We start from the raw sequence: 144,179 nt of genomic DNA, 5'->3' as shown, positions 1-144,179 counted from the left end.
GCTGGCCTGATAGCCCACAATTGCCTCCCCTATTGGCCTGATCGCCCCCAACTGCCCTCCCCTGACACGACCCGCCTCCTCCACCAGGACTGGCCTCCTCCACATGGAGCTGTGGGACTTCCAGGATTCACCTCATGGAACAGCTTCCGGGCCCCACCTACACTGTGTGCATGACCATCTTGTGGCAGCCATCTTGTGATGATGTCGCACACGAAGGCCACCTAGGCTGTTATTAGTATAGATATATATGCATAATCCATGGGCACAGACAATAGTGCAGTGAAGGCCTGGGGAGGGGGCGGGAGTGAGGTGGAGGGGGTCAATGGGGGGGATAAAGAGGGGAAGTGTAATACTTTCAACAATAAAGATTTTTGTTTATAAATGTGAAAAATACAACTTAAAGATTGTCTCAAAGCACCAATAAGCCTTGAGTCATATCACAGAAAGATCTCCCCAGATTTTTCCTTTGGAAGCAAGAAGGGAAGAAACTACTTTCATAATCAGATGTAAGTCAAATTGCCCTGTGTCTGCACACAGAAGATCCCTGGCTCCTTCTCAACCTTGGCTTCCTGGTGTAGATTAATAAAACACCCTACATCCATCCAGTCAGGTCGACAAGCAGTGGACACCTGGTCAGGGGAGTCTGAATCCTTTGACAGCGTCTACACAGCAAAACTGTGTTGAGCAAAGCAGCTCCATTACGCCTACCTCTTCGGTGTTGACATAATACATAGCAAGTCATCAATTCACTTAAACAGTGGGGTTGGGTCAGTCTTTATAGTGATTTGATATCGGTATGACTTTCCTCATAAAAGGCTTCAAGCAATGCCCGAGACAAGACCCCGCGTAGCAGGAGGTGTTCTCACCATCAGCTGATGACTCCTAATTCAGCGGGAAGCAACAGCTTAGGTCAAAAAGATTTGGAGAACCCGAGTGTGAGGAGAAATGCCGTGGGTGGCTGACCTTAGTCTCACACACGCTCCCGCTCCCGGAGGCCCCAGTGCCTGTTGAAACGTGCGAGGCTGAGATAAGAACAGTGGAACCAGGACTGCACAGTAACTGTTTGGATGGGGAGGTATGTAGTTAATTATTATGGTTTTCTTCACCTTTTCAGGATTTATGAACTCTGCCTCAAGGTCAGGGCATGATTTTTCTGTACTTTTAACGGTTCATTTATTTCTGGGGGAAAAAAATGGGGGAGAGAGAAATAGCTATGTAGCTCTAGGGGAAAACCAACAGCCCAGTTTGAAGAAATAGGAAATAGCAAAAATTTTTGTTTTTCTTAAATATTGTATCCCTTTTTTACCCTAAGCTGCATGTTGGTGATTATTCTGACATGCCAGGTGTTCTGCAGGGAAGGGTACAGATGTGTCTTCTTCAGTGTTCACAACACTCCCACGAAGAAGATATGTTATTACCATCCTACTTTCACACGGGGCAGACTAAAATTTCACAGCCTCCGCAGGGTCACGGGACCACTGAGCCCGAGCTGGGGTTGAAGTCAAATCTCATCCTAACTACTGCATAATATTGCAACTAAAGGGCACTTTTAAGGTGGATTAACTCAGAAAACAAAATGAAGATTTTAGTTCTTTCCCCACTATTTTGTTCAAAAGATGATTTAAAAAACAACAACTACACTGCATTAGATATTTATTGCCTTGTCATTTTCTTTTCTTCTGCCCAGAGTTTCATGAAGTAAGAAGTTACATCTCAAAAGACAAAACTAAAATCTCAAGTGACCAGTTGATCCCCATTCTACTCCTCCTGCAGGGAATCCTGAATAATTAAGAGAGAGAGAGCCCCCCACCCCCATTTCAAGCTCTTCTGAACCACTAGCTTCATGGTGACAGTGAATAGGATGAGGGCTTTCTGCTTGCACGGGCATCCTGCTAGCATTTTAAATTCAAAAATTCAAATTATCAAAGTAGAAATACCATAGACTATATAAATTCAACTTTTTTGGTCCCCCTTGGAAATTTTCAGCTGTTTAAATCCTTGTAAATGGAGCTTTTATCTCTTCTATTCCCCAGAATCTCTCCAAAAAATTGTACCAATATCATCTCCTTCCTGTCCCACCGCACACACGTGCACACACGCGCACACACGCACACGCATACAGAGATCCCATTCTTCGAGAGAAAATGATGCACTTGGCCTGCATAGCTATCAGATTTCTATGCAGCTTAATGTATGTTCCTTTCTCTGTGTAATCAAGGCCAATACACCTCACTGTCAACACCGCAGCCCAAACAACCAAGCAGCTCCTGGTTAATAAAGAAACAATATGCAAAGTACATATATATCCTTATGAATTTATGTACAGCTAGAAGTTCTTAGACAGTCTTTCTGTGACTTTCAGATTCAGTCATGTTGCGCAAAACAGTGAAATATTCATGAATCGTTTCTTATGCCAGTATATTTACTTAATAAACACTTTATGTAATTTAAAAAGAATCTTCATAAGAAAAATGTACCAAAGCAGCATATATAGAAAATTAAAGAAAACATGTCTCTCTTTCTTTTTATGTGTAGGGCATGATGTCACAGGAAGGTCATAGTATCCTGCCACCTCTGAGGAGTAAGCCCAAGTTGCTGTGGGCTGTGTTAATCACAGAGGAGTCATTCTTCAGGCACTCTGCTCTCTAAACATGTTCTCTTTAAAGGGTACCTTTTTAAAAAAGTTCAACTATAACCATTATGGCTGTTTCAGACATCTGAATCTGAAACAGAAACAGAGAAATCCCTATTTGTTTTACAGAGATATTTCACATTAATTACCAGATCACTATCGGCTTGGAATGGATTGTTGTTTCACCAACTTTCCATAAATCCGAAATGATCCCTGAGGGATACGTGCATAATAAAAACCAAACTGAAGTTGCCTAGTTTCCCATGTCAGCCTTGCTAATCTGTGACCCGTTTATGTCACCGCAATCCTGAAGGGAGAATTAGATCATGAACGGAGGTGGCCAGGAAGCAAAGGTTAAAGAAAAAGGATGTGATATTGCTCAACCAAGTCCAAGGAATGATGAAAATGCACAATGCCCTGGGAGGTCTTTCCTCACAAAACAGTGACCCGCGCTTGAATTAATATGCACCCGTGTCAGTGTTAGAGGCCAGGAAAAACAGTCATGGGGAAAGTATCCCTTCTTAGACAAACACGGCAAAATTATGTGTATGCCCTTTCACTAGAGTTGATAATAAGCTAAGGTGCATGTGCATTGCAAACATTCGGGGTATAAAAGCCTCTTAACACATTCTGTGCACAAAAGAAATAGAGCAATGAAAGTAAAAATCAGGAAAAGGCATTGATTTTTTAAAGTTTGAGACATCACGAACTTTCTTTTACTTATGTTCGTGTAGGACTAATATTATAACTAAAAATTTAACATTATCAATGTAGAAATGTTATAGTATGACAAAATCAACCCTTGCAGCTCCAAAGTGATCCAATATCTCTTAGTAACACAGCATTTAAAAACTTCCAACACTTACTGCTTTGGGACAAATATAATAGACTGTAAATCAAGCTTCCACAACAACTACAAAACCTTCTCTTGCGATTCTCTGCCTCTAGGCTCACCTCTGCCCAAGAACGTTCTGGGAGGCTTCCTGTTCAATGAAAGCCCCTGTGTTGAAACAGTGATCACACTGGTGATAAGGTGGCTCAGCCATTGCAGCAAAGTGCCTGGAGATCTGGTTTGTCGTTATGAAAACAAAGCGAACTTTGATTCCCTAGGTTGGGATCAACTGTATCCACATCAGAGCACTAGCAGGACCTTTAGTTGTCTCTCCATAAGAAAGGATGAGAATGCCGTGGTTATGTGAGTCTAAATGCTCACCCAATAATTGCAATGGACAGTACGCTTTCAGAGTGGGAGAATTAAATTAAAAGAAAGCAACTCTGGAACAAGTCCTGGTGGTAGAATTAGAGACTGTCCCGCGGGGTCCTGATGTCTCTACGGTAATGAATCTGCCAAAAGGTAATAATATTTTAGTGAAAGATGATTGGATAAGTCACGTTATTTATTAACTGTTACCCTCCAATATCACTTTTGTCTTATTGTTCAGAATGGTTAGAGGGCAGCGGGGATGCCTGACACAAGGCATTAAAAACGGATGATGTCTTATCAGGGCCGGGAGGACCGGGCGGCAGCTCACCGCGCGGGGTTGGAGCTCACGGACACCCCAGGCCAGGGCTCGGCCCCGGACCAGAGGGGCCTCGTCGTGTCCCTGAGACTAGCCAGGCCCTTGCTTGGCCCTTTCCAATGGCCTGAACACGAGCTAACTTTAATGCCTGAAATTGTTTCGTGAAACTTTCAGAACGATACACGTTTGAGAAGCCTGCTGGCAACCAGGACGATCAGGTTACCGGCGCTGACGGAAAAGGCCCCCAAGCCGTGTCTGGAGGTCCTGGGCATCGCCCTGGTGGCCACCCCTCCAGGTCCCAGGGCATGTCACTACCAGGCTTCCCACAGAATGTAGGTGGGAAAGACGCCATGGCGCGCACAGGCGGCGCCGCGCTCGGACTCCAGCAGCCTCAGCGGTGCGGGCACTGAGGGCATCCAGGGCCATCCCAGGCAAGGAGGCCCGAGGGGGTGGGGGGAGGGAGGCAAGCGCGGACTACAGGATCCCACCCAGGACCCAGGCTCCTAAGGCCGGGGAGGCAGTGCCCCAGGTCCTGGGGAAGTGTGCGCTCCCTGGGCGTCCAGTGAGGGTGGCCAGCACGACAGAGAAGGCCTCTGCCCCGGGAGGGACCCCTCGGCCATTTCTGCTGTCCTCTGTGTGGACCACACATTCCTAGAAGTCGGGGGGCTGGTCGGGCTGTCAGGTTGAGCTATGGGGCTACAAATAGGCGAAGGAAGCCCTTCGCAGGGCGCCGTCAGGGCAGAGCTGGAGCCCTCCATCGGCTTGCCCCGGGGACACCGCTGGGGCGCGCGCCCCTCCCCGCTGCGCAGGCCCCGACCACCTCCTGCTCGCCTCCTCCTGGAGGCCTCTGCTCAGGGTTTTGCCGAGTGTCATCAAAGCCCTGGCAATGCAACCAGCGCTCTTGGGCCCCTGGATTGTGTTTAATAGTATTCTGTGGTTTCGGTTTGCTTTTCATTCCTACTGATCTCAACTTACAAGATTGCCCCATAGCTCTGGTCTCTAAGCCCCTGCCTCTATAAGATGCCAGATTTCATCAAACAGAACTTTACTTAGTCAGACTATGCTTACAGGATGCCAGTGCAGCATCCAACACAGTGAAAATTTAGTAAATTAACTGGTTATATCATGTAAAACAAGCCAAAATATAATCGCCCTCCTTCCCTAACACCCACACAGTGAGGTGGCATTGTATTGAGTTGCCTGATTTAGGTGTTTGAGAACAAATCCTGAGTCAATATTAGGGACCCCGCCCCACACACACACACACACACACACACACACACAATATTTTTTACAGCAAAGACCCACTTTGCTATGTTATCCCTGTGAGGAAATATATCCGACTTGGTGCACGCCGTGTCTAGAAGAGTGACTTGATTAAGAATTTCACCCCCACCCCAATGTTTTTTAAAAGGGCAGCAATTGCAAGAGCTACAGAACAGTTAATAGCAATAGAAATAAGGCAGCCGCAGCCAGCTCTTGATCTGCCGGGCCCAGTACAAAATGAAAGCATGGAGCCCTGGCCCCAAATCAGGAGACAGCGTCTTCTCTCGCCGCGTCTGTGGAGCTGTCCCGGTGGGTTTTGCTGGTGTTTAATGCTGCGATGCCTCTGGCACAGTGACACTGCCCAGGGGAGGGCGACAATCTGCAGGCTCCTGCTGGAAGCCCACATGCAACCCGGGGAGCAGGAAGGCAACCTGGAACCTCCTGCAAAGCCAGGGGCAAGCTGCAGACACATATTCATAGCGCCACCCACTTCACTTACAAAATACAGGTTCAAAGATAAAAGTTAGGAATTCGGGTAGTGATCACAGAGCATTAAACCCCTTCTCAACCCAGCGCCCACTGAGGCTGCGCTGAAGCTGGCCTCGGCGAGTACCAACCAAAGCACTGAAGGACACCATGGCCCTGCAGCCAGTCTGAGGGCCTGTTTTGGGGTAATGCTTTCATTAGACTTTCAAAATGCTGCAAGTAGCAGTTAGTAAGAAATGATTTCAGACATCCTCATTGTTTTAGAGCAGCGATTTTAAAGCTTTTCCATCTCGTGGCACACACAAACTAATTACTAAAATTCTGCAGCACACCAAAAAATACATTTTTTTGCCAATCTGAGCGGCTATTATTGTATTGGTTGTTTATTTGACAATTTAAGGGAAAAGGGATCAGTGCCCCTAACTAACAGTCAGGTATTACATGTCTTAAAAATTCTTGGGGAACACCAGTTGAAAAATCACTGTTCCAGAGCAATGCTGGTCAGCATGGTACCCACAGGACAAATGAGGCTATTTTGTTTATTGAAAAGGGAGGGAGGAATGCAAAATATTATTTTAAAATATTGATTAAAGTTGAAATGATCACATTTAGAATATGAGTTAAATTAAATATATTATTAAAATTAATCATTCTGTTTCTTTTAAATACTTTCAAGTGGTTAATAGAAAAATTAAGGGAGAAAAAAGTGGCAGCCGAATGGACAGATGTATCTGAGCCTTATCCCAGAGCATATGGAAGGAGTATCTAAATCAAATAACATCCACCCAGAATTGGCACAGTAGACACAGCTAGTGAGACAGTTTGCAGCCAGTAAGGGCAGAGGATGCCTGGAGACTGGTAGGATCAGGGATCTGGGCTGGAGAGAGGCATGAGACCACCAAGCCGAGAGGGTTAGAAGGAGGCTGCATGGTACCAAGTCCACGTCCCTTGGGGACAGGCGTAACATCTGACTGTAGAAAGGAAGTCCACGGGGCTGCTGGAGGCAGGGGATTCTAGATCCAAGTCCACAGCCATGAGAGGCTGAGCCCAGAGGGGCAGCCTGAAGAGCTGCCCTAGCCGCGCAGTGCCAGGGGGAAAGAAACGAGCATTCGTGCGGTTGTTTTGCCTGTATTTGGTCTTTGCTTTTATTTGATAAACCCAGTTCATAGGGCCTTTCAAATACAAACACTCACCTGGGCCTGAGGTACAGGTAGAGGTGCTGACTTGTGGGGTCTGGGGAGAGGCTGTGGACAAGAATGGGTCAGAGAGAGGTGACCAGGAATCCAGCACTTAGTCATTCCGGACCCTCCAAATCTAAGCAGCCATTTTTCTCCTGAAGAGCCAGCCCCTCCCAGCAGCCTCAATCATCCAATATAGCCACACCCAGCTTACACCTTGAGCTTTACAAAGGACACAAAAACTCTGAGTAGCCCCAAAGAGCCCTCAGGGACAGGGTTGAAGAGAGGCCTTTCAGTACCGGAAACCGATACATCTCCCTCCCTGTCAGAAGCAGCCACTTGAGAGATTAAGATTGACAGCAGGCAGACAGGCTGAGTGGGCAGATTGGTCCCACCTGATGCAGTCAAGGCTGTGGAGATAGACACTAACAGAGGAGCGGGGTTCGCTTGGAACTTCAACACGGTGCTGGCTACCTAACAGGAAACTGAGCCGTGGCAGGCAGAACAGAAGAGTGGGCTCTTACACCAGCTCCCATGGGGCATTAAAACGCCACTGAAATGAATGACACTTCACTTTTTAATTTCACTTAATTTAATTTATGTTCATTTTTTATTTTTTCAAAAAATTATTTTCTTTATTTTAGTTTTTTATTTTTTAGCTTTTATATTTTTTCATTATTTTTTTCTTCATTCTATTTTTATTTTTATTTTTATTTTATCTTATTTTTAATTATTTTTTTTATTTCTTCTTATCCATTCATTCTCTTTCTACCTCCTCCATACTGAACGAAGGTTCTCCCCCTATTCATTCAATTCCTTAACCTTACTTTCTGTATATAAGCTCTACCTCTACATATTCTCCCCCTCCCCCTTTTTTTGGATGTCTGTTGTTTGTATTTTTTTGGTTTATCTGTTTGTTCTATGGTGTTTTCTCCCCATATATATTGTTCTTCTTCCTTTTTCTTCTTTTTCTTTTCTCTCTTACATTTTTTCTTTTCTTGATATCATTTTTGCTCTCTTTTCTCTCTCTTAATTCTCTTTTCTCTGGTGGTCACATATATTTGGGTCATCAGTGTCATTAGTACATTCGTGTTTTGTTCCCTTTGTGTCATGTCTTGTCAAGTTGTATTTTGTGCTGTTCACTCAACAAGGTAGAGAGCGAGCTCCATCCATAAATGGGACAATAATACTCAAGACCCAACTACACCAAGAGAACTCAAATATCCCAAGAGGAGGGCATCCCTAGATTGCCCAGCCCAAAACACCAGAGAGATTGCACCATTAGGTACTAAAAAACATCTACTATGTAAGACAAACAAAAAATCTGGGTGGCATAGCAGTTTGATCTAATATGTAGAAATAATTACAAAGGAGCAGCAAAAATGGGGAGACAAAGAAACGACCCCCACTCAAAAGAAAAGGAGGAATCACCATAAAAGGAAATAAGTGAAACAGAGGCAAGCAATTTGTAAGAGAAAGAATTCAGAGCAATGGTTGTAAGGATGCTGAAAAAGGTGAAAGACAAATTCAACAATATGTATAAGAATCAAGAGGAAATGAAGAAGAATCAAGAAGAAATGAAGAATGACATAGCTGCAATAAAGAATACAATGGGAAGCTTCAACAGTAGAATAGAAGAGGCTGAGCACTGCATTAGCAAGTTAGAAAACACACACAAGCACAGCAGCAACTGGAAAGAAAATTTAAAAAGCAGGAGGAGAGCCTAAGGGAGCTTTGAGACAACATGAAACAAAACAATATCCACATAATAGGGGTGACAGAAGGTGAGGAAGTAGATCAAGGAATAGAAACCTGTTTGAAGAAATAATGACAGAAAACTTTCCTGAAGTTGGGAAGAAAATAGCCAACAAGTCTAAGAAGCACACAGAGTCCCAAAAGAGATGCACCCAAAAAGAATGACACCAAGACACATCATAATTAAATTGGCAAACATCAACAACAAAGTAAGAATCTTAAAGGCTGCCAGAGAGAGAGACAGAAAGTTACCTACAAGGGATCTCCCATTTGGCTATCAACTAATTTCTCAACAGAAACACATCAGGTGAGAAGGGAATGGAATGAAATATACAAGGGATGCAAAGCAAGGGACTGAATCCAAGAATATCACAAACAGCAAAGCTATCATTCAAAACTGAAATTAGAAGTTTAACAAACAAAAAAGGGCTAAGGGAGTTTATTACCACCAAGTCAACAATGCAGGAAATGCTAAAGGGACTGCTGTAAAAAGAAGAAATAGGAAGGGAAGAAGGAACACAGGCATAAAGAATAAAAATGGCAACAAGCAAGTACCTATAAATAATAACCTTAAATATAAAAGGAATAAATGCTCTAATCAAAAGACATAAGGTAGCTGAATGGATAAGAAAACAAGACCCATATATTTGCTGTCTACAAGAGACCCACCTCAGAACAAAGGACTTACACAGACTGATAGTGAAGGGATGGAAAAAATTTTCAGGCAAATGGAAATGAGAAAAAAGCTGGGGTAGCTATACTTATATCTGACAAATTAGACCTCAAAGTGAAGGCCTTAACAAGAGATAAGGAAGGCCACTTCATAATACTAAATGGAGCAATTCAACATGAGGATGTAATTCTGGTAAACATACGTGCACCCAATACAGGAGCACCCAAATAAAGAAAAAACCTTCTGAAATATATCGAGGGAGAGATTGACAGCAATACAATAATAGCAGGGGATTTTAATACCCCATTTACACCACTGGATAAACCCTCTAGACAAAAAAATCAGCAAAGAAACAGCTATCCTAAATAACTCACTAGATCAGATGGAACTAATAGACATCTTCAGAACATTTCACCCCAAAGCTAAAGAATATACATTCTTCTCAAGTGCACACGGGACATTTTTAAATATAGACCACATGTTAGGACACAGGCAAAATCTGTTCAAATTCAAGAAGATAGGAATCATATCAAGCATCTTCTCAGATCACAAATTCAAGAAGATAGAAATCATATCAAGCATAAAATTAGAATTCAACTACAATAAAAACAATTTTTAAAAAATCAAGCACTTGGAGGCAAAACAGCATATTATTAAACAATGATTGGGTTACCAAAGAGATCAAAGAAGAAGTAAAAAGTATCCTGGAAACAAATGACAATGAAAACACAACAATTCAAAATGTATGGGACACAGTGAAAGCAGTCCTGAGAGTGAAGTTCATAGCTCTACAGGCCTACCTCAAAAAAAGAAGAAGAAGAAGAAGAAGAAGAAGAAGAAGAAGAAGAAGAAGAAGAAGAAGAAGAAGGAGGAGGAGGAGGAGGAGGAGGAGGAGGAGGAGGAGGAGGAGGAGGAGGAGGAAGAGGAGGAGGAGGAGGAGGAGGAGGAGGAGGAGGAGGGGAAGGGGAAAGAGAAAGGGAAGGGGAAGGAAGAAAAACTGGTAATAAATGATCTAACCTGGCAACTAAAAGAATTAGGAAGAGAACAATAAAAAAAAAAGCCTAGAGTAAGCAGAAGGAAGGAAATAATAAATATCAGAGCAGAAATAAATGACATAGAGACCAAAAAATCAATACAACAAAGAGCTGGTTCTTTGAAAGGATAAACAAGATAGATGAACCCCTAGCCAGGCCCACCAATAAACAAAGAGAGAGAACCCAAATAAACAAAATCCTAAATGAAAGAGGTGAAGTGACAACCACCTCCACAGACATACAAAGGATTGTAAAAAAAAATACTATTGCCGAAACCGGTTTGGCTCAGTGGATAGAGCGTCGGCCTGCGGACTGAGGGGTCCCAGGTTCGATTCCGGTCAAGGGCATGTACCTGGGTTGCGGGCATATCCCCAGTAGGAGATGTGCAGGAGGCAGCTGATCGATGTTTCTCTCTCATTGATGTTTCTAACTCTCTATCTCTCTCCCTTCCTCTCTGTAAAAAATCAATAAAATATATCTAAAAAAAAATCTATTAACCACTCTACTCAAACAAACTGGACAACTTAGACAAAATGGACATATTCCTAGAAAAATACAAGCTTTCAAAACTCAATCAGGAAGAATCAAAAAACCTGAATAGGCTGATAACTACTGATGAAATCGAAGCAGTAATCAAAAAACTTCCAGCAAACAAAAGCCCAGGACCAGATGGCTTCACAGGAGAGTTTTACCAAACATTCAAAGAAGAACTAAAACCTATCCTTTTCAGATTATTCCCAAAAATTCAAGAGGAATGCACACTTCCAAGCTCTTTCTATGAAGCTAGCATTACCCTAATCCCAAAACCAGATAAAGACACTACAAAGAAAGAGAATTACAGGTCAATATTTCTGATGAATATAGATGTTAGAATCCTCAACAAAATCCCAGCAAAACAGATCCAGCATTACATTAGAAAGATAATACACCATGACCAAGTGGAATTTATTCCGGGGATACAAGGTTGGTACAATATCCACAAATCAATTAAGGTTATACATCACATAAACAAATTGAGATACAAAAATCACACAATCATATCAATTGATGCAGAAAAAGCATTTGACAAAATCCAACAATTTCTTGATAAAAACTCTCAGCAGAGTGGGAATAGAGGGATCATACCTCAACATAATAAAAGCCTTATATGACAAACCTACAGCCAACATCATACTCAATGGGCAAAAATTAAAACCATTTCCCCTAATAACAGGAACAAGACAGGGATGCCTACTTTCACCACTCTTGTTTGATATAGTACTGGAAGTGCTAGCCATAGCAATTAGACAAGAAGAAGAAATAAATGGCATCCAAACTAGAAAACAAGAAGTAAAACTGTCATTATTTGCAGATGACATGATATTGTACATAGAAAAGCCTAAACATTCCATGAAAAAACTACTAGACTTAATAAATGAATTTGGTAATGTAGCAGGATACAAAATTAACACCCAGAAATCTATGGCTTTCTTATACACTAATAATGAACTCACAGAAAGAGAGACTAAAAAAAAGCAATATCATTTACCATTGCAACAAAAATAAAAAATTAAGAATTCAACTACAATAGGAATAAAACAAGTAGGAATAAACTAAGGAGGTAAAAGACCTGTACTCAGAAAACTATAGGATGTTGAAAAAAGAGATAGAGGAAAACATGAACAAATGGAAGAATATACTGTGTTCATGGATTGGTAGAATCAACATCATTAAAATGCCCAAAGCGATCTATAGAGTCAATGCAATCCCCATTAAAATACCAATGTCATATTTCACAGACCTAGAACAAAATCTCCAAAAATTCATACAGAATTTTTTAAAAGACTCCGAATAGCCACAGCAATCTTGAGAAAGAACAACAAAGTTGGAGGGATCTCAAAACCATATATCAAGCTATATTGCAAAGCCACTGTTCTCAAAACTGCCTGGTACTGGCACAAGAACAGACATATGGACCAATGGAACAGAACAGAGAACCCAGAAATAGAACCAACCCATTATGCTCAATTAATATTTGACAAAGGAGGCAAGAGCATTCAATAGAGTCAAGACAGTCTCTTCAATAAATGGTGCTGGGAAATTTGGTCAGATACATGCAAAAAAAAGAAACTAGATCACCAAATTACACCATACACAAAAATAAACTCAAAATGGATAAAGGACTTAAATGTAAGATGGGAAACCATAAAAAAACTTAGAGGAATCCATAGGCAGTAAAATATCAGACATTTGTCGTAGCAATATCTTTACCGATACAGCTCCTAGAGCAATGGAAACTAAAGAGAAAATAAACAAATGGACTACATCAAAATAAAAGCTTTCTGCACAGCAAAAGATATCATCAACAAAACAATAAGAAAGCCCACTGCATGGGAGAACATATTTGCCAATGTTATATCTGATAAAGGTTTAATCTCCAAAATTTATAGAGAACTCATACAATTTAACAAAAGGAAGATAAACAATCCAATCAAAAAATGGGCAAGGGGCTAAATAGACACTTTTCAAAAGAGGACCTACAGAAGGCCAAGAGACGGATGAAAACATGCTCAAAGTCACTAATTGTCTAAGAGATGCAAATCAAAACAATAATGAGGTACCATCTCACACCTGCCAGAATGGCTACCATCAACAAATCAAACAACAGGTGCTGGTGAAGATATGGAGAAAAAGGAACCCCACTGCTGGTGGGAATGCAGACTGGTGCAGCCACTGTGGAGAACAGTATGGAGTTTCCTAAAAATTCAAAATGGAACTCCCATTTGACCTAGTAATCCCACTTCTAGGAATATATCCCAAGAAATCAATCAGCAAGGATATATTCACCCCTATATTCATAGCAGCACAATTTACAAAAGCTACGATTTGGAAACAGCCTAAGTGCCCATCAGCAGATGAGTGGATTAAAAAACTCTGGTACATCTACACAATGGAATACTATGCTGTTGTAAAAAAGAAGGAACTATTACCATTTGCAACAGTATGGATAGACCTGGAGAGCATTATGCTAAGTGAAATAAGGCAGTTGGAAAAAGATAAATATTACATGATCTCACTCATTTGTGGAATATAATGAACAACATAAACTGATAAAAAAAAATAAAGCCAAAGGCTTAGAAGCATTGACTAGACAGTCCAACCTAAGAGGGATGGTTGAGGGGATTGGGACGGGGTGGTAAAAGATCAACCAAAGGACTTGTATGCATGCATATAAGCAAAACCAATGGACACACAGTAGGGGGGTGAGAGCTGGGAGCAGCCAGGGAAAGGTCAATGGGGGAAAAAGGAGACTTATGTAATACTTTAAACAATAAAGAATTTAATTTTAAAAAAATTTGGAATTACACATGTGGCCCACATTTATTTATTTATTTATTTATTTATTTATTTATTTTTCATTTATTTATTTATTTACTAGAGGCCCGGTGCATGAAATTCATCCACTGTGTGTGTGTGTGGGGGGGGGGGGGGGGGTCCCTCAGCCCAGCCTGTACCCTCTCCAATCTGGGACCCATCGAGGGATATCCGACTGCCAGTTTAGACCCGATGTGCGATCGGGCCTAAACGGGCAGTTGGACATCTTTCTCACAATCCAGGACTGCTGGCTCCCAAATGCTCACCTGCCTACCTGATTGCCCCTAACCACTTCTGCCTGCCAGTCTGATCACCCCCTAACCACTCCCCTGCCAGCCTGATCGACACCTAACTATTCCCCTGCCTGCCCAATTGCCCCCAACTGCCCTCCCTGGTGGCCTGGTCACTCCTAACTGTCCTCCCTTGCAGGCCGGGTTGCCCCTAACTGCCCTCCCCTGAAGGCCATCTTGTGGTGGCCATCTTGTGGCCACATGGGGGTGGCCATCTTTGACCACATAGGGACATCCATCTTGTATGTTGTAGTGATGGTCAATTTGCATACTGGTCATGACTAATTAGCATATCTGGTTGTGACTAATTAGCATATCCAGACTAATCAGCATATCCCTCTCTTATTATATAGGACTAGAGGCCCAGTGCACAAAAATTTGTGCACTTGGGAGGGAGGTGGGGTCCCTCAGGCCGGCCTGTGCCCTCTCACAGTCTGGGACCCCTCAGGGGATGACCACCTGCTGGCTTAGACCCGTTCCCTAGGGGATTGGGCCTAAGATGGCAATCAGACATCCCTCTGGCAGCCCGGCAGCCCTCAGGGGTTGTCCACTTGCCAGCAGGGAACAGGCCTAAACTGCAGTCGGACATCCTTAGCGCTGCTAGGAGGCAGGAGAGGCTCCCACCACCACCACTGTACTGGTAGCCATCAGCCTGGCTTGTGGCTGAGCAGAGCTCCTCCCATGTGAGAGCGCCCTGACCACCAGAGGGTAGCTCCTGCATTGAGCGTCTGCCCCCTGGTGGTCAGTGTGTGTCATAGTGACCAGTCATTCCCAGTCCTTCTGCTGTTAGGGTCAGTTTGCATATTACCCTTTTACTGTATAGGATAGAGGCCTGGTGCATGGGTGGGGACCGGCTGGTTTGTCCTGAACGGTGTCCTGGATCAGGGTGGGGGTCCCACTTGGGTGCCTGGCCAGGCTGGATGAGGGGATGATGGCTGTTTGCAGCTGGTCACACCCCCTTCAGGGTGGGGGTCCCCACTGGGGTGCCTGGCCTGTCTGGGTGAGAGGCTGAGGGCCGTTTTCAGGCTGGCGGGTGACTGAAGCTCCCAACCTCTCCTTTTTTTCTTTTTTTTTTATTCTGGGATTTATTTACCTTCTATGGCTGTCACTGGAACTGAGAGCCAACTTTAGCTATGAGGCTCGGCTCCAGCTCAGGCCTTGGCTGCTGAAAGCAGGTATCTGGGTTTGTTTGGCTTCTATAATTGAAACACTGTTGCGGCTCCAGCTCCAAGGCCGGCTGGCTGAAAGCAGGTTTCTGGGGTTTGTTTAGCTTCTATAATTGCAACATTGTTTCTTAGAGTGCAGCTCAGAGGCAGGCAGTGGCAACCGGGGAACCTTGGCTTCCTCCATCACTGGAGCAAGCAAGCCTCCTGTTTGCTTCAGCTGCCTAGCTGCTGGCCGCTATCTTGGTTAGCAGTTAATTTGCATATCGCCCTGATTAGCCAATGGGAAGCATGTCGGAGGTACGGTTAATTACCATGTTTGTCTATTATTAGATAGGATTAGAGGCCCGGTGCACGAAATTCATGCACAGGGGTGGTGTGTCCCTCAACCCAGCCTGCACCCTCTCCAATCTGGAACCTCTCGGGGATTTCTGACTGCCAGTTTACATCCCAAGAATGGCACCATCATTCCTGTTCTATATCACTCTCATATCTTCTTTTGATTGTCTAAGATTTTGCTCTTTGTTCTTGAAGGACTAAGTAAACATGTTTTGAAAATAATAGAAAGGAACTTGGACAAATTTAGGTGACCTGGAGTATGGTTCTTACGATTTCACTAAGATGGCCTAAGTTCTCCTGTTCTGTTAAAAAAGAAAAGAGCCCTAGCCAGTTTGGCTCAGTGGATAGAGTGTCAGCCTGCAGACTGAAGGGTCCCGGGTTCGATTCCCATCAAGGGCATATGCCCGGGTTGCAAGTTGGATCTCCAGTAGGTGGCATGCAGGAGGCAGCTGATCAATGATTCTCTCTCACCATTGATGTTTCTGTCTCCCTTCCTCTCTGAAATCAATAAAAATATATCTTTAAAAAATATTTTTAAAAAGGAAAAGAACTGGAACAGGTCACCAGGAGCCACCTGCAGTCCTGACTCCTTGGTGTCTTCATGCCTGGAACTGGGAAAATGCTGTGAATGCGTTACTGGAAGACTCTCCCCTGCACCGCACTCCCTGAGAATGACTCAGCTTTAAACAATATGAAGGAGCATAGGAACTAAAGTCACCCCTGCAACTGGCCATCACTTAGGATGGGGCAAGGTTTTTACAAAGGAAGCCTGGCCTTCTGCCTCCAGACTGTGTTCAGTTCCTGGCTGCAACATCGGCTCCTGCTGGAATCGGCACCTGCCGGCCTGCCCTGCCCATCCAGACTTGCCAGCCCACAGTCCAGTCACCTGACTGCTTCCCTGGAGCCTGACCAATACAGCTGGGAGGGTTCATGCAGAAGGTGTGTTATCCTCAAACAATCCTGATAGGTATTTTCTAATGTGCATACTAATGCTAATTTAACTTTGTGTTACATAACACATTCTTATGCATTAAATTCACAACTGAGCAGCACAAACAAAACTCTGGGAGAAGGAAACTAAGAAAGCCCAAGATTTGTTCACTGCGCCCGCACACACTGAGCACTTCCAGTGACTAAGTTTGCTGATTAATCATATATCTTGCTCATTACAAGGAAACTGCTCTGCTGTCTCTGTGATACAACCGTAACCCAGTTATACACAGAGATCTGTGTACTCTCGGACACATCTAACAAGATGTGAGCTCTGTGCGCACAAATGGTAGGGGGACAGCATTCCTTACTGGTTGGCGTTCACCCACTTCCACCTCCACCCTTTCTTTTCATGTCTCATACCCAGCAACTTCTAAAGGTTTTCAGAAACAAATCGGTAACTCCCTTGAAATGAAATACAGAATAAAGAAACCTACCTGCGTCCTGGAATGGAAATGTTCACGTGATGGCACAGAATAGTTTAGTGAGTTTCTAACTCAGTTAACAATATGCTTAAGCCAAGTAATATGCACATGAATATTATTAAAGTTTTGTTTATGTGGAACTCTGATATTTGCCATAAAAATTCCTATAATCAAAATTTGGCTTTAAAAAACAGAGGTTTTGTGTGTGGGGTTTTTGCCTTTCAAAATTGGTTTCAAGAAACCTTTGATAGAATCAGCTGGTTAATTATTGGCCTCTTTAACTAACAAGCACATTTGAAGTCATGTGCTATAAATCAGTTTCAGTTGAGATAGTAAAATCAGATTATAACAGAAAAGCCTTGTAAATATTTGTCTCCAAATGAGTTTAAGAATAAATATATATTCAGTAATTCATCCATATTTAGCAGATATTAATAAGACAAAGCATAGCTTTAAATTCTCTTATCATTTAATACAAAGGCGGAAATAGGAACCCGGGCCTGATTAGCTTGTTTATTTAGGGCTCGGTAACACCTTATTAAAATTTGAAATTTAAAATTGAAATTATCTGTCAAATGTCAGCAGAAATATTTATCCTGTAAATGAAGCTTCACTTAATGGATCTTTAATGTGAAGTGTGTTGCATTTTCTTTTCCTCCACAAGGAGAAAGGAAAGGGGAGAGTGGGCAAGTCCGGTGGGAATGTGAAATTGGCACGGAGGTAGGATTCTCTTCTAGATCTGTGCTGACACTAGAGGTCAGCAACCTTCCAGAAATGATGTCGAATCTTCATTCACTCACTGTAACTTACCATTTTTTTGTGACTGAAGAACCACAGAATTTTAGGTCAGAGAGTGGCCTTACTCATGACCTAATCTGCTGAATTTTTACAGGTAAAGGGAGTGAGGTTAGTGTGGTCCAGACACGTGGCTGGGCTCACAGCTATCCTGACATAGGCCTGAACTCAGGACACTGAGCTGATCAATAAAACTTAGGCTTGGGGATCTCCCTGGCCCCAAGAGATTCAGAGAAATTTGGTGCTTTGGCTTAAAATTATGAATCATTTCGTGGGCTTATAATGTTGGAAGGGATAGGAGGAGAGAGGAGTCATTGTAGGCTTAGGAAACCATTGTTCCTGGAGGAACGACAGGGATGAGCAAGCTAAAATGTGTGCCAACTACTTAGGGATGCCAGTTTAAAGGTTTGATGGCCTCTTCTTTCTTAATCTCCTTTCCACGTGGGCCTGGGGCTTGGACACATGCTTCATTTATTCCCAAATTCCAGTGAAAACTCTCAGAGAGAAGGCTGCTCCAATTTCAAATTAACCCATCTCTTTACTGGGTTCATTCTTTAAAATGAGAATTATATTAGTAACAGCCTCACAGGTTTTTACATGCATTAAGTAAAATGTGCATATGGGTTTGTTCATAAGCAAAAGATATTTGTCCCAAACTGTGTTGTTATAATTAAAAATAATGGAACTAAAGTGGGGAGGCAATGTCCAGACATGTAGCTGACAATTCCAGGATCTTCCCCTCTCACTGCAGCTCTTCTTGGTTTCACCATCCCCCAGGCTGAGTGCAGAAGAGCTGGTGTCTGTGTCTCAGCATCCTGGGTCAAGTCCTGAGGGTCCTCCATCCGGCCCTTCTGGCTACTAGCTCCTTCTCTCAGTTAGAGAGGGCAGTGAAAGCCCCCAACTGGCATAGTTCTGTGCTTATTACTTGGTTGAGTTCAATAAATGTCACCTATCCTTACTGTTGTTGGTCGCTATGATTGTAAATCACGTCCACCTCAATCTCGCTCACTCACAACCACCTGTGGGTTTGTTACTGACAAACAAATGGAGATAAACAAATGTTGACAAACAAATGTTGTTTGTTTGTTACTGACAAACAAACAACAGTTAAGAAATCTGACCCAAGATTTGGATGTTGAATTCACCTTCGGCCATTATCAATTCCTCCACCATCACCAGGCCCCACACTTGGTCTATCAACACACAAGGCGTGTTGGGAATGGCTCCAAAGGCTTCTCTTTGCTGAGATGCAGGTGACTCTCGAGAAATCAGAGTCAGCTGTGATGCTCAGATTGATGCTGGGTCATCATGAAGCCAAATGATTGGCTGGTCATTTGTTTTAGGATGGAAGTTGTCTTTAAGACTTCAAATAACCAATTGGGATTTCTTTGATAAAATCCACTTAATTCCAGTATTTTCAGTACCACATCCCCAGCATGACTTTTGTGCAAGACTTTTAAAGAAAAATTAACCTCTGACTCTGGTCCAATTCAGATTCATAAAGTATCTACTTATTCTAGAACAGGAAATGTTCAGCTCTAGCCGTAGGATGCATCGAGAGCCTCCCACTCCCTCAGGTTCAGCAGACATCGCTCATTAGGGAGACAGTAACAGGGAGAGGCTCTGGGTTCCCTTTTCTCCACATCCTCACCAACACTTGTTGTTCGTTGATGTATTGATGATAGCCATTCTGACAGGTGTGAGAGGATATCTCATTATGGTTTTATTTTGCATTTCTCTGATGATTAGTGATATTGAGCATCTTTTCATATTTCTATTGGCCATCTGTAGGTCTTAGGTCTATTGCCTAGTTTTTAATTAAGTTGTTTGTTTTTTGGTGTTGAGTTTTACAAGTTCTTTATAATTTTTGAATATTAACCCATTATCAGTTACATCATTGGCAAATACGATCTCCCATTCAGTGGATTGTCTTTTCATTTTGTGGATGGTTTCCTTTGCTGTGCAAAAACTTTTTAGTTTAATGTAGGCTCATTTGTTAATTTTTTCTCTTGCCTGAGGAGCTATATCAGAAAAAAATATTGCTACAGGAAATACCTGAGAGTTTATTGCCTTTGTTTTCTTCTGAGATTTTTTTATGGTTTTAAGTCTGGCATTTAAGTCTTTAAACCATTTTGAGTTTATTCTTGTACTAGAGGCCCAGCGCGCACGAAATCATGCGCAAGTACAGCTGGCACCCTTGCCCATCACCGCTCGTAGCTCTCTGCCACTAGTATTCCAGTATTCCCGCCCCGCCCCGCCCGCCATGAGGGCTGCTGCTGGCAGGCCAGGGGGAGGGACTGAGAGGTGCTCCATGCACCTCCTGGTGACCAGTCGTTTGGTCATTCTGGCATTGCGGCGTTATGGCCACTGGCCTTTTATAATATACATGTGGTTAAGAAAGTGATCTACTTTAATTTTTTGCATGTATCTGTCCAATATCCCCAACACTATTTATTGAATAAACCATCTTTATCTCATTGTATATTCTTGCCTCCTTTGTCAAATATTAATTGGCCATAAAGAACTGGGTTTATTTCTGGGCTCTCTATTTGGTTCCATTGATCTATAAGTCTGTTTTATGCCAGTACCAGGCTGTTTTGATTACAGTGGCTTTGTAGTATGGTTTGATATCAGGTAGCATGATTCCCCCAACTTTGTTCTTCTTTCTTAAGATTGCTGTGGCTACTTGGGGTCTTTTGTGGTTCCATATAAATTTTTGAAAAATTTGTTCTAGTTCTGTAAAAAAAGCCACTGGTGCCTTACTAGGAATTTAATTGAATCTATCGATTACTTTGGGTAATATGGACATTTTAATTCTTCCTACCCATGAGCACAGTATATGCTTCCATTTATTTGTATCTTCTTCAATTTCTAATAATTTTCTAAGTACAGGTCTTCTACATCCTTGGTTAAATTTATTTATAAGTATTTTAGTTCCTTTTTATGTAATTGTAAATGGGATTGTTTTCTTAGTTTCCCTTTCTGATAGTCAATTATTGGTGTATAAAAATGCAACTGGGCCCTAGCCAATTTGGCTCAGTGGATAGAGCGTTGGCCTGCAGACTGAAGGGTCCCAGGTTCGATTCTAGTCAAGGGCACAGGCCCAGTTTGCAGGCTCAATCCCCAGTAGGGGGGTGCACAGGAAGAAGCCAATCAATGATTCTCATCATTGATGTTTCTATCTCTCTCTCCCTCTCCCTTCCTCTCTGAAATCAATAAAAATATACTTTTAAAAATGCAACTGATTTCTGAATAGTTTTTTGGTGGAGTCTTTAGGTTCTCTATGTAGAGTATCATGTCATCTGCAAATAATGACAGTTTTACTTCTTCTTTTTCAATTTGGATGTCTTTTATTTCTTCTTGTCTAATTGCTACGGCTAGGACTTTCAGTACTATCTATAATAATAAAAGGGTAATATGCTAATGAGACCAGATGTCTTCCAGATATCATTCTGGACGTCCTTCCTGATGAAGCCGGGGCTGGAGGGAAGCCACCTGGGTCCCAGGTGCCAGAGGGAAGTCAGAGCCGGCAGCCGGGGGAAGGAAGGCCTACTCTTGCACAAATTTTTGTGCATTGGGCTTCTAGTGTTGAATAAGAATGGTGAAAGCAGACATCCCTTCTTGTTCCTGATCTTAAGGGACACACTTGTGGTTTTGCCCACTGAGTATAATGTTGGCTGTGGGTTTGTCATATATGGCCTTCATTACATTGAGGCATGTTTCCTCTATTCCCACTTTGCTGAGAATTTTTATCATAAATGGGTGCTGGATTTTATAAAATACTTTCCTGCATCTATTGAGATGATCATGTGGTCTTTATCCTTCATTCTGTCTCTGTGTGTTACCACATTGATTGGTTTGCGGATAGGGTATTGTACCAACCTTACATCCCGGGAATAAACCCCACTTGATCAAAGTGCATGATCTTTTTCATGTAATGCTGTATCCAGTTTACTAATATTTTTGAGCATTTTATTACCTATATTCATCAGAGATATTGCCCAATAATTGTCTTTCTCTGTAGTGTCTTTATCTGGTTTTAGAATTTGTATAATGCTGGCCTTGTCAAATGAGCTTGGGAGACTTTCTTCCTCTTGAATTTTTTGAATAGTTTGAGAAGGATACTTGTTAGTTCTTTGAATGTTTGGTAAACTTCTGCTGTGAAGCCATCCGGTCCAGGAATGTTGTTTGTTGAAAATTTTTTGATTACTGCTTCAATTTCAATTTCATTAATTGTAATCTGTTTATTCAGATTTTCTTATTCTCCCTGATTCAGTTTTGAAATGTATATGTTTCTAGGAATGTATCCATTTTTTGCAGATTGTCCAATTTGTTGGCATATAGTTGTTTGTAATATTTTCTCAGATCCTTTGTATTTCTGTGGTGTCAGTTGTTACTTTTCCTCTTTCATTGCTTACTTTATGTATTTGGGTCCTCTCTCTTTTCTTAATGAGTCTGAATAAAGGTTTGACAATCTTGTTTATCTTTTCAAAGAAGCAGTTCATGGTTTCATTGATCTTTTGTTATTTTTTATTAGACTCTTTTTTAAATTTCTACTCTGATGTTTATTATTTCCTTTCTTCTACTCACTTTGGGCTTTGTTTGTTCTATCTCAAGTTCCTTTAAGTATAAAGTTAGATTGTTTATTTGAGGTTTTTCTTGTCTCTTGAGGTAGGCCTGTAATGCTATGAACTTCCCTCTTAGAACTGCTTTCGCTATGTCCGTAGATTTGGGTTGTTGTGTCCTCGTTTTCATCTGTTTCGAGGTATCTTCTGATTTCTTTCTCACTCTTGTTGTTACCCCACTCAGTGTTTAGTGACATGTTATTTAATCTCCATCTCTTGGTATGTTTTCAGTTTTTTCTTGTGATTGATTTCTAGTTTCATAGCATTATGTTCAGAAAAGATGCTTGATCTGATTTCAGTCTTCTTATTGAGACTTGCTTTGTGTCCCAACATGTGGTCTATCCTAGATAATATTCCATGTGCATTTGAAAAAAATGTATATTCTGATGAAAATTTAACTATATTAGTAAGGACTCATTTTTCTCCAATTTGTCTCAGACTCAAGCACCCCTGTCATTTATCCCAGGCTGGCTTTACACATTTCATTACCTGCCTGGCTTCTTACACATTTGAAATTGAAATGACTGATTAATTCTAATCCAAATCTTTTATTTTACACACGAGGAAGCAGAAACCAAGAAAAGTAAAGTAACCAGAGATTATAGAAAAATAAATACTAGTATGCTGGGCTTCTGTCTTTTAGTATAGATCTCTTTCCATTGTTTGAACACAAATAATGCTGTTTGAATCACCCTGGGAAGAAATGGCCACTGGGGGGACGGGGGGAATCATTCTCTCTGCATCCCTGCAGTCCTTTACTACCACATCAGCTCTAACAGGTGGGCCAGTGACAGGACACCTACCCTGCAGTTGAATTCCAGTATGATAGCTGAAGGCATTTCCCTGCTTGACTGCCTAAACCTTCCCTCCTTATGGGGGACCTAGAGAAGCTACATGCCTATTTTTGGGCAGTTTGTCTCAGTACTCATTTTTTATTACACAGATTAAGAGACCAGTATTATAGTCTCCACTCTCCGTTATCCCATATCACATTAATGTGAGATGATTTTAGTCTACTAGAATGCCATAACAAACAAAATACCAAAACAAAAAATGAGAGGTGTTAGGGCATGACAACAGCTGTCAGGGTGTTGCAAATGCTTATTTGAAATATTGGATTAAACCAGTCTCATGTGACATTAGCAGTGGCAACTGGTCCTTGTAGAGTAAGCTCATTCATTTGCACTATGTGAATGAAGGTCCCATGCAGACTGTTGTGAGAGCAAATGTCCCCTCACCGAGTTATGGAATAAAAGATCGAGGCTGGAGAGGAGCTTAGAGACCACTGAGGACATTGCTTCCGCAGTCCTCTTGGAGGGCTTGCTGTCTTCTCCGTTTCCGGCGCTGGGCTCATGAGCCACCTTGGCAGGAACACTTGCTAAGCTTCACCAACCATAAGGGTGAACATCAGTAGTACTTTGATTTTTTTTTCAAATAGGGTTTTAAAAATATCACATCTTAAATGTAATCCAGCTGCATGTGTATTTCTTGTTTCTCTAATTGTAGACTCAGTGAAAGAGTAGAAATAATCCTGCCCTCTTCCCCCTCACCATGGCATCCATCATCAGGCTTCCCAAAAGCAGGGCTCACTGACTGACGTTCTAGTGCAAGCCTGTTTTGTTGTGGGTTTTTAACAGATGAGAAGTCAACATAAAAGATTATTCAGTGGGGCAAATTATTTAGTCACATTCTTCTAAGCACACATGTCTGTATTATACAGAGAACAATCTCGCCTGTGACTTATAAAGATATATGCAGACCCTAAAGTAAGAATGTAAGATTAGGCCTTCAAACCTAACATTGGGATATGAAGTTATCAATCTGGAATTTTGCACTTCATAGCAATTGTAAAATAAGACAATAAAGTTCCACAAAAATAAACACTGAAAGCTTTATTAAAGATGCTTGAAACTCTTGATAAGTTTGTAAATAATTAGCATATTTACAAAATTGGGACTTCCCATTCACCCTACCCTACTGTCAGAGTACATTGGTACAAAACTGAATAACAATGGTGACAGGAAAACTCTTGTTATTTTCTGATCTCAAGGAGAAAGCCTTCACATTTTGTAGGGCGTGGCTATAGGGTTAAGCCTGGGACTGACCTGTTGGCAAAGCCACAAACAAGTCCCAGCTTAGAGGGCACAGTCCTCTTAGCATAATTAGGCTTGATCTTATGATGCTCCCTAGATCTTATCTGGGTAGCTAATGGGCTGTGGGAGGTGCAGCAAGTGCTGCCAAACAAGTAAAACTCACAAGAACAGTGTAACTATGGTGACCACTACCTTGTTTACCTCTGGCTATAATAGAAAGGCTCAGCTTGCCTCTGGCTCTCTCTCTGTGGCCTCAGCCAGGAGCAGAAAGATCCACCTAGAGCTTATTCTCTTTGTCTGTCTTTTCTTCATCCATTCGCCGCCCTCACTCAGGCTTTCGGAACCCTTGACTGAGCTGGCTCGGCACAACATTTCACCCTAAATATGGTGTTGCTGTAGGCTTTTTAAAGATCTTTTTCAAGTTAAGGAAGTTTCATTCTTTTGCCAGTTTGCTGAGTTTTTATAAAATTATGAATGCATATCAAATTTTATTTTTAAACTAGAGGCCCAATGCACAAAATTCATACAAGAGTAGGCCTTCCTTCCTTCCTCCCAACTGCCAGCACCAGCTTCCCTCTGGCACCTGGGACCCAGGCTTCCCTCCAACCCTGGCTGTGTCCAGAAGGACATCCAGAATGACGTCCTGAATGATGTCCGGTCTAATTAGCATATTACTGTTTTATTGTTATAGATGTCTGCATCTATGCAAATGATCATGTGATTTTTCTCCTTTATCCTGTTCATCTTATACATTGCATGGACACATTTTCAGATGTTAAGTCAACTTCAAAGTCCTGGAATATACCTAGCTTGTCATAATGGATTATCTTTTTCATAATTTGTAGGGTTAGATTTGATGTTATTCTGTTTAAAAGTTTTATATCTGCCATAACCGGTTTGGCTCAGTGGATAGAGCATCGGCCTGCGGACTGAAAGGTCCCAGGTTCGATTCCGGTCAAAGGCATGTACCTTGGTTGCGGGCACATCCCCAGTAGGGGATGTGCAGGAAGCAGCTGATCGATGTTTCTCTCACAGCGATGTTTCTAACTCTCTATCCCTCTCCCTTCCTCTCTGTAAAAAATCAATTTAAAAAAATAAATAAATAAAAGTTTTATATCTACGTTCATGAGTAAGAAGGACCTGAAATTTTCATTTCTCATAGTGTCCTCACCAAGTTTTGATAACTAGGTTACACTGGCCTCTTAAAATTAGTTCGGAAATCTTCTCTTTCTTTTCCCTATTATCTGTAAAAACTTGCCGAAACCGGTTTGGCTCAGTGGATAGAGCGTCAGCCTGCGGACTGAAAGGTCCCAGGTTCGATTCCGGTCAAGGGCATATACCTGGGTTGCAGGCACATCCCCAGTAGGAGATGTGCAGGAGGCAGCTGATCGATGTTTCTAACTCTCTATCTCTCTCCCTTCCTCTCTGTAAAAAAATCAATAAAATATATTAAAAAAAAAAACTTACAAAATATTGGTAATATTTATTCTTTAAATGTTTAGTAAAACCCACTCTTAGGCCATTTGGATCTAGAGTTTTATTTGTGGAAAGGTCTGCAATTATTTTTCACTTTTTTTTAAAGTAAAAGGATTATTAAGTTTTTATATTTCTGCTTTAGTCATTTTAGTAATTTGCATTTTTTACAAATTTAACCATTTCATAAAATTTTTCAAATTTGGCTTTTTACATTCTGCTATGGTATTTTAAGGACCATATGAGTTTTACTGTTATTTTAAGAACTGTAAGATTTTAACAGTGCATTCCTCTTATTATTAATATCTCCCCACTTTGTTCTATATCTGTTTCAAAGTTATAAACCCTTTTAAATTAATTATTAATACTATTTTAATTCATTATCCTATTTTTGTTTTCGCTTATATTTTCAGATTTGTCTTTCTTCAATTTGAGTTTAATTTGTTATGCTCTTTTAAATCTTTGATTTGAACATTTAGTCATTTATTTTATCTCCTTCTCTACCATAGGTGCTTATTGCTATAAATTTTTATGTGTGGCTTTCCTTGTATTCCACGAGTTTGATAAATATGGTAATTTTGTTACTCATTATCTAACATTAATTGTGATTCCTTTGCTTTGATACATAGATTATTCAGACTGTTTGTTTCATTTTGTCTTGTTTTTACTTCCAAACTTATGAGGACTTTGGAGTGTGTTGTTGTCATTAATACTTTCTAGGTTAGTTGCATTATGGACAATGCACTAAATTCCCTGAGACTTGCTGTAAAAAACTGCATCACCTCCCGCATATGAATGACCCTCTTTGCAGTAGAGTTAACACTCTTGTAACTGACTCAGTTGTAAGCCATAAACCTGCTTTGTCCAACCAGATGTAAGTGGCAGTGACAGGAGATACCTCTGAGATCTCCCTTTCATCTGTCAAATGACAGTGCCCCAGGCAGAGGCGGCTCTGCCAGCCTGAGTCATAGGAGGACCTGGAGAAGGGTCAGAGGCATTCCCGATGGTATTGGGGGTCACTGTGACTACAGTATCATCTAGAGTGGTAAGCAGAGGCGAGGATAGCCCTCTATGACCTCTAACTAATGGAATCCATGCCTTTGTAATGCCTTACCTTGAGAATTTAAGGACCTGTTTCCATAGAAATAAAATGTAACAAATGCAATAGAATGTCACTTCTGAGATTAGGTTACAAAAAGACCTAGGCTCCCATTGTGGACACCTTCTCCTACCCTCTGGTTCTCTCTGTCTCTGGGTGTCTCTCTCTCTCTATCACTAGCAGTTGCGGTTATTGAAAGAGTTAAAGAGAATAAAACGGGCCAGAGAAAGACTTGTTGTGCTTAGCAGATATCTTGCAGGAAGCTTGCAGCCTTGAGCACAGCACAGCTCAGGTAACCAGAAGACACCTGGCATGGGAGGAACCAAGGAGGAACCAGACCCTTACGTCAGCAGAGCAGCTTGCAGCCAGCAAGGACTAATAAAAACCTCTCTCTCCCTGCTCTCTTCGCTGATGCTTTTCTTGGTCTCAGCCCACCTGCACCCAGGTGGTCGGAATAAAATCTCTTTTGATACATGATGACCTCATGTCATAGGTGCGCAACCCCGGCCCACTGCGGGCCTTTCAGTCATCATGACAACACCCAGGCAGTCTGTGCAGAGATCCACATGGCAAGGAACTGCGGCCGGCGAGCAACTGCAGACATGAGCTTGGAAACCGAGCTGAGCCAGGCACAGAAGTGAGTTAGGAAGTGGATTCTTTGGCTTTAGTTGAGACGAGATGATTGCAGCTCCAGAAGGTACCTTGATTGCAGCCTCCTGAGATTCCCTGAGCCAGAAGCATCACGCTTAACCACTCCTAGATGCCTGACCCTCAGAAAATATAAGATAATAAATGTTTGTTGGTTTAAGACACTAAGCTTTGGGGTGATAGGTTATGTAGCAATAGGTAAATAATACATATTTTATACCTGGAAATGGGGTGCTGCCATGAAAAATACTTTAAATGTGGGAGTAGTGTTTAAACCAGACAGTTGGCAAAAGGTGAACGGATTCCTGGGAACATGTTAAAAAGCATAAATTCCCTTGAACAGACCGTTAGTAGCACTCTAGATTTTGAGGGCACTGTGAGTGAGGGCTTACAAGGAAATGACGAACATATTTTTGGGAACTGGAGGAAGGGGTTTCCTAGTTACACAGTGATGGAGAGGTTTGCAACATTACCACCTGCAGGAACATGAAAGTACCATGTATGCCAAATGAGCTGAGGAGGTTTCCAAGCAAGTTGTTGAAGATACCAAATTCGTTTTGTTGCTTATAGTGAAATGCAAAAGGAGAGAGATAAATTGTGGGAAGGACTGTTCATCACAAAGAATCCAGGAATTTCTGGATTTGAAAACCCTCAGACCCTCAAGATGACATATGATGCAAAAATTAAGAAATGGCTTCCAAGCAATGTTCAAACCCAGGGCATTCTCAGCAAATGACGGTCTAGAGATGAAGCTGCAGGTGGGATCATAAAACCTCGCTTCAGACCTCAGGAAGACCAGGTGGCGTCCCGCAGTGCTGTTTATTCACACAGAAAGCCCTTTAAAAAGAGTACGCGTGCACCTCACAGATCCTCTCAACTGAGCAGGATCTCTGAGAGAGCTTAAGGTTTTATTTAAAAGGGATATAGAGGCATGACCTTTGTTTAATATGGTGAACCACAATGAAATTCTAAAGTGGCCCACAAAGTTTTTTGAGAGAATTTTGTTAGGATTTGACTGAAAGAGTCAGAGACAGGACAAAATGAAAAGAGGCCTTTGGACCCCTCCCCACTCCACTGGCAGGAAGCTGACTAAGAAAACTATTCGATGCAAACAAAGTGCTACCGTTCGCAAAAAAGAAAGATAATTTCGAGGATGGGATAAAGATCCATGAATAATTTTTCCAATATCTTTAGACCTAATCAAGGAACTTCCAATAGTTTCCAAACTAGATTTCAAATTTGCTAAGGACCAGTGACTTCTTTATGGCCACAATTTTCTTTATTTTTGAACAAGAATGTCTATAGCAATTACCCTATGTCTCACCATTGTACGTTGGGTATGTTGGAGAACAGGTAACTTTTCTGTTTCACAGATTTATAGATAGAGAGGAGCTCTACTTGAGAAGTTATACTTCATTCAAATCTGGACCTGATCCAAATAATGACATTCTGAACTTTGAGCCAATGTATTAATGGAAGGGGACTTTTGTGGGTCTTGGGAAGATGTAGATTTTTCGTGTGTTTTGTTTTGTTTTAGGATAGAGGATCAAGAATCACTCAGGGCAGAGGGAAGGTTGCATTAGGCAACCTATATGATGGGTACAGAACCTATATATGCTCTCTATCCTGGCCTCGATATAGTTAGAAAAAAATATAATTTCAACACTTTAGATGCAAAGATTACAATAAACAATATTCCACTCTGGTAGGACATATACTACTTGTCCTAAAGTTTTCAACTTTAAAAATCATTTATTTAATAGCTCTACCTTATATATTATTGTAGTTTTGCTGAGCCTATGACATATTCCTGCTTTGTAGACATATGACATTCATAATACAGGGAGAGACAAAGTCATAAATGTAGAATCTGGTCAAAAATAATCTACACTTATGCTATTTGAAGAGTGGTCTGAAGATAGCCTGGTCCCCAAGTTGTCCCAGTTCACAAGGACAGGAAGTTGAAAGCAAGCATTAGGAAACCTACACAGCAATTTGGCATTTCCATGACATCCAAGAGGTAGTCAGTGGCCTCCTCTGCTTGAACAGGGTTTAGATTTATCTGGGAGTTGCTGAGTTCATGCTTGGAGTCACATGTGACACAGTGCATACTAGCCTGGCACAGTATAGTGCAGTGAAGGCGAACCTTTTGAGCTCAGAGTGTCAGCATTTTGAAAAACCCTAACTTAACTCTGGTGCCGTGTCACATATAGAAATTTTTTGATATTTGCAACCACAGTAAAACAAAGACTTATATTTTTGATATTTATTTTATATATTTAAATGCCATTTAACAAAGAAAAATCAACCAAAAAATGAGTTCTCATGTCACCTCTGACACGTGTGTCATAGGTTCGCCATCACTGGTCTAGTGCAAGACAGGAGTCCATGAACCACTGGCGATTTTTAAAATGTGTCTTCCACAGCAAATAATTTGAGAAGCACTAATCATTTACTGGTGTCAGTCTATGTGTTACTCCATATACTAGCTTTACTCTCTGATTGAGTCACCCTAGCAATGGCTGAACCATGGACTGGTCGCTCCTGCTGTGAGCCTACACAGCTTGGGTCCTATGCATGCTGCCAGGTGCCACACCTGCCCTCTGGCAGCTTAATATCCATGGAGGCTGGTTTGTCCAGTGGCTACCTGGACAGCAATGTGACACAACCCAGAAGTTGGGAAACCATCCCTTGGGGTAGCACTAATAGCTTGTATATGAGAGAGGAGTGAAAATGATAGATGCATTCTTCTGCCTCTCTCTCCTCAGGTGGTAAGCCAAGCTTGTTATGACCTGAGGACCAGCTCAGAAGCTCAATAGTACACGCCCACATATCTTGTCTGCCCTCCTTCCCTGTTCCCCGTTTCTTTTCCTGTCACACCAGCTTCCTGGAACTGCATACCCCAGTAACCTATCAGCATATAAGCTTTGGCCTCAGGCTGTGTTTCTGGAGAACCTGGGTCAAGACAAATATTATGTAAAATTAACCCATGAAATGCTTTAGACCAGTGGGTCTCCAAGTGTGGGCCCCAGACCAGCATCATTTGTGACATTGTTAGAAATGCAAATATTTGGGTCCCACTAATAAGAACTAGTAAGTTAGAAACTCAGGATGGAACCCAGCAATCTGATTAACATGCCTTACATGTGAGTTTCCTGCATGCAAGTTTGAGAACCACTGCTGTAAACCAGCAATTAGACCTGGGAACAGCTTCTTCTACTTTAAAGTATAACAGGATGCTAAAAGCTTAGCTCAAGGATGGCTTATTTCTTAGGTGATAATCATAATGTTAACTTAACAATATTATAATTGTATATAATCTAGTAGCTAAAATATAACATTTCTATCATAGTTCCAGGTCAACTGAAAACAGTAATTCTGTATATTAGATTTGTGATGACTTCTATTTTTAAACACCTGCTTTCTTTTATGTTCTTTCTGTATTACGTAGACCCGCACAGAAATAAGGCGGCCCTCCAAACCAATGCTCCAGCTCACTTAGACCATCCTCCTGGAGAGTCGTTTATTTTACCTCTCATTGCATCCCTCCTTCCTGCTCTGCCCTCTGAGAGAGCTGTCTAAAGTAAACAAAGCACATGAGAACTAATGTTTTCTAACAGATTTTTGCAACACTCCTGAAGACCCATAGAGCCCCGAGGGCTGCTGACAACATGAAGGTTTGTACCTGCTGCTCTGCTCAGTACCCTGAGTGCAGGTGGAATCACCTGGGGAGCTTTAAAAGCATATTCATGCATGGCCCCCACCTACAGAAACTGATTTATTTGGTCCAGGGTTGGGGCCTAGGCATTGTATATTTCAAAAGCCCCGAGGGGTTATTCTAATGTTTAGCTAGGGTTGAGAAACACTTTAAGGCCAATTCTAGCTCACAGTATGCTTGCATTTTGCTCCTTGACCCCAAGAGCCCTAGGCGAACACACTGACTATTTCACATGTTCCTGCCTCTCAGAGGTAATTTAAAAGGACAGTCACCACTACCAACTCCTCACAACAATCTTGGGGTTCTAGTAAAGTGACGTTCTGAACGTTGAAGTCAAAGGGACAGATCAGAGTCCATTAAACCTTACTCTCAACCTGCACTTCCAACAGGTACAGGACTCTCGGGTTTTTTAAAAATGATTAGCAATCTTCTTATGAACTGCTATTGCCTCTTGTATTCCCTGCTCCATTATGTAGTCAGAGCAAACTTGTCTCCTGTAAGCTCAGCCCAAGAACTGCTGCCGGTGCTCTCCAAGGTCCAGGGCAGTTGGGAGGGGCCTGCACAGGATCCCTGGCTCCACACAGCTCCTGGGGCATCTCCAGGGCCCAGGCAGCTCCCAGGGAGTCTGGGAAGACACAGGGACGCCAGAGCCACCACCCCAGCCTCCAGCTTTACTGTGTGGGTTGGTTTGTATGAAATTTTTGTTTGATCCTTGCCTTCTGTTCCCTTAGTGAAAATCCCATTATCTCTAACAGCTGTGTGTCAAGAAAAGACATGAATTCTGTGTAACAACAGAAGAATACTGTACTTGTTTTTCCAGGTAGCCTTAGGCACTACCATTTTATCTCACCCTCATCATTTATAATGTAAAGATGGAAACTTCCTGCAGAAAGAAGAGCGGTGCTTTAGGGTAGGAAACTTTTGAAAGAAGGAATTAAATCTCTACAGCACAGAAGGAAGATACAATGATATCTATCTTTTTGAAAAACAGTCTGGGGAAAAAAAAATAGAAGAAATTTGATAATAAAATATTATTTGCAGCTTATCATTTCTAGATAAATTCATAAAGTGAAGAAAAACCTGGAAGGTGATATATACTGCTTGTGTAAGTCTTGAAATTGATTTCAGAAGCATCCGCGCTCACTACAAAAGAACTTGACCATTTAATTAGGATGGCTCAAATCCAGCATCTATATTTAGGATAAACTGGAAATTGCAGTCTACAAATGAGAATCATCAAGCAACAGTCTAAATAGGGGGTGGGAGACTGTCTATGGAAAATCATACTACAGCTTTTCTCAGCTAACCATAACGTTTCTTAACTTTTGTTTTTCATTGGATACAAACTGAATCATCTCTAAGGATTTTACCTGTTAAGCGGAGGAATGCATTTTTACTGAAAGTCTCTAACTATGAGCTTTTAAATCTGCACTTACATGTATTCCTCAACTTCTCTTTAAGGCCTGTATGATCTGCTTAAGTACAGATGAATTTGGCATTTAACGTATATCAAAAAACCTCATTAAAATTCTGAATGTATATAAACATCTTATCTTGTTAATAGTTTGGCTCCCTGGCTCCGTGGTTGGCAGAGTTCTCGCGGCACTAGCTCATTAGCTCCTCACATGTTCCTGTTTTCTTCTCATCGCTGGGGTATCAGCAAATAAAGAAGTTCAAACTCAATATGTGACAGAACCGTATGATTCATTTTTTTACTCCAAGAAATGTTCTAAATGACTTCATACAAATCATATTGGCTTAACACCCAGTGATTTATTAGACAAGGACAAGAGCTTTATAACCATAATTATGGCTTTTGGGTGTTGAATAGGGTGTTTTTCTTCCTCCTCCGTCTCTTCTTTACAGTGACCTGGCTCTGGATTTAAATGTGCTTGTCAGTGATTTCCCTAAAAGCAGTTTAAATGCTCTAACTACTCCACTCAACATTGTTAGGGAAATGCATTGCTCTGGTGAGCTGACCTCGTCAGCAGGAGGCTCGGATGCGCAATGGCTACGCGGCCAGGATGCGGACAGAAACCAGAGTCACAGGAAGAGTCAGAGACTCCCCAGAATTACACTGACTTGCCTTGGCTGAAGGTTTGGTTTTAAATTACAAGAAAATAGAATCCCCAGGTAAAATCGTTCTTACCCAATGGTATCTAACAAATAAACTGCAGATTCCCGGTTTAGAGCTTGAGTGCACACACAGTGAATTACTTTCTCCTCATTTACTGATTTTACGACAGTACAAACTGCTCTGCAACTCTGCTTCCAGGCCCTCCCTCAATGTGGTCCTTCAAACTTAAAATGTTTTTATTGATTTTAGAGAGGAAGGGGGAGGGATAGAGAAACATTGATCAATGCCTCCTGTCTGCCCTCACTAGGGATTGAGCCTGAAACCTGGACATGTGCCCTGACCAGGAATTGAACCAGTGACTTCTTGGTTCATGGGTTGATGCTCAACTACTGAGCCACACCAGCTGGGCTGATCATTCCAATTTAAAAATGTCCTGAGCCGAACCGGTTTGGCTCAGTGGATAGAGGGTCGGCCTGCGAACTCAAGGGTCCCAGGTTCGATTCAGGTCAAGGGCATGTACCTTGGTTGTGGGCACATCCCGACTGGGGGGCGTGCAGAAGGCAGCTGATCGATGTTTCTCTCTCATCGATGTTTCTAACTCTCTATCCCTCTCTCTTCTTCTCTGTAAAAAATCAATAAAATATATATTAAAAAATAAAATAAAATAAAATAAAAATAAAAATGTCCTGAAATTCACCCAACTCTAACCCTGAAGACCTGGTGTTACCGAGGTTGCGTCTTGTGTGTTAATAGTAATTGACAGCACAACTACTTGACAGGTACACCAGTAGATTGACTTGCTTCGTCTTCATAGGTAAATTACGAACAGTCATTCACATTCCAGAGGTGAATAAACTGAGGGCAAGTAATTTGGTTTCAGAGCCTTAACCCAGAATGAGCTTCCAAGTCACCACTGTCATCCCTTGGGCTGTGCCTGTCACCCTTTTGGCCTCTGATGAGGAAGCAATTTTGGAAAGTTCCAGCTGACCCATCCAGGAGCTACCTAATACTATGAAAAAATGAGCACTTCTTGGTTCCCTGAAACTGTCCTCATCATTGAAGGGAAACACAGATTCTGTTGTTCTCTTGTGAAGGGGCAAGGGGCCATGGCTGAAATAAAGGTGTTGGGCGGCCGTCATTTTGTATCACATTTGCTGAGATGCTATGAATGTCTTATGGCCTATAGTAACTCATGTCATAGTGAAACCCTTCCGTCTCCAACCGAAAAGCAAAGACGACAACAACAGCCTTTTCTATACTTTTGAATTACCTCATCAGGAGGCCAGCTGGTGATTCTTACGATGAGGCAGCCTAGGCAGGCTGCTCAGACCTTGTCGGCCTCCTCCCTCTAGACATTGAGGAGACTCCAGGAGGGACCGTGCAAGGAGAGCGACTCATCCTGCGTGTGCCGGTGCCGCTGTGGCTGGCGGGCCCAGGGAACGCAGAGAACTCTTACACCGTGGAGACTCACCAAAGAAGAAACGATCGGGCCTAACACTGCCACCAGGTGGTCTTTCCTGAGAGTGATTTATTCGAATAAAAACCTCTGAGGTGCTCTTGCTGATGATCAGCATTTAATCAAGTCGCAGAGCCATCAGCAGCCAGATACCAATGGCACCGGAGGGCTCAGTCATCCGGATCCAGGTGATGAATCTTCGGGGCAAATAATCCACTTCCTCCCACAAGTTAATGGCAGGAAGAAAAAAAAAAGAATGAAAGGGAGGTAGTAGGAGGCAGGAAAGAGAAGGGAGCTGTTCTCAAAGAAACTTAAGAGAGATAGACCAATGACATGTGCTCGGTGTATGCGTCCCATCTGGGTCCCGATTCAAATAAATCAACTGTAGAAACACACTTTTTAGCGAACCGGGGACAACTGGGTATTGCCTGGGTATCATGATATTCAGGGATTGTTGTTAGTTTTGCTGATAATGGTATTGAGGTTTATGTTTAAAAGAGGGGTGCTTTATCTAATAGATAGATGGTATGCATTGTTGAAATAATATAGTATCAGGAATTTGTTTTAAAATATTCCAGATTAAAAGTGGGGCTGGGAATGGAGGCGAGGAGACAGGAAGAATGGTGATGTCTGTGGAATCCAGGGAATGGACACGTGGGGTTATTGTGCTTTCTTGATACTTCTATGTTTGAAAATACTTCAGTAATTTTTTCAAAAATTTGCTAATTTACAGGGGAAACTATTGATACTTATAAATTAAATATAATGCTATATAAAATATATATATATATTGTTTTTTGATCCATCCTGTGGCAAATTTTCTTGTGCTTATCACCTTTCTCTGCACAAACACTCATCTACCATATCAGTTGCCATTCCGTGTTACCTGTGTTGTTGTACATACTATACATCAAGTTCTACAAAAGAAAGTTGGCTTTTGAAACAACTTAATTAAACAAAGCATCCAAAATTCCACTTTAGAAATCTATCAACATTAGGAGTCCATTCGTCTTGTTTAGTTGAAGGCTTTTCTCGCTGCTTTAACCCTGTAATATATCCATTTCCCTCTTCTTCCATTTCCATGGCATGAAAAGATAGAAAACAAGCACATTACATGGCTATTTCTTTTCTTTAAAAATCTCATTCTTTGAACACATCTTAATACATTATTTCTCCAGGACTTGGGGTTGGGAGCGGGAATCAACCAACTTTGTTAATGATATAACAGAGTTCTCAACTCTGAAAATCAAATTAACACTTTGTATTCAAATTCCCAAAGAGCAGCACCCTCATCATAAACCGCGTGTCTATGTCCGGGAACCAAAGACATCAGCGTTCCCATGAACGCGGGCGGCACTCAGCTTTGGTTTCCTGGTTTGAATTTCACAAGGACTCAGACCACAGCGTGAGGACAAAATTCCAAACAGCTAAAGGTGATAAACAATTATTTCTCCACTAAAATGTAGCGACAAAACATACTTCTCTCCAAAATCACTTCCTAGTTTTTGTCACTTGTTTTATCTTCGCTTGAGCGCGCGGCGAGGGACGTACACCACCACCGAACGGCCAGTGCGATCGTGGCCCTGCGTGTTACCGCGGTCTGTTCCTGAGACGGGGGACCCCTCCGGGGATTGAAAGGCGCTAAAATGTCACTGTCTACATCTCAGTTTCCCTCGAATTCCCATTTCCCGTTTCCCTCCGCCCGCGACTCGGAGAGTGGGTGTCTGAGCTGGTGCAGACTCGGCCTGACCCCGGCTCCCGGGAAGCTGGGGGGGCGCCGCCCGGGCCCAGGCTCCGCTGCCGGCCCCCCCCCCCCCCCCCCGCACATCCCCGGGCCGCCCGCCCCGCGGTGAGCACTGCGCCGCCCGCTCCTCGGGTGTAACACCGGCCCCTGCGGGGGTCCGGCCTCTGCCCTCCGGCCGCCCCCCTCCCGCTTCCACTCGCCCTTCCAGAAACGCCTCTCGGACCTGCGGGGTGCGCCAGCCCCGCCGCCCCTCCCGCCTCGGCCCCCGCCGCCGCCGCCCCCGCCTCCGCCCCGCCGCCCTGGGCTCTGTGGAAGCCCCGTCCCCCGACGCGCAGCCCGGGGCGCGTCCGCAGGAGCCGGTTCTCTGCGCGCCGGGGGGTGGGCGGCGGCTGACGGCCAAGCACCGCTCCTGCTGGACCCGCGTCCCCAGGCGGGAAACCCGGGCCTGCCCGCTGCTGCCTGCGAGCGCGCTCAGTGCGTCCAGAGCGGGCCTGTGCGACAGGAAGGTGCCCTCCATGCAGATCGCACAGGGTTTCACAGGACCCCCCGCGGAACACCACCCACCGCTGGGAACGGGGCTGGAGGGAGGCAGAGCAGGAGGGTCTCCCCAGAAGGATGTGGGGTCTCCCGGGGGGGATGTGGGGGTCTGGGGGGGTGATGTGGGGTCTGGGGGGGGGGAGGGAATGTAGGGTCTCCCGGGGGGGATGTGGGGCCTCCCTGGGGGGGGGGGATGTGGGGCCTCCCTGGGGGGGATGTGGGGCCTCCCTGGGGGGGATGTGGGGTCTCCGGGGGGTGTGGGGTCTCCCGGGGGGTGTGGGGCCTCCCTGGGGGGGATGTGGGGTCTCCCTGGGGGGGTCTCCCGGGGGGATGTGGGGCCTCCCTGGGAGGGGGGGATGAGGGGTCTCCGGGGGGGATGTGGGGTCTCCGGGGGGGGGGGGTGTGGGGTCTCCCAGGTGCGCCAGCTCTGGGTGCACACGGAGATACAGGAGGGGCCAGAGCGGCTGAGCTCAGCGGCGTCCAGCCGTCCAGCTCCCCCAGGAATGGGAGTTCTCCTCCTCCGAGGAGCAGCCCGAGAAACCGGAAATGACGGTTATGGCCGCTTTACAGCGGATGATTAAGATGCAGGGCGATGCGATGGGTGTTCACGGACGCACTCGGCCCGCCGGGGCCCTCTCCTCAGCACCAGGCCATTCTGCCCGCCTGGCACCAGCAAGAGCGCCGGCCTCCCGGGCACCGCCCTGGGCGCAACCTCAGCCAGAGTCAGAGGACAAGACAGGAAACGTCCTTCTCTCCCAGCACGTCCTTCCTTCCTCCTTCCTCCTTCCTTCTTCCTTCCTTCCTTCCTTCCTTCCTTCCTTCCTTCCTTCCTTCTTCCTTCCTCCTTCCTTCCTTCCTTCTTCCTTCCTCCTTCCTTCCTTCCTCCTTCCTTCCTTCTTCCTTCCTTCCTTCCTTCCTTACTTCCTTCCTCCTTCCTCCCTCCTTCCTCCTTCTCCCTTCCTCCTTCCTCCTTCCTCCCTCCTTCCTCCTTCTTCCTTCCTCCTTCCTCCCTCCTTCCTCCTTCCTTCTTCCTTCCTTCCTTCCTTCCTTCCTTCCTTCCTTTTGTTTTTTTAAATTTCGTTCAGCTTGTAGAACAGGGCTATATGTCAATAAAGAATTTTAAATGATCAAGTAGAAGGCTGCCATCTAATTTACTGGTAAACAGGTTCCTAAAACACACCATTCCTGGGAAAGATTTCGTTATTATGAGCACTTAAAGAGGTGCTCTTATCTATAGTAATTTTGTTGTTCTTATAAGAACACTCGCAATAAACAAAACCCGTGCGACTTTGGGAAGGTTCCTCAGCTGCCCTGTGCCTCCGCTCCTGCCGCGCAGACGGGATGACGAAGAGGCTGCCTGCCTGGCTGCCCTGGGGGACAGTGAGGCACCCCTGGGCCTCGTACAGCACTGGTGTGTGAGCACTCGTTCGCGGAGGCCGGTAACTACCCCAGCGCACCGTGGCCCCAGGGCCGGCGGGCTGGACGGAAGGGCAGGCACAGCAGCCAGCAGCCGGCGGCAGCCCCTGGCTTCTAGGGGCACAGTCTTTGAATGCCAGGTTCAAAGCCGCCCCTCTGCTCACAGAGCATCAAGCCTCCGCCTGGCCCCAGGGCCACAGTTTCCCCCTCGGGGAAGGGCCGCTGCTCGTGACTGGGGCCTCAGGGGGAGAAGCGGGGCCCTCGGAGCAGCAGCCTACGGGTGGCAAGCTTTTTAGTGCCTGGACCTGGGTCAGCGCCAGAGGAAGGGGAAGCCCTGTGCGCAGCATCCCCTGCGCCCCCACCCAGTCCCCCCGCGAGACCACAGGTCACCTGAGATGTCCGCAGAAGGCGGAAGCCTGGCTCCAGGGCCAGACTGGCCCCAGCTGGAGGGACCATCCACCTCCCAGGCAGGACGGCCTGGTAAGCAAGTCAGGCCTCCCGCCTGGATGCAATTAGCTCTGGGCCGCTCTGGGAATCCGTATGCAAATGTTTCCATCATGCAACCTTAGCCGTTTTCCATAGCCATCATTTTGTGTGGGTTTAAAAAAAAAAGAAAGAAAGAAAGAAGGAAAGAAACACCTCATGCAAGGACAGAAATATCTGAGACGAGGTGGCCTCTGCTGACCACCAGGTCACCATCGAGGGTCCTGGTCACAAACCACTGCTCATTAATCATCCTGACAGCAGCAATTACAAAGCAGACATTCTAGAAAGGAACTTTCCATTTCCCTCTACATGTGCACCGATGAGGGAATGGTTAATTGGAAGCATTTTTGGAAAAACAAATACTATACTCCTGAATTCCCTTTACTTAGAATTATAAGCAGGTACGTACTCCCGCCATTCATTCAATAAATATTTATAAGACATGGTATAGTGGGGGTGAGACACTTGAACCATGAGAGTTCAGGAATAAGAGTAGTAGAGAAAGCATTAAGCATTAAGCATTTGACAGTAAAACATTACAAAACAAATCCAAGAAGTGTTCCCTGCTTGCAAGTGGCTTGCAACCTTGGGAAGATGACTAAGTTCAAGTGAGAAGGTAAACGGCAACGTGAACCGGTGTGAGCCGTTGGGGGAACGCTCGGAGGAAGGAGTGGCACTGGCACGGAGCACTCTCAGACGGGGCGGCCATCCGGGCTTTGAGATGCTGGGGTGACAAAGAGGAGAGGAAGCCCCATTTAGAAAAGGTTTAATTTATTAGGAGAATCAGGCTTTTAAAGGACTTTCTCATGAACGGACTGGGCGGCGAGTGGAAAGAGAAGAAAGGCTGTGCGAGGGAGGGGCAGGCCTGAGCAGCTAGGGCTTGGGATGGGCAAACCAGCTCTGTCTGGCCTCAGCAGCAAGAGCTCCTCAGGGGCGGGTTGTCACTCATGGGACTCCGTTTCCATGACTTCAAATCGGAATGTCCACGTCAGGTTTCCGATTATTTGGGAACAGCATCTGTCTGCATACATTGGGTCAGACGCCTGCTCTCAACTATGGCCAAGGGACGGTGCCAGGGGCCCTTCTGTCCATCAGGCCAGCCCCTAAGGAAGGCGGCATGTTTGTGATCCAGGCAACCACGAGAGGGAGCTATTATAAGTAACTATGCATCGGGTGGCAGGTGCTTTGCTATGTGGTGACGTCTCCTGGCTCTGCAGTTGAGCCCCTTCCCTGTGAAACGGAAATCAGGAAGACCGCAGCAGGGAAGGGGCCAACCTGAAATATGGCTTTAACAAGAGCATTCTACCAGGGAGGTGCACTTTGCGTTTAAAGGTAGACTGACTTGAGGTCAGAATCTATGTGACGATTCCTAACAGAATCCCGAGTGTATGTTAAAGCCATGTCATTCTGCACCTTCACCCCCAATATTGATGATGGGATCTGGGTGGGCCCTGGCATTGGTGTTCAGGGAAAGCCCCTCGGTAGCCACTGAGGCAGGACACCAGACTCATAATCCTGCCACTGGTGCGACATTGGAGGGTGGCAGGGATCTGTTTGGATTAGAAGGTGATGACAAGGAGAATTTGAGGTGACCCCAACAATTCAAGGCTCAGGGAAGGGGACAGCACCATCTAATGGGATAAAGAAAGCAAAAGTGACCCTGAGCTACAGTGATCTGGTTCGCTTTGGAGTCCTAGCAGGACATCTGGGCAGAGCGGGTCAGTGGGCTTGGAGCCCGTATAAGATAATCGGGTTATCATTCTAGAGCAGCGGTTCTCAACCTGTGGGTCGCGACCCCTTTGACGGTCGAACGACCCTTTCACAGGGGTCGCCTAAGACCATCCTGCATATCAGATATTAACATGACGATTCATAACAGTAGCAACATTACAGTGATGAAGTAGCAACGAAAATAATGTTATGGTTGGGTCACAACATGAGGAGCTGTATTTAAAGGGCCAGAAGGTTGAGAACCACTGTTCTAAAGGCTATAATTTCCGCGTGGAATAGACTCCGTTCAGAATGAAATGAAAGTACTAAGATGATAATGAAGTCTAACTGGCCCTTCAGCGGTGCATCTAGATTCAGGTTTAACTAAACCCTGGAGGTGCTTCCATGATGGCTCCTTGTTTAACCTTCACAATGACCTTGTCATGGAACTGAGCGCAAGGCTTTACATCATGTAAATTACCTAAAGTCACACACACGCGGGGTGCAGACTGGGACTCCCCAGGCAGCTTTGTGGACTCCATGACATCATTACCTCCTCGTTAAAAAGCAAACCAAAGTGCCTATCCAAACAGCCAGAAAATAGGACAAAAAATGGATATTGCTATTGACACTGTGGAATGTAGATATCTAGCTTCTTAATGTTGTGTGGATAATAGTTCTGCTTCTTAAACCTTGAGAATCCAAGTGAACTAGAGTTCAAAGACAGCAGTCACAGCCTGGGAGTCAGCGGAGTGTTCTGTTTTGTTTTTAATTCCTCCAAGTCGTTGCTGCGTGGCCTGTGCGCACTTTCAGCTCAATATTTTATTTGGGGCTCAGCTCACTACAACACAGCTTTTTCTTCTTTCCATTTTAATAATTCCACAGTGACCCCTGCTGGGAAGGAAGGACTGCGCAGCCCGGCCCTGCAGGAGGGCGCCGCCTGGCGGCCGAGAGCGCGGGGCGCTGGTGGCACAGGGCGCGGACGCCCCCTCCGCGTGGCTGCCCGCGTGCAGGTGAGCGGCGCTCTCGCGGGACGATCAACACCCAGCCTCCGGCTCCCCTGCAGCCAGGTCCCACGCAGCACGACCTCGGCCGGGGAAGGGCACCCGCGAGTCCCTGTCGCTCCCGGTCTGGCTCCCGCCCCGCCCGGCTTGTAGCCGCCAGCCCCTCTCCGCGCCGCCTGCGGGACGCCGCCCGGCTTCTCCGCGGCCGGGGCCCTCGGCGGGACCGGAGCCCGAGCGGCCGCTGGCGGCACCGGCACCGGGACGACCGCTTCCGCCTGCTCTGCACACGCACGGCAGTCAGCGCGGCGGCCGCCTGTCCACGCGCAGGACGGCGGCGGACGTGGTGCAGTTCGCACTGTGGGAAGCGGGGCCGCTTGAATATAACGGGAGCTGAAGACCGGCCAGTGGCGGATCTGGAAACGGTGCCACAGACCGAAGGACCGGCAGCCTGGCCTCGGCGCCCCTGTCGCTGGGACTCCCCGCGTCCTGGGAACGCTCTGCTTCCTGTGGAGGAACTGGGTCCCACGTCGTTGCTTGTTAATCCCCTTTCTTCACGGTGGTTGGTACCCCTGGGCTCTCTGTTCAGCCGCTCTCTGATGTGGAAGTGGCCCCTAGTCTCTGGGCCCAAATGTCATTTCCTTGACCCAGAAATATCCCTATATTTACTTTGGTGTCTGCCCCAATTTAGGTGGCCGGCCCTTGGGAACACAACGGGGAACACATCTGTTAAATCCAGATCCCCGCGGCAGGCGTTATATCGAGGTAAATGGACTTTCATTTCTCTCTGGAATAGGCGCTGTGCGTATTGAGGCCCCACGAGCAGGAAAATGCAGCGTCTTGACCCGCGGTGACTCCACACCTTCCCCCAAAGTTACCCGATGATACAACTCGGCCGGCCTCATGCCACCCCCAGCACCCCAACCCGCCAGTTCCCACCACCCTTTTATTTTACTTTATTTTTTTTCACCAAACACATTTTATTTTTTAAATAATTTTGTTTTATTGTCTACAGTTTCAGATATGTCTCCTTTTCCCCCAATTGACCCCCACCCCCAGCCCAGCCATTCCCTCCCGGGCAAGCCCCCACCGCCCCAGTGTCCGTGCCCATTGGGGGGTGGGGGGAGAGAGCACCCAAAGGACTTGTATGCGTGCATATCAGCACAACCCGCCACCCTTTAGGATGTGTCCCCAAAAGATGCCTTTGGAAAAGTCCTGGGCTTTCAAGAAAATGTTTCTTCGTAGATGGAACGAGCCCTCTAGTGGCCGCTTTTGAAGGTACAGCCTCTAGTTTCATGAAGACAGCAGGTCCTTCCCATCCTTGGCTTCTCTCTCTCCCGCTCATTTTTCACACCCACGGGCATCTTAAAGTCACCCTCTCGCCGCCCTCCCTCTGCCCATGGCCTGGCTGAGGTCTCAGGGTCCCAGCCCGAACAGCTGTGAGACCCTATGGGCTCCAATCCCATACTGCGGCTTCCGTGGGTCGTTCTCCACAGGATCTCACTCATTTTGGGATGTAATGAACAACATACACTGATGAACAAAAATAGATCCAGAGACAGAGAAGCATCAAACCTCAGAGGGAAGGCAGGGGAGGGGGGAGGGGGCAAGAGATCACCCGAAAGACTTGTATGCACGCATATGAGCATAACCAGTGGACACAGACAATAGGGGGGGAGGGCATGTGCTGGGGGTGGGAGTGGCCAGGGAGAGGTCAAGGGGGGGAGAAGGAGACATATGTAATACTTTCAACAATAAAGAATTAAAAGAAAAACTTGGAAGCAACCAAGATGTCTTCAGTAGGTGAATAGATTTTTAAAAGGCAAAACAGACAATGGAATATTATTCAGTGCTAAAAAGAAATGAGCTAGCAATCCATGAAAAGATAGGGGGAAATTTAAATGCGTACTACTCAATGAAAGAAGCCAGTCTGGAAAGCTAAATACTGTGTGGCTACAGTATGTATATGATATTCTGGAAAAATTAAAACTATGGAGGCAGTACCCAGAGCCTAGCCGCCAGGGGTTAGGCAGGAGGGAGGGATGAACGGGAGCACCGAAGACTTTTCGGGCAGTGAAACCTCTCTGTGTAGATCAATAACGGTGGATTATACGTGTCATTATACGTTTATCCAACCCACAGATCGCACAGCACCACGCGAGAACCCTAGCCCTGGCTGCTGAGGCTCAGTTGGTTGGGTGTCTTCCCGCACACCAAAAGGCCACTGATTCGGTTCCCATTCAGGGCACATGCCTGAGTTGCCCAATCAATCCCCAGTAGAAGGCATCCTGGAGGCAGCTGATCAATGTTTCTATCTCTCTCTCCCTTCTTCTCTCTCTAAAATTAATAAAAAACATTTTATTTTTTTAAAAAAGAATGACCCCTAATGTAGACTGTGGATCTGGCTGATGATGCTGCAACAATGTACGTTTATCAGTTGTAGCAAAGTGCCACTCTGGCGTAAGATGTTGGTAATAGGGGAGGCGATGCGTCAAGGGGTGGGGGTCGAGGTATATGGGAAAGGAATTTCTGTAGCTCCTGCTTAATAATATTGCTGAGAACCTAAAAAATAAAGACTTCTCTAAAAAAATAAAGTCTATGAAAAAATGTTAGCTGTGGTTATTTGTTATCTAAAATCCCTCTAGCTTTAGATTCTGGTGTTACATGTAGCCAGTATGTATTTGTGGAGTGAAGTTAATGTTTCTGGAGCATTTGTGTTATCTTGGCCTCCGGTAGCGAATGTGCAGAGAAGTCACAATTCTACTGCTGCGTTTAGCACGTCCATAGCACTTGCCCTGACTTTGCTTTTCCCTCAGCTGTTACATTCATTGAGACTTTTCCACCCCACCCCCCCACAATTGCTTTGTGTGCAGCTGATTACTATCATTATCCTTAATTTCCAACGGAGGAGACAGGCACAGTGGGTCCTCATCTAGGAGGTGTTATTTGGGCATAAATAACACCCCAGGTCAAACAGGTGAGGCACAATTTGCATCTTGGCATTAAATTAGAAATAGAAGCAGGAGAATGTTATTCCTGAAATAACAACCACCAAGTGGAAGAACCAGCGATCACAAGTGTTCCTGGACTTTCATAATAACTCAGTAATGAATTCAGACTTCAAGCCACGTGCTTATGGGGTGGACTGCTCTCAACCAGCAAGGCCCTGCATCTCTGGGAGGTTCCTTGGGCTCAGTATCAGAGAACCTGGACCCTCCAGCTGACGCTGCACGGCCACAGCCATGTAACCTTGACACGTCCTTGAACCTTTCTAAACATCAGTTCATCAGTTGTTTGTTTGTTTTGTTTTTAATTTGTGGGGTGGAAATAACACTCTTTCTGATTTTTCCACCTCCAGGGCTAAGGAGAGAAAAACATACAGGTAGCATATGCAGATGAAAAGATAACTCCTATGGCTGTAACTAGATCAGCGCTTCTTTCTTCAGGTCTACATGTACACAAAACTCAGCAACGGATAAACCTCCACCTTCGAGGAAGGGCCAAGGCCCCGTGGGGGCGGAGGGAGACTCATTGAAGGCCACAGAGGCTACAGAATTACCCGAGATTTATTAGGCCTCCACACGATGGTCACATCATGGAGCGCGGGAATGGAAAAGGCAAGCCCACTCAATGATTCAAAGGATTGAATACTTACTCGAAGCACATTCCTGCTGTTTAAATTCTATTTCCACTAAACGCATTGTTAGCGCGAGGTTAGCTGTGATCGTTGGGGAACTCGGGCCCCATTCGCGAGTGGAATAAGGTATACGTCACTGGCTCAGCAGAGCCCACTTTGATTAAGGTCGCCATCACCATTCGTGGGATAGTTTCGTGTTCTGAGCCTCATGCTGTGACGCACTGAGAATGGAAAATCATTCTTTCCAAAACCCACAGGTCCCATCTGTCCAACCTGACAGGTACTTGATGGTTCCTCTTCAAGCGTCAGCATCATGAGGGGCCAGGGAAGAGGCGGGAGCTCGCCGGCTGGAGGAGGCGAGGGGGCCGCTGCAGCCTGGGCGCTTGCATCAGGTCGGAGAGAGGAAGGCTGTCCCAGCAAAGGCAGGCACCTGCTGTTACTCAGGGGCCTTGTACCTACGTTCACTTCTTACAAGTCATGCTGTGGGCTCACGAGAGGTGAACTACAGAGAAAGCAGGTGGGGGATGTGTGGGAGTTTCCTATTTTATCTTGGCAGTCGTTCTGTAAGTTTAGATTTCTTTACAAATATAACGTTAAAAAACAGAAGCATGGTGCTTCATTTCCCATTCCCGTGCACAGCTCCCAGGGTGATGCTGGAGCCGGATTCGATGGGGGGGGGGTGGGGGAACAGCTATGCTCCTTAAATGGAGGCAAAGGGTCAGAGCTAACATGGCTGTTACTCCTACAAAACCTATATCCATATCGGTTTACATGAGAAATTAAACAACTGAGAATTGGTTTGAGGAGCCCCTGCCAGCAACTCTTTTATCCCTAACCCTCCCTCCTCCCTCCACCACTTGGGAAAGGCAGGCTCCTCCATGAAATCACTGCTTGTTCCAATTTTTGTGTCAACCACTGCAAAGGCACCATCTCTCTCTCTCTCTCTCTCTCTCTCTCTCTCTCTCTCACACACACACACACACACACACACACACACACACACACACTCTGTTCTGGTGAAGTACGCCATTAGGAGCTCAGAATAATAAACCGCTCTCATAATTAGGCTCTGCGATGGATCTCCAAGATGCGCAGACATGGGAGAGGAGAAAGGCCCAGCAGGTCACGCCAGCCATCTCCCTGCCAGCACAATTGGGCAGACCTGCTCTCAGGCTATAAACACCTAAACTATTCAAACAATTGCCTTGTGTAATTTATAGTAAAACATTTACCTTATTACTGGGCGATTCTTGAGGGTGGGAGGTGGGAAGTAAATCATGAGTAGCTTCCTAAAAACAAGTCCTCTCCTGTTTAGAATATATTTCCCATTCGGTGTGGCAGCCGAGCTTATTGTTATGCAAGAGTTGCCTCTCTGCATCTGATCATTTAAAGTTTAGCCCTGACCCCAGCTGTCCCTCACATGATATTATAAATGTGGTTTGCAATAGTTCCAACTTCTTTGGGCTTAGATTTGAGTGTTGGTCTTGAACACAGTTGTAGGATATGATTCTGCCTTTGGCCCAGACATCCAACCCCAAGTCTACATTCCCCAAGAGTGAAGTTAGCACAAACCCTGTAAGGCCTTCAGAGAACAATCCTCAAGCCAGAGCACCTTGTCAAGCTGGGGAGGCCCTTTCCAACGGAACTGTGACATGTCGGTGCTGTGCCAGGACATATAAATGCAGTAAAAATGGCAGCTACAACCACAGCAATAACACAAGCCACAAGTATTTTCACCGGAAAGAACTTGGAGGAAGTGTAAGGAGAATCATTGGGACGGAAGGGGCATTGCAGAGCCCAGAAAGACATCCTTGGACTATGTGTTGATTATGTACAAAATGAAAACGTGGCTAATGCGGGATGTCGTCAGGTCAAGTCCAGTGACGTGCTGATGGCTGCGTCCTTCGAGGCAGGTGTTCGCCTGTCACTCCGCCACGCCGGCCTGGGAGGCAGCACGGAAAACAGTGTCCATGGTCCCATCTCTCTTGAGTGTTTTCTGCTGGCACGCACATTTTGCCTCTCTGCAATCCGTAAAACGCAGGCCTGTGTGCCCCGGGGAAAGAGCATCGCAGCGAAGTTGCGCTCCGCCTTCCTTACAATTTACTCTATTACTTGAGCACATGGGTCAGCAATCAGTCATGGCAGAAACTCACACTCAGGAGCACATCTTAGAACAAAAGCTCTGCCTTTGAAATTCTTCATCACTCGTCTTTGAGCATGACTGCGTGGAAAATGTATGCAGACAGGGCTCTGTTTATAAATGGCCTGTGTTCCAAAAGTTTGTCAGTTGGTCAAAACTGAAATGTACTTCCCCAAAGCCCCAGTGTTGTAAACAATAGCTTACCTCCCCGGGTAGCTCACCGCAGCCCAGCCTGAGAGCTGGCATCTGCCTCCACCAGCTCTAGACCCTGAGGCTAACACCGGATGCTGAGCCACCAGTTCACGCCCCGCCAGGCTACAGGCCAGCGATCCGATCGGAGTCCTGAGTCTGCAGGTGAGGATGGTTGTTTGCATGAAAGGGTTGTCAATTTTTGATTATTCACTAAGTCTGAGGATTATGATGCTGAAAATAAGAGGTAAAGGTTCAGACGTATGAACTTAGCAACAGTAACAAGACATCATGTCATCACAACAAGTGGGAGGGGGTTAGAAACCAAGCATCCCGGGAGAGACATTAACCCTTAGTCAGAACTGGGGGAACAGTAAGTTCTCAGCTGCTCCAGCTTTTCTGATTCCCCAGGGTGTTCAAGCAAAGTGAACATCCTTCTTGTTACTCTTCATCACTCTACAGATAATACGGACATTGCCCTGCTGGCCTGGGGGGAACTGTTTTGGTTGGCGTTGGAGTTGCTGAGAGTGTGGGCAGCCTCAGTCCAGGTTAAATGGGGGGCGGGGGGGGGGGGTAAGTATTCCCACACAAGGCCAGGATGCTGGTTCTGGAGCTGGAGGCCAGAAGCCTTCCACGGCCACAGCAAAGCCTCCAGGTCTCACAAAGCCACTGGTATTGACGGGACTCCCTTCCGCTCTCCATGCGGGTGGCCTTCTGACCTGCTGCCAGAAATCTGCATGTGCCTTCTGACTGTGGTGTCTGTCTCTCCTTCTTCCAGCTCCTTTGATCTGCCCAAGGAGTACATATTGGGAGGGCAGCCATTGGGGGAGAAGAGGGAATCAGAAAGGAAGGAGAGAAAAGAACCCGACGGCCCAATTTCCCCCTGGGCTCTGGAGGCCAGAGTCGCGAGTAGGTGGGTAGAATGCATTGGCGTCTGTGGGCCAGGTGCCTGGGGCACGAACTAGGCACCTGCTTCCTGGAACGTGCAGGATCCAGCTCTGGGGTGTTATTAGTACATTTCTTATGAAGCACTTCTTGATGAAGTGTTTGAAGTACTAAAAAAGTGCTTAATCCAATACTGCTCAGTGTAAATGAACAACTCTGCCTGGAGAGAAACATTAGCAATCCCTAAAACTCTCTGCTGCAGTTGAAGGACTCACTTGCCAATTCTTGTACATTAAAAGAGAAAGTCTAAATCCAGTATATTTGCTAACTTCTGCTCGGTCCCAGTGTAACTTCTGTTTCACTGTGGGCAGATCAAAGGTGCTGGAAGAGCCCTGGCCGGTTTGGCTCAGTGGATAGAGCATCGGCCTGCGGACTGAAGGGTCCCAGGTTCGATTCTGGTCAAGGGCATGTACCTTGGTTGTGGGCACATCCCCAGTAGGGGGTGTACAGGAGGCAGCTAAATCGGTGTTTCTCTCTCATCGATGTTTCTAACTATCTCTCTTCCTCTCTGTAAAAAATCAATAATATATATATATTTTTTAAAAAGTGCTGGAAGGAGAGATAGACGCCTCGGTCAGAAGGCACATGCAGATTTCTGGCGGCGGGTCAGAGGCCACCCGCATGGAGAGCGGAAGGGAGTCCCGTCAGTACCAGTGGCTTCGTGAGACCCGGAGGCTTTGCTGTGGCCGTGGAAGGCTCCTGGCCTCCAGCTCCGGAATATTTGTTTAATAAATGACCAGAATGTTTGTTTAATATAAATTTTACCGGCTGCTTCAGTTTCTTCTACATCCTTAATTAAAGTAAACTTGCTCTGGGCCAAACTTCACAGCAGCTTGACCCATTGACATCATTCAGTCATTCATTTAGCCAATGTTTACTGAGTCGCTATTGTGGAGGCCCAGTCAAAGAGGGGCTATCAGCAGCATTCCCCTGACCATGGCCATCACTCCTGAAACTTCGACTGACAGGTCATCCTGTACCAGAGCTAGTGGGGATGTCAAAGTCAAGACCAGTTTTCCTGTTAGCTTTTTTTTATTTTCCCAAAGATAACATGTGAAAACCTGGGAAGGGAACTGGCTACCTTGTTTTCCAAGCTCTCTAAATGATTCTTTTAATTTTACAGATAAAAAAAATTAAGTAATGTCTTTGCTAAGAGTACGACATATATCGGCCATGAGGGAAAGTTGTGTCCTCACCACCACTTCCCTGTACCGACTAGCAATGCTAGTGGTTGGCTCTACAGGGAACTCCATTACACATGACCTGAGACACATTTAATATCTCAGTCATTTGTAAGGTAGGAATTTGATTTCTATTCTCTGGTTAACAGCTGCACAGAGTCATATTCCAAAACATTTCACTTCTCTGATCCTAAAACCACAAGCCGTGTTCTCCAGTGTGTGAATTAGCCAGATCATTTTGGCAGTTGCTTGCTTGTTTTCCATGAATATTCTGTGAAATATAAATATTGTGTGATAATGAAGGTGAGGCTTAAATCTGCTATTCTGATGCTCAACACTCAGCTGCACTTCCCAGCCTTGTCTGGGGCTTCTTAGGCGGAGGAAATGTTTTTGGTTTTGTTTTTTTTGTGTGTGTTTTTTTCAAGAAACAACCTTCTAAGATCAATGACACACAAAATACTTCATTCAAAAAGAGTAGAGGAAAGCAAAGAAAAAAGATCAGACTGGAGGGCCTTGAAGCTAGAATTTTTGTTGTTGTTGTTGTTAATCCTCACCTGAGGATATTTTTCCATTGATTTTCAGAACGAGTGGAAAGGAGGAGAGAGAGAGAGAGAGAGAGAGAGAGAAACATCGATGTGAGAGAGACAGAGAGAGAGAGAGAGAGAGAGAGAGAGAGAGAGAAACATCGATGTGAGAGAGACACATTGATTGGTTGCCTCCTGCACACATCCTGACTGGGGCCAGGGATTAAGCCCACAACCGAGGCACATGCCCTTGGGCAGAATCGAACCCAAGACCCTTCAGTCAGTGGGCAAATGTTCCATCCACTGAGCCAAACCAGCCAGGCTGAAATTTTTATACTGTAATTTTATTTTTATCTTAGGTTATTTTCCAAGATCAGAAATAGGTAACAAAACAAATAATGCAGAATCCAGATTGAGGTTTCGAGTGTAGTATCTGGTATGTCTTTTGATTTTCCTTAAACAGGGAGCTGAGTGTTCCCATCCTCCCAGTGAATGGCCTTCTGACAGACACTGGGACTTCCTTAGGTAGAAAGAAAACTCATGCCCTCAGATACAGCAAGACATCTCCTTCTGAGATACTCACCTACGTAAGCAAGTCAGGGAGCACTTCACTTCATGGCAAGATGGAGCCTTCACAGGCAGTGCACCCTGACACACTGAGTCTGCTGTCACTTTCTATGCTACTAACATTTTTCTCAGACCTATCTTTCAACTGTGTTCACTCCCTGGAGTCTTCATATACTTACTTATAAGCGATATATTTGACCTATGCAAGGTGATTTGCCAAACTTTCTATAACCCCAAGACCCAAGGTTGGAGCTAGGACATGGAAAATGTACAACAGAATTTTTGTTTGTTTTTGTCAAAGTTAATGTAATGAGAGTTTTCTACATTCTGGGTATTTTCCAATGTGACCTTCTTTAAGTGAGGCAGGGCCCACGATCCCTCCATGCACACATTGGCATCTCCATGAATCTGCTCTAGTCATGGTCCTCCCTCGCATCACTAACTGCTCTGGACAGAACATTTTCAAAATCCACAACTAGCTCTTACAAATGTTTTCTCTGGCCCCCACAATCTCTGCTACCCAGATTCACGACTCTTAGCTGTCCTTCAAGGACAGTCTTTGTCTAGAAATTACACAACAAGCTTTCTCCACTCTCTTGCCTCACATTAACTCCTCCAGCCAATCAAAGCTGACTTCTGTTCCCACCAACATGCCAAGACTTCTGTTGTCATCACAAATGACCTCCAAGTTTCCACAGCAAAGCTCTTCTTCCCTTCCCTGTCTTAGTCATCATCTCAGCAGAGTTGGTAAAGATCAAAACTCAGTCCGTGCTCAAAACATCCTCATCTCTTCATACCACATTTCCCGTCACTCCTTCTCTGGTTTTGGTCTCTCTTCAGGCCCAGACCTCTCAATGTTGGGTGTTTCCGTGCAGAGAAAGTTACTCTCTCTAGCCACCTTCATAGGAAGCTAGATATTAATAAAGGAAGGAAGCAAGGGAACTCAGACATTAAGAAGCCTGACAAACTTACAGCTGAATCCAACCCTGGGCCTGCTTCACTAGGAAGCTAAGCTTCACACACTCCCCAGGGAACCACCTGTCCATTGGCAGGTGACTGGGGGGAGGGATCCTGTATAGTAAAAGCCTAATATGCTAAGTATCTGGTCGGCCAGTCGGCCGTTCAACCAATCAAAGTGCAATATGCTAATGATATGCTAACGCCGCTCAACTGCTCGCTTTGATGTACCACCAGGGGGCAGATGCTCCAATGGGTAGGTTAGCTTGCTGCTGGGTTCCAACTGATCAGGACTGAAAGAGGCAGGCTGGACATGCCCTGGAGCCCTCCCACAGTCCCTCCCGGGTTGGCCCACCTCCCACATCCCTCCTCAGCCCTGATCATGCACTGGTGGGGTTCCTCAGTCTGGCTTGCACCCTCTCACAATCCCGGCTGAGGGACACCTCCCACACCCCTCACAGCCCCCACACCCCTACCCCCTACCCCCAAGTGCACAAGTTTTGTGCACTGGGCCTCCAGTAGGACAATACCAGGGAAAGTCCTCTGCTGGCACATACCCAGTAGAAGCCAAGAGGGCCGGGGATGTGCTTCTTTTGGAAGCCTGCACAGTAGGAACTAGATGGCGCCCAGGAGGGGCGGAGCCTAGCCTGGGAAAGGGTCCGATTGGATAAGGGACACAGAACCTGAGAGATCTAGGAAATGGATTGGTTGGGGAAATGCCCATCAAGAGCCTGTGAAGGATTGGGAAGTTGATTGGTTAGAGAAAGCGCCCGCCCTTCCTTTCCCAGCCTGGGATGGTGGAACCAGGCTCCGCGGGGAGCCCTGGCGCCCTCCCTGGCTCCTCGCAGTCCCTCCCCAGCAGGCCGCTGGCACGGAAGGAGCTGACCACGGCCAGGGGCTGCGCGGGACCGAGCCCATGACAGGCCGTTGGACGCTGGCCTCTCTGATGAAGACGGGGGCGGGGGCATTCGCCACCCAGGCAGTCCCCCCCCTCGGCCCCCTCCCCACTGCCTTTCGCCCAGCCTCTGCAGTAAACCTCGGCCTCTCCAGGCTCCCAGAATGCTTTCTCGGGGCTCCATGAAAGCACTCCACTCCCCGCAAGCCTGCTCTTCCCATGGCCGTGGATTTGGGGAGTCCGAAATGTGCCTCCTCTCAGATTGCTGGGCCATAGCCATTGCTCCGGTGGGTGGGCGCCGCAGACCTGTCAGCAGGTGAACCAGGCCCCTCCTCCCAGCCTGCCCCTCCCCTCTCAGTCCTGTCTTCTCCATCCGTCCTTTTGCTCAAGCCAGAAAGTCTGGGAGTGAGTTCTGATTTGTCCCTGTCTTCGTCCCACATCCAATCCACCAGCAAGTTCCTTCAACTTTCCTTTGAAAGATACTATAATGGCGGGAGGACTCCTAGTAATTGGGCCTTTCTTCTCCAGCTTCATCAGAGACCACCCTCTTCAATCTGCAGCCACACCAGCCTCCCTGCTGCTCCTGGGACAGCTCCCTCCCTTTCTCCCTTCAGGCCTTCGCGCCGGCCCCTCCTGAAGAGCTCTCCCTGCCATCTCCATCCAGATGGCCCCTGCCTATCTGTTATGTGTCAAAATACGTTCCTGCAATTCAGAATTTTCCCCTTACCAAGGACTTACCTGACTACCCGTCAATCATATTTTATCTGTCATGATGTCTCATTTATTTTACCTTAGAGTATTTGTCCCCAGTTATAAATTCAGTTCTCTTTGGTTTAGTTATTTATTGTCTATATTCCTTCCTTGACCCTTAGCTGAAAGAATGAAAATACCATTTCAGTCTTGTTTAGTAAAATATACCCAATATACAGCACCATTTGTGACACAATTACTATTGTTGAATAAATGAGTCAATATTTTAGGGGAAGACACCGAGCCGCCATGAGCTGGAACAGCTTATCCAGTTATGCTTACAGTCCAGGCTCAGAATGCAGGTCTCAGGCCAGGCTTACGCCTTTCCCACCACAGCACAGGGTCTGCCCTAAGGTGGCACAAATGAGGACTTCATCTTCTGCATGGGGATTAAAGAAATGTATCAACCAAGGCATGCTGCTTTAGAAAGGAATTCTTTTATACAAAATGTATAGCTATTGAACTATGCATCAACAACTACCAGTTGGTAAGTATTAGTTGCTAGAAGATGCTCAAAGACAGGGCCATTGCCAGTGGGCATTCATAGCGTAAGACATGCCCAGTCCATTGCACTTGCATCACCACGTATGCCCTGGATACAGGGAGGCCCTGCCGGCACTCACTGAGTCTCCTGCACCCAGCCACCCCTGGGACAGGCATGCACTGGCATCAGCATGAAATGTGGCCCTTTTCAGCCAACCTTTTCAGCCAACCTTCAGAGCCCAGGCATGACTGAGACAGACAGATATTTTCAAATGTGTACATGCATATGTAATTGAAATGCAGGCATTTCCTATATACATGCATATACATAATAGATGTGAAAACTTTCGTGTATGTTCAGATGTGTATCTTTTAACAATTACATATATACAGTTTTATCTAAATCTTTATATAGATAGGCACACATGGCACATAGTACATACATGTAAACATGCATAGGCATTTGGGTATATGTGTACACACACATACACTCACAGAGACTAATCCAACCTTCTGTTTTACATCTCTCCAAATATTGGCATGCATCCATACAGTTCTTGAGAAAAAAGTTTTCTTGTATTTTGGGGGGGAATAAAGACAATCTAATCTAATAAAAGAGAAACATGCAAATTGACTGCACCTCTGCTATGCCCCCAAGCCACACTCACCAGCCAATCAGAGTGACTATATGCAAATTAACCCAACCAAGATGGTGGCCAGCAGTCACGGAGCTGGAGCAAGCAGGAGGCTTGGTTACCTCAGCTATGGAGGAAGCCAAGCTGCCCGCCTGCCCTGGCTGGCTGTGGCCTCCACTAAAGACAACAAAGTTTCAATTATAGAAGATAAATAAATCCCAGATACCTGCTTCCAGCCAGCCTCCACTGGGAGCTTGGGTGGCTGGGGGCGATGGCCAGCCTGCAAACAGCCATCAGCCCCTCACCCAGACTGGCCAGGCACCTCAGGGAGGACCCCCTAACCTGAAGGAGCTGTGGCCAGCCTGCAAACAGCCATCAGCTCCTCACCCAAGCTGGCCAGACACCCCAGAGGGGACCCCTACCTGAAGGAGCTGTGGCCAACCTGCAAACAGCCATCAGCCACTCACCCAGGCTGGCCAGGCACCCCAGCGGGACCCCCACCCTGATCCGGGACACCCTTCAGGGCAAACCAGCTGGCCCACACCCATGCACCAGGCCTCTGTCCTATATAATAAAAGGGTAATATGCAAATTGACCCTAACAGCAGAATGACTAGGAATGACTGGTCACTATGACACACACTGACCACCAGGGGGCAATGCTCAATGCAGGAGCTGCCCACTGGTGGTAGTGCATTCCCACAGGGGGAGCTCTGCTCAGCCACAAGCCAGGCTGATGGCTGCCAGTACAGCCGTGGTGGTGGGAGCCTCTCCCGCCTCCTCAGCAGTGCTAAGGATGTCCGACTGCAGCTTAGGCCTGCTCCCGGCTGACAAGTGGACATCCCCCGAGGGCTCCCAGGCTGCCAGAGGGATGTCTGACTGCCAGCTTAGGCCCATTCCCGCAGGGAGCGGGCCTAAGCCAGCAGGTGGTCATCCCCTGAGGGGTCCCAGACTGCGAGAGGGCACAGGCCAGGCTGAGTGACCCCCCCCCCCGAGTGCACAAATTTTTGTACACTGTGCCTCTAGTCCTATATAATAACAGGCTAATATGCAAATAGACTGAATGGTGGAACAATCACAACTGAACAACCGATCACTATGATGTGTGCTGACCACCAGGGGACATGCGTGGAACATGGCGGGCATCAGCTGTGGCAGGATGGTGGAGCGGTGAGCGGGGACGCCAGATCAAGGCAGGGTGCCAGTCGCTGTCATCAGGGCCAGCCTCTGGTGGTTACCAAAAATTCTTTTCTCCCGCACACTCACACCTGCTGCCAGCACTGGCCTCACTTGCACCCACAGCCAGCACTGGAGCCGCCACTTGCACCTGCTGCTGGCGCCCGGCACTGGTTGCAATCACTCGGCGCTGTCAGCAGGTGCGAGCCGTGGCTGGCAGCCCGATTGCCCCTAAGGGCTTCTACACCTCCCACTGCTCATGAGGGGTGATCGGGGCCGGCAGCCACCTCTCGCACCTGCTGTTGATGACGGCTCCGCTCGCATCTGCTGCTGGTGCCAGAACCACTGCTCACATCCACTGCCAGTGCCAGTTCTGCTTGCACCACAGCCAGTGCCGGAGCCGCCACTCACACCCACTGCCGGTACCTGGTGCCGGTCCCGATCGCTTGGTGCTGTCAGTGGGTGTGAGTGGCAGCTGCTAGCCCTAAGCGCCCCTGAGGGCTTCTCCACCTCTCCCTCCTCCTGAGGGGCGATCGGGGCAGCAGCCGCTGCTTGCACCCACTGCTGGAGCCAGCCCCAATCGCTGCACACCATCAGTGGGTGCGAACGGGGCTGGCGCCGTCAGTGCATGGAAGTTGTGTCAGCAGGAGCAGGGCACGGAGGATGTGCTGAGACCCACCCCTGTGCCCACTGCAGCCTCGCAGCCCACAGTTCCTTTCAAGGTGAACAAATTCATGCACGGGCCCCTAATATATATATATGTCCCTCAGCCCGGCCTGTGCCCTCTCGTAGCCTGGGACCTCTCGGGGATATCCACCTGCTGGCTTAGGCCTGCTCCCTGGGGGATTGGGCCTAAGCTGGCAGTCAGACATCCTTAGCACTGCTGAGGAGGTGGGAGAGGCTCCCACCACCACCGCTGTGCTGGCAGCTGGCAGCCAGGCTTGTGGCTGAGCAGAGCTCTCCCTGTGGGAGCGCACTGACCACCAGTGGGCAGTTCCTGCATTGAGCGTCTGCCCCCTGGTGGTCAGTGTGTGTCATAGTGACCAGTCATTCCCAGTCCTTCTGCTGTTAGGGTCAATTTGCATATTACCCTTTTATTATATAGGACAGAGGCCTGGTGCATGGGTGTGGGCCAGCTGGTTTGCCCTGAAGGGTGTCCAGGGTCAGGGTGGGGGTCCCGCTGGGGTGCCTGGCCAGCTTGGGTGAGGGGCTAATGGCTGTTTTCAGGCTGGCCACAGCCCCTTCAGGGTGGGGGATGTCCCAACTGGGGTTCCTGGCCAGCCTGGGTGAGGGGCTGAGGGCCCTTTTCAGGCTGGCCACAGCTCCTTCAGGTTAGGGGGTCCTCCCTGAGGTGCCTGGCCAGTCTGGGTTAGGGGCTGATGGTTGTTTTTAGGCTGGCCAAGACCCCGGTGACAGAAGCTCCCAGCTTCTTCTTTTTTTTTTTTTCTGGGATTTTTTTATCTTCTATAATTGAAACTTTGTAGCCTTGAGCAGAGCCCAGGTCCGGCCAGGGCAGGCGGGAAGCTTGGCTTCGTCCATCGCAGGGGGCAACCCAAGCCTCCTCCTTGCTCCAGTTCCATGGCCATGGCAGCTGGAAGCAGGTATCTGGGATTTATTTATCTTCTATAATTGATACTTTGTAGCCTTGAGTGGAGCTCAGGGCCGGCAAGACAGGCGGGAAGCTTGGCTTCCTCCATTGCCTCCAAGACTCTTGCTTGCTCCAGCTCCGTGGCTGCCGGCATCTTAGTTGGGTTAATTTGCATATTTGCTCCTGATTGGATGGTGGGCATGGCTTGTGGGCGTGACTTGTGGGTGTAGCGGAGGTACGGTTAATTTGCATGTTTCTCTTTTATTAGATTAGATATATCTCCTACATAATGAAAAGGTGATATGCAAATTAACCCTCATGCCCTTACAAGAAGGCTGCCTATGACCAGGCCAGCAGAGGGATTAGTGAGAAATGACCAAATGACTGAACAAGCATGATGTGTGGGGTGACCAGGCTGGCAGGGGGGCATTTGGGCATGACCAGGCTGGCAGGAGGGGCAGTAAGAGGTGGCCAGGCCAGCAGGGAGGGGGCAGTTGGGGGCGACCAGGCCAGCAGGGGGGCAGTTGGGGGTGATTAGGACAGTTAGGGGCAATCAGACCAGCACACAGAGGCAGTGAGGGGCAATCAGGCCGGCAGGGGGGGGGGGGGGCAGTTAGGGACGACCAGGCAGACAGGCAGGTGAGCAATTAGGAGCCAGCAGTCCAGGATTGTGAGAGAGATGTCCAACTGCCGGTTTTGGCCAGGGTCAGGCCTAAACTAGCAGTCGGACATCCCCCAAGGTGTCCCGGATTGGAGAGGGTGTAGGCTGGGCTAAGGGGACACCCCCCCCCCCATGCACAAATTTCGTGCACTGGGTCTCTAGTGTGTGTGTGTGTGTGTGTGTGTGTGTGTGTATACACACACACACATATATCGCTAATATGCAAAGTGACCCCTCAGGAGTTCAACTGGGAGACCTGGAGTTCAGTTGCTCACTATGACGTGCACTGACCACCAGGGGGGCAGCATGGAATGAAGGAAGGCCCAGGTCGGCAGCCAACAGCTGGGGAAAGAAGGCCCCAGCCAGCAGCTGGAAGGCCTTGATCAGCCCTGATTGCTGGCCAGGCCTAGGGACCCTACCCATGCATGAATTTCGTGCACCAGGCCTCTAGTATATCAATATTTCTTATAGTGTCTTTGTATACACTACACCAAAATATGAGGCAGTAAGCATTATTCTTTACATATCACTCTTTTAAAATCTATGTTGTTTAAATACCTATTTGTTTAGAGAGTTTTCAATGTCAATGCTATCTGCAAGCATTGGTGAATTTTTAAACAGTGACAGGTTTTTTTTAGACTGAATGGAAAAATAAATGCTAAAAAAAGAAAAAAGAATTGCCATATAAAGGGAGAGCCATCTTCATTTTCAGTGAATATGTCACAATAACTCCTGGACTCCCAGAAGAATGACAATATTAACTTCTAACTTATGCCAGTGAGTCCCCCCTCCCTGAGTGATGTACATAACACTCAGGGGCAGTGCCAGACACAATTACTCCAGCCACGCTTATTTCTTAAGCCAGTTTAGACTATCTCTGCCATTTGTGAGAACCAGAAAAATCATTACTTACAGAATTCAAAATCATTCTAATTTATTTATAGACTAGGGGCCCGGTGCACAAATTTGTGCACCTTGAAAGGAACTGTGGGCCATGAGGCTGTGGTGGGCACAGGGGCGGGTCTTGGCCCATCCTCCACGCCCCTGCCTGGCCCCTCATGCCATAGCCCCTGGTCCCCTGTCTGCTGGCAGCCCTGCTCCCACTGCCACTCCCATGTGCTGACGGCACCAGCCCCACTTGCACCCGCTGACAGCACAGAGAGACTGGGACCAGCACCAGCAGTGGGTGCAAGTGGCGGCTGCTGTCCCAATACCTTCTCAGGAACAGGGGGAGGTGGAGAATCCCTCAGGGATGATCAGGGCCAGCAGCCGCTGCTCAAACCCACTGACAGTGCTGAGTGATTGGGACCAGCGTCGGGCGCCCGCAGCAGGTTCAAGCAGTGGCTCCAGCACCAGCTGTGGTGCAAGCGGAGCCGGTGCCGGCAGTGGGTGTGAGCAGGGCTGGCGCTGGCAGCAGGTGCGAGTGCCAGGCAGGACCACAGCAGGACTGCGGCGTGCAGTAGCAAAGAATTTTCAGTAACCACCAGAGGCTCGCCTCGATGACAGCGACCAGCACCCCAACTTGGCTTGGCACCCCTGCTCACCTGCTCCACCATCTCGCCACGGCCGACACCCGCTATGTTCCACGCTCTGCCACCTGCTGCCGATGCCAGCCATGTTCCACACGCACCCCCTGGTGGTCAGCGCACGTCATAGCTACCTGTTGTTCAGTTGTTCTGCCGTTCGGTCTATTTGCATATTATCCTTTTATTATATAGGCTATCTTTAGGTAAATTACATGTATACACACATATATACAAAATAGAATTATTAGATATATCGTGATTTTTACATATCCTTAACAATGTTCACCCGCATTTTTCACAGTCATAGCTATACATTGGTGAGAAAATGGCCCTTCAAAGGCCAGAGTGGGACTTTTGGTAGTCCTTTTTCATGGCCATTTAAACGTGTTCTCTCTATGACTCCCAGCTGACAGACCGGTCCAGGCTGGTTTTAACACTCCTGAAGACAGCTGCTAGCACTGGCCTTGGCTTGCTAGTTCCGAAACTCTGAGCTCTAACTGAACATTTTTCTCTTTCCTCTTTCTCTGCATCCAACTTGAATATTCTTTTGCTTAGTTTATGCTTTATATAATGTGTGTGAGGTGAAACATTTCTCCACTCTCCTTGGTTTTTCACATATCTAATATATTGTCTTCTTAAGTTTTTGTTGTAATTTTTCTACCTACACTTGATCACTACTGGGCAAATGTCTCAATATATTTAATTCCTTCAATCAACCAATATTCAGTTTCTATTATCATCTCTTTTGTGTGAGCCCCCAAATGGCCGATGGAGTCCCACCAAAGTCAAACTGGGGAGCTGTCTCCTTACCCATTAATTTATTTCTTTCCATAGAACCCAATACTACTGGTCTTCCCCCACCATGCTACCCACCTGCACATGCATGTCCAGTTTCCTTTTACCATCACCCGCATCTGCCCAGCCCTCTGAGCTTGAGTCTCTTTGTAGCATAGTGAAGTCACTGTCATGAACATATAAGTTGAGGTATGTGTTGACCTGAGTAAACCATCCTCGGTGGTCAAACAGCAAAAGTGGCACTCAGGGAACACAGCTGTCTCACTGTCACCCAAGAGAAATGCTTATCTAAAATAAAATAAATCTGCTTACCTAAAAAAATAAATTACATTTTTGCTTATCTCAGATATATGAATTTCCATCATTTGCTTTATCTCTTTCTACCCAGATTTATAATTGTAACACACACCAACATTCACATTCACACAACTTGTGTTGATGATAGGTGATAGAGATAAATGATAATTACCAAATATTGACACCTCCACCACCATATACCCTCGTAATTATAATATTCAAATTCAATAAAGATATTTCACAGATTAGTCATAAAAGTGACTACATGACCAGTAAGAGTGCACTTACGGATTTCTCATCCTACCTCAACCTCCACAAATAACACCATTCAGGTGGTTCTCTGTGTGGTTTTCCCCCCGTTCCTGCTGCCTGACCAAACTAACCCACCAACCAAACTAATCCACCAACCAAACTAACCCACCAACCAAACTAATCCACCAACCAAACTAATCCACCAACCAAACTAACCCACCAATCAAACTAACCCACCAACCAAACTAACCCACCAATCAAACTAACCCACCAACCAAACTAACCCACCAATCAAACTAACCCACCAACCAAACTAACCCACTGAACACCATATAAGGAGATCACAGCTCTCGCCAAGTCCAAGGGCATGATTCCCTCCCTCTTACTTCACTTCTAGAATGGCCACACACAAAAAAATATCTTATTTGTCAAATTGAAAGTTTATGATGTAAAATCAAACACTCTTAAGATTTTAGCACTTTGGAATCTTCAAAATTAATCAATACATCCAATAGGAGCTATACTATCCCAAATCAGACATAAGACCATTACAAGAGTATACCATATATTTCTTCTATTTTTAAGTATATTTTCTACGACAGCAAACACAGCTCACCTCCTTCCTTCCGTGATTGCTGGTGGTAGATCAGGAAATGCATTGGAGTTAATGAGATTGATGCATTTCAACAACAGATACTTCCAAAATGTGGTGTGTGTAAAAGTGTCATGCACATCAGATATTCAGCCCATTGCCTTATGATAAATATATGGTAGCCGCATAAGTACGTTAGAAAGTGAGGGTAACCATCTGACATTTATAAATATTCGAACCTTTAATGAAAACAGCTTATATGTGAAATCTAAATGACATGTAATACACCAGAAAAGGGCTCTATTCCAAAATTCTACAGAAAGGAATTGTACTTACAGACGATATGAACTAATCAATACATCTAGCATTGTCTGGAGAACTTACTGGCATGCCATAATGTCATATCACAGCCAATATGCATAGAACCCATAATTACTTTTATAATCATCAAGCCAAAAGCAAGGAACTAAGTGAAGCGATATCAAAGTAAAACAAAAGGCAAATGAAACTACACAAAATTGTTTATGCTATAATTAAAATGGCTTGAGAAACCAGTTAAAATCCTGAAGTTTTGTTGTACTTTTGTTTCTTTGGTGTGTTTTTTTACTACATGCAAGTCCTAACTGTCCCCAAACACTACAGTGCCACCCATTATTCTATAGGTATCTCAGACCCTTGCCATTCCTCTGGAAACTGCTCCCACGGAGACAAGGTTAGTGGGAAACACGAGATGTGCGGTGAAGACGGGGCAGTGTCTGCATCATGGGCAGCTGAGGGAGGCGCAGCCCCTCCACCCCACAGTGTCTCTGGGCGGTCACGCAGACTGCTGAGCCCTGCCTTGCCTCCACAGCAGCGTGGAGGAAAATGCTGCCCCTGGGACAGAGTCCCTGCCAGGCTCCCTCCATGCCTCTTACCTTCACTAGCACACCCTCCCACGGGGAGGTCTCCAAAATGCGAGAACGAGGCTTCTCAGATGGGTTTGATTTCATTCACAATCTGTACCAAAATCTTTGATATGCAAAATGTCTATGCTGGGCAGTAGTACAGGATCATCCCCTCCCACTCCACCCCTCCCTCTCTTCAAAGACATTAAAGGAAATAGAAAATTTGTAAGTGTTAAAATAGTTGTTGTAAAGATGAAAAATCTGAGGAACAATAACTAAGGAATCAAGTGATCAGAAGAACTACAACCCATACAATCTTGGAAAAGTTACAGTTTCATAGTCTTTAATAAAGAGAATCGATTATCATCCTCTTATAGAAGTATTGTGTGCAGATTAAAAGCACATTTCATCAATAAATTTCCATAAGCTGAACATATTAGCAATATAATTTTAAATGGGAATTTTTAAATATCAAAAAGAATTATGTAGTAAGCTAAGGTTCTTGGTTTTTGTGTATTTTCAACCCTATTAAATATACAATTAACCCACTTTAAGTTCTAAAAATCCAATCTGCGTTATATGTATTTTGGTGTACAGATTTGCTACTTTTAAATACAGCTCAGGGTTATGTAAGCATGCGCAGTTACGTTCTAAAGTCATGTGACCAAACGACTGTTGATGAGAACATGGGGAAGTGGGCATTCTCGGTTTTGCGTGGCCTTTTATTGTAATTATATAATTATTATTATAACTGATACGTTTGTGTGGCTCCTGCTACAAGAACGCCTGCTATCTATTTTTAAATAATGAATAACTTGCTCAAAGGAGTCAGTGAACGTAGACATGGATATGTACGTGTGTGGAGAAGAAATGGAGTAAATTCTCTGAGACTTGTTTTTCATTCTTAATCAATTTCCAAAGATGTTGTTTAAGTAGCAACAGAAGTGAATGCCAAGAAGGAGGCTTCGAGTCAAACCTTGATTGCCCCAGAGCATGGCATTATGCTGCTGCTGTTCTGCCTTTACTGTTTGCAACCTGCGTGAACTCCGGCAAGTGCAATGACGGAGGCCTGTTACCTGCTCCTGAAGAACCAGGTCTGGGTCGCGCTTAAAAGATGAAAACATGTTGGGGTCCGGAGAGATTCCAGAACCTTCTTATTAGAGAAAATCACAAGTGAAACGGCTAATTCAAATAGCAACTAAAAAGTTACTTCAACTAATTCTCTGCTAGGATCACTGGAGCAAATAACAATAAAATATGCTGTTTTCAAACTTCTCAAGGAAACGCCAGTGGCAACAGTGTGGCTAGTGGTGTAGCTGAATATGTCGCCCAACAACTAGGAATAGTAACCCAGAGAGCAAAGAAAAGAACACCCCCGCTGGGGCCAGGAAAAATGACCAGCCATACAGGACAGACGGCGTGAAATCCAAGCAGTCTTTCATTTTCGTGTTTGTGTAGCTTTCCATGTCAGCCACTGCCTGGACCCAGATGACGTACAGTATCACCACCAGGGAAAACAGGATGCCTGCAGGACAGAAGAAAAGACCATTAGCCTTGCTGAAGATGCTTTCCCAAGAGCACTCACCCATCGTTTGCCTAATGATGCCTCTAAAAGAATAATTCTAGCTAAATCACCTTCTTTGTGTCAGACCCTTTGTTATGTGCTTTATTTGCAGCTCTGTTGTGTTTAATTGTCAAAGCACTGAGATGAGGACTATAGAGCAGGAGCCAGGACAAGGCAGCAGCTGACATGGAGGTGCTGAGAACTTGCGTGTGCCAGGCACTGTATTAGGAGCTTGTGAGCATAAGAGTCAAAGGTCCCTGCCTGGTGAGATTGATTCTAACATTTACCCATCTTTACTGATGCCTGGTTTTGGATTAACACATTATTTCTTTCATTATGTAATAAACTGATAAAATAGGTACTATTAACCCAGTTTTCAGCATGTGCAAACATAGTTAGTAATTTTATGCTCAGGTCTTTCTGACTAATATTGTTATATTATTATAACACAGATAACTAGTGCTAAATTTAAATATGGCCATGAAAATAAAAGCCAGCATTAAGGACCAGACAAGAAAGAGATGAAAACACTAATGTAAAAGAATATATATTCTTCTTTAAAATTAAAATATATATGTTGAAGATTGGTTACAGCATAAAGATATACTGCCTTCTAATTTATAAGTTCCGTATAAATTCTGGAAATTAATCAGATGTCCTCCCATTCAGTGGGTTGTCTTTTCATTTTGTTGATGGTTTCCTTTGCTGTGCAAAAACTTTTTAGTTCGATGCAGTCCTGTTTGTTTGTTTTCTTTTATTTCTATTGCCTGAGATGATATATGAGGAAAAATATTGCTATGATAAATGTCCATGATTTTACTACCTATGTTTTCTTCTAGGATATTTATGGTTTTTCGTCTAACATTAAAGTCTTTAATCCATTGCGAGTTTATTCTTTTATATGGTATAAAATAGTCTAGTTTTGGGTTTTTTGCACATATTTGTCCAATTTTCCCCACACCATTTATTGAATAGACTATCTTTACCCCATTGTATGTTTTTGCCTCCTCAGTCAAATATTAATTGATATAACATCCTGGGTTTATTTCTGGTCTTTCTGTTTGGTTCTATTGATTTATATATCTGTTTCTATGCCAGTGCCATGCTGTTTTGATGACTATGGCCTTGTAGTATAGTTTGATATCAGGTAGCATGATTTCTCCTATTTTGTTCTTCTTTATCAAGATTGCTATGGCTACTTGGGGTCTTTTGTGTTTCCATATAAATTATTTGAATATGTGCTCTAGTTCTGTGGAATAATGCCATTGGTGTCTTGATAGTAATTGTGTTGAATCTATAGGTTGCTTTGGGTGGTATAGACACTTTAATGATGTTAGTTCTTCCTGTCCGTGCAGACAGTAGATGCTTACACTTATTTGTATCTTCTTCAATTTCTCCCTTAAGTGTCCTATAATTTTCCAAGTACAGGTCTTTTACATCCTTTGTTATATTTATTCTTAGGCATTTTTTAAGCAATTGTAAATGGAATTTTTTTTAGATTAACTTTTTATAATACATTATTGGTGTATAAAAATGCAACTGATTTCTGGATATTTATTTTGTATCCAGGTACTTTACTGAATTCATTTATCAGTTCTACTAGAAGCGGAATTGCTGAGTCATAAGTTCAATTTTTAATTTTTTGAGGAAACTCCATACTGCTTTCCACAGTGGCTGCACCAGTCTACATTCCCACCAACAGCGCATTCCCACCAATAGTTCCCTTTTCTCCACATCCTCACCAACACTTGTTTGTTGATTTATTGATGATAGCCATTCTGACAGGTTTAAGGTGATATCTTACTGTGGTTTTTATTTTCATTTATCTGATGATTAGTAATATTGAACACATCTATTGGCTAGCTGTATGTTTTCTTTGGAAAGGTGTCTATTCTGGTCCTTTGCCCATTTTTTTTTTATTGTACTGGGGACACAGATTGGTGCAGCCACTATGGAAAATAGTATGCAGTTACTTGAGAAAAATAAAAAATGGAGCTACCTTATGACCCTAGCAATTCCACTTCTGGGAATATGTCTCAAGAAACTCAAAACCCTAATTCAAAAGAATATGTGCACCCCTATGTTCATTGAAGCACTATTTACAATAACCAAGATTTGGAAGCAGCCCAAGTACCCATCAGTACATGAGCAGATAAAAAAGCTGCGATACATTTACACAGTGGCATACTACTCAGCAGCAAAAAAGAAGGAAATCTTACCTTTGCTACAGCATGGATGGACCTGGAGAGTACTGTGCTAAGTGAAAATAGCCAGTCAGAGAAAGACAAGCACTAAATGACTTCACTTATATGTGGAATTTAATGAACAAAATCAAGTAACCAACAAAGTGATGACAGATTCATGGATACAGAGCACAAACTGACAGCTATTGAGGATGGGTTTGGGGGCTGGGTGAGAAGGGTGAAGGGATTAAGCAAAGAAAAAAAAATGAAAGAAAAACTCATGGACACAGACAACAGTATGGTGATTGCCAGAGGGAAGAGGGGGAGTTAGAAAAGGGTTAAAGGGGATTAAGGGTGATGGAAGGGGACTTGACTTGCGGTGGTGAACACACAATACAATACACAGATGATGTGTTGTAGAATTGTATACCTGAAACCTATGTAATTTTATTAACTAACTAGAGGTCCATGGCATGGATTTGTACAGTGGTGGGGTCCCTCAGCCTGGCCTGCACCCTCTCACAATCTGGCACCCCTTGGGGGACATAGCAGTGCGCGAAGTGGCAGGCTGCCGGGGAGGAGCCCGAGCCAGGGCCAGGCACCACTCCGCTCCCGCTCATCCCAGCCCCACTGCACCTGCTGCCACAGCTTGGTAGTGCTGCTGCAGGGGAGCCAGCCCTGAGCCCTGCTTCTGGCTGAGCAGCGCTCCTGCTGCGGGAGCGCACTGACCACCAGGGGGCAGCTCCTGCATTGAGCATCTACCCGCTGGTGGTCAGTGCGCGTCATAGACACTGGTTGACCAGTCAAGTGGTCAACCGGTTGCTTAGGCTTTTATATATATAGATATCACCCCCAATAAATTCAAAAAGGAAAAAAGGAAAGAAACATTGTCTTGTAGAAATGAGGGAGGGGACTGAAAATAAAAGAGGAAACCACAGGTTTGAGATCAGGAGCATATTAAGCAAAGAAAGGGATTAATGAAGAAGGGAAGGAAGGAGGGAGGGAGGGGAAAGAAGGGAGGCAAGAAGGAAAGGAAGGAAGAAAGGAAAGGAAAGAAGGAAAGGAAAGGAAAGGAAAGGAAAGGAAAGGAAAGGAAAGGAAAGGAAAGGAAAGGAAAGGGAAGGGAAGGGAAGGGGAGGGGAGGGGAGGGGAGGGAAGGGAAGGGAAGGGAAGGGAAGGGAAGGGAAGGGAAGGAAAGGAAAGGAAAGGAAAGGAAAGGAAAGGAAAGGAAAGGAAAGGAATGAAGGAAGAAAAATGTTTAACTACTGATTGGAAGATAACATCACATTTATCAACAATTTCAATGTAACTTTAATCCACCTGTTCAAAAATGCTGTTGGAATTATGAGAGTAGAGAAAATACTATAGCGTTGCACAGTTGATCTTAAGAAATATGACAGAAGAGCTTCGTGAACGCTAGAATTGGAGACGACCACTAAGCACATACTTTTCCACGTGACTGTGACTGTAGTAACAGGAGGGAGAGGGCCACATTGGGCTACCAGTTCAGGAGCATGAACTAAGCTGATTCACTAGTGAGTGAGTGACAGGTCCCACACACAAACCACACATCCTGGGGAATTCAAATTTGTCATGAAGGAAAAGATACTTGAGGTGACTTGCTATTTGTCCAAAAGTTCAAGCCAAACATGTCAAGGAATTATTTACTCTTTGATTTAACAAACTGACCCATCAGGTATAAAATCCCCATATTCTAAATGCTAGTGTGTCCAAAAGGGAACCAGAACGTTTGCCAGGAGCAGAGACGGAGGCATATTGGCAGGAGAGGATCACTTTTAAGAGCCATCCATCACCCTTCTTGAGTTAATTGTGCTCCTGCAGTATTTAGGAGGTCCTCTCTCTCTCTCTCGGGTCATCAATTTCATGACCGACCTTAACAAGTAAACAGAAAAGAAGGGCCCATGAATATGTCAAGATGTCTCAGTATCAGAGCTTAACCTTTCTCATAATCGTGATGGGAGCCACAGAGCAGGGAGGACTCAGCATGCTTCACTGAAAAGAAGCACCCTTCACACTGTGGTCTGTAATATAAATGCAAACGCTGGAGCACAGACTAGAGCAATCTAACCACTGAACAACATCACATCACGAAAACAGGAGTCAGAGCCTGAGAGCAAGCTCTGGCAAAGCCACCTCAGATCCTGGCAACAACATGGCCATGCCATGTGTCGTTTGGCAACTCTGGGCGTTTCAATGCATTTTTTGCAGCAAATGTGGAGACGGTGTTCTCTGCTGATGTAAAGGTTGACTCAGTGATTTATATACTATTTGCAAACCTTTGTTATTAGTTGTTGACATGGTTTTTATCTTCATTGCATCAGGTGAATCTCCTGTGCTTGCAGATATTTTTATAAAAAATAAAATTGCCTCTGTGAAAAATTAGTAGCCTGATATACATTGTTTCAAAAGTTGCAAAATCCACTTCTTAATTTAGAGTGTTTAAAAAATGTATTGCTGGAAATCATGTAGATGGTTCTTAATAAGGAAGAATTACTGATATTTCAATACTGCTGTTATTGCAAGAGCAATTACATCCTGGAGGAAATGAATAATAGGTGTTTCTATCACTGTAACATTTAACTTGTTCACTAACTGAAGACATAAACCATTTAGTTCATTTCCCATCAGTTTTTATTATAGCTTATGCCTGGGGAAAAACAGTGTTCCCATGCCCATTGAATTGTCAGAGTATTCCACCTGGTGTGTATGTGCGCATGCACACAGAAACAGAGAGAAGTAAAATGAACTAACAAGCATGGGGAAGTATTATACCAAGGCCAGTGTTTTAGCTGATAGAGCAGCAAGAACTTATGACAGGGTTCTGCACGAGGAATGTGGCCGAGAGAGCAGTCAGGGAACTGTTAGTATAGGTAAACCGATCAAATGAATAAATACATTGAGTTCATTGGAGCCAGGTTTTTCACTGCCTAAAAAAAAGGAGTTACAAATTTAAAATGGGAAAAGCTAGAATAAACTCTATGGTGTTTATTTGGGAGTGAATATATCTGTGAATTTATGAAGATAGACAGAGGGGTAAATATAAAGTAAAAGTGTGTGTGTACTAAAACATACCTGTGTGTATATATCTAGATACATTTCCTGACTCTGTTCCCTGAGAGGATCTGGGATCAACAACACCCCAATAGCACAGTGCACACTAAGTGTCCAGATCTTGGCTTCTAAATACCAGGAACCAGGATATGAATTCAAGTTGGAACAGAAAGTACAAGGGGAATCTGGAATATCTTGCTTTACCAAAAATAAAGATGTGCTCAAAGAATGATGGGGATGTTTCAGGAGCCAGATTGATGGAGCTTCCCATAGCCAATTCTGAGACAATTTGTTATCAAACAAATAATGACAGTGGCACATTATATATCATTGAATAAAATAAGATCCATGAACCCACAGTGATATAAATAAAAGAGTGAGTAAATGAGTGGGGAGAGGGAAAAGCTTTTCCTTATGAAATTGAAGGAAGAGTTAAATTTGAAATTCCCACTTGGCATTTATTTAAGTAATAATTCAGGCAAGAAACAAAAATGGATGCTAAAACTAGTGGATGAAAATTAGACAAGTAATAAATATTTACACAGGCTCTGAGTTTCTTCACACAAAACACTTAATAATTGTAAAGAGAAAAATAGTAGCTTTATACTAAAGAAACCTAGCAAATACCACCTTCATCAAGTGATCAAAATTAACATCACCAGTGACATGACAAATTGATGTCATAGCTTCATGAGATGCAATGGAAAGAACACAGCATCCCTGCTATGATACTACAGCCAAAACAATGAGCCTAAATCCAGTCATGAATCCAGACAAACTGATTCAAGAACATTCTAGAAAAGCATGGGCCTGTACTCTTCTAAAGAGTCAAGATCATGAAGGTCAAAGAAGGACTTCTTCTGGTGTGATGGAGAATCAAATGACATAGCACCTAAATGCAAAGCATGTTCCAGGACTGGATCCTTTGGTTATAAAAGACATTACTAAGACAGCTAGTAAAACTCCAATGGGTCTTAGCAAAGGGACTTCCAACATCTATGTAAATCAGAAAACATTTCCAAATAAGAATATGAACAACTCAAGAATAAGAGTGTGGTGGCAGCTTGTGACCTATGTTGGAAGAGATTATGTGTGTTCAAACATCTAGAAAGATACATCTGGCACCCTCCTCACCTGCTCCACCATCCCACCACTGCTGACGCCTGCCATGTTCCAGTCATGTCCCCTGGTGGTCAGCGCATGTCATAGTGACTGGTTGTTTGGTTGTTCTGGTTGTTCCTCCGTTCAGTCTATTTGCATATTAGCCTTCTATTATATAGGACTAGAGGCCCAGTGCACGAAATTCATGCACAGGTGGGAGTGTCCCTCAGCCTGACCTGCACCCTCTCCAATCGAGGACCCCTTGGGAGATAGATATCTGATTGCAGTCGGACATCCCTCTCACAATCTGGGACTGCTGGCTCCTAACCACTCATCTGCCTGCCTGCCTGATCACCCCCTAACTGCTCCCTTTGACAGCTTGATTGATGCCTAACTGCTCCCCTGCTGGCCCAATCACCCCCAACTTCCCTCCCCTGCTGGCCTGATCACCCCCAACTGGTCACCCCCCAAATGCCCACCTCTGCTGACCTGGTCACCCCCAACTGCCCTCCCCTGCCACCCTGATCTCTCCCCCAACTGCCCTCCCCTGCTGGCCTGATGGCCCCCAACTGCCCTCTCCTGAAGGCCTGGTCACCCCCAACTTGCCTCCTCTGTAGGCCTGGTCATCCCCAACTGCCCCCCCGCCCACTGGCCTGGTTGGCCCTTACTACCCCCTCCACCCCCACCAGCCTGGTCACCCCCAACTGCCCTCCCCTGCCACCCTGATCTCTCCCCCAACTGCCCTCCCCTGCCACCCTGATCTCTCCCCCAACTGCCCTCCCCTGCTGGCCTGATGGCCCCCAACTGCCCTCTCCTGAAGGCCTGGTCACCCCCAACTTGCCTCCTCTGTAGGCCTGGTCATCCCCAACTGCCCCCCCGCCCACTGGCCTGGTTGGCCCTTACTACCCCCTCCACCCCCACCAGCCTGGTCTCCCCCAACTGCTCCCCTGTCGGCTGGTTGCCCCTAACTGCCCCCCCCCACTGGCCTGGTCGCCGCATGTGGCCTGCTGTTCGGTCATTTGGTCGTCCCTCAGTAACCCCTCTGCTGGCCTTGTCACCCCATGCAGCCTGCTGTTTGGTCGTCCATCTAGTTGTTTTGGTCATGACCGCTCCTGGCTTTTTATATATTAGGATACGTTTAAAGTAGTCTTGTTTATATCATTTCTTTCATTAAAAATTTAGCTCTAAGGCCCTAGCTGGTTTGGCTCAGTGGATAGAGCATCAGCCTGCGGACCAAAGGGTCCCGGGTTCTATTCCAGTCAAGGGCACGTACCTGGGTTGCAGTCTCCTCTCCAGCCCAGGCCCTGGTCAGGGCTCATGCAGGAGGCAACCAATTGCTGTGTTCTCTCACATCAATGTTTCTTTCTGTCTTTCCCTCTCTCTTCCACTCTCTCTAAAAATCAATGGAAAAATATCCTTGGGTAAGGATTAACAAAAAAACAAAAACAAAAACAAAAAAATAGCTCTAGGACATAAGCTAGAGCCTCTTAAAAATAATTAAAATTGTGTTTTTGTAGTAGTTCTTTTTTCTTTAAATTAATATGCTATTGCTTTTTCTTATAATTATGCTCAGTTTTACATATCGTATTTCAGAAATCATAAAACTAATACATAATGGCCAAACATAAGCATTCTTGGCTTATCTCCATTCTTCATTTTCTCAGAATCACTTTTCTATTAATTTTTCTTCAATTTTCTAAGATAGTTTACATAGTTATATATAGTTTACATAGTTATAATTTCATAACTGTATATTTTCATTACATTTATCTGATTCTCAAGTATTCATTGCTGCCCATACTTCATCATATTACTTTCCAAATATATTAAATGCCTCTTCCCTTTCATTTTCTGGGCTCATATTTTTATTATCACCAAAACTCTATGATATCTATCAGATTTCTCAATATTCATTATTTTCTTAGACTGGCATAATAATTTTAGGCATTAGATATCCTATACAATCAATTCTCTGTACCCTCTTGAGAAACAATTATTGATAGAGAATGATCATAAGGGTTTATCCATCTCTACAAGTGCTTAGGGATCTGGTCTGAAAATCAGAGCTTATTTAATGCCAAAAAAGTGTTTAGTCTCAACCACTGAGTTTCAGGAAAGAGAAGTGGTTGGAGATCACAGGCCTGCATTCCAGCTGCCCTGGCTCTAGGTTTACTGTCTGGAAAGTTAACACTTAATTGGCTGAATAACCTTAAACAAGCTTTTTACTTCTTTCTCTGTTTTTTATTGGAAAAATAGAGATAACACAAGTTCCTGCCATAGCAAGCAGCCATGAAGAACTCTTGGAGGTAAAGCCCTCACAGGCACCTGGAACCCGTGGTCATCGCTGTTATTAAGCGAATGGCTAGCAAATGGTGTCCTCTAAAAAGCTTCAGAACTTCTCATTTCTGACTGGCCTATTTCAGGACTGGCCAACAGGTAACTTGCCACTCCGTCTTCCAGTTCTGAGGGAAGTGAGGGGAAAACTGCTCCGGTAGCTTCTGCCACCGTCTTACTGGAATTGCCCACCAGGGGGAAGCAGTCCCTGCAGGGGCCCATTAGGGAACACTTAGGGGAAATAGCACCAGGTGACGCCAGACTTGTGCTTATTAGTGTTAAGGACGTTCTGCTTCAAATGTCCAGTCAAGCAAGCCTCCCGCCCTCCTCAGCAGCCCTGTGTGGGCAGCCGCCACTCCTCCCAGGACTCGGCACTTGTCAACCTGACCATGCAGATGGAACTGTTCCTATGCGTTTCTCTTTGCACATGAGGAAGTGTAAAGAAAAAAAGTTCTCAGAAAAGCATAACAAAATTTCATAAAGAAACCAACATGCTTTAGCCACTCACTAATAGTTTGTTTGTTTGAGCAAAGTGACTATTTGGGGGAAGGGTGTGGAATGAAAAAGAATATTTACAAAGAAATGAACTCCCTTACAGTACTGAGTAAATAGATGTGAACGATACACATACTTTGGAAAAGGAAAAGGGAGCAAGTGGGCACTCATTAGGACAAACCTAATCCCAAACCGGAGGTCCTATTTATAACCAGAAAGAATCTCTCCTTACACATCTGAGCCTCCCTCTCAGGGTGAGATGAATTATGTCCCATAATAACATGGCCCGAAAGGAAAAGATTCATTCGCCAGGCCTGTCGCTCTGGCTCTCAGGAAGACGGCACAGACACATTTTTAAAAGGGGGTAGTGAATACTTATTCAAGTTGGAAACTCAACTTTTTCCAGAAAAGTTTCCCCAAAGCTGTTCCTAAGCAGGCCTTTCACTGGCCAGTCTCCCAGGGCAGGAGCTGGGCCCTGACCCAGGGCGCCTCCCGGGGCCACAGCCCTGCCCCAGGGGGCCAAGGCATCCCACTCTCCTCTCTGGGAAACCAGCTCCTCTTCCTCACGGCACGCCCTTCATGCCAAAGCCTTCATCGGGGCTACGATGCTGAGACTCCTAGACCTGCGCTTGGACGTCCCTTGTCCCTTCCGCAGCCTTGCCCGGGACCTCCTCCCGCCTTAGTGCCAGACCGCCCCATGGGCGCCCCATGGGAACCCGGGCAGGACAAGTCTGTGTCCACCAGTCTGTTACACACATTTCAACTGAGAGCGCTGTGAGGAAAAATAAACTTGCAAGGATGCATCTGATGAAGAAAGTAATAAGGCTTTAAAATATTTCTGTGAAGCCCTAACCGGTTTGGCTCAGTGGACAGAGCGTTGGCCCATGGACTGAAAGGTCCCAGGTTCGATTCTGGTCAAGGGCATGTACCTTGGTTGCAGACTCTATCCCCAGTAGCAGTTGTGCAGGAGGCAGCTGATCAATGTTTCTAACTCTCAATTCCTCTCCCTTCCTCTCCATAAAAATCAATAAAATATGTTTTAAAATAAAATATTTCTGTGAATAAAAACCCTTCACAGCTCCTTCCTCTTTAATATGAACCAAGGGTGACTTATTCTGCACTTAGATTATGTAAAATGTCAGGTGAAGGACATTAAAATTCCCCATGAAAATCTGAAAGAAGGCTGCCCACGTTATAATAGACTATCATATGTAATATATAATATGTAATATATATTATAATAGAATATATAATATAATAATATATTGTATCCAAAACAATAACTTTCCAGAACAAATCCCTGAGTGTGGCAGCTGGGGGCACGGAGTGCTGGCATAGCAGGCCAGTTCCGTCCCAAGAGGGGCCAGCTCTGGGCATGTGGGTGCGGGCCGCATGGTGGGGGGGAGCGGATGCTGGACCTGTGACCGAGCAGCACAACCCCCACCCCACCACTCAACAGGCCACGCAATGGGAGATTCTACTGTGAGAAGTGCATCTGCTGACATATCAGCACCCAGAGCGCTTATCCATCACCTTTTCTTCCCCCCTCGCACCTCCAAGGAGCCAGAGCTGCAAATACAATGTTCATTCCTAGGCGTCGGTGAATATTCTGTTGCTACTAGTGAACCGGTGCAGGAAATTCGTGCACATTAAAAGGGAATTAATTAGAGGAAATATTTTAATATTGCTATTTGCCCTTTCTCTATAATGGAAGTGTCAGAGATGAAAGAAAATTAGTAAAATGTATATGAAAACCTTCCTCCTGTCAGTCTGGGGTGTGCCACGGGAACCAGAATAAAGTCCCTGCCCACCCACGTGCACCTCAAAATTGTGCAAGATTCCAGACCTGGCTGGCCCCACGCCCATCAAGCCCCTCCAGGTGGGGGGTGTGGCCTCAGGTCGCCTAGCCCAGTGCTGGGGCAGAGGGCACAGCCTGAGGTCCCCCATCAAGCCCCAAATGGCAGTGGATGTGGCCTCAGGTTCCCCGGCTTGGTGCCGGGGTGGGGGCATGGCCTCAGGTCCTCCAGTCTGGCACCGGGACAGGGGACAAGCCCTGCTGGACAGGGGGTGGGACCTCAGATCCCCCAGCCAGGCACTGCGGCGAGGGGGCGCAGCCTCAGGTCCCCTACCCCAGCCCAGGGCCATGCAGCCTCAGGTCCCTGCTGATTGCTCATGAAGGCTCATTACAGAAACTCGGCCTCCACTGTTGGCGCAGCCATCTTGTGTTACCAAATCCCTGCCTCCGCTATGGGCTCAGCCATCTTGACTGTTACAGCTTGACAGTCAATTTGCATATTCCCTCTTTATTAGATAAGGTTGGGAAGCTATGTTTGGGATCTCTCAGGAAAACTCCTACCCACACACATCTTGGCCAGAACCCCTGGCCTTAGGCCCCTTGTCCTCACTCCTGCCCCTGGGCTGCTGGCGGGGAGCCTGTGTATAGCCATCTCAACTGAGGGAGGAGAGGGCAGGTGGGGAGCCTGTGTGTAACCATCTCACTGAGGGAGGAGAGGGCAGGTGGGGAGTATGTGTGTTACCATCTCACTGGGAGAGGAGAGGGCAGGTGGGCTGGTGGGCAGGTGGGGAGCGTGTGTGTAACCATCTCACTGGGAGAGGAGAGGGCAGGTGGGCTGGTGGGCAGGTGGGGAGCGTGTGTGTAACCATCTCACTGGGAGAGGAGAGGGCAGGTGGGCTGGTGGGCAGGTGGGGAGCGTGTGTGTAACCATCTCACTGGGAGAGGAGAGGGCAGGTGGGGAGTGTGTGTGTAACCATCTCACTGGGAGAGGAGGGGGCCGGTGGGCTGGTGGGCAGGTGGGGAGTGTGTGTGTAACCATCTCACTGGGAGAGGAGGGGGCCGGTGGGCTGGTGGGCAGGTGGGGAGTGTGTGTGTTACCATCTCACTGGGAGAGGAGGGGGCCGGTGGGCTGGTGGGCAGGTGGGGAGTAAGTGTGTTACCATCTCACTGGGAGAGGAGGGGGCCGGTGGGCTGGTGGGGGGAGGCGCTGTCAGGTGGGAGCGCTGCCCTGGCCTCTGCCTCAGGCCTCAGCCTGCGCCTCCGCAGTTCTCTCCTGTCCCTTCCTGCTCTCAGGCGTCCCCGCATCCAGGTGCCCGGGGCCAGGTCCTGCTTCGCCTGGAGCCACAGGAAAGGGAACCGGGGTGACAGGGTCCTGGGCTTCTGAGAGCCTTTAGGGCGGGGCGTGTATCAGCCACCACCTCTGTCTCACCGGGTGCAGGGGAACACGCTTACTGAGGAGCTGCGACCAACCCATGGGGCTTTTGAAAGAAAAAGGACACAAACCACAAATCGGATTTACGTCTGAGTCAGAACCACCTGCGGATAGGATTTCCTGTTCCCTTCGGAGCACGGAGCACGCAGTGCTTTCTCACCAGGTGCACCCGCCTTTCCAGCACCTGTCCTCCCAGAGGGCAGAGCCCGCAGGAGGGAGCGTTCCTGTCCCAGGCCCAGCACTGCCAGGTCACAGCCTCGCTCCTGCCGCTGGGGAGGGGACGGATGTGACCCAGGAGCAGCTCTCTGGGAGGGACAGCAGGCGGGGCAGCGGCCAGGCCCGCCTTCGCTCCACCACCTTCAAGGGTTTGATGACGCTGCGGAGCCCCCAGAATAGGGGCTGCTGTGCCCCTGACTCACAAGACGCCTGGGCAGCCTCACCCACCTGAAGGTCCAGCAGGGATTTAGGGGAACCGGCTCCTCCTTCAGCAGAACTTGGTCCCAGTGTGTGTTGGGGAAGAGGTGATTTCGGCGTGGATGTCAGGTGCACCCCGTACGACGCTGGTCGATAACATTTCTAGTGCCCTGGCTGACAGCCATGCCAGCGTCCCAAGCATCCAGACCCTGCCGCCATCCCCTCTTGTCACTTAGAAGTCTTACGATGAACACCAGCTCCTACATAGATGTCTCTGCCTTGGCACTAGACATGGCAGCTCTATAGTCACTTCTCCTCAAACTAATGCTTTGCAGTGCAGTGTGCGGCCTGTCCGGGGCGGGGTTGGGGATCTACCCATCCTGCGCTTTCTGCATCTTTCCTGTGGCCTCCCGGATCACAGGGTCAGGAGAAGACAAGGTCACCCCTTGGTATGTAGGAGTTCTCCAGAACCACATGGAAGCCAACTTCAGGGTGGTGAACACACAATATAATCTATAGATGATGTATTAGAGAATTTAAAAAATAAAATAAAGTGCAAAATAATCACCAATTGTTTAAGCATTGTGGTGGGGGTGGGGGGGTCAGAGGGGGGTGAGTCTGATGGAAATTAAATTCTTAAAGCTTGGCTTTAAGAATGCCCTGACAATTCCATGCACGCAGTCAGACGGAACTCCCTGGGAATACAGGCCTGGCCCGCCTGCCCGAGGGGGTATCTGCCCAGTGCAGGGAGTGGCAGCCCACACCCTCGGAGCCTTGCTCTGGGCCTGTTTCCAGAGCAAGAGGAATACCATGGACCCACCCCTCGCACCAGCTGCTGTAGCACCATGTCCAGCCACACGTGGAATGCCCCCCACAACCTTCTTGCTGATGCCAAAGAGCCGTCCTGCATGTGCACACCCAGCAGTGCCATCTGGACGCTGGTTCTGCCCTGTCCTGAGGCCATCTGTCCAAATAAAGAGCGTGTCCAATCCTGTCCATGGCATTGACAAGGCAGCCACAGCAACCCGTTCCAGGCCGCACCTGTTCCTCACCGCCTGCCCGAGGACAGCGGTGACACCAGGCAGCCTGGGAGACTCGGCTAGGCCAGGATGACAAAGCAAGGCCGAAAACTAAAGATATTTTGGAATGCTAGGTACATGGAATGAAACCTCTTCATTTCTAAAATTTAAAAATCTGACCAAGGGAAGCATTATAAATTCACTTTACCTCAGAAAATGGCTATACGTATGGTTAGGTATTAAATGCGGTACAGAAAATTTTGGCTGAGCAACAATCCTAGTGATTATTTCATATTTCCTTCATCTTTGTATAACACAGCATGTAAATTTCCATCTTCAACTTCGAGGAAAAAATAAGTTGACTTTCATATTATCTGGGAATGGTAATAACAGAGAATTAAAATATTTAAAAAATTCTTCCGTCAATAATTACGCAAGTTTAAGGATGATTTACTGGCCTACAGCTGTTTAAAAGTTTGTGTTTTGTGACGGAAATGGCAACTATAAAGTAAGCTTTAGTTACTCCCGAGTGCACCATTTTCCTGTCTGAACTGGTACGGTGAACAGTAATATTGTACCTCATGCAAGAGAAGGCCTCCCTCTGTTCCTGGGAAACCAGCAGTCCTACATAAACAATAAGGAACTGGGCCAGGAAGGAATGAAATTCTTAAAGGAAGTGCCCTCATAACTGGAGTTCGGTGGCTTGCAGAATGGGCTCCCAGAACACCTCTGGACTCCGGGGTCTTTGCATGAAGACCTGAGCAGGGAGGATCTCAGCCCCATAGCCGCATATAATGAAAGATTCACTGAAAATGAAAATACACGTCACAGGCACATGAATACATATCAAATGCCTCTGCAGGGTTTTTGGCCAACTGTAATTCTTTTTTAAAAATTGTATTAAAGTCTAGTTGGTACACAATATCATATTAGTTTCAGGTGTACAATAAAATGATTCCACATTTCTATACCTTATGAAAGGATCACCCTGAAAAGTCTAGTTGGATATACTACTTTTTTACACAATTATCAAATGGCTAAATTGTTTTCAAAAGCACTAAACATAAACACGCACGCGCACGCGCACACACGCACACACACACACACACACACACACACACACACTTCCGTAAGACCATACTCGAGACCAGAACGTTTCTGTGTTTAAATCATTTGTGCTACCCTGGTTGGTTTGGCTTAGTGGATAGAGCGTCAGTCTGCAGACTGAAGGGTTTGATTCCTATCAAGGGTACATGCCCAGATTGTGGGTTCTATCCCCAGTCGGGGGTGTGTAGGAGGCAGCTGATCAATGATTCTCTCTCATCATTGATATTTCCATCTCTCTCTCTCCCTCTCCCTTCCTCTCTGAAATCAACACAAATATATTTTTAAAAAATTAATAAGTAAATAAATTGTGCTGCCCATGTGTTAGTACTAACCTATTTCTATTACACATTACCTTTATTGAGAAAGATTCAAAAAGAAAATCAAGGAATGAGAAGAAAGAAATATTTACATATTTCAGCAGGGAGCTGTTATTTCTGGGAAGACCAGGGAACATGTGTACCTTAACTAGACCTTTGAGTGAAATGAGGATAGAATGTGGTTGGGAGAGAAAAAAACAGGTAGTAAAGAAGATCCCAAGTCATAGGGAGCTCGGTCTTAAGGAATTCTGAATTAAAGCAGGGAAACGACATCCAGATACAAAGACCACATCGTGTGACTCCACTTATATGAAGTGTCCAGAAAAGGCCATCTATAGAGACAGAAAGTCGATTAGTGCTCCCTGGGGGTGGCGGGGAGGAGAGGAGAGGATGAGGTTTCTTTGTGGCCTAATAAAAATATCCCAGAATCAGATTCTGATGATATCTGAACTACTCTGTAAATGTATCAAAACACTTTAAAATGGCCAATTTTATAATATGTGAGTTGTATCTTAATTATATCTTAGTTTAAATGGGCAAATCTGGGCTCTTGATACAGGCCCTTGAAAGCCAGTGAAGAACAGAGTTGAAATGAAATAAGTTAAACAGGCTCTTGATCCCACAGAGTTTGTTTTTGAGCTCCCGGAGCAGAGGATCCATATCTGACCATTCCGTTTATCCCCTCCTCAGAATTAAGCACAATATTATGTAAAATGCGTGCTTAAAGAAGCTATTAGATTAAATCCTGGCCAGCCTCCTGCCCTGGCTGCCATGGTGATAAGTAAAGACAAGCTCTCCTCCCACCCCTTCCCTTCCCGTCACTGCGTTCTCTTGTAGAAACACTCTGTCCTCTGTCTAATGGGACAGCGCAGCGTGGTCACGAAAAGTTCAGTCTAAGTCACACTGACATTGATCTAATTTCCTAGAATTGTCATCTTCACAAACAACCTTGAGCTCATGTTTTCAAGTTAGTATTCTGGCTTTTACTTCCTAATTAAGTGAAAGGGGCTTAAAATTCACAAGACTTGCCTACTCAGTTATGTTTTATTTGTACTATGATCATTTCGGTAGGAATTAGAAAGACTAGTTGGAAAGCTGACTAAAATACCTGTAGGTTTTACAGTGAGGAGGGTTGTTTAGATAATGCACACAGATCACACTGAGAAAACCGAATGCGGACATTGTAGGAGATGCTTTTCTCCCGCGGGCAATCGGGCATGAGAGCATCCTGATGCGGCTGCCCTTGTCAGAGCACACAGAGGGCTTCACCTGTGTCCTAAGGTTACAAAGACAGGAAATTAATAGGGTGAATATGCTCAAAGGCTCTCAGAGCACAGATTCCCCTCAACTGTCTCTTTCATATGATGTGGACACAATGAGCCAAGACTGCCGTGCTGATTAGCTGTGTTCGCACGTGGAAAACGCCAAGTCCCTAGAAAAGTGTCTGAGGCACAGGTAGAACTTAGACAGATTATACATGAATATAACTGTATTCCTGCTGCTGGAGGCCTGATACCTGAAACTATAAATGGCCAATATATGATACAGAGAAAACCCAGGGCTCGAAAGCACACCCATAGCACTTACGTACCTGCAGCAATATATGAGCTCCCGCCGGCCTTATAGAGAATGTGGCTGGCGAAGGGGGCTGCACAGATGATCAGGAAACTCGCGGTCACGACAGCGACTACCCCCAGGAGCATGAAGACAGCCCAGAAACCACGGTAAACTGAAGATCCCAGGAGGAAAGGAGAAAAGAAAAACACACTTAGACTGTGAACGCAGATTGTGGCGGGCGAGTTTCTTGCCTCTTCATTTTTCTAATTGCAGCCATAGCACTGCCAGGTGGGGCCGGGCTGTGGGTCCTGGCTTCTCTTTAAGTGGAAACCTCACCAGGTGACTCTGGACTCAGTGAAGTCATGCTCAGGGTGTGCGCCACACACATGCTTAGTAGACTTCGGGAGCTCAGGTCCCTGACCAGATGTTCTGCTTTAGAAGTGGGAACACCCTAAGTCCTAAAAAGTTCTCTTGAGTGAGTACCCACTGGGTCACCTATAGGTGCTTCAGACCAAGTGTACAAAAGACATGAAAGGAACTTGCGTGTATAAACACCGCCAGTCACTTCTTGCTAAGATAATTTTTATAATAAAAATAACAAGCAAAGTCAAAAAGAAAACTTTTAGAAACAGATTGAGATTTTAAATTAGATATATCTAAGATTTATTACTTTCTATCAATCTTTGTTCTTAAAAAGGTTCAAAATGAGAAGTTATAGTGATCTTTTATTTAAGGACCAGCAAGGTTGAATTAATGGATACAGCTGGTAGAAAATAGATTGTGGTTTTGGTGATATGTTCATAGTAATCAAATAAAGAGGAATCCTAATGATCAATTTTGAATGGAATAATTACCAATCTGTTAAACAAATATATCATTTCCCAAAGGCTAAAACACAAAAATAAATTCCTTTTGGTGTAAACAAGGGAAAGCTCTGTGAATCATATTAAAATTATAATTTGTATGCAAACATAAAAACATTATAATGAAGCAAAGAATGTTTTTCTCAACAAGCCCACCTGGCAAAGAAAAACATATGTCAATCAACTGGAATCTTAGAGAAAAAAGCATGGGAAGATGGGAATTTGAAGAGTCATGCAGCTCAATGGGAAAATAAGGTTGGGGTTTTTGTGTGAATAACTCAGTCTTGAAGGCAGGAATAACAAGTGGAATTTACCTCAAAACCAATGCTGTTGATTTTTATTCACTTTATGTGCCTCATCATATCACATGGCAGGTTCCGTGGAAAGTGTGAAGGGTAAAGACATTAATGAGAGGAGCCCATTCTGCCCCTCCCCTGACCACACTAAAACTGGACAATCATGGCAAAGACCTAGCTGAGGACTCCAGAAAGCGAACGATAGCAAGTGGTATAAGGAAGGAACTCGAATCTGTAGCTGAGGTCAACTCAGCTGCAAAGACTCGCCCGAATTTTTCCTTTTTTTCTCCTTCTGAACTTGGCCTGGAGGTGAGCTAAGTTGGGAACTTTGTAAAAGTTGCAAACAGGAAAAAAATACCCTAGTTAAGTCATCATTCTGCTTATAAGAAGCAGAATGAAGGGCCCCTACAAGGCAAAGTATAGGGAAAATGCCCATGTCCACTTATTTCCTTGTGTTCTCTTAGTCCTGCCTCAGAATTAAATCTGCACTGCTTCCTCAGTGGAGTCACGGACGTTTATGATCCCAAATGATGATTCAATCCTCCAGATAGTTGACTTTCACATCTATTGTGCAAAAAGTGGGGGGATCATGGTATGTGTTTTCTCTTTTCCCTCCTGCTTTGCACTGTGGTGTAACTACATGAAACTATGCCACAGTAAAGGAGGCCAAAACTCTGAAAGAGCCCAGACTTCCTTGTCAAAAAAACTGCGTAAGGGAGTCCTAGAAGCCAGAAGATGTGGGGAAAATCCCACAGACATAAGAGAACTGAGATGATAATCTCTAAGTCTGTGTTTGAAGCTACTCAAGTAATGAGCTCACACCTCAAGTTACCCATATGTGGAAAATGCCCAAAGAAGTATAACAAAGCTTTAAGAACTGAATTACAGTTCTTGGGTGATAAAGTCAACCAAGCACCAGAGCTAGCCCTGAGGGGTGCATGCCCCCTTGAACTATATAGCATAAAAATAACTGAAAATTGAATTGACATTGAAACTAGCATCATAGAAGAAATGAGCAGACCATGCAGGTCGATTGCCTATTCAAACAACAAATCAATATTTGCCAGAGAATTTTAACAGTATACCTAGTCTGACAATGTAATTTTCAAAAGTCCAAATACAGTCCAAAATTACATGATATACTAACAACCATGAAAATTTGACCAATCCTCAAAGGAAGAAGCAATCAGCAGATGCCAACCCAAAGCTTCCGATGTGTGAATTAGGGGACAGACTTTAAAATAGCTATTGGAACCACTTTCTATAAGCTAAAGTGAACACTCTTGAAATGAACAAAAAGGTAGAAATTCTTAGCAGATAAATAGAGTCTATGAAAAAGAACTAAACTGAATTTTAGAATTGAAAAATAAAATATCTGTAATTAAATATCCATTATGCAAGCTCCAGGGCTGAATGGAGATGAGAGAGGAAAGAGCAGGTGAACTTGAAGAATGAGCAATATAAATTATCCAATCTGAACATCAGAAAGAAAAGAGATTGAAAACAAAAATGACTAGATAGAGTTTCAGAGAATTGTGGGACCATATCAAATGATCTCATATTTGTGTCATGGAGTCCCTAAAGCAGAGGCAAAAGATGTCATTGCAAAAAGAATGTTTAAAAAAAGAATCCCTAGCCGAAACCGGTTTGGCTCGGTGGATAGAGCATCGGCCTGGGGACTGGAAGGTCCCAGGTTCGATTCCGGTGAAGGGCATGTACCTGGGTTGCGGGCACATCCCCAGTAGATGTGCAGGCGGCAGCTGATCGATGTTTCTCTCTCATCGATGTTTCTAGCTCTCTGTCTCTCTCCCTTCATCTCTGTAAAAAAATCAATAAAATATATTTTAAAAAAATAAAATAAAATAAGAATCCCTAAAATTTGGTGAAAAATAAATTTACACGTTCAAGGAACTCAACAAATTCCAAAGAGGATAAATTCAAAAACCCAGTGATCCCATTTCTAGGAATATATCCCAAGAAACCAGAAACACCAATCACTAAGAATATATGCATCCCTATGTTCATAGCAGCACAATTTACCATAGCTAAGATTTGGTAACAGCCTAAGTGCCCATCAACATATGAATGGATTAGAAAACTATGGTACATCTACACAATGGAATACTATGCTGCTGTAAAAAAGAAGGAATTCTTACCATTTGCAACAGCATGGATGGACCTGGAAAGCATTATGCTAAGTGAAATAAGCCAGTCAATGAAAGAAAAATGCCACATGATCTCAGTCATTTATGGATAATAAATACCATTATAAAATGATGAACAAAAATAGATACAGAGGCAGAGCAGCATTGAACAGACTGTCAAACTACAGCGGGAAGGCCGGGAAGGGCTGGGGGTGGTAAGAGATCAACCGAAGGACTTGTATGCATGCATATAAGCATAACCAATGGACACAAAACACTGGGGGGGGGGAGGAGAGGCTAGGGGAAGGTCAAGGGGGAAAAAAGGAAACATATGTACTACCCTTTGTAATATTTTAAGCAATAAAACAAAATAAAATAAAAAAAATTCAGCCCAGACACATCAGAAAATTACTGAAAACCATGGACAAAGAAAAAGTCTTGAAAGCAGCAAGACTGGGGGTGAGATGGGGATGCCAATATTAAATGTATTAACAGTCCCAAGGACTGAAAGTGTCCCCTGAGAAAGGGTGGCAGCCAGAAGACATCTTTAAGATGCCAGAAGAAAAGACCTATCAACCTAAAAGTCTGCTTCTAGTAAAAACGCCTTTGAGTGATGAAAGAGAAAGAAAGTGATTTCTCAAGTAGGAAAATGGGATTTATCACAGCAGACCTGCTCTCCAAAGATGTGTGAAAGGAATTTCTTTAGGCTGAAGGGAAATGGCACCAGAGTTTACTTGAAACTTCCAGAATGAAGTAAGCGATAACAAAAATGGTGAGTATCTACATAAATATTTTCCTCATCTTAATTTATTTAAAATATATTGACTTTTGAAATATAAAAATACACTGTCAGCATAACACAGGAAAGAAATATAGGTTTGGAATCAGAGTAATATAGTGTTTGCCATTTATACATGTACGTAACCTTGAACTAGCCAGGTCCAAAAGAACCATGAAGCCAGGGTCACATGCAAGCAGGAGGGAGGAATTATGAATCAGGCTACAGAGAAGGCAGGACAAGCAGAGAGACGGTAAGAAAGAGAGAAAACACCTGGAGAAGGAGACCGAGACAGAGCCAGACAGAAAGCGGGATAAATGTTCCCCAGAGCTGCTGTCACCGCTGACAACGCTAGCTCCTGTCCCTTCATTTGCTCTAACGAAATAGCCTGGCCTTTCCTTCTGCATTCCCTGGAAAAGGCAGGAGCAACGGATTTGTGTTTAAGGGAAAGGGGATCTGGCTGTCTGAAGACACAGAAATAGCTTCCAAGTGAGATTCCTTATTGCGGTCACCAACAGCATGCTTTTCTTTCCTGCCTGTGCTTCAGCATTCAAAGTTGCTCAACTTCAAGACTATTTCGAAATGTCTTGGAACATCCTGTTTCTTAGCTAGTGATATCACCTAGTTTGCATATGTGGCACACTTTGATTCCAGAATTAAGTGCTCAATTATAAGGAAGAATCATCATGTGGAATTGAGTAGAGTCCTTTCACTGGGTGAAGTAAAACTGAGGCCTTCAGAGAATTTTCAACATGAAGAGGATTATATGATATTGGAGCCTCTCCCCTTACTAATTTTTACTTTGATGGAGATCAGTTTTCTAATATAGAAAACAATATTAGTCACCTAAGTTTATAGTAAGGATTGAGGAAATATATAAAAAGTAGCATGCAGTAAGACTTCAAATATGTTTGCTGTTATTATTACATACCTGGTATTATTACGTATCTGTTATTATTACATATCTGCAGTTGGCACTTAAAAAAATCTATCTACTAATCTCATGGATCTGGAATGGGAACAAGCTTTCAGTACTAATATATAGAACTTTAAATTTCAGTGGGAAGGATGTTTTTGTTTGGTTAGGATGTTTTTGTGGTTTATATTTTTAAGATTCCTAGGTCTTAAATGTGTCTCAGAGAACACTTACTCTGTTTCCTTGTTCGTTATATGAGCCATTAAAACAGAAAAGCTTTCTCTTTGAAAGTTTGGACTGTGCTAAGTGAAAACATATCTAAAATCCATCTGTGCTATTAAATACAAGTGAATGCTTACTTTGAGCAATATTGAATTTCTATTAGTTCCTATTAGAACATGAAGCAAGATTTATAATGTAAGTGGGTTTACATGTACTCTATATCATCACAGTTTGGATTAATCAAAAGAAAGTCTCATTTGAATCTGTGGAAGGCACGAATTAATGGCTATTTCCAAAGAAATGAAGTTCTGTTGATTCTAGATAAAGTGGTGGTGACTTAACAAAGTGTTCCTTGGTCAAGTGTGTAAACACAGAGAAAAAAAGGCACCTACCAGGAAGAGCTGCTGGTGGCTAACTGGGCTCAAATTTTAAAAAACAGAGCCCAGCAGCCATTTCTGCACAGAGGCCTCTCAGGCAAGATGCACCTCATGGAAAAGCCTGTGCTGAACTGCCTGGGCTGACCAGCAGACGCTGAGCGAGGGATGAATGATTACTCTGACACACTTGCTGTGAAAGAGAGGGCTAAGGGACTGCCTGGCTAAAGGAACCAGACCGCCTCTAGTGCCTGACTTGTTAGGCTTTTATTGTAACAGCACTTTGAGATAAAGTTTATCTTTTAGATACAATCAGTAGGGTAAGTAATATTGTGAGGACACGTGTGTTTTCAGTGTCTTTTAAGCAAGGACCAAAGATTAAGCATAAGGATTCCAGTAAACACTGAGGGGTCTGCATGCACACAGACTTGTTTGGAAAGATCAAGAAATAATTAAGGGCCCCTCCTTTGGCACATCCCGTTTCTTGGAATGTCCTCCTTATAAACTTTTCAACCAAGTCTCCTGTGCTCCCCAACACTGAACTGCCTGGCTGCCCTGTGTTTCTGTCATCTGAGCCAGCACTAATAAAGGTTTCCTACAATCCTATTTCAACCAATAGCACTGAGTCTTTCCCCATCCAATCAGAGTTGCACAACCCTGGCCAATCAGAGTGGTTCTATTCTGACCCAGTGCCTTTTGGACCAATCAAACTTGAGGATTTGGAGTCCTCATTTGCATGAGGACAGACCAATCAAGGACCAAGGGCAGGGACTTTAGTCCATATAAACTGCCTGTCCTCTGGCTCTAGGAGTACACTTTCCTTTTTCACTTAAGACTAAAGAGTGCAGTTCCTTGGCTGAGCTGGAACACTAAAGATGCCTCAGCAGAGCAGAGCTGTCTAGAGGGAGAGGGCCTGGCCCCAGGACTGCCTCACAGCTGTGCTGTATCAAAATTGAGCTGTTCTGCACTGAATAAAGCTTCCTTCTTTACAGCACCCCAAATTGGAGATTCCTGTTGGTGTTGAATTGGCACCAATGACCATAGATTTACAAGTGTAATGAGGAGGATGGCTAGTAATTAGTCAAACAACAGATGCTATAGAAATGGTTCTCCCAGTGTCCTCAGTTTATTTTCCTGAGTAAATTTTTAACCTACAGTATTACTTTTACCAATTTGCTTAGTAATTTCACTCTAGTAGATCTAGAATCATCAGCTCAGAGTATGCTGAAATTTCCTAACATATATTCCATGTAAATATTTCATTTCATATTATTACAATATTTTCACTTCTATGAAGTACTTTCTAGTTTTCACTTGAGGACTATCCTGCTGCCTTTCTTCAGTAGAAAAAGACATGAAGTCATTGAGATGGTCGAGTTTGTTAAGTAAGAGGGTACATAGAGCCGAAGCCGGTTTGGCTCAGTGGATAGAGCGTCGGCCTGCGGACTGAGGGGTCCCAGGTTAGATTCCGGTCAGGGGCATGTACCTGGGTTGCGGGCATATCCCCAGTGGGACATGTGCAGGGGGCAGCTGATCGATGTTTCTCTCTCATCGATGTTTTTGACTCTCTGTCTCTCTCCCTTCCTCTCTGTGAAAAATCAATAAAATATATTTTTAAAAAAAAAGAGTGTACATAGAATGCAAAGCTATGTTCCTGACGTCTCTGTTTTTTGTTTGTTTTTTTAATCCTCATCCAAAGATGTTTACTAATTTTTTTAAAGAGAGAAGGAGAGTGAGAGAGGGAGTGAAAAGTGGATGGGAGAAAGAAACATTGATTGGTCGCCTCCTTACACACATTGACCAGGGATCTAACCCGCAACAACCTAGGTATGTGCCCCAACTGGAATGTAACCCACAACCTTTGGGTGTGCAGGACAATGCTCAATCAACTGAGCCACCCAGCCAAGGCCTGATGTCACAGTTTTATTGATAAAAAGTACATTACATATAGAGTATTAACTTCATTGCAAATTCAAATATCAGATTCAAATATATATCAAAGGAACTCATATCTGGGGTATATCTAAAAGGTTAAATTCCAAAGAGGCATAAATAGGACATGTAGGGAGACATCCATTAAAAATCCTTCAGGCAGGAAACGTAAAAACCATCCAAACCCAGCTATTGTGGCTCAGCGGTTGAGCATCGACCTATGAACCAGATCATGGTTTGATTCCCTGTCAGGGCACATGCCCGGGTTGTGAGCTCAATCCCAAGTATGGGGGTGTGCAGGAGGCAGTTGATCAATGATTCTCTCTCATCAGTGATGTCTCTCTCTCTCTCTCTCTCCTCTCTCTCTCTCTCTCTCTCTCTCTCTCTCTCTCTCTCTCTCTCTCTCTCTCTCTCTCTCTCTCTCTATTTCTCTCTCTCTCTCCCTTCCTCTCTGATAACAATAAAATATGGATATTTAAAAGTCATCCAAACCTTCAGGACAGTGGAGGCCATGAAATAGAGTGGACTAGTAATTATGCACATTAATATGTGTGCCTGAGTTTGTGTGCTTTTGTGCCTGTGTGCAGACCAAGATGGAAAGCTAATGCCAGAATTGGCATCTGTTCTTAGTTTCATGTAAAGGGTTAGAAAAATGAAGCCCTACCGTATTTATTTTTCCAGTAGGAACGTAATAAACAAGCAGACACTAAGGCCTCAGTAATGTAGACAGTGTCAAAAGCAGCGGGAGTTCTCGCTGTGGATTGTTTGAGAGTAAGTTCCATTCCCAACCATTCGCGTGCAGACAACAGCTCCAACTAGTGTGTCTCCAGGGACGCGGGCAGGCCACCAGCTTGCTTGAGCCTTGGGCACACTGCTGACGCCTGAGGCCACCTAACTTAGCAGATACACCTCCAGTCTCTCTGGGTCCCAGGAACAACACTGCCATGTCAGATACACAAAGCCTGGCCCTCAAAGTCAGTCCAGTGAGGGAAAGCAGCCGTTTAGCCCTGCATGTCAGGCGCCCTGGCAGAGGCACGCAGAGGAGCCTTAGCCTGGCCGCAGTGCAGAGGCCAGGCCTGGGGCTGGGAGGGCGGAGCAGGGCTTACCCCGCCTCGCCTCTCGGTGCACTGGGCTGGAGGCGAGGCATCCCAGCACAGGAGCGGCCCTGGGACCCGGGAAGCGAAAGTGGTCCCTGCAGCTGTCCCCAGGCCGGTGAGGGGAATGGGGAACCTAGACAGGCAGTCAAGGCCTCTGTCCACACTGCATCACTCAGGCCCCCAGGTGTGCGGAAGGTCAGCCCTCAGAAACGAGTGTGAGCACCACAGCCTCGTCCGCATGGGAACAGCATCCGTGGAGGATGAGTGCCTGCAGGGACATGTTAGGCAGCTATGGCAGCAGCTCCTGGAGAGAAACAGCTCTAGGGGCACTGCTGTCCCGGGTGCTGAGAACCCAGCAAGAGTGAACCGTTTGTTCTCTTAGGATATTAACAAATCCCTGATTTCATAAGATCATAATTTACCCAACAGACCTTTCATACACAGTCAAGTAAAAATGTCAACCCAAATGATCACAATTCCAAATTCAGAGTTTTTTGATAAATTATTCTGTGTGGGTATAAAATGTAAATATATTTGCAGTTTAAAGATACACTGATGTCACTCATTTTGCAAAGCCCGTGTCGTGTCCTGCCTCAGACAGCTCGCCAGCTGGCTCATGAAGCTAATAACCTGCGCTCACTGCTCAGGCACCGCGGCGGGAACCCCCTCCCCCACCCGCCCCCCATCCCCCCTTCCCCGGCCGCGGGGCGCACCAGCCTGCCCTGCGCTGCCCACAGCTGGCCTCGGCAGCGCTGCCGGGTCTAAAGTACGGCGATGCCCACCCAAAGCAGAGGGAAGACCGTGGGCGTGGGCATGCCCCTGTGCCAGCTCCGTGACTGGGGACCTGCCAAGCCACGTGCCCTGCACAGCCCCCGGTTTCCGGGAGGAAGGAGCGAGGCAGGAGGGCAGGACGGAGCCAGTCACCTCCCGCAGGGAACGCCGGCGCCAGGGAGCCATGAGCGGGGTGCGGCAGGCTCCGCCTTCACCTTCCCGCGGGCTGTGACCTTGGGCGGTCCCTGGAGCGGAGAGGGGTTCTTCACAGGGTGGGAGCTTCCAGGGGGGGCGGAAAGCCAGCCCAGCGTCAGGCCTCCCTTGCCGGCGAGGAGGGGGGCCTGCCAGCTGCCTCGGGCCTGGGCAAAGGGGGTGGAAGAGCAGGGCTGCCCCCAGGAGTGGGGTGGGGATGCGCGGACAGCGGCAGCTGCATCCTCCAGGTCGCAGTCTAGAGGCGGGAGGTCTCAGAGTGAGGCGCCGCGGGTCAGAATCTGCCCGCCCAGCGCATGCCACTCCGGCGTAAGGATTCCTTTATCTGCGCTAGAAATGATTAGAGCAACTGAGAATCGGCACGTGCAGAAGGAAACCTTCTAGGAGTTTTCCTTCGCTGACCACAAGCAGGAACTTCGGAGAAAAGAGACCTGCCACACACTCCCTCTTCCTGGGGGGCTTGGCATGAGGAAGACAGACAGCGCCAAGAAGGGTCTGCACATAGCCCTTACATGATAGCCCTTACATGATAGCCCTTATACAATAGCCCTTACATGATAGCCCTTACATGATAGCCCTTATACAATAGCCCTTACATGCTAGCCCTTATACAATAGCCCTTACATGATAGCCCTTATACAATAGCCCTTACATGATAGCCCTTACATGATAGCCCTTACATGCTAGCCCTTATACAATAGCCCTTACATGCTAGCCCTTATATGATAGCCCTTACATGCTAGCCCTTACATGCTAGCCCTTACATGCTAGCCCTTACATGCTAGCCCTTACATGATAGCCCTTACATGATAGCCCTTACATGATAGCCCTTACATGCTAGCCCTTACATGATAGCCCTTACATGCTAGCCCTTACATGCTAGCCCTTACATGCTAGCCCTTACATGCTAGCCCTTACATGATAGCCCTTACATGATAGCCCTTACATGATAGCCCTTACATGATAGCCCTTACATGCTAGTCCTTACATGCTAGTCCTTACATGATAGCCCTTACATGATAGCCCTTACATGCTAGCCCTTATACAATAGCCCTTACATGATAGCCCTTACATGCTAGCCCTTACATGATAGCCCTTACATGCTAGCCCTTATACAATAGCCCTTATACAATAGCCCTTACATGATAGCCCTTACATGCTAGCCCTTACATGATAGCCGTTACATGATAGCCCTTACATGCTAGTCCTTACATGATAGCCCTTACATGATAGCCCTTACATGATAGCCCTTATACGATAGCCCTTACATGATAGCCCTTACATGCTAGTCCTTACATGATAGCCCTTACATGATAGCCCTTACATGCTAGCCCTTACATGATAGCCCTTACATGATAGCCCTTACATGCTAGTCCTTACATGATAGCCCTTACATGATAGCCCTTACATGATAGCCCTTACATGATAGCCCTTATACAATAGCCCTTACATGATAGCCCTTACATGCTAGCCCTTACATGATAGCCCTTACATAATAGCCCTTACATGATAGCCCTTACATGATAGCCCTTACATAAAAGCCCTTACATGATAGCCCTTACATGATAGCCCTTACATGCTAGCCCTTACATGATAGCCCTTACATGATAGCCCTTACATAATAGCCCTTACATGATAGCCCTTACATAATAGCCCTTACATGATAGCCCTTACATGCTAGCCCTTATACAATAGCCCTTACATGCTAGCCCTTATATGATAGCCCTTACATGATAGCCCTTACATGATAGCCCTTATACAATAGCCCTTATACAATAGCCCTTACATGATAGCCCTTACATGATAGCCCTTACATGCTAGCCCTTACATGATAGCCCTTACATGATAGCCCTTACATGCTAGCCCTTACATGATAGCCCTTACATAATAGCCCTTACATGATAGCCCTTACATGATAGCCCTTATACAATAGCCCTTATACAATAGCCCTTACATGATAGCCCTTACATGATAGCCCTTACATGATAGCCCTTACATGATAGCCCTTACATAATAGCCCTTACATGATAGCCCTTACATGCTAGCCCTTACATGCTAGCCCTTACATGCTAGCCCTTACATAATAGCCCTTACATGATAGCCCTTACATGATAGCCCTTATACAATAGCCCTTATACAATAGCCCTTACATGATAGCCCTTACATGATAGCCCTTATACAATAGCCCTTATACAATAGCCCTTACATGATAGCCCTTACATGATAGCCCCTATACGATAGCCCTTACATGATAGCCCTTACATGATAGCCCTTATACAATAGCCCTTATACAATAGCCCTTACATGATAGCCCTTACATGATAGCCCTTACATGCTAGCCCTTACATAATAGCCCTTACATGATAGTCCTTACATGATAGCCCTTACATGATAGCCCTTACATGATAGCCCTTATACAATAGCCCTTACGTGATAGCCCTTATACAATAGCCCTTACATGATAGCCCTTACATGATAGCCCTTACATGATAGGCCTTACATGATAGCCCTTATACGATAGCCCTTACATGATAGCCCTTATACAATAGCCCTTACATGATAGCCCTTATACAATAGCCCTTACATGATAGCCCTTACATGCTAGCCCTTACATGCTAGCCCTTACATGATAGCCCTTATATGATAGCCCTTACATGATAGCCCTTACATGATAGCCCTTACATGATAGCCCTTACATGCTAGCCCTTACATGCTAGCCCTTACATGATAGCCCTTACATGATAGCCCTTACATGCTAGCCCTTATACAATAGCCCTTATACAATAGCCCTTACATGATAGCCCTTACATGCTAGCCCTCACATGATAGCCCTTACATGCTAGCCCTTACATGATAGCCCTTACATGATAGCCCTTACATGCTAGCCCTTATACAATAGCCCTTACATGATAGCCCTTACATGCTAGCCCTTACATGATAGCCCTTATACAATAGCCCTTATACAATAGCCCTTACATGCTAGCCCTTACATGCTAGCCCTTACATGCTAGCCCTTACATGATAGCCCTTACATGATAGCCCTTACATGCTAGCCCTTAATCAATAGCCCTTACATGATAGCCCTTACATGCTAGCCCTTACATGATAGCCCTTACATGATAGCCCTTACATGATAGCCCTTACATGATAGCCCTTATACAATAGCCCTTACATGATAGCCCTTACATGATAGCCCTTACATGATAGCCCTTACATGATAGCCCTTACATGCTAGCCCTTACATGATAGCCCTTACATGATAGCCCTTACATGCTAGCCCTTACATGCTAGTCCTTACATGATAGCCCTTACATGATAGCCCTTACATGATAGCCCTTACATGATAGCCCTTATACGATAGCCCTTACATGATAGCCCTTACATGATAGCCCTTACATGATAGCCCTTACATAATAGCCCTTACATGATAGCCCTTACATGATAGCCCTTACATAATAGCCCTTACATGATAGCCCTTACATGATAGCCCTTACATGCTAGCCCTTACATGATAGCCCTTACATGATAGCCCTTACATAATAGCTCTTACATGATAGCCCTTACATAATAGCCCTTACATAATAGCCCTTACATGATAGCCCTTACATGATAGCCCTTACATGCTAGCCCTTACATGATAGCCCTTACATAATAGCCCTTACATGATAGCCCTTACATGATAGCCCTTATACGATAGCCCTTTTACAATAGCCCTTACATGATAGCCCTTACATGATAGCCCTTACATGCTAGCCCTTACATGATAGCCCTTACATGATAGCCCTTACATGCTAGCCCTTACATGATAGCCCTTACATAATAGCCCTTACATGATAGCCCTTACATGATAGCCCTTATACAATAGCCCTTATACAATAGCCCTTACATGATAGCCCTTACATGATAGCCCTTATACAATAGCCCTTATACAATAGCCCTTACATGATATCCCTTACATGATAGCCCCTATACGATAGCCCTTACATGATAGCCCTTACATGATAGCCCTTATACAATAGCCCTTATACAATAGCCCTTACATGATAGCCCTTACATGATAGTCCTTACATGATAGCCCTTACATGATAGCCCTTACATGATAGCCCTTATACAATAGCCCTTACGTGATAGCCCTTATACAATAGCCCTTACATGATAGCCCTTACATGATAGCCCTTACATGATAGGCCTTACATGATAGCCCTTATACAATAGCCCTTACATGATAGCCCTTATACAATAGCCCTTACATGATAGCCCTTATACAATAGCCCTTACATGATAGCCCTTACATGCTAGCCCTTACATGCTAGCCCTTACATGATAGCCCTTATATGATAGCCCTTACATGATAGCCCTTGCATGATAGCCCTTATACGATAGCCCTTACATGATAGCCCTTATACGATAGCCCTTGCATGATAGCCCTTATACGATAGCCCTTGCATGATAGCCCTTATACGATAGCCCTTGCATGATAGCCCTTATACGATAGCCCTTGCATGATAGCCCTTATACGATAGCCCTTGCATGATAGCCCTTATACGATAGCCCTTACATGCTAGCCCTTATACGGTAGCCCTTACATGATAGCCCTTATACGATAGCCCTTACATGATAGCCCTTATACGATAGCCCTTACATGATAGCCCTTATACGATAGCCCTTGCATGATAGCTCTTATATGCTAGCCCTTATACAATAGCCTTTACATGCTAGCCCTTACATGCTAGCCCTTACGTGATAGCTCTTATATGCTAGCCCTTATACAATAGCCTTATATAATAGGCTTATACAATATTCCTTATACAAGAGCCCTACTCATGCATTCACTTCCCCACATACTCCCTAGTCACCTTATAGTTTACTGCCCCAGACCAGCTCCTTTCCCTTTGTCTTGTCACATCTCCACACTTATTGTTTTTTTGTTAAAAAGGTATAAAAAAATCTCGGGCCTAAGTGCTTCCTCCCTATGTATTTGTAACAACTGCAGGGCCCCAGTCACTGAATCTGAGAGGGCAGAGGGAAACGCCCTCCCTTCCTCACAGAGCTGTTGTGTACACAGCCACTCGGATCCTGGCACAGGGCAAGGTGAGTTCCCAGGGCTTACCCTCCAGCTCCCAGGTCCTCCCGAGGCCGCTGCCTGGGCTGGGGGCTCCCACCCCTGCCTCAGCGTCAGAGCCACTTGGTGGGCTTTAACACCATTCCCAAACCAGGGTTCCAAACCAGACATCCCAGTGAGAATCTCTGAGGGAGGCGCCAGCAACCGTGTTGTTGAAGCCTCCAGGAGAGCGGGCTGTGCAGCGGCCGAGATGCAGGGCAGCCCAGCCTCCCTGAGCTCCTGGTTTCATTGAGAAGTGTGGTACCTATGCCGTGGCCCAGCCTTTACAGGGCGTCTCCCTCTGTCCTCACGGACTAGCACTCTGTACTGTCTTCCTTCCTTTCATCTCCACCTCACTTCTTGACTATGAATTCCTTAAGGCAAACACTGTCTTATTCATCTGTCTAACCCCAGGGGAAGCTCTATGCTCAATAAAATGTGAATGAGTGAACAATCAGTAATGTATCACTCAGTTCCCACTAAAATCTCAAGGTATACAGACAAAATCGGTGGAATAGTTAATAGCTATGGAACAGAATGAAGCTAACTCATTCAAAACAGAAATGCATCATGATCTTGACCTCATGCAACTATTGTAACAGTTGGAGAGACTTTATCACTTAATCCCTACTAGGGAAAACCAGGTGCTTGGAAGAACTGAGGAATCGGTGACGAGATGCTGTCACCAAGGTACCAAGTCAGAGCGCTGAGGCCTGACCATGCTCCTGAATAACCAGCACAGGGGAGCAAGCTGAGATCAGGAATTTCAGTTAAGTGTTCCTGCCCAGCTCTGAAAATGCCAGAAGAGAGACACATTTCCCCATCCACCCGCTCCCTCTAAAAAAATCTTATCTGTCCGTGGGGAGCCCTGTTATCCTTTATATCAACCAATGGAAAGGACATTTGGAGGACACTTTATCCAATGCTTCTTTAACATTAGATTTGAACCTGCTCACCCACAGCTTTTTTAGACACAATTGAAAATAAACATTGCAAAGTCTTGCTCACTGAGCTGTAAGTATTCTGTTGTGAGTCTTCATTTTTATACCAGGATTTGTCTCTGTAAATTTCTAACACCGTAGAAATCACATTTCTTCAGGGGATTTTATGCTGTTTTATAGCAACCTGCATCCAGGTTGCATTCCTCCTTGAGGGACAAGACCAAAAGTAGGTTCTACCACTTCTGCATCAGAAGAGCTAGCTTAGAAATTCCGTGGCCTAGAATGATTTGGTATTTCCCCCTCTGCTTATCATAAAACACCCAACAAAAGAATGATTGACAACTAAATTGAATTCCACTCTTTCATCCACCTATATTCAAATTTGTGATTGACTGAAAAACAATCTACCTTATGCCAGGCACTGTGCTAGGTATGCACTATTGTTTATATGACATAGAAAAGTACAATGTGCGCCATCAACAGTCCAATAGGAGAGGAAGAATACGCAATCAGATGACTACAGCTATGCCAAGTGCAAGGAGAAAACTATGTATATTACCCAACAACAGAGAAAGGGTGCTTGGCCCAATCTTGGCATACTACTAGTGGCTTCTTGGAGGAGGTGATTCTTAAAAGGGAGAACAGAAATGTGGGAAATGAGGCAGAGAGGAGACAGCACGGCAGGGAAGCCATGGGGGCAGTGGCATGTGTGGGCGCGGACAGCGGGAAAGCGTTAGTGTTAGAGGAAGTGGCCAGGGGGAAGGTCATGGTGGTCCTCATAGGTCGTTTCCATTGGAACAATTCCCCCACGCTGTATGAAACTTTCCTATAAATCACGAATCACAATAACTGAAATTCATATTGGCTTTTTATTCACGTGGAGCTTCAATCTATCAATATTCAAAACACTGGCAACATGTTTGCAGTCCGGGTTATTTTTTTGGGGGGGGAAGGGAGGTATTTCAGTGAGAAAGAAATACAAATAGAAAGCAGAAAAACACATATTCCATTTTTTCTTATAGAAGTTTATATTTCCTAATATATTTTTAAAGGGGTAAAATACTATGAGATAAAGCCACCAAAATAATCTGACAGTTCATCACAGTAACTGCCCTGCCTGTGGGGACAATGAAACGGGCAAAGAAACCTTATCAAAGAATTGGAATGAAAAAGAAAGGAACCAAACACGTTCCTAGGAAGAAAATAAAGGTACTACGATGAGAGTAACCATCACCTGCTGGGGCGAGAGGGCCGTACCAGCAAGTCATGGCCTGTTCCTGGCGGCGACTGCCTTGAGAATGCTCGGCCAGCTCCTGTGTGATGGTGTGAGCCCCGCACACAAGGAGTGCTAGCTCAGTCCATGTAAGATGAGTGTCTCATGGGGACAGACAAGATCGCTGGGACACAGCTGGCATCTCTGGCAGGGCAAGCATGCCTCGTTTATTACAGAACAAACGTTCTCACTTTGCTTATTCACAACAGATTGAGAGTCATGATTTCCCGCTTTTCAGGAAACGTGATCCTTGGTGCTCAAAGTCAGTATTCACCAAGTACAATACCTAAAGCCTTCCCGGGCCCTTCCATGAACTTGGCTTCTTCCAGGTATCAGACTGAAAAAATAGGTAGAAATGCCTCCTGGCAGCCTCGAGGTCACACTGACCTGCCAGCAATTTGCTGTGTGTTCTTGGGAAGTGAGTCATGCAAACAGCCTTCCTAAGTCTCTGCGTGTTTCTTGACACACAGGGAGAACCACAAGTCCCAGAAGGTACTGCTCACGCTCCTGGCGAGAGTTCCAGCAAGTGGTGGGCGATATCTCCCTCTGACAATGCACGGAACTTCCAGGTCTCTTCTCGCAGGAGCAGCCTTCTAACACTGCCTGTTTTAATGAAAGTCACTGAAAAGATCAAACACAGCATTCCCATAGCTGCTCTGTACATGGTCAAGTGGCTTATTTGTTTTTGTTGTTATTTTAATCCTCACCTGAGAATATGTTTTATTGGTTTATAGAGAGAGAGGAAGGGGGGAGGGAGGGAGAGAGAGAAACATCGATGCGAGAGAGAACATCGATCGGTTACCGCCCATACATGCTCCAATTGGGCTCAAACCTGCAACCTAGGCACGTGCCCTGTCCAGAATTGAACCTGCAACATCATACAGGATGATGCTCCCACCAACTGAGCCACCCGGCTGGAGCATGATTTGGTTTTATTTATTTATTTGCAATGACAGGACACCTCTTTAGCTACTCAACATAAGGTGTTACAGCAAATACCGGCCCCATTGCATGATAACAGCTGTTGCTCTGGAAACAAGTTAACATTTTGACTTTCATAAAATGTTTTGCTCCCCTTAACAACACTGAACCAACACTTTGTTGATGTGAATAATAGACTTGGCTACTCCAAGACTGGAAGCAATGAATTTGAGTGCTAGGAAAAACACTATTAAAATCTATCATATTTTTTAAATAACTATATTTAAAAGTCACTTTAATTTTAGTTCCATACCCCCAAACTAGTTTGTAAAGAGTAATAAATAGTAAAAGAAAAACTGATATTGACTCATCACACCAAAACTAAATAGTAAAATAAAAGGACTTACCAATTCTCCTCTAATTAACAAGTAGATTTTGTTTGAAAGTATATATTGCTTGTTAGGTACATGAAACAATTTCCCCTACAGTGTAATCAAGAAAGTGATTGGAAATGCAGACAGCTCACTGCAAAGCTTGATCTTTGTATTGAGAAACCTAGACAATCTCAGATTCATCAGCTTTCAACTGGTGGCAATAAACTCTAGCTCACAGCGCTGTCACCAAGATCCAAGGGGGCAATATGTGTACAGCGGGTGGGCCTGCACAGTGACTGCTCACAAGAGGAGCTGGCATGTGCTCCCATCAATCCACTCAATTTGTAATAAAAATGAACTAAACCACTTTGTTGTGACATTAGTGATTCTGTAAAATAAAAAATAAAATGTCTCTTTTTAGACAGTTGCCAATAGGTTAGTAGGTTTCAATCCAAAAGCTCACATTCCATATTCACAGGGTGTCTTCAACTTAACATGTCCAAGAACTACCTCTTTAACGTCAGCCTTCCCCATCTCTAACTATAGCATCTCCATCCCCCCAGCTGGTAAGGATAAAAAGGGGTCATCACTGCCTGTTCTTTCCCTCACACCCATTAGCAAGTCCGGCCACCTGCTCTTCAGAATGTGACCAGGTCCTGTGAGCTTCTGCCTCAGGAAGATGAGGCAGCCACACTTTCCCTGTCGTTTCTTTTATTCACAACCGAAAGCCCTGGAGATTATCCATGAAATAAAGGGAAGATCCGAATGATGAAGAGAAGGGGCGGACCCATTAGGGACCTTGGACCCCAAGGAATGACGTGGTGGTGAGTTACCTGGGATTTATTTTGTCCTCATTTATCTCGTACTGAAGTTAGAGGAGTCAGACACTGACACCAAAAACCTGGTTTATTTAGACCAAGCACCAGGAAAGGGGCAGCATATCAACACAGTAAACATTCCTGTGATAACTGCTCACTGCAGTCAAACACCACAGGAGAAAACTTCAACAAAGTCTGAGTGGAGGGTCTAGTTCCACCCTCAGCAGACCATAGGGAACATGCCAGCACCCCCTGCAGGGGTGGTGTCAGAGAAGGAAGGGGTGGGACTTTCATCACTACCAGGTATCAGTGGAAATGAAAAGCCAGCAACTAAGAAATGCCAACAATCACAGACCCCCCCCCCAAAAAAAAAAGCCCCAATAAAACTATTTAACCAAAAGATTAAGGTGTCACCAAACAAAGCAGAAAACTTTTAGAAAATAACTACTCTAACCAGTAAAACGTTACAGAATAAAGCAGTGGCACTCAGATCAGCAAAGACCTAGAGCAGAGGCTAGACTTCAACCCTTGATAGGCTATAGCAAGGTGCCCCCTACACCACCACCAAACATGCACACAAGGATATGGCAGAAAAGGCTGAATAAGGAATCAGGACTTTCATCTATGAATGGGTAATGAAGCCACCATTCACAGAAACAGTAGAAACCACGTGGGGAGCTGGACTTCCATACCTACAAAATGGAAATGAGGCACCCCTGTCCTATTGGGGGTTTCTGAGGAAGCCTCATAGAGAATGAAAACGTTCACCACCACCCAGTAGTAATGGGGCCACCCCTGGATACTCACCATGTCAGTGGAAGCCATAGTAGAAGCTGTAATGATCCAAGCCTCAGCCTACTGGCCAGGATGGTATCAATGGAACCATAGTAGGAAGCCAAAGTTCTCATCATTACCCAGCAGTACCAAGAAGGGCTCCGCACCCTGGCTGGTTTGACTCAGCTGTTAGAACCTCAAACCACAGCCTGAAGGGTTGTGGGTTTGATTCCCAGTCAAGGGCACATACTTCCGTTGCAGGTCCAATCCCTGGCCTTGGTCAGGACATGTGCTGGAGGCAACCAATCAATAAGGCTCTCGCACGTTGATGTGTCTCTCCTCCTTCCCCCCTTCCTTCCACTCTCTCTAAAAATCAATGGAAAAAAATAGCTTCAGGTGAAGATTAAAAAAGAAGTGTGCCGTGCCAGCATGGCCAAGGGTGGGGGTGGTGAAGGACTGAAGAAAAGACAGACAAGAGAATACAGCTGGGGCTCGGTGGATCTCCCATGCCTGGATGAGGACACAAAAGACCCAGCCTGCAAGCTGATGCTTTCTTTTATAGTCTGATTAAAACAAAGGTAGCTGTGGCTGGTTTGGCTCAGTGGATGGAGTGTCAGTCTGTGGACTGAAGGGTCCTGGGTTTGATTCCAGTCAGGGGCATGTACCTTGGTTGTGGGCACATCCCCAGTTGGGGGTGTACAGGAGGCAGCTGATAGATGTTTCACTCTCATCGATGTTTCTAACTATCTCTCTCTCTTCCTCTCTGTAAAAAAAATCAATAAAATAATTTTTTTTAAAAAAAACACAAGGGTAGATGAACATGTATACAGATGTTCTTGTTTTGGCGACACTTGCTGCACCTCCCACAGCCCATTAGCTCCTTAGGAAGGAATTAGGGAGGGCTACAAGGCCAGGCTTCATTACGCTAGGAGAGCTCTGCCCTCCAGGCTGGGACTTGTTTGTGGCCCTGCCACAGGTCAGCCTGAGGCTTGACCCTGGAGCCGCTCCCTACAAGGAAGAAGAAGGGTTTCTCCTCATGTCAACACAGATCAAGTGGGGAACCTGGAATTCCACTCCCACCTGATTTTTAATGTCCACTCTTCCTAGGATCAGTATCAAAAAAGCCAACCACAACAGAAGTCCCAGAGTCTTATAGCAGAATACCCCCCAAGTTCCAACTTTTAATTGAAAAATAAAAGACTATTCATACAAGAGTGAAAAAATGTCAACTTCAATGAAAAAGATTATGCAACACATGCCAACAAATAGAGTAGAAGTGTTAGTATTATTTAACAAAAATTGTAAATAATCTATGACAAAATGTCTCAAAGAGAAAGATGAACATACTTGAACTAAATTGAAGAAAAAGTCTTGGCACATAAACAGAAAATATAAAGAAGACCCAAAAGGAAATTTTAGAAATGAAAAAATATAATAACCAAAAATAAAAACTCAGTTGGTGTTCTGAATAGTGGGATGGAGTGAAGAATGGAGATATACTAAAAAATACTAGATAAATCAAAATTAAATGAAATTCCAAAATAAAGTAACTTATTATAAGAGAGGAGAAAGAACATGGAAAATTAAAAGCAGAATAAAGAGAAAACAAAAAATAAAATGGCAGGGTAAAGTCCTAACATATCAACTATGAAATCAAATGTAAATGGTGATGATACACTAATTAAAGAAAAAATTTTGCTTTAATGTATATGTACCTAAAAAGAGGGTATCAAACTATGTGAGGCTAAAACTGATAGAACTGCAAGTGATAGCATTATAATTAGCTTATCTATAATAATAAAAGCATAATATGCTAATTAGACCAGACATTCTTCCAGAAGACCTTCCAGACGAAGCGAGGGCTGCGAGGGAAGCCCAGGTCCCGGGTGCCTGCAGGCAACCAGAGGGAAGGCCGGGTTCCGGGTGCCAGAGGGAAGCTGGTGCCAGCAGCAGAGGAAGGAATGCCTACTCTTGCACGAATTTCATGCATTAGGCCTCTAGTCTATACTAATGGAAGGGTAATATGCTAATTCGACCGGGAGACCTTCCGGACATCCTCCCAGACAAAGCCATGGTGGCGAGGCTGAGGGAGAGGCAGTTAGGGGAGATCAGGCTAAGAGGGGAGGGCATTTGGGGGTGATAAGGCCAGCAGGGGAGGGGCAATTGGGGGCAAGCAAGCCAGAGAGTGGGGGGCAGTTGGGGGTGAGCAGGCCAGCAGTCGGACATCCCCAGAGGGGTCCCAGATTGGGGAGGGTGCAGGCTCGGCTGAGGGACACCACACCCCCATGCACAAATTTCGTGCACTAGGCCACTAGTTATAAATAATAGAAAAGGAATAAAAGGAAAAGCCAGACATTATAGGCATGTCATTTGGGCAGCTTCACCAGGAAGCTGCAACTTTGCACTCCCCAGGAAATCACTGGCCTATTCCTTGCAAAACAACGGGGAAAGGGATCCAACGAAGGGAAGAGAGATGCATGCCCAGTAAAGTTGGGGTGACACAGGGCAGGTGCTTGCCTATCAGTCACACCTGGGAACAAAGATCATTATCCAGAATGGGTGTGGCCATTGTAAATGCATGAAAATTTGGGACTATAAAAGCTCCTAAAAAAAGAAAGTTGTTCTCTTGTAGCTCTTGTTGCTTTTGTTACCCTTGTGCTCTTGGCTCATTCTTGACTTCCTCGCATTTGCCTGTTTCCTCCACAGCCATGTGGCCCTCTGGCCCCCACATGCAATGGACGGCAGTACTACAGAGGGGGACACAAACTATGCTAGCCTGATGTTGGATTGTACTCTGCTCCACATGGAAAGGAAACTGGTCACAGGCTCTGATTTTAGCTCTACTGAAGCCACAGCTACACTTATTCTATGACTGGACAAAGGGAAATGGGAATTTGAAAATTCAGGGGTTTGATTTGCCAGAAGTAAAGCTTTCTATAATATTGCATCCTTCTGTACAAGTTTCAAAAAATTATTTTTCTTGTGATATCACAAAAAATCCAACCCCACTAGCAACTGGAGGAGAGGAGGAACTCTTCCCTCCATTAACAAAGGAAAAAAACTGAATTTGTTACTGATGGAAGTGAGAAGTTCTGTTTCCCACCTGTTGTTCATGGCAGTGGAATTCTTGTGATATCCCAAGAAAAAGAATTTTCTGAGACTCACACAGTAATATGAAATATTGTAGAAAGCTTTATTTTTGTGGAATTAAACTGCTGCATTTCCAAGGCCCCCTCTCCCTTAGTCCCGCATAGAAGAAGTATAGCTGGGGCTTCAGTGGAGCTAAAATCAGAGTCAGTGTCCAGAGTTTTCATTCTGCATTGGAGCAGTGTTCAATCAAGCATCAGGCCGCCTTGGTTTGCGTTTGCCACTGCAGACCACCAGCCCATTCCCTGTGGTGTCTGCAGGGACACAGGGCTATGGAGGAAACATGGGAAAATGCAAGGAAGCAGGAAAAAGAGAGCCCCATGAGCCTAGAGCCAAGAGCAACAAGAGAGAGAATTCCTTTGTTTGGGGGATTATGTATGCCCCAATTTTTATGGACTTGCAGTGGCCCCACCCATTCTGGCCAGCCAACTCTGTCCTCCGATTTGACTGACAGGAAAATACCTTCCCTTTGTCACCCCAACTTCACTGGGCATGCATTTATCTCCCGTTTTTTTGGACCCCTTCCCCCAGTGATCTGCAGGGAATGGGCCGGTGTTCCTTGGGGAGTGCAAAATTGCAGCTTCCTGGTAAAGCTGCCCAAATGACACACGTATGTCTGATGTCCCCCCTTGCTCCTTACCTATTATAGTAACTAGCTAATTATAATGGTATCAAGTTCACTATCATAGCTGGAGACTTTAACACCTCTTTATCAGAAATGGAGAGATCCAGAAGGCATAAAATCAGTAAGGAAATAGCTGGACTCAGTAACACCATCAATGAATTATAGATAACTGACATTTATGCACTACATCACTCAACAAAAGCAGAATACACATTTTTCTCAAGCTCTCATGGAACATTCACTAATGTAGACCACATTCTGGGCCATAAAGCCTTAACAAATTTAAAAAATAAGAGATCAAACAATGTCAGCTCTTAGACCACAGTAGAATTAAATTAGAAATCAATAAGAGAAAGATAACTGGAAAGCCCAAAAATATGTGGAGTTAAAAAACACACTTCTACATAACACATAAGTCAAAGAGAAAATCTCAAAATACCTTTAAAATATTTTCAACTAAATGAAAATAAAAACACAACTCATCAAAATGTGTGGAATCCAAGGAAAGCAGTGGTTAGAGGAAATTTATAGCACTGGATGTATACATTAGAAAAGAAGAGAGATCTAACACCAATAACTTTATTTTCTACCTCAAGAAATTATAAAAGGTAGAGCACAATAAATTCAAAATGAACATAGCAAATAAATTATATTAATTAGAGCAAAAAACATTGACATTGAAAACAGAAAATCGATAGAGAAAATCAACATATTGGAAAGAATTTTTTAAATGATCAAAAAAAATTTATTATTCTCTAACCAGGCTAAAAAAGAAAGGACACAGATTACTGATATTAGAAATGAAAGAGGTGATATCACTACATGTGATTAAAAGGGTAATTAGGAATACTATGGAATATTCTATGCCCACATATTTGATAATGTAGATAAAATGAACTAATTCCTTGAAAGACAAAATCCGCCAAAACTCAACTAAGAAGAAATGGATAATGTAAATTTAGGCTGAGATATATTAAATAAACTGAATCTATTGTTAATAACCTTCCCCCCCGCCCAAAAAAAAAATAAAGTACCAGATCTATATGGGTTCACTGGTGAATTACACTAAACATTTAAGGAAGAAATTATACCAATTCTCTATAATATTTCAGAGGCTAGAAGAAGAGAAAACAATTACACACCATGATCAATAGAGATTTGTCCTAGGCATACAACATACAAAAGGCTGTTTCAACATACAAAAATCAACTAATGTAAACATTACATCAACAGGCTAAATAAAAACAATCACAAGATTCTTATCAATACATGTAGAAAAGGCTTCTGAAAAAGTCCAACAACCATTCATAATAAAAAGCTCAGGAAACTAGAAATAGATGGGAAAATCCTCAAATTGCTAATGCATATATATAGAAACACTCTACAGCTAATATCATACTAAATAGTAAGAAACTTGAAGCTTTTCCACTAAGATCAGGAACAAAGCAAGAATGTCCCCTATCATCATTACATTTCAACATCACACTGGAAGTCCTTGATAATAAAATTAGACAAGAAAAGGGAATAAAAGCAATATAGATTCTGAGAAAATAAAACTATTTTTATTCATTTGATGATGTGATTTTCTATGTAGAAAATCTTTTAAAATCAATGCAAAAAAACTCAGGGAACCGATAATAGCAAGGTTGAAGGATACATGGTTAATATACAAAAGTCAATTGATTTTCTATACATCAGTAATGAACAAATGGAATTTGAAAACACAATACCATTTATATTAGCACAAAACTAAAAATTCCTAGAAACAATATAGGAGAAAACCTGGATGCCCATGGGTATGGTGATGACTTTTTGATATAACACTAAAGGAACAGTCCATGAAAGAAATAATAGATAAGCTGGGCTTTGTTAAAATTTAAAATTCTTCTCTACAAAAGACAATGTCAAAGAGAATAAGAAGATAAGCTACAGGCGAGGACAAATATTTGCAAAAGATAAATCTGATAAAGGGCCAAAACCGGTTTAGCTCGGTGGATAGAGCGTCGGCCTGCGGACTGAAGGGTCCCAGGTTTGATTCCAGTCAAGGGCATGTACCTTGGTTGCGGGCACATCCCCAGTAGGAGGTGTGCAGGAGGCAGCTGGTCGATGTTTCTCTCTCATCGATGTTTCTAACTCTCTATCCCTCTCCCTTCCTCTCTGTAAAAAATCAATAAAAATATATTAAAAAAAAAATCTGATAAAGGGCTATGATCCAAAATATGCCAAGAACCCTTAAAAATCCTACCTATTGCCGAGACTGGTTTGGCTCAGTGGATAGAGCGTCGGCCTGCGGACTGAGGGGTCCCGGGTTCGATTCCGGTCAAGGGCATGTGCCTGGGTTGCGGGCACATCCCCAGTGGGGAGTGTGCAGGAGGCAGCTGATCGATGTTTCTCTCTCATCGATGTTTCTAACTCTATCTCTCTTCCTTCTTCTCTGTAAAAAATCAATAAAATATATTTTAAAAAAAAATCCTACCTATTAAAGAGGGAATATGCTAATTGACCCTCACACCATCACAAAGATGGCGGCGCCCACAGCCAATAAGAAGGGAATATGGTAATTGCCTGTCATGCCCTCAAAGATGGCAGTGCCCACAGCCACAAGATGGTGGCGCCCAGTCTCCTCAACCCTGTCGGGTGGCAGGTGTGCAGCGAGGCCGGGCCTGCCTTGCCACGTGCCTGCCTCTGGAGTCCCCCAGTCCTCTCAGCCCCCCAGCCCCCAGGACCGGCCCGAGGTGCAGGCTGTTGGCTGCCCAGCCGCCCAGGGCCGGCCCGAGGCTCAGGTAACCAGGGCTGGCCAAGGCTTGTGCTGCCTGCAGTGGAAGCAGCAGAGGTGTGATGGGGGCATTGCCTTCCTCTAATCACTGGGTCGCCTCCCACCCCTGAGGGCTCCCAGACTGTGAGAGGGGGCAGGCCGGGCTGAGGGACCACCCACTCCAGTGTATGAATTTTCATGCATCAGGCCTCTAGTAAAATAAATTTTAAAAAAACAACCCAATTAAAAAATGGGCCAAAGATCTTATTTAACAGACACCTCACCAGAGAAGACATAAAGATGGAAAATAAGCATATGAAAAGATGCTCCACATCATATGCCATCCGGGATGAATGGAAGAGAACAGAGATCCCAGAAATCGACCCAAGCCATTATGCTCAACTAATATTTGACAAAGGAGGCAAGAGCATGCAGTGGAGTAAAGGCAATCTCTTCAGTAAAGATGTTGGGAAAATTGGACAGGCTTATGCAAAAAAATGAAACTAGACCACCAACTTACACCATACACAAGAATAAAACCTAAGCCTGCTTCTTAAAAATTATCTCAAAATTTAAAAAAGAGAAGCTTAGCAGATTTAAGTTAAAATTCATCCAATTATATGCTATCTATATGACACTTCAAAGCAAAAACTGATAGAACAAAAAGAGAAATAGATAAATCCACAATTATTTTGGAGACTTCAATAGATGTGGAAAGTATACCACCTCTAACAACTAATAGAACAGTAGGCAGGAAACCGGCGGGACACAGAAGCACTCAGCAGCGCCATATGCAATGACGCTGACACTCCTGGAGCATTCCAGCTACACCAGCTCCACGGAACATGCAGCTCAGCAGGACACATCCCGACCACGAAGCAAACCTCATTAAATTTAAAATAGCAAATCACATAGAGTATGGTCTGTGATCACAATGGAATCAAACTAAAAAGTAATAACAGAAAGATTAAAGAAAAATCCCTAAGTTCTTTGAAACTAAACAATACACTTCTAAATAATCTATGAGTCATAGAAGAAATCTCAAGAAAAATTTAAAAACACATTAAATTAAAATAAAAACGAAACATATCATAAGTGTGGGAAACTGCTAAAGCAGCGCTGAGAGTGAAATCTATACCAGTAAATGCTTAGAATAGAAAAGAGAAAAAATCAATAATCTAGTCTTTTATCTCAAGAAACTATAAAAAGAAGACAACGCTAAAGCAAGCAGAAAGAAGTAAATATTAAATATAAGTGCAGAAATTTATGAAATTCAGAAAAGAAAACTAATAAAAAAACAAGTGGGATCTTTGAAAAGTTCCATAAAGTGAACAGCTTCTAACAATATTGACACAGAACATGTAAGAAACAAATGACCAATATCAGGAATGAAACAAGGGATATCATCACAGATAGTACATATATAAAAGGATAATAAGAGAATATTGTGAACAATTCTATAGATATAAATTTGGCAACTTAGATAACATGGGTCAATTCTAGAAAACTCCTATCACAACTCACTTAATATTAAATAGATAGTTTTAAAAGCCCTGTAACTATTGAGGACATTGAATTTATAATTTTAAAGTCCCTGAAAGCTAAATTTCCTGGCCCAGATGGTGTTCACTGGTGTATTCCAACAGACATTTACATTTAAAGAAGAATTAGCACCTTCCTGAAAATAGAAGAAAAGAGGAAACGTCCTGTCAGAGCGCCACCAGAGCACAGGTGCTCTGAGTCCTATATTCTTTAAATTCTGCTCGACTACGCCAACTGTTAGGACAGATTTCTTCTCAAGCCCCGCCCATTGCACTAACTGTCGGAGCTGAGCCCCTCTGCCAGGGGCTGGACTTCCTTGGACATCAGGTGGTAGATGGAGAAGCCATGAGAAGCTGAGGGTGTATATAAGAAAGCCTTTATTGCAGAAGCCAGTGGCCATATAGCCATCAGACAAAACAGTCCTTCACAGCAAAGTCCCATACGGGTAGCCGCACATGGGCTAATAAACAAACACATCTTTCCCCTCAAGCAGTAGCCGTCTCTGTACCCACAGCCATTATCTGAGCAGCTGCATGCTGCCTCTGGACCTACCGCTTCACATAGCAGCAGCACCTGAGCCCTCCCTTAGCGCTGCAGCCCCAGTAGCTTCTCCAGCCTCTCTCACCTCTCCCAGAATTTTCCCCACATAATAGCTTCACATGGTAGCTGGTCAGTAACGTATTATACCACTTACACAAAAGAGGCCAGTTGCCAACAGTGACACCAATCATTTGGGTTATAGAAGGGCACAGTGTACAGTGAGATCATTGTGTCCTTGCACCTGTGTATTGCATCTTAGCCTTGAACATTCTGATTAAGAGTCCCATGTTCAGAGTGGCCTTGGCCATCCGGTGTACCACCAACAAGGCCTTTCACACTCCATTGCTTTGACTACCCGGCGACTCTGGCATGGTTTCCACACTTCCCAATTCACTTTCTAAAACCAGTATCACTCTGATACCAGACCCAAAGATAGTACAAAAAAGAAAAAATACAGACCAATATCCCTCAGAAATACAGATGCAAAAATTCTTAACAAAAATAAACAAATAGAATTCAGCAATGTATAAAAAGAATTATACATCATGACCATGTGAGATTTATTCCAGGGATAAATCACAGCTTTAATATTTGAAAATCAATAAATGTCGTATACGATATTAATATGCTAAAGAAAAATAATTTTATGATCATATATCAATTGATGCAGAAAAACATTTAACAAAAGTCAACATATATTCATAAAAAAAACCTCACAGGAAACTAGAGGGAAACCTCTTCAATTTAATTTAAAAATCTGTAAAAATCCTACAACAAACAACCTACATAATGAAAAAAAGGACTGAGTGATTTTGAAGACCAGAAACACGGCAAGGATGTTTGTTCTCACAGCTGCTACTCAAAATGGCACTGGAAGTTACACCTAGTGCAGTATGACAAGAAAATAAAATAAAAGGCATGTTAAAAAAAAAAAGCAAGGAAGAAATAAAACTAGCCCCATATGCCAACGGCATGACTATCTATGCAGAAATCCCAAGTAATCTACAAAAATAAGAAATAAAATAAACACAAACTTCCTAGGACTACCAAGTGAATTCAGCAAGGTCTCAGAATACAAGATAAAAATCAATTATATTTCTAGCCCCAATAAACACATGCAAACCACAATTAAAAATACAATACCAGCCCTAGACGGTTTGGCTCAGTATATAGAGCATCGGCCTGTGGACTGGAGGGTCCCAGGTTTGATTCCAGTCAAGGGCAAGTACCTTGGTTGCAGGTTCTCTGGCCCTGGTTGGGGTGCATGCAGGAGACAACCAATTGATGTGTCTCTCTCACATCAGTATTTTTCTCTGTCTCTCCCTCTCCTTTCCACTCTCTCTAAAAATCAATGGTAAAATATTCTCAGGTGAGGATTAACTAAAAAAAAAGGAAAAAGACATAAAGACTTTACAACAACAACAAAAAACAACAATACCAGTAATAACTGGTCAAAAAATGAGATACCCGGATGTAAATCTAAGAAAGCACATTAAGCTTTGTGTGTTAAAAACTACAAAATGCTGATGTAAGAAAATAACTAAGATCTAAATAAACTGAAAGCTATATTACATTCACGGATTGGAAGACTCAACATAATAAAAATATTAATTCCCCCCAAATTGATATACAAATAATTCTATAATCCAAGAAAAATTTGAAGATATAAACAAGACTACTCTAACATTTATATGGAAAAGAAAGGATCTAGAATAATTAGAATAATTTTAAAAGAGAGGAACCTTGTGGGAGAAATCGTACAACCCAATTTCAGGACATACAGCTACAGTGATCCAGATGGTGTGGGCTTGGCAGTGGGACAGACACATAGGTCAAGGGGACAGAATACATAATCCAGAAATAGTCCCACACAAGTATGACCAACAATACTTTGACATAGGTGCACAGCAATTCAATGGAGAAAAGATTGTTTCTTCAACAAATAAGGCTAGAGCAATGGGATGTACATTTGAAAAATAATATGTCATACCTTGTACAAAAAGCAACTAAAATGGTTCATAGATTTAAATCTAAAATATCAAGCTATAAGACTTTTGGAAGAAAACAGGAGAAAATCTGCAGGCCCTGAGGCTTGGTCCTGCAGATAAGACACCAAAGGTCTGATTCATAAAATTCCATAAATTTGACTTGAACAAAATTTACAACTTTTATTATGTGAAAGACCTTAGGGTGATGAAAGTACAAGTTGCAGAGTGGGAGAAAATCTTTGGAAACCATATATCTAGTAATGACTCAGCTAGAATATATAAAGAACTCTCCAACTCACAGCAGCGAAATTTACTTATAAAATATGTGGATAATTATTGAAACTGGGTGATGACAACACATAGGTTGACTATACTCATTTCTGCATTCCTATAAATGTTGAAAATGCCTATAACAAAACAGTTTCCAACAAAGTGGGACATAAATGGAATCTAGGGCTGATATGGTAAGGTATATAACAGCCAGGACAGAGGAGCTTTTGTTTTTGTTTTGTTGTCTTGTGTTACAGGTGTTGTCCATTTGACTATTTCCTTACTAGTTGTTAAATAATAATAATAATAATAATAATAATAATAATACACACATTTCAGAATCAGACCAATGTCCCCATTCTAATATCCTTACCTTAGTCACCTAAGGTAAAGCTGACCTCTTGGGCTCCCTGATCCCACCCTTGCCTCTCTATGGCCTGCGAAGATTCGTGTACCGTATACACCGGGTCTCTCCTCACAGCCCCCTCTTAATCCCTCTCCAGGTAAGAGCGGTCCCTACGCTGGCCCACCTCTGCTGGCACCTCTGTGTCTCTAACCGTCTCCTCTGCTCCACCCTCGCTCACTCTTCTGCTGCACACACTTCTCCTCTGCAGTTTGCACACCTCAGGTGTCCCGGCCTCCAGGCCTGGCCTCTGGTCTCCCTCGTGGGAACACTCCTCTCCTGGACACCAGATGGCTCGCTCCCTCACCTCCACCTCTCCACTCAGACGTTTCTTCCTCACAGGCATGCGTCCCTCTGAGCACATTAAGGGGCTCTATCGCCCCTCTCATGCCACCCCAGGCCCCGAGTCTCCAGCCTCGGTCCATGTTTCCTGTTTCAGCAGAGCACTAGTCATTTCCCACGTACGAGCTAATCTTATGCTGCTCTGTCTCTCTCCTCTCACTCAACGTCAGCTCCACAGCACAGAGCTGTCCTTCCCTTTTGCTCCTTGCTGGCCCCCAAAACCTAGAAGAGTGTCTGGCACATAGTATGTGTTCAATAAATATTTGTTGAATAAATTTTAATCAATATTACCAGATAAACAGTGGTAAATCTTGGCCAGTACAGAGGGTAATGTTAACTATCTTGTACTAGGGTGGTGATGGTCATGATCATGATAATGAACATGATTTTTGAAGTCCTTCATTTTTGCCAAATACTTGATATCAGACAGACACACACACACACACACACACACACACACACACACACACACTTCACAGAGCAGGAAGCATTCACCAGGGAGAAGCCATGATGAATCCGCGTGCCCTGAGCACAGCTTACTTTCAGTGCTCTACATCGGTGCACTGTCGTAAAAATAGCTGACACTTACTGGATACCAACTGCACGGCCACCGCTCTGCTAAGCCTTTGCATTATTATCTCTTTTCATTTTAACAACTGGGTGAAATTGAGACTATACTCATCTTCCTTCCACAAATGAGTGCAGTGAACTTCCCGGAGCTCAGGAAGCCAGGCCAGGCCGTGGCTCCAGGTCACGGCACAGACACCGGACTGGATGTGCTCACAGCCCCACGAAGCCTCCCGGGGCCCCGGGGCCTGTGCTCAGCACTCCCACCGCGCCCGTCTAGTCCCAGAGGAGAAACCGGGGCACTGTGATGGCTCAGCCCAGCTATTTTCAACGCTTTTCATCTCATGGCACATAAACTAATGCCTAAAACTCCGCAGCACACCAAAAAATGTGGTTTTTGCCCATCTGAACAAAAAAAAGGTGTAATTTTTTACTCATTCACACACGACAGCTATTGATGCATTGGCTATTGTCGTTTTTCTAAATTTGACAATCTAAAGGAAAAGAAGTCAGTGCCTCAACTACATAGTCAGGAATTGCATGTTTTAAAAACCTTTGTGGCACACAGGTTGAAAATCGCTCGCTTAGCTGGATGGCAGCACCCATTTAACCCAGGGCCAGCCAGCCACAAATGGACAGCGTCTTCTCCATGAGGCCGCCTTTGTCACCCTACTTAAAACTGGCACCCTCTCCACACACACTCCATTCTTTCCTATTTCTCTGCAAGGATTTGACTGATATTTTATTTTCTGTCTCCCCACTATAATGAAAATTCGATGAGGGCAAGAATTTAGGGCTGACTCTGAAGCGCCCAATAACAGTGGTATTCAATATTTTTTTCATTTCATTTAATTAATACTCTCTTCTAAAAAAGATCCAGAGCTTGGAGCAGAGGCAATAATATTTAAAGAAAAAAGAGGCTTAGGCCTCTCCTTTATGGTTTGGATATTCTGCATGAAAAAAAGGCAGAAGGAAACTAACCCATTAGCTAGGTGTTTTGTTGTCCAGAACTAGAGCTGAGCACAGGTGGAGGCGGTGGAAGTATACCAGTAATTCTGAGGAAGAGCTCGGGCCCTGGGTCAGAAGTGCTAGGAGTAAAAGTCTAGAATGCCCGAGTGGTTCTCATCAGAGGTAATTTTGTGCCCACTCACTCCAGGACATTTGGCAATGTTTGGAGACATTTTGATTGTCATGATTAAGGGATGCTACTGGTACCTAGTGAGTAGAGAGGCCAGGGATGCTGCTAACCAACCTACGGGGCCCAGGACGGTCCCACGCACATAATGACATGGCCCCAAATATCACTACTGCTGAGGCTGAGGAACCCTGGTCTGGAGCACCAATAGGTGCCCTGTCACTAGCGGAGATGTTTCCTGCTGAGCTGGCCATCGCCTTCACAGGGAGACAGAGGCTGGGCCCGTCTTCCATGAAGGCAGGCAGTCCACACCGTCCTAAGTGAGCACGCAGCCTTGTTTACAGAGGCGAGCGCCTCCTTCATTGGGAGGGTGTTACATAAACTGCCAACCAATCCTTAGATGCCCATGAATAAATTGTAGAAAACACAAAATAACCGCCTCTGAATAACTGATGTTTAACCACAGCTTTGCTGTTGGGACTGAAAAGCCAGCTGTGCCCTCGTGAACTGCAGCCCTGGGAAGCGGGCGAGCGCTCCAGCCTGGAGGCGAGAAGCCTGCGTTGAGACCAGGCTTCTGACTGGTGTGGCCGTGGCTGTGGCCATGTGACCCGAATGTCTGACGAGCAGGAGGAAATTAAGTGGGTGGTATGGCATTTCCAAATGTCTAGGTACTTGACATTTCTGACCCCCAAAAAAGGCTGAAATGTATTTTCCATTACAGATTGCAAGGTATGTCTTGCTCTACTAAAGCTGAGTGGGGTAAAGTGCTTAAAACTATTTGGTAAATTTAAGACAGTTTCCAGATTCCCTGTATCTGAATATTAAAAAATGATAACACCCAGCTACCCCAGTGTAATGATCTGGAAGCAAAAGGCCATCCCAACAAAATTAGATATGTCTCCTCAATTATTTACATATTTATATTAATTTTAGGCTCAAATTTTAATTCATTTCTGTGCAGTTTAAAACTGTGTAGTTTTATGTTTCATTTTTCTATTTGATCTTATTGTGCCTTGCACAGTAGAGCAAGATGTGTATGTGTGCATATGTGATGATTCTATAAGGACTTTTACTCTGTACTGCTGTGCTCTTTCGGTGGCTATTCCAAGTCCAAATGTTGACTAATTGCAAAGGTCTCACATTTCTCACTGCCTAGTCCCTGAGCGCCCCAGTGTGAGGTTTCACATTCCCAGCATTCTGCGGCTCTGCCCCTTAAGATCACTGCTTTCTGACCTCTGCTCTTGGGAGAAGAGAAGAAAGAGGACGTCAGGGGCAGGGCTTGGCTCTCAGAAGGGTCCTCAGGCGACAGAGTGTGCAGGAAAATGGAATGGCTTCCTGGGGAGGAAGGGTGTTACCAAGAAAGACGGCAGGCCCTCTAGTCCAGTCCAAGGAACTGGCAGTGAGCAGGAGTGGGACCCAGAGCGGAGGGTCTGGAAGTCTCAGACCACCAGCAGGGCACGCGGGTTGTCATGCCCCTGAGTGGAAGGACGTGGGCCTCCATGGCTGAACCTTTGGTGGGAGGAGCCATCAGGGGCCCCGAACTTTTGCCTGATCATTCTGTTCTGATCTCCATTCACGTGCATTTGACACTGAGGACAGCATCTCCTTCCCAAGACTGCCCGCTCCAGCAGCCCCTCTGACAGCGCACCAGCCTGCGCACCGGCCTGCTTCTCAAGCTTCATTCTCTTCCTCTCCGGGGGCCGCCTTCTCTCTTTCCTTCTCCCACTAAGAACTGTTGACATTTCGCTGCCTTCTTTCCTATTATTTTTCTTAAAGATTATATCTGAGGTCAGAAACCAGTCCTGAAATTCCTCACCAGTATCTGCTGCGCTAATTAATGTCTCTCAGGAACTTTGCACATCAAGCTACTTGCTAAATTATTTCAAGCTCCTGTTCCACCATCAACCCAAACTGAATATATCGAATCCAAAAGTATCCTCATCTTCCACTCAAAGCATCCTCGGCCTCTTGTCTCGTGCTCTGTCCTCCTTACAAATCGCTAAGTTGAAGTCACCCACAGTTCTGTGCCCCTTGGCAAACCAGCTGCTAGTGTGGCACAGTACCGACAACAACAACCCACTCCGTCTCCTGATTCACCACTCCCACTTCCGGAAATATATCATCCAAACAATTAATGCAGGTTATGAAAAATGTTGCATGCATGTAATTATTTTTAATATGGAGGTAGAATCTAACATTTAAAATATAAGAAACTGTTAGGTAAAAACATGGAGAAATGTGTGCTATCTTAAAAATAGAAAAGTGAGATATATGTTTGTATTCCCAATGATTAAAACTATATACAATATGCATATAAAAAGAAATACACTAAAATAATATTTATTGCTTGGAAAGTGAGCATATTACCTTTAATTGTATAGTGTTTAAACTGAATTACACCTTCCTCAAAAGGAAATTTCTTTACCATCCAAGATTCCTCCAGGTTTCTATTGTTTAGCTGTTAACTTTTGTACATTTACTCTTTACATAGCATTTAGGTGCATTAGTTTATGTTCGCCTTCGCTGTCCCGCCCTCGTTGGAGCCCTGACAGAGTCCCCTGAGGAGGATGCGCTCGCTCACTCCCAGACCTGCGCCCTGTCCTGCCCTACTCTAGTGGCTAGCAAGCCAAGTCCGCGCCCAGCTTACAGACCATGGGACAGCGTTCTGATGAAGAAGCATGGGGGGATAAGGACACACATGTAATGCCCTAATCAATAAAGAAAAAAAACACAAAGGGATTGGAAAAAAGAAAGCCCCGGCAGAAATCTACGGGAGGGTTCTAGGGACACTGCTGCTCTTCTGAAGGTGGCAGAACATGACGATGACTGTCCACCTGCCGAGGACGGTGCGAGAAAAGGCTGGAAGGGCCTGCGTCCCTGACAGGATCATTATGCCAGCTGCTCTGAACTTGTTGTGGGAGAAAAGTAGTCCTTATATTGTAGCTTTTGTCTGTTTTCTGTTGCTTACAGCTACTGTGTTGCTGACAAATACCTTGCCTAGCTGCCTTCCTGATTCTAGTCTCACATTATTCACTTCACCCTACATTTATTGCTTAAGAGTGAAGGAAAAGAAGACCAGGGAGAACAGTAAATAAATAAACACTGACAACAGAAGCAAAGGGCAAGCTGACATATGAAAACAACTTGGGAGACATTAAAATTAAAACCATATGAATAAAAAATTCGAAGAATCACTGAGGTCCATTTAGTAAAGTTCTTAAAATCCCCGCATATTTCAATAGTTACTTAGGGCAGTGGTCGGCAAACTCATTAGTCAACAGAGCCAAATATCAACAATACAATGATTGAAATTTCTTTTGAAAGCCAAATTTTTTAAACTTAAACTATATAGGTAGGTACATTGTTATTAACTTAATCAGGGTCCTCCTAAGCTGGCCTTTGCTAAAAACGCCCTCAATCTGATTGAGGTACGTTCACTGAGGTCGACCCCTTCCAACTCTCCCATCCACACTCATCTTGTAAACTTGTTTCGTCTATCTCCTTTCGTTCCTCCTCTCTACATGTCCAAATCATCTCAACATACCTTTCTCCATCCTCGACACTACATCTTCTTTCACTCCACAACGTTCCCTAAAATTAACTTAATAAGCTTTACTTAAAGTTTTAAGTCAACTTCGCACTGTACATGCGCGCCCACACGTGGTATTTTGTGGAAGAGCCACACTCAAGAGGCCAAAGAGCCGCATGAGGCTCGTGAGCCGCGGTTTGCCGACCACTGACTTAGGGTATTACTACTAGTTCCACTGACTTAGGGTATTCCTACTAGTTCCACAGGACAGTATAGTAATGAAGACTCCCAAGAAAACAGTCACTCTACAAAAAGATGCAGCCTTCACTGGATAGAATGGTGAGCCAAACATAGAAGACTTTGCTATAGGAGCTCAGAGGAGCTTAGAGTTAAATTGGGAAGAAAATAAATGAACAAAATAATTACACAATAAATAATTAAATCTGTGCTATGGATGATCAAATTAAAGGACAAGTTCTATAAAGGAGAACTGGTTTAGGACAAGTATTAGTGGGTAGAGGCTGCTGGCAAGGAAGCCTTCCTTAGAAACTAAGGACAAACCTGCGATGTTAGAGAAATGAAGGGCCAACAAGAGCAATAGCACTGGGGGGGGGGGGGGGAAGGGCTGGCGCATATGAAGGCCTTGGGCAGGAGGATGAATACTGCTTCTGTCTGAGGAACTCAGGGTTACGGTGGCCAGCCTGTGTGTGTGTTCCAACTCAGCAAGAAAAGATGAAACTAGGTTCAATATATTCTGCTCAAGAGAAAAGCAAGTATGAAATTGGTTTTTAAAATGTTCCACTTCAAAAAATAAAATCAAAATAGTTAACTGCTGAAAATACTATCTGTAATTTTTGCATTGTCATTTTTTTTTCAAATATTTAAGCGTCTACTAAGCACCAGGCACTATATTAATTTCTGGGAATATAAATGTGAGATTACAGTCTGTGCCTTAGGGATTGCAATAGGTAAGGAGGAAACTGAGGTTAACAAGAAATTAAGTTAAGTGTAAGGAGGACTATTGTGGAGGTGTGGTCAAAGGTTGGGGTGGGGCAGCGCGGGGGGAGGGGGCATCCAAAAGAAATGATTAGTTCATTCAGGGGTTGAGTTATCTAAAAAATGCATCTATGTTCATCACACCATTATCAAATAAACCAAATAAATGAACTGTGACTGAGTTTAAGCATGAGACAAATCAGAAAATTTAAATTTGGACAGATATCAAAGGCAATGGAATTGTCTAACGGACTTCCAAGTACACAATCCTACCTGAAACACAATACTTAGATCACTCCCTGTAGGCTTGGGCAGCCATTCAAATAAATAGATTTGCGCATAAATGAATTTTGGTTAATATATTTGATATTAAAAAATAAAGGAAACACTGAATTAGACTTGATTATACACAGGTCAGGATCAGAGAGGACGGTAGGGAAAACCAACACGAGTTTAATGTATTCTTTCATTGAGATGAAACTAAAAGACTTACACTGAATATGTTAAGCATTAAAATTAGCCTTTTTACTCACTATAGTTTCTAAGATTACCAGTATACAAAATCCAGACACTTGAACCTTTGATCAGCTCTGGCAATGACCAGCTGTCAAGACAGTCACGTGGTTTCTCTGAATCAGCCTTAGTCCCCATATTAGGAAATAGAAGAACTTCATCAGCAGCTCCAATGGTTCTAAAGCAGTCCTTCCCGAAGAATCACACACCCCTATGTTATGTTCAGTGATTTCAGTTTGGCTAACTGTAACTGGAAAAACTCGGGAGAATACAAGGCCATTTCACCGATAATTTGCCAGACAGGATAGATCAGGTTTTACAAATGATAAACAGTCATGTTAATGCCTGATGTTATAAAGCACACAAAGTTCCAGTGAAGACCCAGGGACTGGGAACCCCTTCTTGCAGGCGGGTAGAAACCTCATGAAATCCGTGCCCTTATCTTGGATAAAGAAATTAATAAAAAATCACCCAAATATGATGTCAGATATTGTATGATATAATGAAGATAAATGATATGCGATTATACTGTCTCAGTTTTAGGACATACCTCTTCCCATCTCAGTCATTTTTTACTGAAAGTATTTGATAAAATTGCTTAAAGTGAATGAGCCAAAGAGGAGTTTGATATTTTTTTAAAAAAATTGGAATATGGTTTTGTTACTAGATCCAAAAAATGACACAGTAATTATATGCAGTGCTACATAATAATTCTAATTGTAATTGCAGTATAATTACTTTGACGTGCATTCACTATCCATCTCCATCATAATTATTATGCATGGATTATGTCACCTGTTTTCAAGTTCTCCATTATCTTCTGGAGGGGCAGACTTTTCAATTATGCAGATTCACTTTAAAACATAATGCCTACAATACTGCCTCATCTCAGGGGCTCAACATATAAATATCAACAATAACAATACTAATATTTGTGCAAATAGATAATGTTCTGGAAAACCAACCCACTACTATTTCTTAATTTATTTAATAAAAGTAAGAATGTCGGGAAAGGAATGCCTTTTTTGTAACTTTTTGTAACTTAAAATGGTTTACTCTACTCCTTTCTACGCCATCTCTTCTCTTAGCAGTGAGAAGGCCCACATAAAACAGGATGCAGGAGGTTCCAACAAATGTGAATGAGATTCCTCATACAGTTTTTGTTTGTTTGTTTTTTAGAGAGACCAGAAGGAAGAGGGAGAGAAAGAGAAAAGTCAACGTGAGAGTGAAAATCATTCAGCTGCCTCCTGCACGACCCCTACCCGGGATCAGGCCATAACCTGGGCATGTGCCCTGACCAGGAATTGAACTGGCAATCTTTTGGTGCACAGGACAAGGCCCAACCCTCTGAGCCACACTGGCCAGGCACCTCATGCAGTTTTTAATGGGAAAGAGTATCCACGCCACACACATTTGCTAGACCAACAGTCACAATCTTTTCAACTATATTGTGGCCAGCAAACGTGGTGCACAAGCACAGCTGTGGACCAGTTCGCCTCTTTTCCTATGTAGACCCCACTCCACTCCATAAAATGTCATGTTAATATTGTGATAACACCAAATGCTACAACCTTTGACAAACTGTAAAAAAATTATAATGTATGGAAATACATAACTTTATAGAAAGATGAAAAATGGATGAATAAGGGAAGTTCTGTGGTGGTTAATTTTATGTGTCAACTTGGTTAGACTATGATGCCCAGTTGTTTGGTCAAACACTCGTTTAGATGTTGCTATAAAGGTGCTAGCTAGATGTGATTACCATTTATAATCAGTAGACTACAAGTAAAGCAGATTATCCTCCATAATGAGGGTGGGCCTCATCCAATCAGTTGAAGGCTTTAAGAACAAGGACTGAGGTTTTCTGAAGAAGGAATTCTCTTCAATGCTGAAACAGAAATTTTACCAGAGTTTCCAGCCTTCAGACTCAAGACAGCAATACTGACTCATCTGACTCTCCAAGCCTACGGCTTGCCCTACAGATTTCAGATTTGCCACCATCTACAATGGCATAAGCCAATTCCTGAAAGTCCCTTCCTCAATATCTCTTTCTTATATTGATTCTCTGGAGAATCTTTTCTTTTCTTTTTTTAAGTCCTCACCTGAGGATATTTTTCCATTGATTTTTAGAGAGAGTGGAAGAGAGAGGAAGAGAAACATTGATGTGAGAGAAACACATCAATTTCTTGCCTCCTGCATGAGCCCTGACCAGGGCCCAGGCCAGGGAGGAGCCTGCAACCGAGGTACCTGTCCTTGACCAGAATCGAACTTGGTACCCTTTGGTCCGCAGGCTGATGCTCTGTCCACTGAGACAAACTGGCTAGGACTCTCTGCAGTGGTTCTCAACCTTCTGGCCCTTTAAATACAGTTCCTCATGTTGTGACCCAACCATAAAATTATTTTTGTTGTTACTTCATAAATGCAATTTTTGTTGCTACTGTTATGAATCGTAATGTAAATATCTGATATGCAGGATGGTCTTAGGCAACCCCTGTGAAAGGGTCGTTCGACCGCCAAAGGGGTCGCGACCCACAGGTTGAGACCCGCTGCTCTAGAGAATCTTGACTAATATTTGTTTATTCAGAATATTAAATATATTATGTATTCTCTTTGAAAAACAAATATTTTTGGCTCTTTTTAGACATTATCAAGTTCTGTACCAACTCTTAGTTTTTGGTTTTTGTTTGTTTTTTTGTTTGTTTGTTTTTTAACTTGAGAGGCATTTATTTATTTTCCAACATCATGAGTCATGGATATTAGCAATTAAATCTTTTTTCTCCTCGGGAAAACACAGCATTCTTGAGTGACAGTTACAACATATGGAGAGCTTCGATCCTTAGTCAAAGTGTTAAGAGCTCCTGGTTTTGGTTCCACAAGCTCTCTCTGAAATGACCTACCAACCCTTCATTTTTTAAAAGATTGGGATGAGCACTCTTTATTTAAAACTTCATGAAACCAGCTGAGAATAAAGTTGACATACTGAGCTTATGTACTTTCTATAAAACTAGATTTACATACTTTATATTATGTACTTTCCATAGAGTCTATGTTCATCTACTTTTGACAGAACAAATAGTATGAAACACACACACACACACACACACACACACAAAGCTAGATGATCATAACTCCCAGTCAATGACACCTGGCTGTTCCTCAGTGGGTTGTCACATGTAACCAAGTGCATTCACCTTACAGGAATGCAGTGACAAAATCAGATTCTTGTGTGTAGCAATTGCAAAAAAAAAAAAAAAAAAAAAATGCTCTAAAAGCAGAGTGCACACTACAGTTTTTCTGTTGTAGAGCTAGTAGTTCAGTCAAACCCTTACAAAACAGTTCTTCCTAACAAACATTACTATCTCCATACCAGAAAACATACTTTTAGAAAGTTATCTTTGTAAGTGGCAAGTAAATGATAGTAGCTTCACTTTTAGACCAACGTTATATTCTATTAGGGTTATAAACAGTGTTAAAAATGCTGTCCTATTCTTCTGGACGTAAAGGTGTTAAATTATGGGTAACAGCCCACAACAGCGCTGCGGTGGCATCCGCCAGGCTGCACGTCTTCCCCACGGCGCTCTGTGGGCAGAGGTACTTACCGACGGCAGAGTCATAGGCGGTGGCATTGTGCTCGCCTCTCATGAAAGGGTACGGCGACAGGTAAGCATGTGTGCAGGTCTTGGATGCCGGCTGATTGCCTAGGACGGAGAGCAGAACAATGGTATGGTACTGAGCACCCGAGTGGGCACCGTTCCTAAAGAAGATACACAGGGAGTCTGGGGTTATGTCAGCTAAATAAACCTGTAGGGAGACCAACAAAGTCAGAGAACTGCTGAGTGAACGGGGAGACTTCCTAAAAATCTCATATAAAGGAGCACAAGGAACCTGGAACCTGGACGCACCCCAAACATCTGACCCATGACATAATTCAATGCAGACAAGGCCTTTCTTGTATCACCTTAAAACCAAAGGCACTACCGCTCACTTATTTTCAGGGCCATATTCTTCAGTTCCTAACATAATGCCTAGCACATAGTTATTTAAAAAAAATAATTGTTATGAAAGTCTAAAAAGCGCAGATTTAACCTTGATCAGTTCCAATCAATGTAAAATTTATTCTATAACTTGTTTCTAGGGAAAAGATGGAAATAATAGATCACATGACTTAGTAATTCAAATACATTTCTAGCATTTGAAGAAACCACAAGAAAGAATTTTTATGCTTGAAAACTTGAAGACTTCATTGTGTACATTTTAAGGGGGAGGGGGTGGAATAGTCTTCCTTTCTCTAAGTCCTTGGCAAAATCTTCTTCTTGCACAGACTTATTCACTCCATTTGACCAGTCTAAATTTTTGACACACTGCATGCTTATTTTCCTCCCTGACAAGACTATAAGATAGTCTATCAAATCTTTCTCTCAAAATGCTATTTACACATGCTGGTCCTTTTACATATGCTGACTTGCTATCAGCTTGCTAAAGTCTTCAACATATTTTTATTATCTATTCCATCATCCTGACTGTTGTGTAAATATCATACTTGGGTTTATCACAGTATGTTTTCATAAGGAGACTAATAATTTCAACCTACAAAAGCTTTAGGGTAATAGACAGTTCTTTTCTTTGTTTGATGCAATAAGATAAAGGCTAACTGTTTTCAGTAAATTTATTTTTGCAGATTAATACAATATAAGGAATAAAGTTGAAAGAATGCATCACGTTTTTAAGAAGCTGCTCAACTTCAAAAAAAACCTTAACGTTTTTATGAGAGAATTCAAACATCAAAAACAAGGCATTTCTTGCTATTGCCCACAAACCTGGTGGAAGCCCAAACTGAGCAAACTGTCATCTGCCAGAGGTGGTAATTAAGCTTCATTATTTAAAAAGAGGTTTTTTAAACTTTTAAAACAATACATTTCTATTTCTGGATATTTTTTAAAAGAAAGACTTTTATTTGCAATATAACAAAGGACACTCAAAAATACTATAAATGATACCTCTTTGTTAGTTAGGGTTGGTGTATTCTAAATATGAACAAGGAAACAGCAGATAAAGATCTAAACTATTTATATGTTGGAATAAAATAATGATTGCTATAGCCATTTCTACCTACTGAACCTTTTGAAGATACCTATTGAAATTCTACAACTAAGAATCAAATCCTATTTTGATAATGACATGTATGTACTAAATAAGAAGCTGCTCATTTTCATTTTAAAGACAAAGGAGAAGGTAAAACAAAAGCGCACTTACCGTACCAGAACTTCCAGAGATCGGGCTGGTTTTCTTCCGCAACCCCACTGAACCAGCATCTCCAGAAGAACCCCTCGTGGTGGAAAGTCACGTTCTCTATCTGCACAGAACACAAACGGGGCACAAGGAACACAATCTGAATTCTCACGTCCAGGGAACTTTGTAAGCAATAAATTTCATTTCAATAATGATGGTCAGTAGCTTTCTTTTCTACACATCTCTTCTATGAAGAAATAGACACTTCCCTACTGTTCTCCGATTTCAAGAGAAAGCAAAAGGCTATCCTCACCAAACACACGAATAGTTGGAAAAAGAAACGCACATTCTGTTCACCTGAACACTTCCCCACTTCGGTCACAAGAAGCCAATAGTCCGATCCAAATGCCACCAAAAAGAGTAAAACCCCTAAAGCACCAAAGAGAGCCCCAAAGAAGATGGCGATGTTTAGTCTCATTTTCACCTCACTGGTTTCCCTTTAAACAAAACAAGAAATTTTAAAATGGCAAACACCTAGCTGCTCAACAAAAAAAAGAATAAAGATTTCTGAGGAGGCAGAATCGTCTTGAGAAGCCTCTCCTAGCTCATGTTTTGGTGGCTTCTCACTCACAACCAGCTGGTAGATTGTATTCCCTTTGCTCACCCCTGGAGGGACTCCAGCCCAGCAGCTGAGAATGGCCAGCTATTTTAGGAAACTGATTGAGGAGCTTTCTCTCCCCCATGGGAATCAAAAAATAGCTGACCTTCCCCTGACTGTAGAGAGGGGTATCATGAGCTGGAATGATCATTATTGGTGCTGGGTAATCCATAGAAGTGGAAGGAATATGGAATGGTGCAGTCCTTGACAGTATTGGCCCAGTCCTACGTGTCTGACAAGCTCCTCTGAGTCGAGTGGCTGTTACAACCCCAAAGACACTTAAGACTCTCTTTGAAGAGCTATCACAGCTATAAAGAAGCACAAAGACTTCTCTTGAATACAACTGAAGTTGTAATTAATTTCTTCATTCATTTTGGATATTTTGGGGATAGAAAATAATTGGTGGGTCAAATGGTCTAACATAAAACTGAATACAGTTCAGGTTTATAACCTAGACATTTAGATGTGTACTTAAAAGATCCAAGAATATGGTAACATAAACTGTTTAAAGTATTAAAATGTACTCATAGATAGGGAGTGGACAAACAGCTCTGGGGGAAGGGGTGTTAAGGGGCGGATGGAGGGATTGAACAAAAAAGAAAGAGAAAGAACTCATGGACACAGACAACAGTGAGGTGATTGGAGAAAGGAGTGGGGTGGGTATAGGTGGAAGAGGGGGATAAATGCTGATGGAAAATAAAATAAGATGTACTTCTATGCAGCACACAGTATTGACATAAAAACAGCATTTTCCACAGCAGCGCCCAGATCTCATACAAGTCATTTCAAATAATTCATCCCCAAAGTGGACTGATAAAAAAGAATTCTCAAAAATATGTTTTCTGGGTTAGGATAAAAGTATCTGTTCCTCTCTTTCTTTAGCCTTCTTCATTATAAGTATTCAATTTCCTCAAAATATGAGTCATGCTTGGTACTCATACAAGCCACCTAATAGCAATGAACTACACTTTCTTCATGCCTTGTTCTATGGTTTGTTTGTTTTCTTTTCATGTCTGAATATGCCAGAGAATATTTTTAGGTATTTGTATAACATTTTTAAACTTGTACTGTCCCTATGGCTAGTGGTTTTATATTCTCACTGGTAACGAGGCACTGCATCTTCTAAGAGGCATCTGAATTATACTGGCTTCCTTCACCACTTCTGTTTGGCATCTTTGGGTATATGCTTGGTAAGAGGACACAAAGATGACTCCTCAGTAAGGATGTGGGGCCTCGGCCAGCTCCAGCTATATGCAACTGGAGGTGCTCAGAGATCATGAGTGGAATTCTTTTTTTTTTTTTAATATATTTTATTGATTTTTTACAGAGAGGAAGGGAGAGAGATAGAGAGTTAGTTAGAAACATCGATTAGAGAGGAACATCGATCAGCTGCCTCCTGCACATCTCCTACTGGGGATGTGCCCGCAACCCAGGTACATGCCCTTGACCGGAATCGAACCTGGGACCCTTCAGTCTGCAGGCCGACGCTCTATCCACTGAGCCAAACCGGTTTCGGCCATGAGTGGAATTCTAAGTCACAGAACCAGTGACTGTGAAGGTTAAATGGAATTTGAGAGTTCACCTCAGCTGATCCCTCATCTAATGCCCAAATCTCCTTTAAAAGACTCCCCACATCATCAAGCCATGCCATTTCCAGCATGTCGGATTTAGGACATCAGTAATTTCCACACAGCTCTGCCTTAATTCTGCCAAAAGCTGTTTCCCTAAAGTTAATTGCCCCTATTCTGTCCTCTGATTGCACGTGACAGGACTTCCTGATATTTTGAGGAAGTAATCATCTCATGCCTCCTACAAGTGCAACTCCCATGCCTCCCCTTAATATAGGTCTTTTTTTCTTCTAAAGTAAACATCCTATTCCTTTAAGCATCCCTTAGATCGACACAACTCCAAATTTCCTTGCTGTTCTGCTTCTTTGCTAGAACTTTCAAGATCGAAGTGAACAGAGTGAAATATCCTGAGTACAGTCTATGCAGCCGTGGGCAAACTACGGCCAGTTTGAAATGAATAAAACTAAAAAAAAAAAAAAAAAAAAAAAAAAAAGACCGTACCCTTTTATGTAATGACTAGGGGCCCGGTGCACAAAATTCATGCACTGGGTGTGTGGGGCGGGGGGGTGTCCCTCAGCCAAGCCTGCCCCCTCTCACATACTGGGAGCCCTCAGGTGATGACCCCCATCACCCTCCAATCGCAGGATCGGCCCCTTGCCCAGGCCTGACGCCTCTGGCCTAGGCGTCCGGCCTGGGCAGCGGGGACCTGCAGTGGCAGCGGGGGGTGAGGAGGGGGGCCGAGATCGCATGGGCTCCGCCCCTGCCTCTGCAGGATGCCTCTGGCTGAGGCATCCGGCCCAGGCAGCGGGGACCCGCAGCTGCAGCAGCCCCGCGATCGTGGGCTTCGCTTTAGGCCCAGGCAAGGGGCCCCTAGCTCCTGGGACTGCCAGCTTCGACCGTGCCCAGCTCCCATCGCTGGCTCCACCCCTACTTCCTGCTATCACTGGCCAGGGTGGAAAAGGCACCTGATTCTCCGATCATGGCTTGGGGGCAGGGCAAAGGCGGCCCCAGGGCCACCTTTGCCCTGCCCCCCAGCTCTTACCTCCCCCCTGGGTTTCCGATCACTGTCAGTGGCAGGGGGCTTCTTCCTGCTTTCCCTTTCGCCTCCCTGCATTGTGCCTACATATGCAAATTAGCCGCCATCTTGTTGGCAGTTAACTGCCAATCTTAGTTGGCAGTTAATTTGCATATAGCCCTGATTAGCCAATGAAAAGAGTATCGTAGTACGCCAATTACCATTTTTCTCTTTTATTAGTGTAGATGTTTACTTTGAATTTATATTAGTTCATACAAACACTCCATCCATGCTTTTGTTCCGGCCCTCCGGTCCAGTTTAAGAACCCATTGTGGCCCTCGAGTCAAAAAGTTTGCCCACCCCTGTTCTATGGCCTTCATACCACCACTTTCCTTATTTGGATGCTGTGGAACAGCCTCCCAAAGGTGTCCAAACGCTGATCCTAAACACAGTCCACAATCCGTGACCACGATTCCGTCTATGTAATGCCCTGGGCCATCCAGGTAGGCCCCGTCTAAATGCATGAATCCTTAAAAGAAGACAATCTGCCTGGCTGGTGTGGCCCAGTGGTTGAGTGTCAGCCTGTGAACCAGGAGGTCACGGCACATGCCTGGGTTGTGGGCTGAATCCCCAGCAGGGGGCGTGCAGGAGGCAACCAATCAATGATTCTCTCTCATCAGTGATGTTTCTATCCCTCTCTCCCTCTCCTTTCCTCTCTCTGAAATCAATTTTTTTTTAAAGAAGACAATCTTTCCAGACAGAATGGTCGGAGAAAGAAATGTAATCAGAAAGGGTCCGAGAGTTGCTGTTTTGAAGAGGGAGGAAGGAGGCACAGCCAAGGAATGTGGGGCTTCTAGAAGCTGCAAGAGGAGAGAAGACAGCTTTGCCCCGAGAGCCTCAGGAAGGAATGCCAACATCTCAATTTGGGGGATTTCTGACATTTGGACGTACAAGATCTTAAGTTTGTGTTGTTGTAAGCCACTATCTTTGTGTTAATTTGATAAACCAGCAATAGGAAATGAATACAGATGCTATTCCATAATTAATGCAATATCCGATCAAGTTAAGGTGGTTTTTTGGGGGGAGGGGAATAAATTTGCAAAAAGTGCTTTTGAGAACTTGTGGGGGCCCAGGCCTTTATCGGATTTTAAGCTTACAACACACAGTCCTTGACCTTGAGGAGTTCCTGAGCTAGGTGACAGAAATGGTGCCTTCGAGTTAAGTACACAGGGTTGTAAGGATGGCCTTCTGGCCCCAGACATTCTCCTGCTCACCTCACACGTCTCCCAGGATTAGTGTGACGTGTTTGCGGTTGTGCAGTGTGGTGGAAGGTGGCATCTTTGCTGTTGGGAGAGAAAGGAGAATCTTTTTAGGAAGATTTTTATTTATTTTATTTCTATCTCAATGGTTTGTCATAAACATGTATGAGATTTCATATTAATACATACACATCACACTAATCCTGGGAGATGTGTGAGGTGAGTAGGAGAATGTGTCTGGGGCCAGAAGGCCATCATTACAACCTCTATAAAACTTTGTTAATGTTACAATTCATCTCAATTTTTGTCTTTGTCACACACACACACCATATATATATATATATATATATATATATATATATATATATATATGTAATAATCTGGACTAGACTCATCAATGACTAAGATTTTCTCACCATATCCTAAAATGTATAAGCATCATTATTAAAAATGTATATTAAACCAGTTATTAATGTGACCTATCTAATTATTTCCAACTATTCAAGCATGTGCCCCTATTTGAGAAAAATATAATGCAATACTTTTACATCATAAAACTGAAATCTTTTAGCTCAGTCATCCCCAGTGCTTCTTAGAGTACTTGACACATAACAGGAACTAAAATAAAATAAAAATCGATGTGTATTAGGACTCTTGGCTGAGATGCAAATGCATGACCTCCTGAGCTACCCAACCAGAGATGGCCTCCATCTGGCCTGCCTGCTCTTCGTGAACTTTGGAGAGATGGAACTTATCAGGGTGTGTGCTTCCTCCGCAGATGCCCACAAACCATCTTTTTTAAAATCTATTTTAGACTCTTATGAAAAAATGAAATAAAACTTTTAATCCAAGGATCAAAGAGTATCTTCTTCAGAAAATGAGATCCTTTGCCAATCATTTGAAACTCTTCTAATGTTCCATGATTCTCAAATATTTCTACCAGCCATTCAGCGTCTCCCCTGCGCTCTCTCAGCAGCCTAGAAAGCTGTCTGCGCAGCAGGGAAATTGTTAAACAGCTGTGTTCTCATGATCTCTACAAATCTGGGCACAGGTCCCCTTCTCACTTTCTTCCTCCTTCCAGTGGAAGGCCAGGAGGTGAGGAGACAGCCACACCTGGGCACCAACCTCAATGCACAAGAATCCTACAATCAAACAACTCCACTGCTACTGCGCGTACCTACCCCTTATGTGAATATTGAACCCACTTTCATGTTGATATGACTGTCACACTGACTCTGCAAGGCCACAAGCATAAGCATGGTGTCCCAGGGTCCCGCCTGTGGGAGCGCTGGACTATCAAAAATGTAAACCAAGATGAATAATAATGACTAATACTCCTGCGCACCCACCATGTGGCAGACACCATAGTCAGCACATTAAATACTTTAAATACAACGAAGTCTTCAATAGGCAGAGTATGAAAGGACCAGTTTTTCAGTGGGTGTCCACTCTCTTGGTCAGAAATTTTAACATATAAAAGTCTTGATCATAGGAGTTAAAGATTTCCTTGGTCACATGAAGAAGTCCAGAGGTTTTATTCTTTTTATGGCCAAGTAATATTTCATTGCATATATGTATCATTGTGTTATCTGATCATCTACCGATGGACACTTAGGCTGCTTCCATATCTTGGCTAATGTAAATAATGCTACAATGAACATAGGGGTGCATATATCTTTTTAAATTACTGTTTTGGATTTCTTCAGATACATATCCAGAAGTGGGATTGCCGGGTCATATGGTAGTTTTAATTTTTTAAGAAGCCTCCACACTGTGTTCCATAGTGACTTCACTAATTTGCAACCCCACCAACTGTGCATGAGGATTTCCTTTTCTCCACGTCCTCGCCAACACTTTTATTTGTTGATTTATTGAAGATAGCCATTATGAGATTTTATCATTTGCAACAACAAGAATGAACCTAAAGTTATTATGCTACGTGAAATAAGACAGACAGAGAAAGACAGACACTATCATTTCATATGTGAAATCTAAAAACAAAACAGACAAAACAGAAACAAACCCACAAATGTACAGAATGATCTGATGGTGCCAGGTGGGGACCAGACTTAGCAGGGGAATCACAGAGTAAGTTATTGTTAACTGTCATTGAAAAGGGTTTTAAATTTTTTTTTAAAACAAAAAGAAAAAAAGGCCAGTGGTAAGCAGAGAGAGATCTGCATGGATCCTCACTGCCAAAGGTAATCCCCAATACTTTATGGGTTATGTTCTACGCTTATGTCCTCAATGTTAGTCACGGCTCCGCCACAGCTTTCAACCTTGAGTTCCCTGTACCCCCAAAGCTAAATGAAGAGGCAAGGAGCTGAGTGGGGACGTGGGAGTGACCCTCCAGGACACAGTGAACCGGGGCCAAGAATAGGAACTGCAGGCACCAGCTCCCTTGCCACATCGCCCCCGTCCCCCGCCTCCTCCCATGAACAGTCTTTCAGAATGCGGATTTCGCAGAATTAAGAAGAGCGTTTTCTTTCCAGATGAGTAATCTTGGGCGAACTGCTCAACCCCATGAGTCTGCTTTTACAGGGAAATGGGAGCAATGCTCCAGAGGGTGGTCGGAGCTATCAGGTAAGAGGAAAAGTGCCAAATAGGCTGATGCATCATACATTGGGCTTCTTTCTCTCCTGCCCTTAGCTGAAGATCATTCTTGATGAAAAGGTTTTAAAAGGAATAAAATAAAATAAAAGTCCCTATGCTAACATTCCAGATCTGACTCGGGTTTAGTTTATTTCACAGAATAACTTCTCACCAAGTGCCACGTTCACGTAATCACCCTCCCTCTCCAAACCTGTGCCTAATTCTGCTCCCCTGTGATTAGAAGCTGTTCTCTCCCACCTCTCTGACAAACTCCTCATTAACCCTTTCAACAAATACTTACCAAGTCCCTACTGTGCGCTGCACGTCCCAGGGCTGAGTTTCAACAAGACTATTATACAACCTATAGCGCTTTTCCGTGTTCGTTTAATTCCGTGCTTGATCTCTAGGCAGTTTCTGAATCCCTGCTTCATGGGGAAAAAATAAGTCAAGAAATGTTTGGTTCATTAGCCAATTAACTTAATAATGACCAAACAAGTGAATCTTCCCACTATTCTTCAAGATGTTACTGGGATGCTAGTCCCTTCATTACGGCGCCCCTGTGCAGACGAGTAGGAAAGTGCTGAATGCTAAGAAGTGTTCCCATAGGACACTGCTGTCACTTTTCACCTCAGAGACGCTGTCAGTTCATCAGTGTTCATCACTTGCCCACTCTGAGACAGCGCGCTGTGTCCCAGAGCAGAGCAGGCGTGAGATGTGCTCTAACCTTAACCAGCTTGTATTCTCGGGGCACTGTGAGTGCTTCTCTCTGCTTTGGTGCCTAGAAAGTCGGAGGCCAATGGATAAAAGGCAACGGCCCCTCCTCAACCCTGACTTCCTTAGTTTCCTTCCCGGGCGCCCCCGACTTTCTCTCATACACACCTTTTAACCTGTTAATTTAGTACGCATTTATGTAAGCTCCGTCAAATACTTTTGAGAACAACATGAAAATTAAACAATGAAGCAAAACAGACATTTTGTGAAATCAGATATTAGAAGGTGCGTGTCCAGCTAAAAATGCTGGTCTCATTTTGTTATGTCATCGGAAAGATCCTTGAGTTATTTAGTCATCCCTCCCTTCCCCCTCATCCTGCGGTTCCTCCTCTCACACCCTCATCTGAGACCCTGACTTCCTGCAAGCTTCCCTTTTGGAGTCACTTGTCACTTAGAGAAATGGTGGCCGAAATGTTTCTACTTAACTGTTTAATTAAAACAAAGTTTAAAAGTGAATCTTTGAAAATCTGTATATGAAGATCATTAGCATTTCAGAATACCGGAGTAAATTCCCCCTTGTTCTTGTTACATGTTAGGTGAAACTTGACCACCAAAGGCTGAATGACTGTAAGTAATGAAAGGCTTTGCTTGTTTTGATCTAATGTCCTTTTATTTAGTTAACTGTGTGTGTATGTGCCTTCCCCCCTAAGGTCATAATTTCTATCCTGATATTGCAATAGTCTTAATTATATCAAAATATCTAATGAAACTATTTAAACATTCTCAAAACAAAATTAATTCAGTTCACTTTAGCTTAAAAACATACAAGAGCACCCAACAATGCTGAACAAATTTGTAAACAAATGTAGAAATCAAACTCCCAATGCTTTTACAGAATAGGAATCATTTTCCAGAAAACTAGAATGAGTTTTTGGAGATTTTAGGGTAGATTCTTTTTCATCATGAAGAAATGTATTATAGATCCACAATACATATATCTGCCACTTCCACATCTAAAATCTCTGAAAACCAAAAGCTTTAGGCAAAGCAGCCCCGACTGGCGTAGCACGTGGATAAACTATAGTGTGAGCTTTCATTTGTTTGATCGCTGAGTATGAACATGTTTGACTACAGGGCCCGCCAAGTTCAACTGGGAGTGTTAGGCAATACACAGTATGTGCATAGAGTTACTTTTCCGAAATCCCAAAACTCTGAGCTCCAAACACCTCTGTCCTAAAGGCTACACTTAAGGGAGCATGGTCCTGTAGTCCTACATACAAGATGGTGGACTGAGTGATGACCCTAAAAGCAATGGTTTCCCCATGATCATCACTAAAACGGATTTTTACTCCCAGAGAACCATCACCATATGTTTCTACCATCACCATGTGTCTCTACCACTCTAGTGAACTTGTTAATCTCTGTTTGGCATTATAGTTCTTGTGTATCATCCTCCGTGCTACCTCCCTCATCAATATGATAATAGGACCACAATGTACAACATTAAAAACTTATTTACAGCCTTCTCATCTTACACATAGTACAGGAACAACAAACATACTCTATAGCAGCAATAGCTCTGAGTGATTCTGTTTTTGTTTATGGCTACATAACACCTAGCACAGTGCCGTAGGTAGGTGCTCAGTAAAAACTTCGGGTCAAATATTCTTACTGCCTTGAATTGAACTGGGTTGAACACTGCCATCTGCTGGCCTCAGGTAAAATTTGCATTCCATGGACTGCTATGATCAGTTGTTGGGATTTTGATATAAAGCAACACTGTAGTAGAGGATTTGTTATTTTCACAGAATTAGATGCTTTACAGCTTTAATTAAGATGGTGCCATCAATGTATCCAGGCCCTGAGGAATAACTTACACTGAACACACTGTTACAAGATCCAGAGACTCACTCACCTCATTAATTAGCCATCTGACAGTCCATTCCACTGAAAGCTACACACACAGGAAATTCACACAGAAGCAGTTATAGTAAAAATGCCCTTCACTTTGAAAAAGGTTTGCTGCCCAACTCTGGGTTCAGTTCCATAAGGAACTCTTATTAGCGCATTTAAGTGCATTGACTCCTGAAAGGGCAAAAAGTTGGAACATATTTCTTTAAAAACTGCCCTAATTTGCGATCAATCTACAATAAAACATTTCAAAAACAAACCTGGAAACCAAATTGGAAATTCTTTGATTCATAGGATCAGAAATGGAAAAAAAAAATGTAACTTGTAGGAATGTAGTTATTATGTAAATAAATAGACATTTTAAACAATTATAATTTTGATTTAATTCACTCATTCCTTTGTTTTGTTGTAATTCTTTCTGAGGGGATATATATCATTCCATCCGCCAGAAGCCACATAAATGGAAAGGTTTCCTTCTCCTGCCCCTTGGTCGTGAAAGTGCTTTTCATTAATCAGAGAGTGCAAGAACTTAAACCTTAATTTAAAGAAAGACATTTTTATTTCACCTCAGCTCTGGGGTATGCTACCTTCTCCTTAAATACCTTTGCCACTAGGTCCTTTTTGTTGATAAAGATGACGGTGGACTTTTAATTTCCATTCCCAAGTACTTTCCCAAGGAGAGAGGCTCAAGGGAGCCCAGGGTGGTGAGCCAGGTTGGGTCCTGTGCCCCAAAGGAAAGACAGTCAAGAGGAAGAGATTGGGGGTGGGGAGGTGAGGAGACACATCCCTGGGCCTCACTGCCCCAGGTCTCCGTGAGGAGGAAATAGCTAGTGTTTGTGTGAAAATGCAAACAGAAGCAGTAGGTGGGGAGGGAGAGGCCCTTGTCTGCAGGACTGGGAAGGTGCCACCACAGCTCCTGCACCTATGGCTCCAGCCTTCTCTTCTTGTTCTGCTCTGCCAGGTCCTTTAGTTCTGTCTTAGGTAGTTGCACATGTGGTATGGCGTGAGTGCTTAAAATTCAGACACCTGAGGATACTCTAATAACACACAGCTAAATACCAAATATGACGGCAGCAACATAACAGTAACGCCCAGCATGTAGAGCACTCGCTTTGTCCAAGGCAGTGTTCTAAGTGCTTTGGGTTTATTAACTCATTTAACCTCCACAATAACCCACTGCAGCAAGTGCTACACTTTCCCCATTTTATCAGTGAGGAAACAGGCAATGCTGAATCTCTCTGTGGCAAGGTTTCTTATTATGGACTGCTTTGCATACCGCAAAATTCCTATCTTAAATCCCTCACCCCCAATGTGACTGTATTTGGAAATAGGGCCCATTGGAAGGGGATTCAGGGTAAGTGAAGACTTGAGGCTGGGCCTCATGTGTCACCCCAGAACATGGAACTAAGGCCAGGGGTCAGACGCTCTAGGCCAGTGGTTCTCAACCTTCCGGCCCTTTAAATACAGTTCCTCATGTTGTGACCCAACCATAAAATTATTTTCGTTGCTACTTCATAACTGTAATGTTGCTACTGTTATGAATCGTCATGTAAATATCTCATATGCAGGATGGTCTTAGGCGATCCCTGTGAAAGGGTCGTTTGACCGCCAAAGGGGTCGTGACCCACAGGTTGAGAACTGCTGCTCTAGGCAGATTTCAGTTCTACTTCAGCTGTCAAAGAATTATTACAATGTGAAAAAATAAGGTTTCCATTTTTATCTTAGAGGTGTAGAAAGCTACAAAGAGCATTCTGACCAAATTTTCTACAAACAAAATGCTAGACAAACTTCAAATTAATGGCTTTTCTTGAACCCATGAGAGAACTGAGTTCTCAGGTAAACACCAGCCTACTTGAATTGCTGGGGAATGTTATGCCCAGATTTCAAGATCCCCAAAAAACCATGTCAGGGAGCCAGTCCGATGCAAAAGCAGAGGGTCTCTTATACAAGCTCGCTTGGTCCCCCCCCCTTGCCTCCATTACTGGGTGCAAGAGAGAGCCCCGAATCCCAAGAGAACAAAGAATTTATAGGGCTTGGGGTCGGGGGGTCGGGCAGGGTGCAGCTAGGGTCTGGTTACACAAAGACAGGGAGGGTGGCCAGCATACTTTTGGCCTTGGGCTAGTTTCCCCCGCATTCCCATTGGCCGAGATAAGGGCAGGCTGAGTAACTGATACACCCTGCGGCTTTTTCTTGGAAAGAGGGGTTAAGGACACAGCCATCAGTCCTGCTCTGTCCTTTCAGGGAAAACAGGGCCTGTAGGGAGAAACAGGACCCAAGTGCTTGCTAACCCACAGTGGGAAATGCGGAATGGCCTATAAGCTCCTACGGATATTCAGCTAAAAATTCCTAATGATTTCTTATAGGCCACGTGTGTCTAGTCTAGTGTGAAGACCCATTAAAGGCGTCCCATTAAAGGGTTTTGCACCAACTTGCTTTTCTTCAACAAAAGCAAGTGCTTACTGAGAAGGCAGGAGAATCTTGAGAATCACCCTCCATCTCGTTACTGACTGGGGGAGCAGAAAAGTAGCTACTGCCAGATTCTGCCTACCTATCTCCCCTATGGAGCAAAAGCCGTCATCTGTATAGTGAAGAGTAACAGAATTGTCTCAGTGTGGAAAGCCTCTGTAGCTGAGTAAGACAAGAGGTTAGGAAAGAGGAGTGGGGAGAGAGAGAGAAAGGATGGGGAAAGGAAAGAAGGAAGGGACTTTCCCCCGAGAGAGAAGCAGGGATATGGTTTAGAGCATCCAGAATTTTAAAGTAGTAAAACTGCTCTCTATGATACCATATGGTGGACACATGTCATTATCATTTGTCCAAACTCACAGAATGTACAACACCAAGAGTAATCCCTAATACAGACTGCAGATGGGGTGATAATGATGTGTGAATGTAGGTTCATCCAATATAACAAATGTACCACTATGTTGGGGATGTTGATAATGGAGCACATGGAGAGTCAGGGGGGATATGAAAACTCTCTGTACTTTATGCTCAATTTTTCTGTGAACCTCAAGCTTTTAAAAAAATAAAGTCTATTAAACAAGCAAATAAACAAAACAAAAAAATGTTTTCTACCTAAGAGAGGAACTGGAATATCTGATGTCACTACAACTGAAAAAGGGTTGGGAGCACTTGTGAAGGCCACACCCCAAGACTTGGGTTCCCAGGGCCTGTGTGAGATGGTGCCTGTCGAAGACGGTGCCTGGCTGAGACATAGATCAGAGAATGCTCTCCTCCCAGCCAACCATCACCCGCTCACAAGTGTCAGGAAGAAATAACAATCGACTATACCTAGAACTGCAGGAGGAAGACTGTCTCTGACTCACAGTGCAAACAGGTGACCCAAAGCCAAGAGGGAACAGATACAATTAAAAAAATGATCTGATAGACCAGCCCACACCTTAAAAACAAGGTGGAAAGGGCAGCGTTTCTTAACCTCATTACCACAGACATTATGTAAAGGATGATTCTCTGTTGTGAAGGATAGGGTGCTGTCCTATGAATTGTACGGTGTTTAGCAGTACCTCTAATCTCTACTCACCAGATGCTAGGCGCACACCTCTAGTTGTGACAATCAAAAATGTCTTAGGCCAGCATGGAGGGGCCTGGGGACCTGCTGAGTGAAATAAGCCAGTCAGAGAAAGGTAAGGACCACATGACCTCACTCATATGTGGGATCTAATGAGCAAAATGAACTGTTGTACAAAATGGATCCAAAGACAAAGAAGCATGGAACAGACTGTCAGGTCCCAAATGGAAGGCAGGAGCAGATGGATTGGTGGGAAGAGATCAACCAAAGAACTTGTATGTGTACATGCATAACCCATGGACACAGACAATAAGGTGGTGGAGCCTGGGGCAAGGGGCAGGGGAAAGATATAAGGGAACAAGGGGAGAAAAAGGGGGACATATATAATACTTTCAACAATAAAGATGTTTTTAAAATGTCTTAGGAAAGAGAAGGGTTCAAGATGACAGCTAAACTTGCCCCTCCCACACAGACCCCAAATATACATCCACATATAGAACAATTCCTCCTTAGACACATGGAGGGATGATTGAACAGCTCTTGCACAAAAGAGAGACTGCATAGAGAAGGTTGAGTAACCATGGGAGCTCTCTGGGATTTGTGGGCACTCTTCAGAATGAGGCATATGGAGGTACCAGTGAGCACCACTGTTTACATTCCTCCTCTACCTACATAATGCAAGCCAGCCATTTCCAGATGATCTGGCCAATGTGCAAGGCCACTGCGGTGCATTTCCAGCTGCCTGCTTAGAGCCAGCTCTGACCTGGACAGCAAGGCACCCTTGTGCACATGCACACTAGGCTGCATGGCCCAGAGCCCACTTTGGCCCCAGACAGGTGGACTAATAGGGCACCACCACAAACTCATATGCATTAGGCTGCCCTCTCCCAAGCCTGCTGGTACCCCAGGTGCCACACACACACCCCAGCTCCAACCAGCCTGCCAAATCCACTGAGCACAGTCTACACAGAGGTCATTTCTATACAAAGCCATCTTTTCAAGATTGGGTGAGACAGCTACTTATCAATTCATAGAAACAAACACAGAGAGCAAAACAAAATGAGAAGACTGAGGCATATGTTTCAAATGAAGGAACACTAAAAAAACAAACAGGAAAAGCCTCATGAAATGAAAATAAGTATTTTTTTTATAAAGAATTCAAACTAACAGTCACAAGGATGCTCACCCAACTTGACAGTAGAATAGAGGACCTCAGTGAAAACTTCAGCAAAGAGTTAGAAAATGTAATAAAGAACCAATTAGCACTCTACCTAATACATAGAAACAAACACAAGGAAGCAGACAAAATATGGAGACAGAAATGTCACAAATGAAAGAACAGAAGAATTCTCCAGAAAAAGAACTAAATGAAATGGTAGCAAGCAAACCACTAGATATAGTGTTCAACAATGGTTATAACGATGCTCAAGGGACTTAATGAGGGCTTCAAGGAACTCAGTGAAAATGCCAATGAACGTAGTGAGAATTTCAAGGAAATTAATAAGAACATCAAAGACATGAAAAAGGGCCAGTCAGAAATGAAGGACACACTAACTGAAATGAAGACTAGTTTACAGGGAATCAACAGTAGAGTAGAGGATGCTGAGAATCAAATCATCAGTTTGGAATATGAGGAAGAAAAAAAAAAAAACAACCAGAAGAGCAAAAAGAATCCAAAAATATGAAGATAATGTAAGGAGCCTTGGGACAACTTCAATCATAGTACCAACATTCGCATCATGGGGGTGCCAGAAGGAGAAGAAAGGGAGCAAGAAAGTGAAAACCTATATGAAGAAATAATGACAGAAAACTTCCCCTACCTGGTGAAAGAAATAGGCATACAAGTACAGGAAGCACAGAAAGTCCCAAATAAGATGACCCTAAAGAGGCCCACACCAAGACACATCATAATTAAAATACCAAAGGTTAACGATAAAGGGAGAATCTTAAAAGCAGCAAGAGAAAAGCAGTTAGTTACCTACAGGGGAGCACCCATATGACTGTCAGCTGATTTCTCAATAGAAACTTTGTAGGCTAGAAGGGAGTAGCAAGAAATACTCAAAGTGATGAAAAGCAAAGACCTGCAACCAAGATTACTCTACCCAGAAAATATGCTATTTAGAATTGAAGGTCAGATAAAGAGCTTCCCAGACAAGGAAAAGCTAAAGGAGTTTATCACCATCAAACCAGTATTACATTAAATGTTGAAGGGTCAGAAGAAGAAGGAGGAGGAGAAAGAGGAGGAGGAGGAGGGGAAATATGAACAATAAAATGGCAATAAATACATGTCTACCAACAATTGAATCTTAAAATCAAAATAAACAAACAAGGAATCTAAAAAACAAAATACACTGATGAGCAGAGTGGATCCAGAGACTCGGAAGCATGGAACAGAGTGCAGAATCTCAGAGGGAAGGCAGGGGAGGATGGGTGGGTGGGAGGTAATCAACCAAAGACCTTGTATGCATAACCCATGGACCCAGACAATAGGGTGCTGAAGGCCTGGGGTTGGGGGGCAGGGGGTGGCTAGGAAGGGTCAATGGAGAAAAAAAGGACATATGTACATATGTAATACTTTCAACAATAAAGATTTATATATAAAAAACTAAAACAAAACCAGAATAAACTGATGAATAAAATAGAACTAGAGGCATGGAAACATGGAACAGACTAACCTCAGAGGGAAGGGAGGAGATGGGGTGGGAAGAGATCAACCAAAGAATTTATATGCATATGTGCATTACACACGGACACAGACAATAGGGTGGTGAAGGCCTGGAGCGGGGCGGGATCTGGGCTGAGGAGGGCAATAGGGGATGGGGGGGGGGGGGGGGGAAGCCGGAGATATCTGTAATACTCTCAAGAGTAAAGATGAATAAATAAAAATTTAAATGCAAACTGAAGAACCAATTGGTGGGGTGGTGGCCCTGGCTTTCTGCAGTGGTGGAGGCTGTGGCAGGAGCAGGGACATGGCCTGCAGGTCCTAGTGAAGCAGCCAGGCGCCTGAAAGCGAGGGGCGCTTCTCAAGGGATTGCTGCTTGAGGAGCTAACAGTAAGACCGAAGGACCCTGGCCTCTGGAGTGGGGATGGGCAGGGCAGCACCAGGAAGGAGGCCTGGGCCAGGGCAGGGACCTCGGCACATGCTCTGCTGACCCAGGCTGCATTCCAAGCAGCACCCTGTTGTGCCGGGCCCCGGAGGACTGCACCTGGAGGACTGCACGGCGGCGGCAGCCCTGCAGCCCCTTATGAAGCTGCAGGTGCGGCTGTGACGATGGCCAGAGGGACCTGCGCCTCGATGGGAAGCGGAAGGGCAGAACCTAAGGACAGGAGTATCTTGGTCTCCGCAGCAGAGTTTTGTGACACCCAGGGCATCCTGGTTTCTTCTCTCAGGGTTGGAGCCCCGTTCCTCTCCCCTGGCGGTGGGGCTGGGCCCCTCTTCATGGAAGCGAGGCTGCTTGGAGCCCGTGTGTTCAGTGTTGCGACTGGGGTCAAGGGCTCCCCTGCTGCAGGAGAGGAGGGCTGCCCCCAGCTCTGCTCATGAACCACCAGGACCCTGGACTACTCCAGTCTGGACCATCTCCGCCTGCTGGCAGCCAGCCACCCCAATGGCCTAGAAGGCTGGAATGTACTGTCCCTCCCTTAGAGCAGGGGGAGAGGCACAGCGTCGGTGGCCCGGCGGTGATGGAGAGGCCCAATGAAGCCATAAGCAGAGGCCCAAGTGGGGAGCCGCTCCTGCCCACCCACGAGCTTTCTCCTGACCTTGAGAGAGGGCTGGCCTAGCTCCTGCGGCTGTCCCCTCTGCAGCAATGCCCGCAGCCTTCTGCACCCAGGGCCGGAACAGGAAGGCTAGCTGTGGCTAGGCCGCCAGTGGGCTGGGAGAGGAATGGCCACGGTGACACCGGACACCGGCTGCCCACCGGGCCAGTGGTCCAGCCTCCCAGGGCTTCGCGCCAGGAAGCGCGCCCTGCCAGCGTGGCTCCTCTCCCGGGCCTTCCTGCTGGTGCTCATCGTGTCACCGCTCTTCCCCAACTCCCACCACAGCGTGGCCACTCTGCCCTACTTGGGGGCACCCAGGGGTGCAGCTGGTGCCAGGACACGCTGGCCTACAGCGCCCCGCAGTGGCTAGACCTGTGCTGCTGCCGCTGTGTGGGCGAGGCCGGCGTTGCCTACGGGTTTGGCAGCTGCTTGGAGAGCGACCTTTCCCCTGTCGGAGGCCAGAGAACGTGGGTCTGCCCCTGATGTCCAGAGCTAGTGGCTGGCGCTGCAGCCCCAGGTCAAGCCACACCACGCTGGCGAGGTGCCAAAGCCGCTGCAGACAGTGTGGGGCGAGCAGCCACGTCTGGGGACCGACAGCAGTGCCGGCGCCGGCGGGGGTGGAGGTGGGGAACGACGGCCAGAGGCGACGAGCACAGCTTCAGAATCGGCGCGACCGTGGGCTTTGCGCAGGAGGCTGGCAGCCGAATACCCACCACCTCCCGTGCCCGGCGAGTGCCAAGAACCTGCCCGCGCCGTCAGCTGTGCGCGGGTGCCCTCCGAGCCCGGGACCTGCCGCAATCGCCAGCGCTGTGCCCACGGGGCAGACCCAGCCCCACGCCCCGGGAAGGCCTTCCTTCCAGTGGACAGAGGTCCAGACCTACACCCCGCCTTGGTCAGGTGCGCCCAGGACAGGTGCGCCCGGGACAGGTGCGCCCGCACCGCGCAGTCCCCTTCCGCAGGGCTGCCCGCGTCCGGAGGTGAAGGTGTCCAGGTTGGGCCGGCCGCTGGGGCAACGGGCACCACTACCGGGAGGACGGCCAGGCGGCGTGCGGACGCCGACCTGCAGGCGCACGTCCTGCACAGGCCGGACCGGCGGGCACGGCGGGCGGGCGCGCGGGCGGCTGAGAAAGCTCCGAGCGCGCACTCTCCCAGACGCCGGCTGCTGTCTGGACCAATCACGCTGCAGCCCGAGCCAGCGCCGAGGTTTCCTGCCAATCACAAGACGCTGGGGCCTGGCACCAATCAACGCTGCAGTCGGGCGGAGCCTGTGTGCCTCTCAGCCAATCTTGCCACTCAACTCCGTGAGTCACCTCGACTGTGGGCTGTCTCCTCCAATCAGTGGCCGCCAGGGGCAAACTCTCGGGGGTAGGATTTCGTTTCTTGCTTTTTAAGGCGCGGGGTGGCTCCTGGCCCGAGAAGGACATTCCTATCCCCGTCGGAGCTGTTGCAGTCGCTGGCGGCCGACCCCGCGGGCACCCCCCGCCCCCAAGGAAACCACCCGGAAGGAAACGGAGGCGAGGGCCGGCGCCGGGCTCGGCTTCCCTCCCGTCCGTCCGGTGGCCGCGGTGGCCGGGCGAGGAGGAGCCAGAGCCCTCCCACTGCTCCTGCCCCCGCGGGACGGCAGGCCCCGCGTTCCCTGATGGGCGAGGCGTGGTGGGCGAGTGTCCGCCCGCCTAGAGGTGCCCTCCTCCCGCTCCACCTTGGCCGCCCTGCCAGGGCGTGGAGGTCTCCCCGGAGGCGGACTGTGCCACCCCCGCTCGGGCAGAACCGCCAGGGCCTGCCTCTAGACCTGAGGGGATGGCGGGGACCAGGAAGCCCCGCACCGCGAGCGGGAAGGGCTGCTCACTGCCTGGTGCCCTCGGCCCTGCTGTTCACTCACCTTCAGTGTCTCCTGAGAGCCCGGCGGTCTGCCTGCGCTGGGGTCGATTGGGGCACTGCTGCTTTACTTGTTTTCTCTCTCTCTCTCTCTCTCTCCCCTTTGGCTGGCTCAAGGTGTAGGGAGCCACACGTGGGAAAAAAGACTGGAGAGGGGAGCCCAAGCCATCACCACAGAGAAGGTGACATCTCTTGCTTGGGAATGCAGTTTGCTTTGGGCGCATGATTTAGTCAGCCTGAAGCTACCAGGCTCTTTAAAAATTCTAAGCTGGCCGTGGAAATAGCTGGGAGCCTCGCCCAGGAGGAGTGCTTGCACTTCCGCATGTCTCCTCCCTGCCCCTGAGCCCCCGGCCCCCCCTCCTGCCCCCCCCCCCCACCACACACACACACACACACACACACACACACACACGCTCCTGTTCTAACTTTCCATTTCCAGCTCTGGAATCGGCCAGGAAGCTAGCAACCAGGGCTTACAACTGGACACTACTTGCATGAGCTAAACCCAGCTCAGTCCCGACAGGACGCTGCTGATGGCATTTACCCTTCAAGGTTGGGGGAGTTTAGGAGGGAAAGAGCTGCTCTGAAGCTTCCAAACACTAAAAGGACCCCCCTGTCCAGCAGTGACCACACAGACACACCCTCCTTCTCAGTGAGCTGCCACCAAGCGGCCTCCTGGCCATTGGAGTAGCTCCTGCAGCTGGCTGGGGGAACAGAGCCAGGGCGCTTTGGGGAGGCACTTGGCACACCCCAAGACTTAATATATTGAGAATTTAGTTTGAGACTGTTTCTTTCTCATTGCAAAAGTAGGTGGAATGAAAAATGGAGTGGATTTGGGGGGCCTTTGGTGGATTGCCTCTCAGAGCCTCACCC

At 44.8% G+C, this 144,179-nt stretch overlaps 1 protein-coding gene across 2 annotated transcripts; it reads right to left on the bottom strand.

The window, feature by feature from the left end:
* Positions 1 to 62,976: 62,976 nt before the first annotated feature.
* On the bottom strand, positions 62,977 to 143,655 carry TMEM182 (transmembrane protein 182; the record flags this gene model as incomplete). Of its 2 annotated transcripts, none has more annotated exons than XM_081100640.1 (5): positions 62,977 to 64,181; positions 81,081 to 81,218; positions 122,803 to 122,901; positions 124,457 to 124,556; positions 143,311 to 143,655. In XM_081100640.1, 3 exons carry the CDS (start codon positions 122,843 to 122,845, stop codon positions 63,961 to 63,963), a joined length of 402 nt encoding a protein of 133 aa, XP_080956766.1. In that variant the 3' UTR covers positions 62,977 to 63,960. The 2 variants fall into 2 exon arrangements, with proteins under 2 accessions (XP_080956766.1, XP_080956765.1); XM_081100639.1 differs by lacking the exon at positions 143,311 to 143,655 and adding an exon at positions 124,779 to 124,910.
* Positions 143,656 to 144,179: the final 524 nt, after the last annotated feature.

This window comes from Myotis nattereri (genome assembly GCF_964212035.1).
Source record: "Myotis nattereri genome assembly, chromosome: 10".
Taxonomy (NCBI): Eukaryota; Metazoa; Chordata; class Mammalia; order Chiroptera; family Vespertilionidae; genus Myotis; species Myotis nattereri.
This window is presented reverse-complemented; position numbering and strand designations above follow the sequence as displayed.